The 110,105-nt window shown below is 49.3% G+C and overlaps 3 protein-coding genes and 1 non-coding gene across 16 annotated transcripts; 2 read left to right on the top strand and 2 right to left on the bottom strand.

The window, feature by feature from the left end:
• Positions 1 to 29,816: 29,816 nt before the first annotated feature.
• On the bottom strand, positions 29,817 to 44,897 carry Slc4a1 (solute carrier family 4 member 1 (Diego blood group)). The gene is made up of 20 exons (XM_005070104.4): positions 44,828 to 44,897; positions 40,962 to 41,044; positions 40,739 to 40,859; positions 39,710 to 39,783; positions 38,813 to 38,993; positions 38,579 to 38,714; positions 38,017 to 38,140; positions 37,850 to 37,916; positions 37,556 to 37,737; positions 36,737 to 36,947; positions 36,350 to 36,562; positions 36,063 to 36,211; positions 35,756 to 35,950; positions 34,577 to 34,747; positions 34,124 to 34,213; positions 33,487 to 33,653; positions 32,840 to 33,078; positions 31,716 to 31,885; positions 31,461 to 31,634; positions 29,817 to 30,688 (listed from the first exon to the last, which is right to left on the bottom strand). The coding sequence occupies exons 2-20, from the start codon at positions 40,974 to 40,976 to the stop codon at positions 30,608 to 30,610; spliced, it is 2,760 nt and encodes a 919-aa protein (XP_005070161.1). The 5' UTR covers positions 40,977 to 41,044; positions 44,828 to 44,897; the 3' UTR covers positions 29,817 to 30,607.
• Positions 44,898 to 47,777: 2,880 nt separating this feature from the next.
• On the top strand, positions 47,778 to 47,907 carry LOC121141659. Its single transcript, XR_005878623.1, has one exon. It is a non-coding gene; the product is annotated as a small nucleolar RNA SNORA31 (small nucleolar RNA).
• Positions 47,908 to 77,134: 29,227 nt separating this feature from the next.
• Positions 77,135 to 88,424, top strand: Rundc3a (RUN domain containing 3A). Of its 13 annotated transcripts, none has more exons than XM_040749829.1 (12): positions 77,135 to 77,505; positions 81,371 to 81,430; positions 81,508 to 81,623; positions 83,584 to 83,717; positions 83,859 to 83,944; positions 85,005 to 85,094; positions 85,192 to 85,272; positions 85,424 to 85,589; positions 85,704 to 85,861; positions 86,474 to 86,635; positions 86,733 to 86,839; positions 87,854 to 88,424. In XM_040749829.1, exons 1-12 carry the CDS (start codon positions 77,399 to 77,401, stop codon positions 87,994 to 87,996), a joined length of 1,410 nt encoding a protein of 469 aa, XP_040605763.1. In that variant the 5' UTR covers positions 77,135 to 77,398; the 3' UTR covers positions 87,997 to 88,424. The 13 variants fall into 13 exon arrangements, with proteins under 13 accessions (XP_040605763.1, XP_040605762.1, XP_040605761.1 ...); XM_040749828.1 differs by having other exon boundaries at positions 83,581 to 83,717; XM_040749827.1 differs by having other exon boundaries at positions 83,569 to 83,717.
• A 726-nt stretch (positions 88,425 to 89,150) lies between these two features.
• Positions 89,151 to 93,700, bottom strand: Slc25a39 (solute carrier family 25 member 39). The gene is made up of 12 exons (XM_040749837.1): positions 93,548 to 93,700; positions 92,733 to 92,832; positions 92,541 to 92,600; positions 92,375 to 92,416; positions 92,046 to 92,179; positions 90,978 to 91,045; positions 90,734 to 90,858; positions 90,391 to 90,564; positions 90,017 to 90,120; positions 89,789 to 89,870; positions 89,630 to 89,710; positions 89,151 to 89,543 (listed from the first exon to the last, which is right to left on the bottom strand). The coding sequence occupies exons 2-12, from the start codon at positions 92,815 to 92,817 to the stop codon at positions 89,428 to 89,430; spliced, it is 1,071 nt and encodes a 356-aa protein (XP_040605771.1). The 5' UTR covers positions 92,818 to 92,832; positions 93,548 to 93,700; the 3' UTR covers positions 89,151 to 89,427.
• Between the last annotated feature and the right edge of the window lie 16,405 nt (positions 93,701 to 110,105).

Genomic DNA, 110,105 nt, shown 5'->3' with positions numbered 1-110,105 from the left:
TGTGAATGCGTGAGTGTGAACTGCTTATATGATTAAAAGGATACTTAAATCCCTTCAAAAATAGTTAAGAAGCTACCTAGATTGCTTTAAATATAGCCAAAAGGAACATCCAGCCAGTCTGTTAATGTTTTAACAGAAAAATTTAAGATGCAAACGAGGCCTTGTCAGCTAGTGAGAGCTCTACAGGTTAAATTGGGAAAGACTGCTCACAGACTTCAAATAATTTTCAAAAGTTATTTGGACACAGTATAGTTTACAATCTTTGAGTGATTTTCAGAAGTTTTTGGGAAATATTTAATGGATATGTCCTTTTTAATGGGCATCTACAAATAATCTAAGTAGTAATCCCAATTTACCTAGATAGTCAACCAAGGAGGGTAGACAAATCCTTCTACTATTATGGTCCAGCTTCAACAGTTCAAAAAAAATTTTTTTAGAAAATAAAAAAGGGGGAATAATGTCCCCAGTCCCCATATGACTCACCAAATAATACACTTCTCATTTAAAAATTTTATAATGTGAATGCCAGTGAGCTTCAGACAGATTCTGGCATGATGGAACTTGAGCAACCATTGCTCAGGTCAAATGGAGACATCCATGCACTAAACAGTGGAGAAGACCCTAATTTGGGGTCGAGGGCATGTTTGTGTTTTCTTGTAGGAAAAGAATAAAAGCTTCGGCATGGAGCAGAGAAAAACTGGACCTGAGACCATGGGAGCCTACCTAAGCCAGTTTGAGTGAGATCTCCTAAATCAGTGTTCTTGACCCTTGATGTCATCGAATCTACAACCCAAGAAAGAAAGAAAACAGACGGTTCCAGATTTCCAGTTTCTCAACAGACCTGCTGCATCAACCTTCCGGACCCATGAGTTTTCATCATGAAGCCAACAGAGAAAAAAGGACCCATTTAAAGCATTTGGACATTGGTATGGACTATGAGTGGCAAAAGCCTCTTTTCAGTATTTGAACAGGACATGGTCACTTGAAATATCAGACTTGATGGTTCCTGCTTCTGGAATCACGACTAGGCCAGTGTATTTTTCTGGAGAAATGCAACTTGTCCTAATGCGACAACTATTGTTCATATTTTTCATAATGCTACATGTGTAACATCAATGATTGTGCCCAATGTATCTGTGCAAGTGCACTTTCTAAATGCTTTCCTGAGCAGATCTTGAAACGATTGTAAACTTTATCAAATTGTAAATGTAAATCACATTCGGGTTACCATTGTAACAGAATGTAAATCACGTGCATGTTACCCTTGTAACAGATGAAGGCTGGTAGAATGTTATGGCCTGTCACGTCTGCTGCGCGGCCTGTGTCCGAGAACGTGCGGAGGGTGTTGGGGATTGACAACACAGAGACTCGTTCAATGATATAAAGAAAACTTTAAACAGGCTCCAAAAAGGTTCAAGAAAACCTCCTAAGAAAAGCTCCCACCAGACAAGCTTCTGCTCTCTCCTCTACCCTGGCTGGTTCTGCTCTGACCCAGAGGTGGATGTGTGTGGGTTTTGAAGGTGCGGTTAGTCTTTGGACAAGGTCGAGGTCAGGGCGGTTTCCGTGGGAAGGCCTTTCCCAGGAACTTATTGTATCGTTTTTAGTAAACATGTTTTTACTAAACATTGTCTTACAGCTGCCTACTCCCAGGCAGAAGGGGAAGTGGGTCTCTGCTCAAGGTCTGGTGTTCCCACAATTCACCCCTTTTTATTTTCAAATGAGGCACTCCTGGCTTAGGTCAAGTAGGGTCATCCTCCCTTTCCCGTCTTTGGGGGACCTTGAACCCCTGTTTTAGGTGGGAGGGGTCTTCCCCACAGGTTGCCCGTCATCGGAGATACCCCAACCTTAAATCATCTGTAACCAACCTTCATGGCTATCGGGATTGCCATGGGCTAAGCTAAGCAATACTTGGTTACGGATCTCTTGCCTCTGGAACAAGGCACGTTTGAGCTCGGCATAAAACCAGAATGCCTACTGCCACTGCCACCATTTCCAGGACCCCCATCGACATAGCGCCTCTCCATCACCATACCCATCACCAGATCTGGGCCATAACATTCTACCAGCCTTCGTCTGTTACAAGGGTAACCTGCATGTGATTTACATTTACAATTTGATAATGACCTTTCCAGAATTGTTGGGATCTGGAACTTCCATTACTGGGGCCACCACCGGGCAGCATTGGACCCCTCCTCTGGGTCTTCCCTCCAGGTCCAAGAAGGACTGGGTTATCTCATAGGAGGAGTCCCTTTTTCAGAGTATGGGGAAGGGTTTCTCTCCCTGTCCTGTCTTTCCTTAATTAGAATCTTTTTAGTTCTTTTTAAGGGCCGCGATCTCAGCAAGTAACCGTTCCTTTTCAGACTGTGATGAGTCTGAGTCTGAGCTACTTCCATTTTCTAGGTCTGATAGAGAAGGATATAACCGATTCTGACCAGAGTCCTTCTTTTTGGGTCGTGCCCGGAGATCTCTACCCATTTTTTTGTTGTTACTAAGAGACTCCCCTCATCCTCACTAACAATGGAGCCTCTAGTTTCAGTCACGGTCTCTTCCTCACTCTCTTCCCCTGAACTCAAGGAGGCTTGAGTCTCAGTCTCTTGTAACTCTAAAAAAGCCTCTTTTGTGTCCTGAACTACCTGGTGGTGACGAACCTTATCTGTCAAAAGTGCTCCTCTCACTAATCTCCATAAGGAGAATGTCGTAGGGGGCAAGGACTCAGATCCCTCTTTTCGTAAAAGTCTATGAAGATCACGGCGAACCTCCTCCCAATCTGGAATATTTAAGCTTCCCCCAGTAATGAACCATGGACTGGCTCGTTCGATGGATTTTAGAAAGCCTTCTAGGGTTTTAGACTTGACTGCAGTCCCATGTTCTTTAAGTAACTTTTTTAGTTGATACTGTAATGATTCTAGCTTCCTGGAACTATTCCCCATAGTTTCTTAACCCCGTCCACTTACCTCGCTTTCACGATCTCAGTGGGACCTCCAATTGTCACGTCTGCTTCTCAGCCTGTGTCCGAGAACGTGCAGAGGGTGTCGGGGATTGACAACACAGAGACTTGTTCAACAATGTAAAGAAAACTTTAAGCAGGCCCCAAAAAGATTCAAGAAAACTTCCTAAGAAAAACTCCCACCAGAGAAGCTTCTGCTCTCTCCTCTACCCTGGCTTGTTCTCTCTGACCCCAGAGGTGGATGTGTGTGGGTTTTGAAGGTGCGGTTAGTCTTTGGACAAGGTCGAGGTCAGGGCGGTTTCCGTGGGAAGGCCTTTCCCAGGAACTTATTGTATCGTTTTTAGTAAACATGTTTTTACTAAACATTGTCTTACAGCTGCCTACTCCCAGGCAGAAGGGGAAGTGGGTCTCTGCTCAAGGTCTGGTGTTCCCACAATTCACCCCTTTTTATTTTCAAATGAGGCACTCCTGGCTTAGGTCAAGTAGGGTCATCCTCCCTTTCCCGTCTTTGGGGGACCTTGAACCCCTGTTTTAGGTGGGAGGGGTCTTCCCCACAGGTTGCCCGTCATCGGAGATACCCCAACCTTAAATCATCTGTAACCAACCTTCATGGCTATCGGGATTGCCATGGGCTAAGCTAAGCAATACTTGGTTACGGATCTCTTGCCTCTGGAACAAGGCACGTTTGAGCTCGGCATAAAACCAGAATGCCTACTGCCACTGCCACCATTTCCAGGACCCCCATCGACATAGCGCCTCTCCATCACCATACCCATCACCAGATCTGGGCCATAACATTCTACCAGCCTTCGTCTGTTACAAGGGTAACCTGCATGTGATTTACATTTACAATTTGATAATGACCTTTCCAGAATTGTTGGGATCTGGAACTTCCATTACTGGGGCCACCACCGGGCAGCATTGGACCCCTCCTCTGGGTCTTCCCTCCAGGTCCAAGAAGGACTGGGTTATCTCATAGGAGGAGTCCCTTTTTTCAGAGTATGGGGAAGGGTTTCTCTCCCTGTCCTGTCTTTCCTTAATTAGAATCTTTTTTAGTTCTTTTTTAAGGGCCGCGATCTCAGCAAGTAACCGTTCCTTTTCAGACTGTGATGAGTCTGAGTCTGAGCTACTTCCATTTTCTAGGTCTGATAGAGAAGGATATAACCGATTCTGACCAGAGTCCTTCTTTTTGGGTCGTGCCCGGAGATCTCTACCCATTTTTTTGTTGTTACTAAGAGACTCCCCCTCATCCTCACTAACAATGGAGCCTCTAGTTTCAGTCACGGTCTCTTCCTCACTCTCTTCCCCTGAACTCAAGGAGGCTTGAGTCTCAGTCTCTTGTAACTCTAAAAAAGCCTCTTTTGTGTCCTGAACTACCTGGTGGTGACGAACCTTATCTGTCAAAAGTGCTCCTCTCACTAATCTCCATAAGGAGAATGTCGTAGGGGGCAAGGACTCAGATCCCTCTTTTCGTAAAAGTCTATGAAGATCACGGCGAACCTCCTCCCAATCTGGAATATTTAAGCTTCCCCCAGTAATGAACCATGGACTGGCTCGTTCGATGGATTTTAGAAAGCCTTCTAGGGTTTTAGACTTGACTGCAGTCCCATGTTCTTTAAGTAACTTTTTTAGTTGATACTGTAATGATTCTAGCTTCCTGGAACTATTCCCCATAGTTTCTTAACCCCGTCCACTTACCTCGCTTTCACGATCTCAGTGGGACCTCCAATTGTCACGTCTGCTGCGCGGCCTGTGTCCGAGAACGTGCGGAGGGTGTTGGGGATTGACAACACAGAGACTCATTCAATGATATAAAGAAAACTTTAAACAGGCTCCAAAAAGGTTCAAGAAAACCTCCTAAGAAAAGCTCCCACCAGAGAAGCTTCTGCTCTCTCCTCTACCCTGGCTGGTTCTGCTCTGACACCAGAGGTGGATGTGTGTGGGTTTTTAAGGTGCGATTAGTCTTTGGACAAGGTCGAGGTCAGGGCGGTTTCCGTGGGAAGGCCTTTCCCAGGAACTTATTGTATCGTTTTTAGTAAACATGTTTTTACTAAACATTGTCTTACAGCTGCCTACTCCCAGGCAGAAGGGGAAGTGGGTCTCTGCTCAAGGTCTGGTGTTCCCACAATGGCCCAGATCTGGTGATGGGTATGGTGATGGAGAGGCGCTATGTCGATGGGGGTCCTGGAAATGGTGGCAGTGGCAGTAGGCATTCTGGTTTTATGCCGAGCTCAAACGTGCCTTGTTCCAGAGGCAAGAGATCCGTAACCAAGTATTGCTTAGCTTAGCCCATGGCAATCCCGATAGCCATGAAGGTTGGTTACAGATGATTTAAGGTTGGGGTATCTCCGATGACGGGCAACCTGTGGGGAAGACCCCTCCCACCTAAAACAGGGGTTCAAGGTCCCCCAAAGACGGGAAAGGGAGGATGACCCTACTTGACCTAAGCCAGGAGTGCCTCATTTGAAAATAAAAAGGGGTGAATTGTGGGAACACCAGACCTTGAGCAGAGACCCACTTCCCCTTCTGCCTGGGAGTAGGCAGCTGTAAGACAATGTTTAGTAAAAACATGTTTACTAAAAACGATACAATAAGTTCCTGGGAAAGGCCTTCCCACGGAAACCGCCCTGACCTCGACCTTGTCCAAAGACTAACCGCACCTTAAAAACCCACACACATCCACCTCTGGGTCAGAGCAGAACCAGCCAGGGTAGAGGAGAGAGCAGAAGCTTCTCTGGTGGGAGTTTTTCTTAGGAAGTTTTCTTGAACCTTTTTGGGGCCTGCTTAAAGTTTTCTTTACATTGTTGAACAAGTCTCTGTGTTGTCAATCCCCGACACCCTCTGCACGTTCTCGGACACAGGCTGAGAAGCAGACGTGACACTCCCCTTTAGGTGTAATGGCCTCTGAGTATTACTGAACTTGTTGGGAAGTGCTTCCTTACATAGCCCTGTGATCAGGGGAACCTCAAATTCTTTATCAAAGCAGTCTTTCAAATTAGTTAGAAGGACTATACTCTTGAGCCTGCTGTAGGTGAGAATCTAGCAAATTCCCTTATAGTCTCTGTCTCTCTGTTTCTCTTTGTCTCTGTCTCTCTCTCTCTCTCTCTCTCATTCTCTCAACATCAGACCCACATTTTTGTTTTCTGTTTTGATGGAGAGAGCCTCACATAGTAGCCCAGTCTGGACAGCACCTCACTGTGTAACCCAGGCTGGCCTTAAATACATGGTGATCTTACTATCAAGCATCACAAGCGCTAGGATTACAGGCAGGACCCACCATGCCCCACTATTAGGTAAACCCTTCTTCAACCATGCCTTTCTTGGCTTCAGCTTTATGTTTTTTTCCAGCCAAACTGCAGATAAGCAAATATTTATCTATATGCTTTTGGCCCCGATTCTCGCTCTAACTTGTTTCTAGAAGGGTAGAATCACTGATGGCAGAGTGGAGTCATGGCAGCAGGAGCAGCTGAGAGCCCACATCTCAAATCAAAAGCAGGAGGCAGAGAACACACTGAGGAAACCTCAAAGCCACGCCTTCTCCAACAAGGCCACACCTCCTAATCCTAATCCTTCCAGTACAGTTCTAGCAACTGTAGAAAAAATATTAAAATATATGAGTCTCTGGGGGCTATCTTAGTTAGGGTTTCTGTTGCTGAGATAAAAGACCATTAGCAAAAACACGGTGGGGAGAAAAGGGTTTACTTTACCTGTTGGCTAATAAGTTCATCATGTAGGCAAGTTACCTATACACATAAAATTCAAGTGTGTGGGCCGGGCGTTGGTGGCGCAGGCCTTTAGTCCCAGCACTTGGGAGGCAGAGGCAGGCAGATCTCTGTGAGTTCGAGGCCAGCCTGGTCTACAAGAGCTAGTTCCAGGACAGCCTCCAAAGACACAGAGAAACCCTGTCTCGAAAAACCAAAAAACAACAAACAAACAAACAAAATTCAAGTGTGTGTGTATGCGTGCGTGCGTGTGTGTGTGTGTGTGTGTGTGTGTGTGTTTAGATAAGTTCTTTGCCACAGTGTGGCATGAATAGGCCGTAGTCAGTTCTCAGTAGAACCCCCATTCCCATTTGAAACTATGTGAGAACGATCATTGCTGTCTGCCTTTCTGTTGACATTTTAGTCTCCAGAATGGAGACAATCTGGATTCTACCAGAACTGACCACTAAGCTCTACTTACATCATTCTAGACCAGTGATTCTCAACTTTCCTAATTCTGAGACCCTTTAATACAGTTCCTCATGTTATGGCGACCTCAACCATAATTTATTTTCATTGCTTCTTCATAACTGTCATTGTGAATCATATTGTAAATATCTGATATGCAGGATATCTGATACTTGACCCCCAAAGGGCTCTTGACCCACAGGTTGAGAACTGCTGTTCTGGAACTCTTCTAATCCAGTCTCCAAATTTCTCCCTTACACCAGTTCCAAAAGCTTGGTTTTGTGGTACATGCCTGCAATCCCAAGGATGATAGCTGCTGTTGCAGCTGCAGCTTCTTCTTCCTCCTCCTCCCTTCTTCCTCCAAAACACTTCTCTGTGTGGATGTACTTGCAAATGCAGACATGTGCATGCCAGAGTGTGCACCCAGGGTCAGAGGGCAACTCCTAGGAGGGTCAGTTCTCGCCGGTTTCCTTGCTGAGGCAGGACAGTGTCTTTCTGGGTTTTGTGCTATGCAGAGTATCCCAGGCTAGCTAGTTCTCAAGCTTCCTGAGTAATTCTCCTGCATCTCACCATAGGAATGCTGGGATGACAGATGGGAGGTCAAACCAAATCCAGGTTTTTAATGTGGATTCTGAGGATCAAATTCAGAAGTATACAGAAAGTGATTTTAGAAAAAAAATCTTCCTGCTTAACCCACCAGTGACTTCTAAAACACACAGTGAGGCCTAGTTACAGCAATGATCCCACTCCTGGGACCAATTTTCTAAAAATGTAGTTTTAAAAAAATATAGTTTACTGGAACTGGAGAGACAGCTCGAGAGTTTCAGCACTGGCTCCTTGTCGGTGGGACTCAGGCTCAGTTCTCAGCACTCACATGGTGGCGCCTGGCAACCATCTGTAACTCCAGTTCTAGGGGATCAAAGACCCCTCTTTTGGCCTCTGCAGGCTTGTGGGTGGTGCACAGATACACATGCAGGTAAAACACTTACATACAAAGTATTTTTTTCAATTTAAAGTAGTTATTTACTCTTTGACAGCCTCACATATCTATACAAAGTATCTTGAGCATATCTGTCTGTGTTAGACATTTGTTGTTGTTGTTTTGGTTATTTGTTTTCTAGACAGGATTTCTCTATATAGCCATGGCTGTCCTGGAGCTCTCTTTGCAGAACAGGCTGGCCTGAAACTCACAGAGATCTGCCTGCCTCAACCTTCTGAATGCCGGAATTAAAGGCTTGTGCCACTACCACCTGGCTAGATGTTTTCTTTGTGTGACAAATATCCAAGATAAACAACTTAAATGAGGCTGGAATGGTCCCATCTGCACACTGGAGAGGCAGAAAATAGTGAGTAATTGCTCAGCCAAGAAGCTGGAGGCCTCAGAATGAGAGAAACCAATGATGCCCCTTTACTCTGAGGCTGGATGACTGGAAACCCCAGGAGACCGCCTGGTGTGAGTCCTCACAGCTGGATGAGGAAGCTGGAGTCTGGTGACTACTGGCAAGTGCAGCTCTTGCTTTGACTCAGTTTCCAGTTCTTGTCAATGCAGGCCTTCTCCCCAACCCCCACCCACTAAGAATTGTGGAGATAACAAAGAATACACAGCTGAACAGGGAGGGACACTTCATTCTTTGTCAAGAGTAGAAGTAGTAAATAAACTTGCAAATTACTTTGTCAACTCTTAAGGGTTAGGAAGGTAATAGCCTGGTAGTGGTGGATCATGCCTTTAATCCCAGCACTCGGGAGGCAGAGGCAGGAGGATCTCTGTGAGTTGAAGGCCAGCCTGGTCTACAGAGTGAGTTCCTAGATAGCCAAGGCTACACAAAGAAATCCTGTCTTAGGGAAAACACACACATACACAGAGAGAGAGAGAGACAGAGAGAGAGAGACAGAGAGATAGAGACAGAGACAGAGAGACAGAGAGAGACAGAGAGAGGAGAGGAGGAAAGTTGGGGGGGAGCATATTTCTAGGGACAACCAGACATTTACCAGAAACTGAAATAGCATATTTTCACTTTTTTGCTTTATTCATTTATGTATGTATGTATGTATTTATTTATTCATTTTGTGTGTATGTGTGTGACTGAAGGAGTGTGTATGCCATGCTGCCCGTGTGGAGGTCAGAGGACAACTTTCAGGGGTGAATTGAATTCTATCCTTCCATACCTTACTGAGCAGGGTCCCTCTTGTTTCTGAGACTACTCCAGTCTAGGTGGCCGGCAGCCTATGGGCAACTCTTCTACCTCTACCTCCTACCTCTCCTTTACAGTGCTGGGATAACAGATGCACACCACTATGTCTTTCTTTGGTGGGGGTGCATGTTCTGAGACAGTTTCTCTATGTGTCCCTCACTGTCCTGTAACTCACTCTGTAGACCAGGCTGGCCTCAGTCACAGAGATCCACCTGCCTCTGCCTCCCAAGCACTGGGATTAAAGGTGTGGGCTGCGGTGTCTGAGCCACTACATCTTTCTTTTTAGATTGGTTCCAGGGATCAAGCTGCCTTTACTTGTTGTACCATCTCCCAGCCCTCTTTTCTGGTTCTTTCCAGTTATTCTGACAGTTGTCAGCTGTCTTGGCATTGGAGGGGGATGTCGTTTAGTCTTCAGATAGTATGATAGTGAAGTTAGAGGTTTGTGGAGTATTCCTTTACACTGTGAATATATGTCACTGAAATTAGGTTAATAAATAAACTGACTGGCCTGCAGCCAGGCAGGATAAGGTTAGGCCAGAGAACCAGACTAAGGATGCTGGAGGAGACAAGGAGAGAAAAGCAGGATGAACTTGCAGTACTGAGAAAAGGTACGGCCACATGGCATAGTGTAAATAAGAAACATGGGTTAACTTAAAATGTAAGAGCTTGTTAGTAACAAGCCTGAGCTATTGACTGAGCACTTATAATTAATAGTAAGCCTCACCAGGCGGTGGTGGCGCACGCCTTTAATCCCAGCTCCCAGGAGGCAGAGGCAGGCGGATCTCTGTGAGTTCGAGACCAGCCTGGTCTACAAGAGCTAGTTCCAGAACAGCCTCCAAAGCCACAGAGAAACCCTGTCTTGAAAAACAAAAATAAATAAATATAAAATAAAGGCATGCATCACCACCTCCTGGCTTGCTTGCTTATTTATTTGTTTGTTTGCTTGTTTATTGTTGGTCTCCTATGTAGCCCTGGCGAGCCAGGAACTTACAGAAATCCACCTGCCTTTGCCTCTCAGTGCTGGGATTAAAGGTGTGCACCACCACATCCTGCTGTGAAATAATCCTTTTGTACACTGTAAATATGCGTTGCTCTCATTGTTAATAAAAAGCTGATTGGCCGATAGCTGGGCAGGAAGAGATTGTGTAAGACAGCCTGAGACAGAGAATGTTGGGATAAAGAAGGGAGGAGTCAGGGAAGCCACTGAGCAAGCAGGACATGTAAAAAATAGGTAACAAGCCATGAGTCATGTAGCAAAGCATAAATAGAAATATGGGTTAATTTAGGTATAAGAGTTAGCTTGTAACAAGCCTGAGTTATCAGCCAAGTATTTATAATTCATATTCAGCCTCTGACTTGGCTACTTGGGACCAGGTAGTCAGGTTAGGAAACATCCAATTACAATATCTAGATTGGTTTTCCTTTTTTTTAGCTTTAATTTTTATTTTATTTATTAAAATTTTGGTCCTTTTGAGACAGGTTCTTTTTTTTGTTTGTTTGTTTGTTTTGTTTTTCGAGACAGGGTTTCTCTGTAGCTTTGGAGGCTGTCCTGGAACTCACTTTGTAGACCAGGCTGGCCTCGAACTCACAGAGATCCGCCTGCCTCTGCCTCCCGAGTGCTGGGATTAAAGGCGTGCGCCACCAACGCCCGGCTGAGACAGGTTCTTATAAAGTGCAGATTGATGAAAACTTGTTCTGTAGACAAGGATGGCTGTGGACTGATTCTTCTACCTCTAGTTCACAAATGCTGAGATGAAAGGTGCTATTTGTCACAAATTTAACAGTTCTCATTTATCTAGTTAGGAGCCATACTGTTATTCAGCAATCTCCTCTAAGATGAAGAAGATAGACCTACTGTATTAGAGGGAAGATACAGAATGGTCTAAAGAGGTGAAACTTTCCACTCTGCAAGGAGGCACTCAAGTTCAGGAAGTAACAACACAAAGGCTTCAGGAAGTTCCTGAAACTGAACAAATTTACTAGGCCTCTCATTCCCGGAGCATATACAAACAATAAGGGCTGCTCAGAGATACTAAGAGGATAAGCAGGCTGCAAAGAACATTCCCAAACCAGCCAAGCTGCCTGAAAGAAACTCCAACCTGTAAGCTGCCAGCAAGTTGTGTAATACTGTCCAGGTCTCTAACTGTTTTGATCCATCATCCACACTGATGGGCTTTGTCAGTACAGCTGTCTTTGAACCATTTCTGCCCTTGTAAATAATCCCAATAGGTCAGGCAGTGGTGGTGCAGGCCTTTAATTCCAGCACTCACAGAGGCAGGTGGATCTCTGTGAGTTTGAGGCCAGCCTGATCTACAGATTGTGTTCCAGGACAGCCCCAGCAACACAGAGAAACTGCATCTCAGAAAAAAACAAAAACAAAAACAAATTTAGATCCAGTGGCAAAGCTGCTGAGGCCTGGATTAGGAAGCCCATATCCAGTTTGCGTCTTCACGTTTTTTCCTTTACCCAGCCTCATTTTCTGCCTTCTTTCTCTACAATAAACTCAACTATATAAAATTAATGAATGAATTAAGATAATGAGCCCTAGAATCCACCCTATGCATAGGAAGAAAGAATAGAAAAGAAATTCTTACATATAAAGAAACACAAGGGATTAAGACAATACACTTAGACAACCATGGGAACAGGCCATGTGTTTTACCAAGCCAGATCCAGGTGCCAGAAAAGTTCTAGGTTTCCATAGGGCCAAGGTTTGTTGGGAACTCCAGGTTGATCTCCCCAAGCCTCTCAGAAATGAGGTCCCCAGAGCTGGCAGTTTTTGTGACAGATTCCCACTCCAGAAGTGAGTACCCCAGAGATCATGCAGGGGATGGGGAAATCATGCAGGGGGAGTGCTGACAATCCATGTCTTTGGGATCAAACGTCCCTACCTTACTTACAATGTGGGATCAAGCATCCCTACCTTAGTTACAATGTGGGATCAAATGTTCCTACCTTATTTACAATGGATACCAGCTCACAGAAGGTCAGCCCTCCTGAACATCCCCCCCACCCTTGCTGATTAATAACTTTCCTACACACAAGGATCAGGCTACACAACATTTAGGCCATCAAATCTGTTACCAAAATTGCCACATACTGGATCCATTTTCCTTCTCAGGGGTGTGGAACCAATGATAACCCTGGGTCAAATAAAGACTGAAACAGAATTTTGTTCTTTTTTTTTTTTTTTTTTTTTGATTTTCGAGACAGGGTTTCTCTGTGGCTTTGGAGACTGTCCTGGAACTAGCTCTTGTAGACCAGGCTCAGAATTTTGTTCTTACATAGACATGAGAGATAAACTTGCCAGTTAATTTGTGCACCCTTGTGGTGGGAGGTCCTAGATGGAAGGTAATGAAGGGAAGGGCTGAACTAATAGGTGGGAGAAACCTTCTTGCATTTTCTTGACTCAATGGAGATTTTATCCCTGGTGACCTTGGCAATCAGAAGGGGCATCTAATTGTGGGAACAACAGACTTTGGCCGGAGGCCCACTTCCCCATCAGCCTGGGAGCAGGCAGCTGTAAGACAATGTTTACTAAAATCATGTTTACTAAAAGCAATACAGTGCCCAGAGCAATAAATTTCTGATAGGGGCTGACCCACGGAAATACCCTAATCTTGACCTTTTCCAAAGACTAACCGCCTCTTCCTGACCCACCCACTGCCACCTCTGGTGTCAGGGTATATATAACCAGCCAGGGTAGGAATAATGAAGAGCCTTCTTGAGGAGCCTTCTGGAAGCCACTGACTGGTCTCTGTTTCATCAATCCCGACACCCTCCACACATTCTTGGACACAGGCTGCATAGCAGGCACAGCATCTAATTCCCTTGAAACTGAAGTTAAGGATGGTTGTGGGTTGCCACGTGGATGCTGAGAATTTGAACCCAGGTCCTCTACAAGAGGAGCCAAATGCTCTTAATAACTGAACCATTGCTCCAGCCCCCATTACATTTCTTTCTAGTCATTTCTGTGGCAACTATCAGCTGTCATGGCACTGGGTGGGTGGGTGGGTGGGTGGGTGGGTGGGTGGACCAGGAAGAATGGGACTTGCTCACAATGCCTGGAGTCCTCGTTTCTTGAACCTGGGTCCTCTGGAAGAGCAGCCAGGCTCTTAATGACCGATCTGTCTTTCCAGTCCCTTTTCCTGGCTCTTGAAAGAACGTCTGTGTGAAAAGCAGTTCTTAGAGTTTTGTTTCCAACCAACTAAATAGTCGGTATGCATTACTGTAGCCTATCACTCTTCACACTCTACCGTTCCAGTTGAACTGGATCCTGATTTGCATTTATGTTTCAAATTAGTGACTTTTGGGTAAAAAAAGAAACCTCAGGTAGGGCAGGCCAGATGGCTAAAGATGCTTGCTGCCTGAGGACCTGAGTTTGATCCACAGCAGGAGGAGTTAGCTGGAAAGTTGTCTTCTGACCCCTCAGGACCACTTTGGGATGTCATACTGTGCATACAGACACACAGACACACACACACACAGACCACACAAATGTAACAAAAATAAATAAACCCAAAGTTAAAAAAAGTGATTTGCTCTTTCTTTGCTGTTGTTTTGGTGCAGGGTCTCACTGATGTAGCCTTGCCTGGCCTGAAACTCACTGAGCTGCCTTGGTGATGCCAGTGCCTCTCTCCCATCACCCGCCACCACTACTTCCCAGTCCTACATTCCCCTTGATGACACAGGATGGCTGTGGCCTAGAGTCACATTGCTTTCTCATGCTTGGAAGGCTAGAACCCTGGTGGAGTTAGCCTCTTACAGAACCCCACAGACAAACCCTGGGAAGAGCTTCTCCTGTATGAGGTCTTGTGAGGAACAGATTGTTCTGGAATATATCAATTCCCAGCCTAAAGCAGGAGGGGAATTTTCACAGATTCGTGAGGCAAAGGCTTGGTGGGACAGTCAGAATACAACCACAGAAGATCCTCCTGCCTCTGCCTCCTGAGTGATGGGATTAAAGGTGTGTGCCAACACCTCCCGGCGTCCTCTCTAGTTTTAGACCCTTCTGAACTGAGCCCCCAGCAGCTGATGATTGCTTTTCCTGTTTTCATTACTAGCCACTCCTTCTCTCTTCCGGTATTCTGGATTCTTCATACCCGCTAATTTCTCTCCTACTTTCCCATGTTCAATCAGTTCAGCTTTTGACTTATTAGAAACTCCCAGAACCAGCCAGCTTTGCCATTTCTTTCTGGGAGAGTTTGACAGTTTGTAGTTTTCAGGGCATTTCTTAATTTTTCTAAATGGTCATTTATGGGTATATGTTTGTAATATTCCTTATCCTTTTATGGTCTTTGGGATATGTAAGAGGGCCTTCTCTTTCTTGTTGTTCATAATTTTTGTGTTTTATTTTTTTCAGTCGGTTTCACTTATTGCTTTCCCCCAAAGAACTAACTTTAATTTTATCGATTTGATCATTGATCATTCTTTATAGCCTTGCCTTATCATTTTCGTCCATTTCACTTCTATTTTCATTACTTTATTTTATGTGTGTGTGAATGGGTGGCTAGGTGGCTTTGGCTTACAGAGATCCACCTGTGTCTGCTTTCCAAGAGCTGGGTTAAAGGCGTGTGCTGTTTTTTCAGGCCTATCATTGTCACCCCGACCCTGGAGCTCAAGTGTGTGTGTGTGTGTGTGTGTGTATACATGTGTTGGCTTGAGACAAGGTCTCATTACTTTGTTCCGACTAGCTTGCAACTCACTATGTAGACCAGTTTACCTCAAATTTATGGTAGTGCATGCCTTTAATCCCAATACTTGGGAAGAAGAGGCCAGGCTGGTCTAGGGAGGGAGTTCCAGGAGAGCCAGAGCTGTTACACAGAGAAACCCTGTCTTAAAAAAAAATGACAATCTTCTTCATCTCTTCTTCTCAAATGCTAGAGAGATTCTTTGATAATGAATTTTAGATCTTATTCTCTATTCTAAATATTTATTTATTATTTCACAAAATTCAATATTTTTCTTCTCAACTTTCATCCTCAACCTTCATCAGCAAAATACTCCCCCCCCATCTCTCTCCTCTTTCTCCCTCCTTCTTTCATCAATCCTTGCACCGATTCCCCACCCCCACACCAGCTCATCTAAAGCTGTAGTCCAAGATGGCCTCTAACTCTCCAACTCTCCTCCTGCCTCATATTCTTGGTGTTGGGATAGCAAGTGCATGCTACCATGCCCAGCCTCACCTTTAACACACTTTCTAGCTTCTTTTTTTTTTTTTTTTTTTTTTTTTTTTTTGGTTTTTCGAGACAGGGTTTCTCTGTATTGTTTTGGAGGCTGTCCTGGAACTCCCTTGGTAGTCCAAGCTGGTCTCAAACTCACAGAGATCCACCTGCCTCTGCCTCCCGAGTGCTGGGATTAAAGGCGTGCGCCACCAACGCCCGGCTCTAGCTTCTTATTCTATGGTTTAAGTGCTATTCAGAAACATATTACTAGAACCAGGGAGGTGGCTCAGCAGGTAAAGTACTTGTCAGAAAAAACCCCAAGAACTCATGCAATTGTAGAAGGGAGAACTAATTCCACAGAGCTGTCCTCTGACACCCATAACTACACTGTGGCTCACACTCGTCTTCAGACACACGCTAATAATAATAAATGAAACTTTAAAAGACTGCATTGCGCTGGGCATTGGTGGCCACGTCTTTAATCGGGAGGCAGAGGCAGGTAGATCTCTGTGAGTTCCAAGGCCAGCCTGGTCTACAGAGCGAGTTCCAGGACAGGCTCCAAAACAATACAGAGAAACCCTGCCTCGAAAAACCAAAACCAAACCAAACCAAACCAAACCAAACCAAAAACTATTGCTTAGCTTCCAGACCTTTGGATTTTCCTTCCAGATGTTTTTTCCTGTATACCCTCAGGCTGGCCTCAGACTCACAGAGATGTACCTGCCTCTGCCTCTCAAGTACTGGGATTAAAGGTCTTCAACACAGCTTCATGATTTGCTAAGTTTTATTTTGTGGCACAGAGTGTGGAACCCTGAGGTGAAAGATCCCTATGTAGTTGAAGATATGCTTCCTACCACTGTTGGTCATACAGAAGTGGCCAGAAAGGGACTAAGGATGAAACTCTCTTGGTAGAGTATGCCAAGCCCTGGGTTTGTTCCCAGCTCTACATAAAACCTAGCACAACGGCTCACACTTATAAACCCAGTGCTCTAAAGTAGAGGCAAAGATCATGGTTATCTTTGGCTACATAGTAAGTTCAAAACCACCTTGGGCTATGTAAGATCCTATGTAAAAATTTTTTAAGTGGTTGTAAAGCTGAATATTGAAGCACATGCCTGTAAGCTCAGCAACAGAGAAACTGAAGCAGGATAACCGTGAACCTGAGGACAGTACATACATACATACATACATACATACATACATACATACATACATAATGAAACCTTATTTCAAAGAGCAGCAAGTTATATCTATCCTCATACTTGTGGATTAAATCTACTTCTTCTTTCTGTTCCATCCATTTTGACTTTAGATGTTTGAGGCTATATTTAAAAATCTTGTGTGCTAGCCAAGTGTGGGGACACAGGCAAGGAGATCTCTGAGTTCGAGACCAGCTTGGTTTACAGAGTTCCAGGACAGCCAGGACTACATGGAGAAATCCTGTCTTGAAAAATACAAGCAAACAACAAAATCATGTATACTAAACTGGGTATGATACGTGTAACCCCAGCTCTTGAGAGGTGGAAACAGAAAGATTATGAGTTCAAGGTCATCTTCAGTTATATATGGAGTTCTAGGCCAGCTACTAGGTTTTGAGTGTCAACTTTACACAAGCTAGCGTCATCAGAGAGGAAGGAGCCTCAGCTGAGGAAATGCCTCCATGAGATCCAGCTGGAAGGCGTTTTCTCAGTTAGTGATCAGTGGGGGAGGGTCCAGCTCCTGGTGGGTGGTGCCACCCCGTGCTGGTGATCCTGCGTTTTATAAGAAAGCAGGTTGAGCAAGCCAGTAAACAGGTCCTCTCCATGGCCTCTGCATCAGCTCCTGCCTCCAGGTTCCTGCCCTGACTTTCTTTTTTTTTTGGTTTTTACGAGACAGGGTTTCTCTGTATTGTTTTGGAGGCTATCGGTCCAGCCCGGCCTCCAACTCACAGAGATCCACCTGCCTCTGCCTCCCGAGTGCTGGGATTAAAGGCGTGCACCACCACCTCCCGGCATGCCCTGACTTTAGTGATGAGCAGTGAGTGATACAGAAGTGGAAGCCAAATAAACTGTTTCCTCCCCAATTTGCTTTTTGGTCATGGTGTTTCATTGCAGCAATAGAAACCCTAACCAAGACAGATCCTGTCTCTAAATAAATATAAAAACTGTGTCTGCTCCATTTGATACATGAATAGATACAAATTATTATTCGTGTAAATAGACCCAGAGGACTACAATCTAAATTATTAACTGACCCTCCTGCCTTAGGCTCTTATTTTCTGTGTTAAACAGTTTCCATGAGTTTAAGTGTTTTGCAGCATACGTATGTCTGCTGTATTTGGAAGTATGAAAAAGTTTAAAGAAAGGAACAATCGACACATGACCATGAACGTGTCCCCTGATCGACAAGGCGTTCTCTGGCCCGTTTTGGAAAGCTGCCCCCTGAACACTCCTTTTGTCTCTATCTTGCCAAGCTCCTGCCCAGCCTACAGCCCCCAACCCCCTGCATGCACTGCTCACCAGCCCTTCCTTCCTCCTGTTAGCTGGCTGTGGGCCCAGGGACCTGGGAATGAAATAACTTTCCGAGGTCACCACGTGGACTGCCAGCCCAGCAGGCTTTCCATGATGTCATTTGACTTTGCTGAACAAAGGTCACCATTTTTTTTTTATGTTCCGGGTGCTTCTTGATGAGTTCTGGTTTTCTGGATTGTGTGTGTGTGTGTGTGTGTGTGTGTGTGTGTGTGTGTGTGTGTGTGTGTTTGACTGTATTTTATTTTGAGGCAGGATATCATACAGCAGAGACTGGCCTGAAACTCATTATATAGCAGAGGAAGGACTTCAATATCTAATCCATTTGCCTCTACCTCCTAAGTGTAGGGATTATAAGTATGTGCTACAGTGTCTGGGTTTTTTTGTTTGTTTGTTTCTTTGTTTGTTTGGTTTGGTTTTTCTTTTTTTTCTTTTTGTTTTTCGAGACAGGATTTCTCTGTAGGTTTGCAGGCTGTCCTGGAACTCTCTTTGAAGACCAGGCTGGCCTCAAACTCACAGAGATCTGCCTGCCTCTGCCTCCTGAGTGCTGGGATTAAAGGCATGCGCCACCACTGCCTGACTTGGTTTGGTTTTTCAAGACAGGGTTTCTCTGTTGCCCTGGCTGTCCTGGAATTCCTTTGTAGATCAGGCTGACTTTGAATTTAGAGATCCGCCTGCCTCTGCCTCCTGAGTACTGGGATCAAAGGTGTGTGCCTCCACTGTCCATCCCAAGTCTGGTTTTCATATGGTGCTGTCGTTTGAATCAAGGCTTTGTGTCAGAGCTATGTAAGTGCTCTGTCAACTAAACCACATCCCTAGTCTCTGGGGTATTTTTGTAGTAGTCTTCAGTTTGTGGTTCTTTGAGACAGGTTTTATGTAGCCTAGGCTGACCTTAACTTTGCTGTGTGGCAGAAGATGACTTTGAACTGATCCTTCTATCACAGCATGGGATTACAGTCTTGCATCATGAGTCATCTTTTCAGACTTTCCACCTCTGTCATTACTAGCCCAACTCCCACATGTCCCTCAGATGACAGATTAAATGTCTCTGCTGCCAAGGAACCCGGCCTGACAGCTTTCTGTGCTGTTAGCCTCTGCACAATACTCTCTCCTCTCTTGTGTGGAACACCTGACTCCATGCTCATTGCAGGTGCTGTGAGGGCCTGGACCTTGCCTGTCTGCCTCTGCCTTAGGCTCCTGGGATTACTAAAGTGCTGAGGGTCTCAGTTTGTGTCCTGCACACAGCTCTTTTTTTTTTTTTTTTTTTTTTTGGTTTTTCGAGACAGGGTTTCTCTGTGGCTTTGGAGGCTGTCCTGGAACTCGCTCTATAGACCAGGCTGGCCTCGAACTCACAGAGATCTGCCTGCCTCTGCCTCCAGAGTGCTGGGATTAAAGGCGTGCGCCACCAACGCCCGGCTCCTGCACACAGCTCTTAAAGGGAATCTAATTATGCCACTCTCCCACAACAAGAATATGCAACAAAGCCCAGCAGTGGTGGGGCACGCCTTTAATCCCAGAACTGAGGCAGATCTCTGTGAGTTCAAGGCCAGTCTGGTCTACAGAACTAGTTCCAGGACAGGCTCCAAAGCTACAGAGAAACCCTGTCTTGAAAAACCAAAAAAAAGAATCTGTAACAAAGGCTCAGTGGTAAATTGATTGCCTGGTGTACCCAAGAGCCTGTGTTTAATCCCCAGAACATAGAGGAGCCAAAAAGAGGGTGTTGGATCCTCCTGAAGGTAGTGTTATGGATGGTTGTAAACTGCCCTGTGGATGCTGGGAATTGAACTCAGGTCCCTGGAAGAGGGGCCAGTGTTCCTAACTTCGAGCTGTCCGTCTCTCCAGAGCCTCTTACCATTCCTGGCATTGCAGTTTCTTCAAACCTGACCTTGCTTTCCACACCTTGTATTAACATCTCCAAGAAGGGCTTGTTTTCCAGTCAAATCTTCTCTGTGCTTTCAACTTCCCTGCCCTTAGCTGAACCATTTTCGTCTCTACCAGGTACCCGCCCTCTGCTCTTCTGGACCCTCAAGACGAGCCACTTGTCCTGTCTAGAGTCTCTTCTTGACAAAGCCTCCCATTTCTGGACCTCGTGCACTTAAGGGATGCCTTAGTCTATAACCATTACAAGATGGTCGCTTCAGTGAAGCTCCCGGCAGGACAGAAAGTGCTTATTTTGCTAAGCATTTCCTAGGATCTGTTCTGTGGCTGCTTGGACCCATACCCTAAAATAGAACATCATGGTGATGGGATTGTGTGGCTAAGGAGCTTATTCACTGTAGTCAGAAAGCAGGAATCGCTTCTCGCCCTTTTGGCTAAGATCAAGTGTAGACAGAAAGCAGACAGCAGAGGAGTGACCCAGGGGACCCAGTATAACCTTTGAAGCTCTCCTCCCCCACCTACTTCCTCCATGTGGAGGTCACCTCCAAAAGTTTCCACAGCCTCTCAAGATAGTGCCACCAAGTGTTCAAAGCAAATGCCTGTAGTTGGCAGAGCCAGACTAAAGAATTTAGTGAGGCCGGGCGTTGGCGCACGCCTTTAATTCCAGCACTCAGGAGGCCGAGGCGGGCGGATCTCTGTGAGTTCGAGGCCGGGCTGGTCTACAAGAGCTAGTTCCAGGACAGCCTCCAAAGCCACAGAGAAACCCTGTCTCAAAAAAAAAACCAAAAAAAAAAAAAAGAATTTAGTGAGGCTCTGTCTCAACATGATGATGTTGATGGTGATGATGAGGATGACAGTGATAAAGGCTGTCACTGGCTTGGTGATAAACACCTGTAAAATCAGCCTTCAGGAGGCAGAGGGAGAACTGTCATAAGTTTGAGGCTAGCCTAGGCTCTACAGCAAGTTCTAGTCAAGGATACATTGTGAGACACTGTTTCAAAACGAGGGGATAAAGATCTCATCACTGGTCTGGGACCCATAGCAAGATAGTGGGCTTGGTTGCCCCACAGAACATCTGTCAACCAGATGTTGACAGAGCAACAGGACTGATTTTAGAGTTGAGCTGAGTGAGAACCAACAGGCCAGACCCAGTGGCACAAACCTATAATGTCGGTGCTTGGGAGACTGAAACAGGAGTGTTGTGATTTTTCAGGCCAGTCTGTGCTACATAGTGACTGCTAGACCAGTCTGGCGATACAGAGTGAGACCTTGTCTCAAGGGAACAACCAAAAGCCAGGCTTGGGATATAGTTTAGTGGCACAGCATACTGGAGGCCCCTGGTTAGATACCCAGCATCACCTCAAAGAACAAAACCACAGCTGGGTGTTGGCAGAGTACGCCTTCAGAGGCAGGTGGATCTCTGAGTTTGAGGCCATCCTGGTCTACAGAGTGAGTTCCTGGAGAGGCTCCAAAGCAATACAGAGAAACCCTATCCTGGAAGAAAAAAAAAAAAAAAGAAAAGAAAAGAACAAAACCACATAGAGAAGATAGCAGGAATTTGCGCATACTTATTTCCTGTGCTCAGCTAGAGGCTCCGGACACATCGTGTCACTGTGACCTCCATGACTCTGTGAGGTGAGACTCATTACCTCTCCTTTGCAGATGCGTTAACTGAGCTCAGAGACAGGCTGCATGTTCCAGCTCCCATTGAGTTGCCGGCCCAGAACATGATTGCACCAATCTGATCTGATGGCTGTGTCCTCATTATGCTTTGAGAACCTGCCTAGTGGTCCACTTTACTGATGCGGGATAATTCTCTGTAATTTACTAACTGCTGTTTCTGAGTGTTAAGTCTCTTCTAGGTCCTTTGCTTTCATGGATAGCTCTCTAAAGTAGCTTTATGCCAAGAGCTCTTTTTAACATTTTATTCTGCCCAATGATTCCCTTCCTAGGGGGAGTTATTTCGTACTCACACCTCATTACTCTTGTAGTGTTTACGAAAGGCCTGAGCAGATCAGCAAGACTAAGAACCAAGGTTGTGGGCTAGGAACATCTCAGGAATAGAGCACTTGCCTTGTGTGGGTGAGGGTCCAGGCTCTCTCCCCAGAACTGCAAAGTAAACCACACAGGAAATCTAAAAACAGTTTTTCAAAAGAAAAAAATGTATAGGTCTGGAGGGATGGTTCAGTGGCCAAGAAAGCTTGCTGATTGCTCTCCCAGAAGGCACAGGTTTGGCTCCCAGCACTCACAGCCAGGGGCTCGCAACTGTCATGAACCTTTTTCTATCCCATCAGTAAGCTCCCAAATAATGACAGGGAAACTTCCTAGTGATTATGAAAGTTCGGCCTATAGCTTAGGCTTGTTCCTAACTAGCTCTTTTAAAAATTATTTATTTATTTTTATTTTATGTACATTGGTGTTTTGTTTGCATGTATGTCTGTGTGAGGGTATCAGATCTTGGAGTTGCAGACAGTTGTGAGCTGCCCTGTGGGTGCTCACACCCCTAACTAGCTCTTATAACTTAAATGAACTCATTTATATTAATCACTAGTCTTCCTAGATTCCACCCACAGTGCTCCCTTTGCCCAGAAGTCCCACTTATACTTCCTGCCTGGCTATTGGCAATTCAGCTTTTTTTTTTTTGAAAGAATACAGACTACATTTTTAAAAAAGATTTATTTATCTATCATGTATACAGTGCATACCAGAAGAGGGCACCAGATCCCACTACAGATGGTTGTGAGCCACCATGTGGTTGCTGGGAATTGAACTCAGGACCTCTGGAAGAACAATCAGTGTTCTTAACCCCTGAGCCATCTCTCCAGCCCACCATTCAGCTTTTTTATTACACCAATCACAGAAATATATTTTCACACAGTGCACAAATATCCCACTCCAGCTGGGCAGTGATGTTGCATGCCTTTAATCCTAGCACTCAGGAGGCAGAGGCAGGCGGATCTCTGTGAGTTCAAGACCAGCCTGGTCTACAAGAGCTAGTTCCAGGACAGCCTCCAAAGCCACAGAGAAATCCAGTCTTGGAAACAAAACAAAACAAAAACAAAAACAAAATATCCCACCCCATTCTCCCCTTTTGTCTAAATAAAAAGGAAAAGTTTTAACTCCAATACAGTAAAATTATATTCAATAAGAACAATTATCAAGTAAGAAATATATTCACAATGTCCAGTCCATTTGTATTTGTCAAATTTGGAGAAATTACTACTCCCTTATCTATCTTGATGAGTCCAAAGTTTTTCTACCTAAACCATTTTCTATCATAACTTGTATTACCATCTTAAAAATATCTTTTTAGGCCTTAAAACATCTGAGAGAACAACTTAAGTTTTCTGTTTCTCAACCTTATAAAATTTCTCTCTCTGTCTCTCTGTCTCTGTCTCTGTCCCCCCCCCCCACAGGGTTTCTCTGTGTAGTCCTGGCTGTCCTGGAGCTCACTCTGTAGACCAGACTGGCCCTGAACTCACACAGATCCCATTGCCTCTGCCTCCTGAGTGCTGGGATTAAAGGCATGCGCCACCATTGCCCAGCAACAAAAACATCTTAACCTAACTTTACTAGTGACCATAGTGCAGCTGGTAAAAGTGCTTGCCCCCAAGACTGATGGTCAATGCCCAGAACCCTCATAGTGAAAGGAGAGAATTTACTCCTGTTTGGTGTTCACCCAACCTGACTTGTTCTCTGACCTCCATCTACTCCAGGACCACAGCACCTGCACAGTGATGACCCTACCCTCATCTCTGGCCCGAATAAATAAATAAATAAGTAAATAAATAAGTACATGTAATACTATTTTTTTTTTGAGACAGGGTTTCTTGTTTCTCTGTGTTATCAGCCCTGGCCATCATGGAACTCATTTTGTAAACCAGATTGGCCTCACACTCACAGAGATCCACCTGCCTCTGCCATCTGAGTGCTGGGATTAAAGGTAATGTAATACTATGTTTGAAATAGGGTCTTACTGTGTATACCAATCTGGCCTTGAACTCCAAGATCTGATTGCCTCTGCCTTCTGAGTGGATAAATATAATTTAAAAAGATAAAAATAAAAAGCACTTTGTGAATTTAAGGCCAACATGGACTACAAAGTGAGTTCCAGGACTGTCAGAGCTGTTACACAGAGAAACCCTGTCTTGTAAAAGAAAAAGAAAAAGAAAAAGAAAGAAAGAAAGAAAGAAAGAAAGAAAGAAAGAAAGAAAGAAAGAAAGGATCATATTTGAGGTTCAAGGCAGAAGAGGAACTAGACTGGCTGTGACCAAGCATCTCCCAATTTTGACAACACACCCCGTTACAAAACACCCCCTCTACTTTCAAGAAATGTTGGAGCCTGTTGGTGGTGGTGCACACCTTTAATTCCAGCACTCGGGAGGCAGAGGCAAGCAGATCTCTGTGAGTTCGAGGCCAGTCTGGTCTACCAAGTAAGTTCCAGGACAGCCAGGGTTGTTTCACAGAGAAACCCTGTCTCAAAAAACAAACAAAACAGTAAGGTTGGTAAAAAGCATAAATCCTCAGAGTGTTTGCTAGGTGAGGTGGGTATGGGACAGGATGAAATGCCTGTTGTTCTTTTTGTAAAAGTTTAAAATTCAGAGAAAAGAAGCCGGGCATTGGTGGCTCATGCCTTTAATCCCAGCATGTTCGAGGCAGAGGCAGGAGGATCTCTGTGAGTTCGAGACCAGCCTGGTCTACAGAGCAAGTTCCAGGACAGCCTCCAAAGCCACAGAGAAACCCTGTCTGGAAAAACAAAACAAAACAAAACAAAAATTAAAGAAAAGAAAAAGGTACTAGATGGGACCAGCGCAATGGAGCACAAGCCATAGAGAAGACATTAACCAGTTTATTACAGCGCGAGACAGCAAGATGGGGGAGACAGGCAAGAGAAACAAGAAGAGGGGGTGTAGGGAAAAGGGAACAGTCAAAGAAACACACTTTGGCCCTGCAACCAGAACCAAAGAAGTGTACCCTGACCCTGAAACCAGTGCCAAATGAACACACTTTGTCCCTGGAATCAGAGTCAGTGAAAGAAATGCACCCTGGCCCTAAAATTGGAGCCAAAAGACCAGAGAAAGAAACACACTTTGGCCCTGAAACCAGAGCCAAATCTGACCCTAATCCTGTGCAGAAAACAAACCAGTCCCTGAGCAGGAGCTCTGGCCAATCTGAACTCAGCACTGAAATCAGACCACTTCCTACCCTGGAAAAACTTCCCTGGCCCCTAAGAATCCCTTTATAAACCCTGTGTATGTTCAGCTCAGCGGGTCCACCTGCTTCCTTCCAATAAACCTCTTCGATGAGCTTTGGGTGACGATCTTTTGTGGTGGCGGCGGAGCAGAGGCAAAGCCGATACATTGGGAAGCCTTTCCCTGAGGCAAGGCTGTAAGCTGCTAAACTTACTGCAACCTGTGGTAGTCCTTGGCTCCCAAGCTCCAGGATACCTTTCCACCTGAGCTGTGTAACACTCAGTATTCTGTGACTCCCGAGTGCCAGGATACCTGATCTGTCCCGAAACGCTTACAGGGGGTTGGGTAGAGAGAAGAAGGGGTAAGAGAAGAACGTGGAGTGTGATAAGAGGTAAGAGGGCATAAGTGGGCTGGGTCTGTCTCTTAAAGAGGTCCTTTGCACCTGCGTTCAGGCTGTACTCATGGAACCAGGTAACAGGGCAGGCCAGTCTAATGCCTGAACCTTTCTTTCTTTCTTTTTTTTCTTTCTTTTTTTTTTTTTTTTTTTTTTTTGGTTTTTCGAGACAGGGTTTCTCCGTGGCTTTGGAGGATGTCCTGGAACTCACTTTGTAGACCAGGCTGGCCTCGAACTCACAGAGATCCGCCTGCCTCTGCCTCCCAAGTGCTGGGATTAAAGGCGTGCGCCACCAACGCCCGGCATGCCTGAACCTTTCAATGCTGTATTCTGGCCCTCCTGTAGCTCTCCATTTATTTATTTATTTATTTATTTATTTATTTATTTATTTATTTATTTATTTATTTAAAGGCTGAATGTCTCCTCTGGATCTGGACCAGGATCTCCACCTGGGATCTGGTGAAAAGCAGGGACTGACTTGTCGGTTGTGGGGCTTGAGTCCCACCTGTGACTAGTAATGCTCTAAGAACTCCTGCCAGTGTCCCAGCCTCACACACCCCCAAACTGTTCTCGCAACAGAGATTGGAGAGGGTAGATCTGAAAGCCCGTGTGATGGGAATCGTCATCTATAATCCCAGTCAAAAGGATTCAGGTATTATGCTGGTCTGCCCCTGTTACCTGGCAGAATGTACTCAGGCAGTAGTCTGGTCAGCCCAGGGGTCCTACTCTGCACGCAGGTGCAAAGGACCCCTTTAAAAGACAGAGGCCCGCCCACTTATGCTCTCTTCTCTCATTGATCTCTCCTCTTGCTCTTCTCATACCCCCTTTCTTCCTCTTTCCTTCTTCATTCCCTCCCTTCTCCCCCTGTAATAAACTCCATGGTTAATGTATCTCGTATTCATGTTCCATCGAGTGAGCCTTTCTGATTTAAGCAGGTGTTCTGGTGGAAGCTTCACCCCAGCCCGTGGCATCCATATAACAACACAGTCTGGAATGTTCTGGTGGAAGCTTCACCCCTTCACCTCTATCTCTCTCCCACCCCTGTGTTGTGCCCAAATTCTGAACCCCAAAATCACCAAGAGGCCCATTTTGATGCAAAAGCAAAGAGTTTTATTGTAGATGTTTAACGAGCTAACCCCATTAACTCAGGCCCTTCACCCCACCACCATGGTGAATGGCTGGAGAAAGACCCCAAGCAAGCTCGAGGCAGGGATCTTAAAGGGCAGTTATGAAACAGTCTCAGGATTGGTGTGCTTCCAGGTTGGGTGACCCGCCCTGTGTTGATTGGTCAACTGGTTGCTATGGCCCATAGGCCCTCCCAGGATGGTTGCTATGCCCTGTACGTCACTGTAGTGCACTGTCCATAAAGCACACCCAGAGTCGTAAAGCACAGCCCCACCAGCTAACTTCTGATTGGCTCCTTGCCACAAGGAAGACATCTGACCTTAGTGACCAGGACAGGAGCTTACAAGGTCATGCAAGCACATGTTAGCCTGTCATGGCTGCTAAAATGGGGGACTGGTCACTACACCTGCTGCATCTCTTTCCCATCTCCTGCAAAGCCATCCATTAAATGTGGACTTTTTCTTTTGGTTTTTTGAGACAGGGTTTCTCTTATTGTTTTGGAGGTGAAAAACCTCGGCATCAAAGCGCCGGGCACTGAACCGAACCCTCTGCCCAAGAACCGGGGCCAGACCACTGGCTGCAAATGCAAGAGGTGATTTATTGAGTACACAGGCGCCTGCGGATGCTACTGCAACTCGGGTGCAGAGCATACCGGGCTTTCAGGGAGTATAATATTTATAGAGTTTCAATGGTTACATAAGTAACAGGCATTTTATTGGCTCATCTTGGGGGCAGGGGTAGTTCCCACGGACTAAGTTTCCTGGTGTTATTTTATGAAAGACCCAGGCATACTTCAGCAATTATTATCCGGGTCCCATGACTACTATGGTGATCATAGACACAACTGGGGGCAAGGGTAGTTGCCAAGGACTAGGAGTCCTGGTATTGTCATATGAAAGTTCCCAGCACGCTTCAGCAATTATTATCTGGGTCCCATGATTGCTATAGTGATCAGACACAATTGGGGGCCAGGGTAGTTGCCAAGGACTAGGTTTTCTAGTATTGTCATATGAAAGTTCCCAGCACGCTTCAGCAATTATTATCCGGGTCCCATGACTGCTATAGTGATCACAGACATCCTGTTTTGAGGGTGAAACACCTGGTCTGGGTTTCTTTCATTAGGCAACGGCCTGGCCTTGCTTTTCTTTTCCTAGGGGGTCCTAGGTAGGGGTCTTTCAGAGGCTGTCCTGGAACTCACTCTGTAGACCAGGCTGGCCTCCAGCTCAGAGATCCACCTGCCTCTGCTTCCCGAGTGCTGGGATTAAAGGCATGCACCACCAACAGCCGGCTAATGTGGGCTTTTTCTAATTTGGTTTGATTTGGTCTGATTTGGATTGCTGTATCCTCAGGATTATAGGGGTGAGAAACTTTTCAAGTCACAGGGGGATTCAGGAATTCGATTGTCCTGAGCTACACTGTAAGTTTGAGGCCAGTTTGGGGCTCTAAGAAACCCAGTTAAAGGGCCGGGAGGTGGTGGTGCACTTGGGAGGAGAGAGGCAGGTGGATCTCCAAAAGCTACACAGAGAAACCCTACCTCTAACCCCTGCCGCCACACACACACCTCAAAAGAATTAAAAAAAAAAAAAAAGAAAAAGAAATCCAGTTTCAAAAGTAAAAATTACAAACAAAAAAATTGGACAAGTGTGTAAGCTTTGAAGTGTAGGAACTTCTCCAAGTCAAGATGACCTTCCTTCCCTAAATCTGGTTGAGTCTTCCCTCAGGAGAGTGGGAGGATGTGTAAGAATAGACCCAGCAGGAAATCCGGGGCCTGGGTTGCCCAGGGCCGCACAGTTTGCAAATGGAGGGGCTGGGAATGTGCTGGTCTTACCACCTGGAAGTGGGGGGGGGGGGGGGGGAGAGGAGGAAAATAACAGCCCTGGGGACAGTGTGGGAATGTGCCGCAGGAGTGAATGGGAAGCAGGCTCTGGGATGGTTCTCCTTGGAGCTCAGTTAGCACCCTGGCCTTTGGCTCCAGCCAGCCTGGGAGGGGTCAACTGGGGCTGTCAGACTCAGGGAAGGAAATCAGGAGGCCCTGCCCAACACTGACCTCTTCCTGAAGGCCGAGAAGGGTGGGGAGGTCTTGTATGCCTGCACCCTCCACACCCTGGCCTAGGAGGACCCTATAACTGCAGGAAGCACGGGAGGAGACATTAAAGGGGATTCGAGTGAGGGTTGATGGGAAGTTGATCAATGTTCTGGGGTGAGATGAGAGGGAGAGGCTGAGCTCTTGGGCAGCCTCTGGAAAGTAAACGTCCTCTTGACTCGGTGATTGTTCCCAAAGGCTCCAGCTTTTGGATCCAGGATACAGAGCTGAAGGGTTTAAAGAGACTTGGGGGAGCCGGGCATGCAAAGGCAAGGTCTTCTGACTGCTCCCTTCCCCATCCCACCAGTCAGGTCTTGCTTACTTAGAAGATGAAGGTTGTGCAGAGTGCAAATTCATCTCGGAATTAGGCGCCCACCCTAGAGGAACCGCCCCTCCTTGTGCTTAGGCTCAGGGCCACGCCCACCATGACTCTAGTGGCCCCGCATGGCTGAAACCCTACATGGGTTCCACCTAATGTCATCGTGTCCACTTGGTCCAGTCAAGACCCCTGGGACACCCCAACTCTGAGACAGGACTCCAAGCGAGGCACCCCTTTAACACAGACATTTTTATTGGCAAAACCTATTCCCAAGCACGGCGGGGAAGGGCGCTGGCAGAGTGGGCGGCACAGTGCCCACTCTCTTTGGCAAAATTCAAGGAGAAGGGCAAGACTGGAGGGGAGGACAGGGGTGTGGCCTTCGGGGCAGTCCCAGTCGCCCCAGCAGCTCCCACCAGGAGGGCTCTGTGCTCCCTTACACCGCATCAGTCAGTCCTCCCAGCCGGTACCATTCTCATGCTGTTCCCATGAGGAAACTATTCTAGTGCGGTGGTGTGCTGGGAGGCCGGTGTGTGATTTCAGAGACACCCGGGGTCTCCCACGGGGGCCCACTGCCTGTTCACTCAGTTTTCCACTTCTCACAACTGCGGGTTCTTTCAACTCTTGTTTTTTTTTTAATATTTGTGTTTTGTAAAAAAAAAAAAAAAGATATTTATCCATGTTCTGAGCAAGCCACAGCCTCCATGTCCAATGGGTCCAACCTTGGGTTCCCCCAAGATTCAGTTTCGTTGGGGTTGGACACAGCAGGCCTCTCACCGGGGCACACAAGAAGCATTTAAAAAATGCAATTAATAAATTACAATCCTCCCACCCACCCTTCATCCCCATCCAAGTCCAAAGCACTGTGTGTTGACCCACCCCGAAGCAGGGGTTTGACCCAGTCCGCTCTATGTCCACCAGGCCCAGGGCTCTTAGTAGGCGACTATGGAGTAAATGAATGAATGAATGAGTGAGTGAATGAATGAGTGACTGGTGGGAGGAAGCAAGCACTTAGGAGTGTGAGTCCCAGTCCCTCACCAGGACCTTACTCTACCGGGTGCCTCTCTGGGTGTAGAGAATAGGGTCTTGGGACCGGGTTGGGACAGAGAAGGGAAGGAAGTCATCAGGGAAGGAGGGATGTGTGGAGCCTTGGCTCAAGTCCCTCTCTGGAGCCCAGGCACTGTGTGACCTCAGGTAGGCTCAGAAAATGATGAGTGCTTTTGAATGGTCCTTTCACATTTGCCATTGGTCCTCAGAGACCATGTGGTTACATGGGCATTATTATCAAGGCATACATTTTATAGAGTAGAAGCAGAGGCCAGAGAGGTCAAGGGACTTACATAAGGTCACACAGCCAGCAGGAACCTGAAGACTGCCCTCCATCTCTCCCCCTTGCTATTTATAACTGTGCCATGTGTGCCATGAAGGAAGGGAGCTCCCATATAGAACCCATATAGGCTCAAGAGACTGTGACCCCAATTCCCTGATGTGGCTTCTGGTCATCTTCAGTCAGAAAATCCAGTGTACCTTAGGTAGAGCGTTTCCTAGACAACCTTTCCTTCCCCACCCACAGCCATGAGATGCCCATGAATGCTCTTCCTGGGAGGAGAGTGGAATGGTTGGGGGCCTGGACCTGCCCCTCACACAGGCATGGGCACTTCATCATACTCATCCAGACCTTCCTCATCGTCAAAGGTTATTTTTGCATCATCACCATCCAGCTAGAGGGTGGGAGGAAGAAAGGGTGAGAGACTGGACAGGACAAGCACTTTCTGGAACTCACAAAGCATGTTTGGAGTTAGGAGCCAGCCTGGACAAGACTCGTGCTGTCCCTACAGTATAGGGTTGGTCTAGATGAGTGGTTTACATAGGGTGAGTGGCCCCTGGGGGTCTGGTGAGGAGGACCTGCAAAAGGTGGGCAGGGGATCCTTTCACCATGACAGCCCCAGCCCTACCCTGACTGTCCCTAATAACTTGGGAGATGATGGCACAGTCTGCTAACCAGCTCGTGTGGAACACACCCTGTGCACCTCGTAACGCTGCCAACCTGTCATTATTCCTCCCTGCGCTGGTGAGGCACAGATTAATGAGGTCACTTGCTCCAGATCATACGGTGGGACACAGCAGACCAAGCCTGAGACAAAGGCTCTGAACACAGACTGGTTTTTTTCCTCTTCCTTAAGATGGGGTCTTATGTAACTCAGGCTGGCTCTGAACTATGTGGTCAAGAATGACCTAGGATTCCCGATTCCCTTGCCTCTACCCCCCTAGCGCTAGGATTATAGGTGTGTGCCTCCACATATAGTTCATGTGGTGCTGGGAATTGAACCCAGGATCTTCCCGAAGGAGATAAGCATTCTACCAGCTGAACGACCTCTACTGCTAAACCCACGGCTATCTGCTTCACTCTGCTGTCTCCCCAGCTCCAAGACCTTCACGCTACCAGGCTCTCTGCTGTCCCTCTCCCTCCCCTCCAGAGCCCCCACTACTTACACACTGGAGTTCCAGCTCACTGAAGATGATCGGAAGCAGGAAGCGACGCAGGGGCACGGTGAGGATGAGGACAAAGGGCAGGGCCAGAGAGGCGGAGGTGGACTTCACCACCCACAGCGCCGCCAGGCAGGTGATCTGGATACCCGTGAACAAGTGCATGCGCCAGGTCTTCACCTGCGGGGAAGTGGAGGTCACCGGCTGCCCCGCTCTGGCACCCTCGCCCCACTCTGGCTGGACAGCTTCAAAGTCACATACCCGCTTGGCAAAGGGCACATCGGGGTGGTACTTGGGTGGCTTGAACAGAAGCAAGATGCGGTCAAAGAGCTGGATGCCGCTGAGGGATGTGACCCCCATGTACAGGAAGATGCCGAACAACACGGCCAGGGGGATACGGGACAGGATAGGCTCCATGAGGATCGACAGTCCTGTGTGGGAGGACACTGTTAGTTCAGGTCACCCAAGGACCAGCCCTGTTTAGTTCAGGTCACCCAGGGCTCAACTCATCCTCAGGACTGACCATCAAACCACAAATGCCATGGGACACTTCTCTGCAATAGCTGTTTATAGGCTCAGAGGTAAGCAACTTCTAAGGCTTTGCTTTCAAGAACTCACAGTCCTGCCTGCCTGCCTTACACCCACTCCCTGAGCCTAGAGGGTGCAGTCACCATGATCAGATGATCCTGTTTTGCTCCTCACCCCAGAATGTCTCCTCCATCTTCTACAGAAGGGAAGAGAAGGAGAGGCAGAGAAGGGGGAACTTGAGATCTCTGCATCAGTGACTATGGCTGCTCTCCCAGCTGGACTCAGCTTCTCTAGAAACCCTGGAGCCCTGCAGCCCAGGAACCCTCAGCCTTAGACTGAGCTGTGGTGTGAGTCCTAGAGCAACTGATGTGGAAAAGAATTCCAGGGATTAAATAAATCCTCTAACTGTGCAGATAGGGAAACTGAGGCCCCAGGCCAGGGAAGTTACCCAGCCAGCAGCAGGGCAGGGTGAAACCCCACAGTCTATTGCGTGTTTGTTGACTATGCTTGTGGAAGCAGGAATGGAGGCAGGGTCTGATCTGAAAAGCCCAGCAGTGTAGTCCTCCTGCCCTGCACAAACACCCAGCCACCACCTTGTCCCGGGGCCCTTGTGCTTCCTGACTTCTGCTAGGTCCCCTCCTGCGAGTAATTGGTGCTGAGGAGGCTTGGGCAACTGATGTGTACGATGCAGAGTAGACAGGATGGGAGTTTTGTCTCCAGTCCCAAGAGAAGGAGTCAGGATTAGTTAGGGGAGAATGGTGGAGGTGGGAGCCCTAAGTGGGTGGCCCACCAGTCCTAAGAACAAGGGCCAGGATGGAGTGGAGCAGGGTGGCAGGGGCATGGCCCGCCTCACTTACCCACAAGCACAGAGACCAGGAGCCCACTGATCCGCTGCTCTTTGACCTCTTGGATCTGACCACTGCCCTTGCCCATGACTGTGAGGGCATTAGCATGGGTAACAGAGCGCACAGTGGTGGCACTGAGCCAAGGCATCCCAAAGAGGGCGGCCACCCCACCCATGCCAACCACCAGCAGCAGGTCCAGATGGAAGCCGGAGCCCTTGATCACCTTGCGCTCTGGTTTGCTGACAATCAGCCTAGAGGTGGAAGAAGGTCTTGTGAACGGGGCCCTCCGTAGGTCCCCCGCTCCTCTTTTTGATTACTGTTCCCATTTTTTCTTTTATTTCCTGGCTCCCTCCCTCTGGCTATTTGAGACTCAGACTCTTGAGGGCTAGAAGTCTTCAGAACACCCTTAAGCATTCTTGCCCAAGTCAGGAACCTGGCCAGTTTAGGCCCCTCCCACCCTCCAGCAGCCCATCGCATAGCTCACTGTTTACATGGTCTTCCAATGATGCCACAAAATTCAGAATTGCCTCTGATGGTCTATCACTCACTCCCATCTGCTAGCAGAGGGCCACTGGACAATCTCCTGCTGGCCCAGAGCCTGCTCCCCCCCGCCCCCCACCTCCAGCCCTCCCTAGCCACGCCTCTAGCCTTGCTCTTACGTGGTGATCTGAGACTCAAGAAATATGAGGATGAAGACCAGCAGGGCAGGCAGGGCGGACGCAAACATCATCCAGGATGGAAAATCACTGTACAGACCCAGAGGGTGGATGACCCAGCCCCGGGCAGTGGAATTGGACACTTTGAGGCCATCAGGGACTGAGAGTTTCTGTGAGAGAAGACGGTTGGTGAGACTGTGGGCCAGGCAGATAGGGAGAGGTAGGGGCTGGGAAGCCAAGGGCCTGGGGCAGGGAGTTGTGTTGAAGTGCACATGGACTACTGAACATTTATTCTGTTCCTAGCTAGTTCTCTAAGCCCTTTGTATGTACTTCTCATTCTTAATGTTATAGATGAGGGAACAAGAGCAGAAAGGTTATTATAGCTTGCCCCCATGCTGCACAAAGATCTGCCCAGCTCAAAGCCACTCTCTTCTACTGCCCTGACCAAAGGAATAAGAAGGGCAATGTAGCCTGGGCTCTTGCTTGGGTTAGCATGGTCCTGAGGGACTATTGGAAGACCAAGAATGGGGAAAGAGAGTTCTAGCTGGCTTTGGATTAGGAAAAGCTATTCTGGCAGGACATGGGGAGAGGAAGGAAATGAAAGATTAGAGTAGCAAGGCAGAGGATGAGGAAGAGTCACCTGGGTGTAGGTGTCCTTGATGAAGGAATCAACCACCACCATTATCAGGATGGAGATGGGAACTCCGAAGTCTCCAATGACTCTACGGAGCTGTGGGCAGATGAAGGAACCAGTTGTTCATATCCTGACTCCTGCCCATTTTTCCTTCCCATCCTACATTTACCACAGATTCTGTTCAACCCAAGGGGTTCATCAAGAACTAATGATTGTCTTTACTCCAACCATCCCTGCCTTCCTTCTTCCTCTGCCCCCACCCTGCCCTGACCTCACCCTTCATCCCTCTCCCAAGAACTGTCTATCTATGGTTCCCTGTTGGAGCTTGGTTCTCAGCAGAGATGGCTTTGCCTGCTACATGAACCCTGGTATTGGGAATAGAGACGTGGGGTAGGAAGGGGAGCCAAGGGTACTGGAGAAGCTAGGGGTTGGTGAAGGTCCAGATAGGGGTGCACTGACCTTGCCAGGGAAGTAGGTGCTGTTCTTGAACTTTCGAAGCATCATGGCAAGTAAGAAGGTACCAGCCATGAGCACAAGGGATAAGAGGGCCGTGTTGGGCACTGGGCCTTGAGGTTTGGGCTTCATTGGAACATATGTATAATTCAGTTGTAGTGGGTAATCCTGGAAAATCTATAACAGAGAAACAAAGCATTGGGTTTCCTCCCAAGTCTTTACTGTAACTTGACAGTATCGGATACGTTGACTGGGCACTATTATCTATCTGTCTTTACATCCATCCATCTACCCATATACTGCCCACATGACCATCACTTGCCATCCATCCACCCATGCATCCATCCATCTGTCCACCTTCTTCCTCATCTGACATATTAACCAGCTTGTTTCTTAGAGACGAAGAAAAAGTTAGCTTGTGTAGGAAGGGTCAAAGATGTTTGGGATGTAAAAAGACTGGGAGTCAACAATAAGTAATAAGAAGGTTTACAATAAGGGCTTAAGGAATTGGTGACAGTGACAGCATTTGCCTAACATGCAAGAGGTTTGATCCTCATCACAATAAGTAAGTAAATAAATAGGGTCACTTTTTTTTGAGATAGGGTTTCTCTGTGTAGTCCTGGCTGTCCTGGAACTCACTATGTAGACCAGGCTGGCCTTGAACTCACAGAGATCCACCTGCCTCTGCCTTCCAAGTGCTGAGATTAAAGGCATGCGTCACCACCACCATGGGCTGAGGTGACCCTTCTTCCATAGACAGTACAGATGTGGAGGTAGGCAGAGCTTTTGGGGGAGGGGACAAGCTAATGAGGCAGAGGTCCTGCAGGGTTATGGAGGCCAAGAGCAGGAGAGGAAAGGCCTAAGCATCCGCTGTCTCTCTACACGTGGTTTCCCAGGCCATCATACACATAATTGTGTGGTCATGAACATGGGGAAGTGTATATAGAGGTGCCTTCTCTTATACAGTCCCCCTGTCCAGGCATAGCATAAGCAATGAGTCCCTAGCCTTTATGGGATCCCAAGCAACCCAATTGCACAGTCTTAAGTGAACCCAGAAACATGCATGTGCCCATGTTCGTGGTTGTGCATACAGGTGGAAACATGGCTGCAGTCATGCCGTACAGACATGCATGGTAACACACCCTCACACATATGCTATGTGTGTTAGCATCCTCCGGGCCCCACCTTGATCAGCTTGGAGAAAGTCTCATAGATGAAGATGAGGGAGATGAGGAAGGAGAAGATCTCCTGGGTGTATCGGGAGATGAATCGGACCAAGAAGCTGCCTTCAAAGGCCACCACCAACACCACCAACAGAATGAGCCAGAAACCAATCCATGCACGGCCCACTATATACTCCATGTTATTGCTTTCACAGAACTGCGAACAGACAGAGGAATTCTGGTCAGACAAATATAGGCTTAGTCACCTTGTGAGCACCAGGCAGGTGAGCTACAGGGTTGGGGTCAGTATGGGGCTGGGATAGTGCTACCGAGTAGAAAGCTTCCTCAAACACCAGCAGGGGTCCTGAGAAGCCAAGCACCAGCAGGGGCTGTGCTGCCAGGAGAGCAAAGAGAATGCCTTGTACCGCTGTGGAGATGAGCAGCTCCGACACACCTATCAGGTTCTGAGTCTTTTCTCCTGTGGGAAAAAGCCACACAAAGGTCAAGATGGAGAGATTATTTCCAAGGGTCAAAAGAGTAAATCATGGGGCATGATGTAAGCACACATAGCATCAGACTGGCTCAGAGGGTTACCAGGACTATAATTGTCACTGACCAAGAAGGCCACCAAAGGTGACGGCAGGTGACAGGGCAGCAAAGTAGATGAAGATAACGGCAGCCAGGACCTGGGGGCTGAGCGCATCTGTGATATCACTCAGATAGTAAGGATAACGGCGCCGGATGTCGCGTATCAGGCCTCCAAAGATCCGGCCTGTGCGCCGCAGAGGGTCATCTGCACCACCAGGACCGCCGGGGCCCCCATTCAATTCTGTTATAGAGGATAGGAACATGGTCAGAAGGGCTAATAGGAATGGTCAGGGTGATAGGGACACTTGACCACAGGGACAGACGCTAGGGGGTATTTGACAGGAAAGGGGAGCTGTGCTGGGGGCCCAGGGCCCCATGGGAGATCAGAAAGCACCATCAAGGACAGAACAGATACCTAGGGCCTTGTATAAGGCAGGGTCTGGCTTGGCAGCACTGGGCAGGTAGCGTCTTCTAAGCAATTCTTTCTGCACCGGTATCAGGTTGAGCAGAGCTTGCTCTGAAGGGGCATCGGTGGGGGGCAGTACCAGGCTACAGTCCAGGAAACCCTCCAGGGAACTCAGCAGCTCCCCTCGGCTCTGTGCCAGATAGGCAGCTGTGCGGAACACCTATGGGAGGGAGGAAGGGAGGGAACATTGGGACTGTAGACAGGAGACATCAGGTTAGCAGGGCAACCAAGTGGTGCCTGCCTGTAGTCAAGAGGTGGAGATAGGAGGCCTGCCTTAAGTTTGAGGCCATCCTGGGCTACATAGCAAGCTCCATGCCAGCCAAAGCTACCTGGTAAGACCTTGTCTCAAAAAACTTGAAGACTGGACCTGTGTAGCCAGGGAGCAGCCACCAAAACCATGGCTGTCTTTATAGGGTCTGGTTCTTTCTGCTCCCTCTGCCCTCTAAGGACCAACTTTGGGGAGACAGGCACCCTGGATGGGGAAAGAGGAGCTAAAGTATCCCTGGTGGGCTAGGCACACCACACAGCGGGTTGGACCAGTTAGAACCGGTCATAGTGGGCCAGACTGGATCAGACTGGACCAGTCAGTCCAATGCAATCCAGGTTAAGACTGGACCTGCCAGGCCAGGCAGGAACAAGCGAATTCAACCCAGTGGATCCAAACAGTGAACTTAAAGTTAAGTCGGCCAGTCCAGGGGGAGAGAGAGCTTGACGTTTTCTGCCCTCCCACCAGCTCCCTGGCTAAACAGCCACATGGCCCCTGCTCACTCGTTCTGTCATGAGAGTAGCTGCAGCCCTGCCCAGCTGGGTGTAGTCGACATGGGGAGCCTCGGGTCCCAGCAGAACGAAGAGGAAGTGCACAGGCTCCCGCATCTCCAGGTCCTCCAGCTGCACAGCTTCCTTCAGTCTCACGAAGCCCAGCACGGCCCTCTCCAGAAAATTAGCACGGCCTGTAGGAGGCACCACATGGTGAAGCCAGGCCTCTGGGACTCAGTGTACGGATTCAAGAGGAGGGGCTGCCCAGGGCCTGAAGTGGGGTACGTGGAGGGGAAGGACTCTCACCTACTAGTACCAGTACGGCTTCTGAATCTAGGGGGATCTTCAGAATTCCTTCTGGGCTCCCCTCTGCCTGTGGGGAGGAAGGTGAGGAAAGGGGTCCTGGGGTCACAGAGAACCTAGGAGACCTGAGCATCTAGCCTTTGCTTCTCCCAACCCCATTCCAGCCTCACCTGCCCACAGTACAGCTCGGTCTCCAGTGATGGCTGCTGGGGAAGCAGGGGCTCACAAGGGCCCCCAGAGCGGGTCAGGATGGCAGGCTTCACTCCCTCCAGCGCCTTTAGGTCCTCAGCATGGCTACAGAACATACAGGTGACAGGAGCTGAGTAAGCTATTTGGACTGAATTTTCCATAAAAGGGAGACTACTGGTGGGAGGGTCAAAGGTGAACGTACAGCGGACTTTCCCAGTGACCAGGCTAGATGGACTCTAGAGGAGGAAAAGCAGAGTCTCCTCTTAAAGGACAGTGTGGTGGAAGCAGGCGGGCCCTGTCTCACATGTCTACGTGGGAGCAAACAGCGGACAGAAGAAAGGGCCTCGAGCCCGTGCTCTGTAAGTGTGAACTTGAGGTCGTGCTCTCCCTTTGGGGATGTCACACAGACGTGGGAGCTATGGTGCAGGAAGAATAGTCCCCTTGCCTGCTGGGGTGGGGTCCACTTGGGGGAAGGTAGGGAGACCTTGGGGTAGGGGCCTGGGAGGAGCCCATGCGAAGCCTCGGTCCTGGCAAGCAGAGCACCTGCGTTTGAGTAGCAGAGCCCGGAGCAGCTCGTCTCTGTCCTGAGGCCGAATCTGGTCCTCGTAGATGAAGCTGTCTAGAAGCTTATTGGCCACCCCAGCCAGGGATGTCTCTGCCAGATCCAGGAGCACGGTGCCTGTAGGCAGTGTGGGGGGGGGGTGACCTGAGTGGCTGCTCAGCTCTGCCCCAGCAAGTCTCCAATGCAGCAGCCGCAGAGGGCCCGGCCGGACTCACCTTTTGAGAAGACTCTCTGCAGCTCTAGAAGGCTCCAGAAGGTGAGGTAAGGCAGGTGTGGGCGGCCCCACACACCATCCTCTCGTAGGTTTTCTTCCAGCCCCATCCAGTGCGCTGCCTCCACCCACTGTAGCTCCTGGTTCCTCTGGTCCATCCTTAGCTCCTGTAGCTCCACATAGACCTGGGACCCACGGCCCAAGTTAGCACATCGAGCCCCGGGCAAGCCCAGGGGCAGCGGGAGGCCTGGATCCTGGGGGCACTCAGCTTAAAGCTAGGCTTAGAAAAGGCACTGGGCCCTGGAAGGAGCATGGATCCTGTGGGTCTGGCCCAGCCCCTGGCCACATGCCCCATCCTCCTCAGCAAGTCACTTCTACATTTCAGAGGACCCAGAGGCACCTCAAGTATCCACTTGGTCAGAAAATTGAGGCCTGGTGACCCAGGCTGAAGGGGCTGGGAAAGCCTCTGGGTCTCTAAGAGTATTGAGGGACATGACTCATACTGTCCTGGGCCAGGTGGTTACTCTCAAGGCCACAGTTTAGGCACCCAGTTTCTAACCAGCTAGGCAGCCTGGTGTTCAGCAAGGACTTGGGTGCTGGGGTAGAGGAGAGCGTGCACTTGATTCTATGTCTCCAGTGAGCATCTAGCCTAGCCAGGCCTGAAAGCCCCGGCTTAGTCCTCAGCAGTAAGAAAACAGTCTGCAGGGAACTCAGAAACAGCCCGTTTCCCTGCTAGCGAGAATGTCCCTTTCCATTCCACTGATGTCCTAGGATGATCCCTCCATCCTGCTTGGGTGTGTATGGGGTGTCTCCTCCAGCCTGATTCTCTCTCTTTCCCTTCCTGTGGTATGTAATGGATCTCAAGGCAACTTGAGAAAGAGGAGGGGGTCTGTGTCCTCACCTGATAGGAGCTTCGGCGCGATGTGGAGGTGCTGGTGGGGGTGTAGTATGTGGCTACCGGCTCTGTGGGAAGAGCTGAAAACCCAGGACCAGTTAGCATAGACCTCACTCAGGCCTCACTGTACTACTTGCAGGGAGCCTCAGGAACCCACACCCTCCACTTGCTCTGGGCTAGGACCCCCGCCCAACCCCACATCTGCGCCTGTTCTGGGCCCATCTTGGATCTGCCACCCTCTGTCTGAGGAACCCTGAATTCATTGTGGTGATCCAAGCCCCTAGCCTGACCTGTCCTAAGTAAGGATAGGGAGAGTCCCAAGTTCTAGTGTTCAAAACCAACCTAGCATCCCTTCCCTCCCCTGTCACATCTGGGACCAGACTTCCTTGCCTCTTCCCACACCGCCGGCATAGCTAACCCGCCTGCTGGTAGCCTCTTACCACACGCCACTGAGATAGGGTGAGCCCTTATATTCCCCTCGTTCCCGAGGGGCCTCTTAACTTCAAATCTGATCACTCCTTATATTCCCTTGTTTCCCGAGGGGCCTCTTAACTTCAAATCTAATCACTTGTACTTAAGCCCTGTTGACAGTAAACGGTCCCCGCCTCAGGCTCCCCACCTAAGACCTTGGGCAGTCCAAGGAGGGTGGTATAGACTCCTGGAGTCCCTGCTCAGGCGTCCCCACAGTTCTGTCCCATTTCTCAGGGTCTCTAGCTGACTAAACAGAAGGAAGCTCCAGCAGCAGGCCTGCTGCTTGGCCTCGATGCTCATGTGGGACAGGCAGGGTAGCAGCTGAGTTTGTGCCCTTGTCCTAGACATACCTGGCTGCCCTGTCACACGTGAAAGGGGCCCAGCCTCCCAGTCACCTCCTGTGATCATTTCAAACAAAACGTTGTTTATCCTTCAATCAGCCAGGATTGGGGGAGAATTGGCTCCTGGGCTGCACTGTGGAGACGGGGAGGACTGGGTCCCTGAGTCCCTAGAGGGACTTGGCAGCTCCTCTAGAAGACGCAGAAGAGGAGGGATGGGTCTCACCTTCTGGCTCCTGCATCTGGACCACAGGCGGGTCTAGGTCTCTATATGCTATCTCCTCTATAATGTTTTCCAGGTCCTCTTCACTATCCCGATCTGGGATCTCCAGTACTTCCTCATGGTCCTGTGGGAAGAGGCCATCACGGTTGGTTTGAGTGGCTCCCCAAGTCCCCTGAGGAGCAGCAGCCCAGCTTGGCTTCCAGAGCATGGATCAACAGGCACTTACCTGCTTGTCCCCCATGATGCTGTCCTCAGTGTCCAATTGTCCTCGGCTATCTGAGGCCCCAGCATAACCCGCACCTCAGGTCCCTGGAAGAGGGGGTGCAGGCTAAATGAGGCACAGTCATGTCACTTACCCTCAACTGGCCTCCTGCTGCTTCTGGGTTCCCCCTAAGGGAGCTGAATTTAGTGCCAGGAGGGCCCTGAGGACTTAAGAAGGATCAGACGGAGGCAAAGGACATGAAGGAAGAGAGTGAGTTTGTAGGTGTATGGCTCTGTGGGCTGAAGGACACATTAGTACTGCTCTCCTTACTGTGTTTGATACAAGAGGTCAAATGACATGGTGTCTAGCTCCATCCTGCATCCAACAGGCCTTACCTAATGGCTCTTTCTGAGTCCCAAGGACTCAGATAATTCCCGGGCACGACCTACTCCTTCCTCAGGGGGCTTGGCTCCCCTGAGAGTCTCCACAATTCATTCTCTTCTAGAAATGGCTGCTTCTGCCTGGATAACAGGTTGCAGTGTCCTTGCGAGTGGCCCACAGATCCTGAAGGATGTAAGCCTGTTTCCTTCCCATCATTTGAACCCTACCTCTCTGGCTTGTTTTATCCCTGATCTATTGGCTTAATTCCAGTTCCTAGAACTCACCAAAGCCTTGCCTACCCCAGGGCCTTTGCACATCCACTGCCTACTCCCAGATGCACCCTCCTTCTGCCAACAGCCTGTCTCTTATCTCAGTTCTGATATCACTCTTTCACAGGCCCTCCTTAACCACCCTGCTAGTCCCTGACCCTATCAGCCCTGGTTTCTTGATTGATTTGTGTACAATTAATTGTCTGACACATCATTTAGCAAGAAAGACCCTTGAATGCAAAGTCCCTGCGCATGTCAGTCCTCATGGAGTTCCCACACCTAGTAGTCATCCTGACTGCACCACAGACCAAGCTCCATCCAGAAGCCACAAAACCTCGGCCGGCCTCTTTTCTCAAGACAAAGGTGTACCCGCACTGGAATGTGGGGGCGGGTCATCTAATGTGCCAGTCTGGGTGTGGAGGGGCTTTCTTTCTCTCACCACTGCCACCTAGAATACTGGGGTGACCAGCACCTGGGTGGGGTCATTGAATGTAGCCGCTTGGCTGAGCACAAGATGCTCAGCTGAGTGTGCCCTTGCTCTTAAGGTGACCTAATGGATGGAATTTAGGAGGCCACCCGTGCTGGACGCTGCAGTGAATGTCACAAGAGGAAGAGTAAGACTCAGGTGCAGGGCAATGGGACCTCAGGAGGGGTCTCAAGAACCAGGTAAAGAGGCCCCATCTAGGTATGAGGAGAGTGAGGAGAAGTCTGGAACAGAGAGGGGGAGGAGGAGGAGAGCAGAGGGGTAGAGTGCAGCAAGCAGGGGCAGCAAGTGGAAGGCAGGGGACAGGGAGCAGAAGACAGAAGGACAGAGGGGTGGAGGGTGGAGGGCAGAGGGTAGATGCAGAGCCATGCAGTCATGCTAGGGGCCATGCAGAGGGGTAGATGCAGAGCCATGCAGTCATGCTAGGGGCCATGCAGAGGGGTAGATGCAGAGCCATGCAGTCATGCTAGGGGCCATGCAGAGGGTAGATGCAGAGCCATGCAGTCATGCTAGGAGCCATGCAGAGGGGTAGATGCAGAGCCATGCAGTCATGCTAGGGGCCATGCAGAGGGGTAGATGCAGAGCCATGCAGTCATGCTAGGGGCCATGCAGAGGGTAGATGCAGAGCCATGCAGTCATGCTAGGAGCCATGCAGAGGGGTAGATGCAGAGCCATGCAGTCATGCTAGGGGCCATGCAGAGGGGTAGATGCAGAGCCATGCAGTCATGCTAGGGGCCATGCAGAGGGTAGATGCAGAGCCATGCAGTCATGCTAGGGGCCATGCAGAGGGTAGATGCAGAGCCATGCAGTCATGCTAGGGGCCATGCAAAGGTCTAGGACAGGGCATATGTTTAGAAAGAGCCATACAGAGAATTTTCTGGCTCTTGGACAGTCGTGAGCTTCTGGAAGGGAGAGGCATTGTCCAGTGCTTAGGAGTGGCAAGTGACCGCCACAGCAGTGTTCTCAAGTCTGAGAATGGGCAACCCTCTGCTGGGGTCTTGTCCCATGCAGCCCCGCTACCCATCACTTCCTCCCCTCTCTCTTTTCCATCTTCCTTTGCCAAAGGCCCCCACCCAGTTCTTCTCTTCTATCTGCATTTTTCTTTTTCCCTCTCTGGACCTGCCCACACTGTTTTCTGACTGGGCCTCGGGTCCTGGGGTACCAAAATCCCACTGTGGGGCTGGGACTGAGGTCTTGCTTCTCCTAAGGGCCAGGCTGGCATAGTCAGGGATCCAGGATCCAGGCTGCTTCCCTGACCCCGACTGGACCGATGGCCTTGGGCAGCTCTCAGGTGTCTAAGTCTGTCGCCCATCTGTTAGATGTCGACTTCAGAGAGAAGAGAAGGATCCGAAAGGGCCTGGAGTCCAGTTGAGCCCTGAAGGGCGCCCTGGGGCCCAGGTTGCCTGTTGGCCCTGCACTGTTAGCGCTGCCCACTCTGCCTGAAGCAGATAAGGGCCTGGCCCCTGAGCCTGCAGTGCTCTGGGTTTGGAAGCACCCCAAACACCTGGAGGGCCAGCTGCTCACGGGCCAGATAAGGGGAGTATGGGGACATCTGCAGCCCAGGAGGCAGACTCTACCAGCTGGGAAGACACAGTGGGGGGGCACAGGGTCAGATGACAGACAGCTCCCTGGTGGCACAGATGGACATTTTTACTGTCGAACCTATACCGCACAAGTGGCTGTGATGTGCCATCTCTCCCAGTCCCCAGACCACTCTCCTAAGCGGGAGCTAGTAATGTCAGTGGCACCGTGTGACAAAGCCAAGGTTCAGAGGAGTCCATCTACTTCAGCGGCACAGGACATTGGTGTCAGAGGCAGGGTTAAACCCTGGCCTGCAGCTCCACGAACTTTTCTAACCACTGCACTGAGCTGCATCCCAGAGAAGAAAATAACTCTTAGCTGATTAGGAGTTAGAACTTAAGATGAGAACTCTGCAGTCAGACCGCCTGTGTTTATTGCTTAATCCCAGCCCTACCGTCTGCTAACTCTGTGGGCTCAGGAAGACAATCGAGCCTCAGGTTTGTTTTGTTTTGTTTTTCCCATCTGTAAAACAGAGCTGGTAAGAATGACTCCTCTGTGGCAGGCCCTCTGTGCAAACTAAGTCCATTCAGAGAACACATGGCCTTTGCCGGGCACACAGTCTGTCATTGCACCTGCCGCTGCCATCCAGGTCAGGCTTGTGATCGTCCCCCGTCCCTGATTGGCCTCCAGTTCCTATAGAATTAGCTTGAGCTACGGGACCATCAACGGAAAGGGGCTTCTCCTTTCCATTTCAAATACTCTCTGAGTTGGGGACAGTGCCAAGCCTCCAATAGACCCTAGGAGTGTCCCATACTGGAATCAATGTTGGTTGATGTATGGTCTCCTAGGTGAGAGATGGGGTGACCTGAGGATGCCCCACATTTGGAGGAAAGAAAGGCCCGAGAAGAATGAGGCCTGAGTCCATGGGGCTCATGGGGCTAGCAGATAGGACGCAGGTAGGACCTATGGTGGAATGTTTCAGCTTTGCTCCCGGGATGCACTCTGGCCACACATACGCCTCCATCCCTTCATCCTGCCACTGGCTCACTGAGGATCTACATGCACATGGTCACATTACCATCCACCCACCTGCACCCCTGCACCTCCAGGTCACCCGTCTGCACCTCTGGGTCAGGGGTCATACCCTTTGGACACAGATTTAAGCTGGTCACATGCACAAATCCTCAGAAAAGATGCCAAATGACCACCACCCAGCCACTCCCTGCCCTGCCCACCTGCTCAGGAGCCTTGGGGATCCTTTGCGAAGTCCTGCCGCCACCGGTGCCCTCTGCAACTGGTTGAGCTCCCAACTGCTCTAACAGCACCAGCAGGTGCCCTGGGGGAGGCTCCCAAACCCCTGACTCATGCCCTTACCTCCTAATCTGCCCGCCCCACAGCCGGGAGCCCCTTCCCACCCCACCCCCTTGCCCTGCTCCAACTGGGTGCCCCATAAACATAGTTATCTGTCACCCACATCTGGACAGCTGTGCATCAGGCCCACCCCACCCAGCCTGGCCAGTCCCTAAGGCCTTTGGGCCTTTCTGGCCCCTGGGGACTCCTCTGGATCTACCTTCATGGACTGGGGCTTGAGAGCTGAGCTGTCAGGACTCCCAGGTCTCTGGAAGGAAGGCATTGGCCCATGGACACTTCTGCCTAACCTCTGCTCACTCTTCACTCTGGTCAGGTCTTCTCTGGCCCCAAGTCTCAAGACATCTCTCTCCTGCCCATGTCTTCTCTCAAGACTGCCTTTTCTTTGACAGCCTCCCAAGGCTTGTGCTCATGGACCCCTCTCTTCTTCTTGCCCCTGACCTTAACTATGTTGTCCCCCAGACCCCTCTGGCTCCTGAGAGCCACGACACTAACAGTCAACCTGAGACAATGTCCGGTCAAGAAAACAACTGTCCCTACAGGAGCCCTAGCTTACAAAGCTTCTATGTCTGGGCACACTGGCTCCTCTGTGGCAGCCCAGCCCAGGCCCCTAGGCAGAGTAACTGCATTCTTGGCCCCCGCATGCTCCTCCCGTCACACCTCTGACAGAACTGTTCTCTCATCTTGGGAGTGGGGTGCCTTGGCCAGGGCACCTATCTGTGACTGACAGATGGGTTCCACTGGGAGGGAATGAAGAGGTTTAGACCAGACCAAGTTGGGTACTATGGACCTGGAGGGAGGAGAATGCTCTGCCTGGCTCCTTCACTGAGTGACTGGCTGTGAGAACCAGGGCAGCCTCCTGGTCTCTTAGAGCTTTGGTTTCCTCTTGTATCAAGAGACATTCCCGGGGCCAGGGCAGAGCTCAGTTGGTAGAGCACTTGTCTAGTATGCATCAGAGCTCAGTTGGTAGAGCACTTGTCTAGTATGCATGAAGCCCTTTTTTAGATCCCCAGCTACACATAAAACGGGGTGTAGTGGTGTTTACACGTAACTCTAACACTCGGGAGATGTTATGCCAGAACTCACAAGGCAGAGGCAGGTGGACCAGAAGTTCAAGGTCATCCTTGGTTATAAATATATACTTAAGGAGTTCAAGGCCAGTCTGGGACATGCGGAGACAAAGAACCTGTGAGTGAGAGTGAGCACTCAAGTCCCCCTCACACACACAGACCAGGTTCAGGCTCCAACAGTAGGGAAATTGAGAGCCGGTCAAATCAAGCAGTCTCTTTTTTTTTCTTTTTCTTTTTTTTAAGATTTATTTGTTATGTATGCAGTGTTACAGATGGTTGTGAGCCACTATGTGGTTGCTGGGAATTGAACTCACGACCTTTGGAAGAACAGGCAGTGCTCTTAACATCTGAGCCATCTCTCCAGCCCCCGAATCAAGCAGTCTCAGTCACTACCTTGTTCTGGCCAAGTCCCTGCAGAGCTGGAGGATCGGTGGGTCCAGGGCAGAATCCTCTAGAGTAGAAGGGCCTTTGTTGCAGAGGCTGTGCCGGGGGTTCAGCTGGAGTCATGTTTGGTTTTCTCAAGTCCCCCATGCAGAGGAAGTACCTAAACTGACAGAAATGTGATGTGGCTTCCTGTAAGCAAAATGACCAGGGGACAGGACTTCTCCACGCTGGGCACTAAGTCTGAGTTTCATGAAGCCTGCAGGGTGATCAGTACTGCCCAGCTTTTGTCTGTACCCCCCACTCTCCTTTCTTCTTTTTATTTTTTACTTTTTCCCCCCCTGGGTGTGGTGGTACATGCCTTTAAACCCAGCCCTTGAGAAACAGAGGCAGATGGATTTCTATGAGTTCAAGGCTGGCCTGGTCTACATACTGAGTTTCAAGAGAACCAGTGATTTGTAGAGAGACCCAGTCTCAAATTTGTTTGTTTAAATACAGGATTTCACAAAGTTCAAGCTTGTCTTAAACTTGCTATGAAGCCAAGGATAACCTTGGACTTCTGATTCTCAGTTCTGAACTAACAGGTATGCAATACCATGCCCATTTTATCCAGTGCCGAGGATCAAACCCAGGACTTTATGAATGTTAGGCAGGCACTAACTGTATCATATTCCTCAGCCCACTGTTACTCTCTCACAGGAAGCCACCCAACTCAGACCTCCCTGTCTGCTCGGCCAGACAGGGCAGGGGCTTCATGGCAGTTAGGTGACCTGTACCTTGTAGTGGGGTGAAAAGGAGATGGGGAGTATTTGCACGGGGCTGTGACCATTGGGGCTGGAGTCTATTAATACTCTCATGTCCCCTCTCCCATCCCTGCTGTCGAACGTCCTCAGCCAAGCCTTGCTGCATAGGAAGGACCCCCCCTCAGCTGCTGCATGGGGCCAGAAGAAAGAGTGAAGGCGCAAGTTTAGGGCACAGAAGATCAGGGTTTGAAATGGCAGGCAAAGTAAGCAAGTGTCCCAGCAAAGTAGCGTATGATAGCTGGAGCCAGGACTGCAGTGCAGTAGGGGAAAGACATGCCCAGGGGGCCTGGGAAAGCCACTGACTTTCTACGGAAGGTATTACTCTCTCTGGCCACCCCCTTTCCTCTGTGGACCATTGGAACCAAATGGAGTGATGGGCGGATGGGAGTTTGGAAGCACTGCGCCCTTTGGATGTGGGGTGGGGCTCAGTTGAGGACAGGGTTTCTGAGACTGGAGTACCTCCTGGGTGGGTGCTCAGACTATCCATTCCTGGGAACTCACGTCTAATGGGGTAGACGAGAGCAACCCACAGTAAACACAGAGTGTGGTGAGGAGTGAGGCACTTGCATCCTCTGACAGACCTTGAGCAGTTTGTGGTTTTTCTTCTGGTTTGCACTAGGATGCCAAAGAAAATGCTCCCCATGCTTCTTGCCTGTCTTTGTGGCAGTCCAGATTGAATTGGAGAGTACATGTATTAAAAAAGGGGGGGGGACTGAGGGGGTTGGAGAGATGACTCAGTGGTTAAGAGCACTGACTGCTCTTCCAGAAGACCCTGGCAGCTCACAACTGTGAGGGGACCACACATTCATGGCAGACACCAATGCACATTAAAAAAAAAAAAAAAAAAGAGTGGCAACCAAGGAGACAACACCTGAGAAGTCTTACTTGTCTCCAAGTGAGCTGAGCCTTGAAGAAATTCCTTAGGACAGAGAGCAAGGAGTCAGGGTGGGGGTGAGGCAGAGGGGAAGGGCAGTCTCAGGGGAGAACACAGAAAGGATGGGGGATGTACATGCAGTCAGGGCTCCAACACTCCCGGGGAGCACGGTGGGGAGTGGGAGGTGGCGCGGGGACTAGAAAGGCCATTCTTTCTATTTCTCCAGTGCTCTGGGTGCCCCCATCTGCCCGGCCAGCACCTTTTTTTTTTTTTTTTTTTTTTTTTGGTTTTTCGAGACAGGGTTTCTCTGTATTGTTTTGGAGGCTATCGGTCCAGCCCAGCCTCGAACTCACAGAGATCCGCCTGCCTCTGCCTCCCGAGTGCTGGGATTAAAGGCGTGCGCCACCACTGCCCGGCCTGGCCAGCACCTTAGTGGGGCCTTGGGACTGAGAGGAAAGAGGAGATTCTCCTAGCCACGATAGCAGGGCCAGATCTGAGAGGAAAGCTGGCTGTAGGCCTCCTCTTAGGAAATACACAGTGGGGCTGCTCTTCAGGGTCCAGAGGTGGGGGTGGTGCTCCTGCTCGCCCAAGAGGACAGAGAGGGCTTGGCTGGCTCAGGAAGGAGTCTCCCAAAACACAGGGTCTGCTTGAGGAGCCCCAGACCCCCTTCTGGGCTCGCCATGGGATGCATGCCCATCTGTGAATGCATTCTTTGTTTTCCCGGTTTCTGGGCTTTTCTCATCCCTTTGCTTGTCCTGAGCCGCACTTGGTCCCCAGCCCCAAACCCACTGAACTGAAGCTGTGATCTTCAAGGATGAACTCATGTGCTCCCGGCTCTGTCCTGGGACTGGGGGGAGGGGGAGGGCCTCAGCCCAGAGGTCCTCACACCCCTCTCTGCTGTGGCAGGTCTTCCATGCCTGGCCCCCCTCCACAGACCATGAACCCCAAAGACAAGGACCATTGCTTTCCGGCTCTTCTCTCTGTCCTGGCTCAGCTGGGATGCTACTGGGTTTCTTTCCTCAGCTTCCCAGGCACTGGGACTCCACATGAACACCTGGCTTCATAGTCCGTGTGTTTGTGGATCTGAATGGGATCTGGGCAAAACTGGCTCTCTAGTCACACTGCCTCTGGAAACTCAGTAAGGTCACACAGAGTGGGAAGCCAAGCAGGCTCAAAGCCAGTCTCTTAGCCATATTCTCCTAGACACACAACAGTGTTTGAGGAAGGTCATATGAATGACATAGTGACAGTATTATTTGTTTCTAATATTTTTTTCTTTTTGGTTTTTCAAGACAAGGTTTCTCTGTATTGTTTTGGAGGCTGTGCTGGAACTCGCTCTGTAGACCAGGTTGGCCTCGAACTCAGAGATCCACCTGTCTCTGCCTCCCAAGTGCTGGGATTAAAGGCATGGACCACCACTGCCCGGCTTCTAATCATTTCTTAAACAAGCAAAGAGACACTCTGGGCCTCCTTCAGCCTCCTCCCTCATCACCCCACCCCAGACAGCTGTTTCTTTGACTATTTTCCTCTCCTTACTCCTAAATCCCACCCCAGCCCTTTCCACCTTGCTTCTCTATTGCCACTGGCCTTCCCTAAGCTCTCATATTTCCAGTCAGTCCAGGGGTCTCGCATGTGACCTCATTCTTCCCCTGGATCCAACAGCACAGCTGTCACAAACCGATCAGAATGGTCTTTTAGAACCATCTGTCAGGTTAGGTGGTGGTGATGCACACCTTTAATCCCAGCACTTGGGAGGCAGAAGCAGGCAGATCTCGAGGCCAGTCTGGTCTACAGAATGAGTTCTGAGACAGTCAAGGCTATACAGAGAAACCTTGTTTTGAAAAAGGAGGAGGAGGAGGAAAAACGAATGTCAATCGTGACAGATGCTGGCTCCTATTCACATCAGACCTTAGTTCAGGGTTACCATCCTTTAGCCTCTCAGTTGGACATAACTAACTCCGTGCCTCTCTGTGGCAGTAACAAGGAAAACAAAGATGTATTTCACATGAGTAAAACCCCAAAATCTTTGTGGATTAAACAAAATAGAAGTTTATCTCTCTCTGATACAGAAGCCTGGAGGTAGGAGGTCCTAGAATGCAATGGAGTTCTGCAGGTCCTTCTGTCCCTCATCATCTTTAGCAAGTAACTTTTTCCTTTTGGTTCAGTGTGGCTGCTTGAGTTTCTGCTGTCATCCCTGTATGCCTGCCAACAGAAGGAAAGAAAAATGTGAGCCCGATTTATTTATTTATGTATATATTTAGTTAGTTAGTTTTTACATTCCGATCCCAGTTCCCCTCCCTGCTCTCCTCCCACTCCCCCCACTCCCCTCCCATCTCCCATCATCTCCTAGGAGAGGTAAAGCCTCCCTTAGAAAGCCTGCTGAGAGCCGGGAGTTGGTGGTGCATGCCTTTAATCCCAGCACTCGGGAGGCAGAGGCAGGCGGATCTCTGTGAGTTCGAGGCCAGCCTGGTCTACAGAGCAAGCTCCAGGACAGCCTCCAAAGCCACAGAGAAATCCTGTCTCGAAAAACCAAAAAAAAAAAAAAAAAAAAAAAAAAGAAAGCTTGCTGAGTCTGTCCCATCATCTCGTTGAGGCAGAACCAAGGCACCTCCCCCTTCCCCAAGCCTAGGCTGAGCAAGGTAGCTCTCCATACAGAATGGGCTCTACTACGTCAGTTTGTGCATTAGAGTTAGCGCTTGGACCCACTGCCAGTGGCCTCATATATTGCCCCAGCCACACCGTTGTCACCTGTGTTCAGGAGTTCAGTTCATTCTCATGCAGGTTCCCAAGTGTCAGACTGAAGTCAGTGATCTCTCATTAGGTGAGCCTTCTCCTTAAAAATATTTTCTGAGATCAGGATCTAGTTACATGGCTGCAGTTAGCTTGAAGGAAGTCTGGGTGATGCTGTCTCCATTCTTGGAAGTCTTTTGTCTAGGGTTCTACTACAGGAAGAAGAGGGGAATAGATTTGAGAGGGCATCAAGCCACTCAGTCTGAGTCCTGTCACTATCGCCCTACTACAGCCACTAAGGCGTCTTACCAAGTGGATCATCTCTTGTTGAGTGAGTAACTTGTTTATTATTATCCTCGCCAGTAAAACAGAAGCTAGGGCTGGGGAGTTGGTTCAGTAAGTGAGGCACCTGCCACACAAGCATGAGGAGCTGAGTTCAGGTCAGAGGCAGGGGATCCCCTGAACCTGCTGGCCCACAAGTCTAGCCAACTAGTGAGTATAGGTTCACAAATGTAAGATGGAGGGGCTGGCAAGATGGCTCAGTGGGTAATCCCAGGATTTGGGAAGCAGAATGGGAGAATCTTTGTGCTCAATGCTAGTCTGATCTATATAGTGAGTTCTGGACCAGCAGAGCTACTTAGTGAGCCCCTGTGTCAAAAAACTTAAGAAAAAATAATAGTAAGGTGGAGAACAATTGAGAAAACATATCTTTGTCTGACCTACACACACACTACATACACACACTGCACACATACACATACTGCACACATCTACAACAAACACTACACACACTGCACACATACACATACTGCACACATCTACAACAAACACTACACACACTGCACACCTCTACTACACACACACTGCATACACACACTGCACAATCTACACATGCTACATACACACACTGCACACATACACATACTGCACACCTCTACTACACACACACTACATACACACACTGTACACATCTACTACACACACTACACGTGCACACTGCACACATACACACACTGCACGCGTCTGCTACACACACACTACATGTCACACTACAGGTCCACACACAAACTCATACACTACTATCTTCTACACATATATACACAGAAAGCGAAACAGTAAGCTCCATGAGTGCTGGGTCTTTGGGGGGTTTCTATCACTGGGTCTTCAGTACCGGCAAAAGGTAGTCCCAACTATTGGGGAGGCACAGGCAGGAGCGTGGTCAAGGACTAGAGCCAGGCTGGAGGGCAGACTAGGGTACAGAGTGAGACTCAAAAAAGAAAAGTTCTGGCAGGGTGATGATGGCACTCGCCCTTCATCCCAGCACTTGGGAGGTAGAGAAAGGTGGATCTCTGAGTTTAAGGCCAGCCTGGTCTACAGAGTAAATTCCAGGACAGCCTCCAAAGCTATAGAGAAACACTGCTTTGGGGGAGGGATAACAAAAACAGAAATGCCAGGCATTGGTGGTGTACGCCTTTAATCCCAGCACTCAGGAGCAGAGGCAGGAGGATCTCTGTGAGTTCGAGACCAGCCTGGTCTACAAGAGCTAGTTCCAGGACAGCCTCCAAAGCCAAAGAGAAACCCTGCCTTGACAAAGAAAAGAAAAGAAAAGAAAAGAAAAGAAGAAAACAGAAACAAAAAGAGGAAAGTTCTGAATTTTATTGAATAACGATCGACTGTCAGAAATTATGATCAAGAGTAGTTGTTCTCATCCTTCCTAATGCTGCGCCCCCCATGTTTTCCTTGCTACTTTACAGCAGTAATTTTGCTACTTTATAGCTGTAATTATATTACTGTTATGAATCTTAATGTAAATATCTGTGTTTTTGTATGGTCTCAGATGATTTTATGAAGGGTTATTTGACCCCCAAGGGAGGTCGTGACCCCAGGCTGAGAACCTCAGTCTACAGCCATTCTTAGTCCTATATAGCTAATGGGGACATGGATTCAGAGGCTAATTTGTATCCACAGGGACCTTAAGGGACTTGCTTAAGGCCTTACAGTTGGCAATTGGAGACAAAATTCAAACTGCTGGTGACCAAAGCCCTCAGGCATTCTCTTCTTCACTGGCAGGTTCTGCTCTCCAGCTCTCCCAGGGACAAGTTCAAGCCAGGGAAAGATCACCTGGGCAATTCCATTTCAAGTTCTCATTTATGCCAGGCCAGTAGCCTCTAACTGGATCAGACTCAGCAGCCTTCAGACAGATCAGTGGGTGAGAGGTCAGACGGAATCCAGGAACTACATCCTTCCTGAACGAAAGCCTTGGACAAAGTGTGAACTTCACATGAAGAAACTGTGTTTTCCGTTTCTGACAAGAGAGAACGCTCTAACCCATTAGGTTTCTTTCATTACCTTGGCTAATAAGAAAACTAGTTTGAGCCGGGTGTTGGTGGCGCACGCCTTTAATCCCAGCACTTGGGAGGCAGAGGCAGGCGGATCTCTGTGAGTTCGAAACCAGCCTGGTCTACAAGAGGTGGTTCCAGGACAGCCTCCAAAACTAGAAAGAGAAAAAGAAAAGAAACCTAGTTGAATAAAACACCCAAGGGCAGCTCCAGCCTCAGACCAGAGCAGTAAGGACCAAAATGATGTCCCCAAGGGCTTTGAGCAAAGGGGCAGGTCAAGAAGCAGTTTCTGTCCTTTCATTTAACCGTTTGGCACCTTGTGTGCTGGGCCTTGTGGGGAACGCAGTGAGTTAGTTGTTGTTGTTCTTGAACCCAATATGCCCAATGCTTGAAGAACCCTGCGCACAGAGAGCTGCAGTAACGTCCTCGGGTCCAGTAGTTCACCTACCGTGTTCTGGAACTGCATTGGCCCACAGGAAGCAGCGGACCAAAGCCTGCACTGTGGACAGGGCGGGAGAACCCTCCAGATAGTTGTTCTTAGTTGGTAGGACAAGGGGAACAGGCGCCCGAGACGGGCTGGGGTGGCGGAGCGGAAACCTCTGTGGGCTGCACTGCTCTTGGCCTGGAACACCAGCAGAGAGGGGCGGGGCGGGAACACGGTCTGGGCTGCAAGCTCAGGCTCCGAGTGCCTGTAAACGGTGCCAGCAAAGCCTCGAGCGGTAGACTCTACCTCTTCAGCTCACTTCGCGCGGTCTGAGCACAAGGTCTGCTGTAGGGCAGCCCACCTCTGCCAGAACCCGCAGGTCAGGACGCCTGCGGGGGTGGGCGAGGATGAAGCGGTGGAATGCTGCAGGGCCTGTAACCTAGTAACCTGCTGGTGAGCATCCTCGCTGGCCCCCTGTAGGCATCAGAGGTCCACTGACCCTACACTCCCCACCACTCCGCCCCTCCAGCGACCCCCTGCGGCCTCAACCTCAGCATTAACTTCAATTCTTCCTCCCAGTCTGGCCTCCTATCTCTGAACTTTCGTTCCTCTGGGTTCGCTTTCGGCTAAGTTCTGTTCTGCAACCTTGCGACCTGGTGCCAGTGTTCTTCACCCTTTTCTGGGTCCTCAGGCCTGTTAGTGTCACCTGTCCTCCCAAGAGGCAGTAGGAGCGACACTAGGTGTGGCAGGAGCAGGCACTGGATTCCCCCTGGCCCAGGCTGGTCTCCTCGCCCGCCCATCCCCATCCCTGGAAATCCTTCATTAGGGAGGTTGTTGTCCAGGCAGAGAGGGCTCTCAGAGGGGACAATCTGACCTCTTCCAGTATGACAGGACATTGTGGTGAAGGGGGGTGGGCTCCTTACCGTCTGCTGTGCAGGTTATTTAAAACCAAAAAGGTGACTGGGGGAACTGGAGATGGCTCTGAGAAAGACCCTGCTGCCAAGCCTATGCCTAAGTTTCATCACATCTCCATAGGGTGTTCCTTTGACCTCCACATGTGTGCTGTGACATGAGCACACACACAGAGTAAAACAATAATACACAGGGTTTCTCTGTGGCCTTGAGGCTGTCCTGGAACTGGCTCTTGCAGACCAGGCTGACCTCGAACTCACAGAGATCCACTTGCCTCTGCTGAGATTAAAGGCATGTGCCACCAATGCCCAGCTATAATAAATACAATGTTTTTAAGGGTGGCAGGAGGTGTAGGTCTGGACTTGCACAGCATGCACCACACCCTGGGGTCCAACTCCTGCACTGGTGTGGTGGCCCTTCTTTCTTGGCAATTAGAGAATTTGGAAGCCAGTCCACAATACAGGAAACTTTCTTAAAGGAAAAAAAAGTCAGGTGTAGTAGTGCTCATCTTTGATTCAGCACTCAGTGGGCAAAGACCGGTGGATCTCTGCCGGTTCAAGGCCAGCCTGGTCTACAAAACAAGTTCCAGGACAACTAAGGTTATATAGTGAGACCCTGTCTCAAAACAACAAAACTTAAACTCCCTTGCCATTGAAAGTCAGTCTTCACACATACACACACACACACACACACACACACACACACACAGACACACTGTTATTGACATCACTGGTGATTGATTGATCTTTGGAAGCTGGCAAAAGGAGACGTATCTGGTACATCCCATTTCCTAGTGGACGTCTGTGGGAGAGACAGCTGCTGGACATCTGAGAGCACAGGGAAGGCTTGTGTGGCCAGCCTCCTATGTCTTGTCCCTGCCTCTCCCTGGAGTCCCCTAAGTTCCCTGTCTGTGACTGATCCCACCTCCGTCTGTTCAGGCCTCCCCCTTCCAGGCCACAGGGACCCCTTCCTTGCTGAGAAGTCTCTCCCTTCCTATCCTGGCGAGAAAAACAGAGCTCTCCTAGAAAGGGGCCACACCCTGACACGAGGGCAGCCGCTCCCTTCTGAACAGCTGCAGCCCCTCTTGGTCCTCTATCTGCTGAGCCAGATGTTTGGGGCCCTCCATCTGACAGCTGATGGCAGGAGTCTGTCGCAGGGCCCATGCCCATGGGCGTGTCCCATGCCATGTGTGTGTCTAGGGGAATATGGCTAAGAGACTGGCTTTGAGCCTGCTTGGCTTCCCACTCTCTGTGTGGCCTTACTGAGTTTCCAGAGGTCTCTGAAGGTTCAAGTTCAAGAGGTTGTGAGGTAGAAGATCAGAGCCCGGGGGGCCCTTGGCGCGGAGGAGCTTGGTGGAGAGCAGGGATGTCATTAGGAGAAATCCTCAGTTGGTGCCAGGGTCTCCTGGTCACCTGCCCTGAGACCAGTGGCCTTTAATGCCTTCATGACACTCCCGGCACAGGGAGGTGGAAACACCCTCAGACCTTGCTGATGGTGGGGGGGAAGGGGGCTGTGCCCATCTCGGCTGAGGCTGGCAGGTTGAGTTCTGGGGAGCTAACACAGAGGAAACCTCAGAACTCCATTCCTTCCGTGTACCTCAGGCTCTCTGCGTGAGTGAAGAAGAGACCAAACCAACTGGGCTCTGACTCAGCTGTCTCTCCAAGGGTAGAAAGAAAAGGAGGCCTCCGGGTCCAAACTCCCTACCCATCAAGCTTTTGGTTTGTTTTTGAACAGTCCTTAGGGCAGCCAATCAGGACTGAGGACCCAGGGGGAAAGGCACCCATCCAGTCTCGCCTCAGCTCATGCTCTGGAAATGGGCTTGCCTACCTCCCACTTTGTGAAGCCAGGGGAGTTACTTTCTTTGTCCGCCCATGTGTCAGTCTGCAAACATTTACTTTACTCCTGCTCATCTGTGGTAGGAGCAACAAAAAAAGGAATACAAAAGCACAAAACCCAAGTTAGGGTCTGGAATCTTGGGGCTTGGGAGAGCAGGGTAAACACACAGAAAGCCCAGAGCCCCTGGGAAACTCCTGGGCACAGAGTCCTGCAAAATTTTGGTGACAATCCCCAAGAGAGAACAGGAGTTCCCTCGTGTGACTCAGCAGAGCCGTAAACAACTTGCAGAGGTGCCGAAGCACCACTGGGGACGCCTCAGCAGCCTGGTGGCTCCACAGGCCCTTCGCCATCTCAGATAGGAGCGCCCAGAGAACAGCTGTCAAGAAGGACTCCCAGAGCTGGGTGGTGGACGCACACACATGTCTTTAATCCCAGCACTCGGAAGGCAGACACAGGCGGATCTCTGTGAGTTCGAGGCCAGCCTGGTCTACAGAGTGTGTTCCCGGACAACCAGGGCTTCACAGAGTAACCCTGTCTTCGGAAAAACAAACAAACAAGCAAACAAAGGACTACCAGGACCTGCCAGGGACAGACATCTTCACCTTCCACCTCCTCTGTCCAGCTGAGCCTGGCCTTTGCAGGACCCCCATGGGTGCCCACTCACCCAAGGCTCTTCCCTGCTGGAGGCCATGGCCCCCACCAACTGTGGCAACACCCAGAGATGCTCTCCAACCCATTCCCACACAGAGGAAATGAAAGTCCCAAGAGCTAGTGAATTCTGTATCCCCAAACAGGAATGAGAGTCAGGATGGGACTCACTATCCAGTTAATCCCAAAGTAAGAAAACTATTGCTGGGTATAATGGCACACACCTTTAATCCAAGCCCTTGGGAGGTAGAAGCAGGTGAATATCTGTGAGTTCCAGGACATCGTGGTGAGTTTCAGGATAGCCAGGGCTACAGAGAGAGACCCTGGCTCAAAAAAAAAATAGTGATTTTTTTTTATTTCATAAGGTTAAGAAACTGGATGAGAAATCAAATTCAAGGATGTCAAATTGAGAGGCTCTCTCAATATAGTATCCTGGAGATAATGACTTGAATAAATGCTCTCCCCCCAATCATGAAAACCCCCCTCTATGAAGCTGGGCGTTGGTGGTGCACGCCTTTAATCCCAGCACTCGGGAGGCAGAGGCAGGTGGATCTCTGTGAGTTCCAGGCCAGCCTGGTCTACAAAGCGAGTTCCAGGACAGCTTCCAAGATAATACAGAGAAACCCTGTCTCGAAAAACCAAAAAAAAAAAAAAAAAAAAAAAAAGAAAGAAAGAAAGAAAAAAGAAAAAAGAAAACCCCCTCTATAATCACACCACCTGGCCTCCAGGGGGCTCGGGCTGTTTACTGACACTATTTTCCTACATCCTGTAAAGAAGATCCAGTGTATCACACAGAAACAACATCCTGCTCCCCAGTCACAGCTCAGCACCTCAGGAAGGAACTCTGAGCTTGCCACTCGGGTCGTTGGTCCTTCTCCTGACAAAGCCACCGGCTTCACTCCTTTCTCCTCACACCGTGTAGGACCTGTTTACCACCAGGTCCTGCGCACACCCTCCAGCGGGCATTCTTGGTAGCATTTGACACAGGCAGCGCTCACTGCTTGGGAATGTCTGCCCTGTGCTCGCCCTCCGTGTTTTCGTCTCCATCTTTCCTTTCTCCTCTTCCTCTCATCACCTCCCCCACGGCACTCCCCCCGAGTTCATCTTTCCTGAGCTATCTTCTCCCTCCACTCTGCGTGGTCTACAGTGTCCTTTCTCAGATGACCAGCCCACTCAAGTGGTGTATGACCCCGCCCATGCTAGCTGATGGCTGCCAACACCCATCGACTCCCTATACCCAGAGGACCTTCTGGCCGGAAATGAAGCTGTTGTCACTTCCTGCAACATGTTGTTGCTAGGTCAATGTTTGCCTCCCCACTCTCTAATGTGGGGTTTCGCTGTCCTTCATTGTCCCCTCCTTTCCTTTTTTTTTTTTTTTTGTTTTTTGTTTTTTGTTGTTTTTGTTTTTTTCGAGACAGGGTTTCTCTGTACTGTTTTGGAGGCTGTCCTGGAACTCAATCTGTAAACTAGGCTGGCCTCGAACTCACAGAGATCTGCTTGCCTCTGCCTCCCGAGTGCTGGGACTAAAGGCGGGCGCCACCAACGCCCGGCTCCCCCTCCTTCCTTTATTATGATTGTATGATCGGCACAGGCTGCCACACATAAGGAGTACTCAATGAGTGTTTGTAGAATGTGCTGCAAAGTAATGGTGACATAGAACAATGGATCAATTGGGAACATGTTTGTCTTGCAAGCATGAAGACATGAGTTCAAGCCCCAGAACTCATGTTTTTGTTTTGTTTTGTTTTGGTTTGGTTTTTGTTTTTTAAAAGCTGGGAATGGTGGTGTATGTCCGTAACCCTGTTGTGGTGAGACAGGAGCCAGTGGCTGGGGCTCACAGGCCAGCCAGCCTAGGCTTCACAGCATGTTCTAAATCAATGAAAAACCTGCCCCTCCTCCCACCCCCTAAGACAGGGTTGGTGCATGGAGAACTGAACTCAGGGCTGTCCTCTAGAAGACAGAAAAATAGACACTGGCGGTTCGTGGTAGCTGAGATATGGACAATCTGAGCAATAAAACTGAAGATAAAGTCACAAGAATGTAGTTGATTGATGTCAATGTAATGATCACAATTGTCCTTATTTTCTATCCCAGCATCAAGGTAATACCTCGTCCCACAACAGAATGAGCATGAAGGCAGGGGCACAAAGGAAGTGGGGCTTTTGTTGTTTTGTTTTTCAAGACAGGGTTTCTCTATGTAGTGTATGAGTCCTGGCTGTCCTGGAGCTCACTCTGTACACTAGGCTGGCCTTGAGGTCACAGAGATCTGCCTGCCTGTTCCTCAAAGTGCTGGGACTAAAGGTGTGCACCACGCCTCCCTGCAGAAAACTGGTTTTATAGATGAGGGACTGAAGAAAGCTGAAACAAAGTTGAAGGAAAAGGATGGAAAAGCACTTAGGCTACTTGAATGTGACTTTCTTTGTAAGGTGGGGACACAGAAACGGACAATAAGAAAGCGATGGATAACGTGTTTGAATGAGAGTGGCTCCGCTGGCTTTGTATGTTTCAATACTTGGTCCCTAGTTGTGGCACTGTTTAGAGAGAATTAGGGTGAAGCCTTGTTGGAGGAGGTGTGTCACTGGGGTAGGCTGGCAGGCTTCAAAAAATGGGTGCTGCTCCTAGAGTCTCAAGATGTGAACTCTCAGCTGTTGCTGCTGATGCCTTTTTTCTGCCGTCATGGACTCTGACTCTCTGAAACTGTAAGCCCAGGTAAATGCTTTCTTTTATAAGTAGCCTCTGTTGTGTTGTCTTGTTACAGCAATAGAAAAGTTACCAATACAACATTTCTCAAAACAAACAGCTGGGCATTGGTGGTGCACGCCTTTAATCCCAGCACTCAGGAGACAGAAAGCAAGCAGATCTCTGTGAGTTTGAGACCAACCTGGTCTACAGAGTGAGTTCCAGGACAGCCAGGGATACACAGAAAAACCATGCCTCAAAAAAAACCGAAAACAAAGCAAAAACCAGAAAACAAACAAACAAGCAAGCAGAATCAAATAAGTGAATTATACAAAAGCCAGGCATGATGGTTTGAAAGGAAATGGACCCCACAGGCTCACAGTGAGTAGCACTATTAGGAGGTGTCGCCTTGTTGGAGGAAGTGTGTCACTGGGGGTGGACTTTGTGGTCTCAGATGCTCAAGCCAGGCCAGTGACTTAGAGTCTCTTCCTGCGGCCTGCTGATCCAGATGTAGAACTCTCAGCTCCTTCTCCAGCACCATGTCTGCCTGCACACAAACATGCTTCCTGCCATGAAGATAATGGACTAAGCCTCTAAAATTGTAAGCCACAATGAAATGTTTTCCTTTGTATGAGTTTCTGTGGTCATGGTGTCTCTTCACAATAATAGGAACCCTAACTACATGCACGCCTTTAATCTCAGCACTTAGGAGGCAGAAGTAGGTGGGTCTCCAGCCGAGGGTACATAGTGAGAATGCCCCACCCGTGGGAAAAAATGAGCACAAGAAGTCAGAAGTGGGTGGACAGTGTAGAGCATTGACTCCCAGGCGTGGCATGACTGTCACACTAACTCACAGCGGCTGAGATGATCTGCACAAAATCTGCACACCACTGAGAGTGCCAGCACATTCTTCCTAACATTCTGTCAGGGAAGTGGGAGTGGCTCAGGGGATCCTATACTCCCTGAGGATTTATATACAGTGTGTGTACAGACAAGGGTTGGTGCAGGAGGGGGGGGGGACATTTTCTTGAGTGCTGTATCCATTGGTAAGGTGCATGAGTCTTGCCCATTCCTCTGAGAGCAGCCTTCATGAAGCTCACCAGCTTGATCTCTCCCTCTCTTTCTTTCTCTGTCTCTGTCTCTCTCTCACACACACAAACTGAAAGTAGAAGGGGCAGTAGAAAGAGGCAGGGGATCAGTGAGAAGGGAAGGGGGTCTAGGAGAAAACAGTGGGAGAATATGACTGAAACGTCATGAAGCTGGGTGGTCATGGTGCACACCTTTGATCCCAGCACTTGGACGGCAGAGGCTGGTGGATCTCAGTGAGTTTGAGACCAGCCTGGTCTACATAATGAGTTCCAGGACATCCAGGGCTGTTAGACAGAGAAACCCTGTCTCGAAAAAACAAACCAACGAACAAACAAAAAAGACACATGTAATGAAATCTGTTGTAGACTGGCTTGGCTGAGGTAGGGTTCAGGTCCCAAAGAGGATGGATATGTGTGGAATGGGGTGGGGAGGGGGGACTGATATGATTTGATGGTGAATCAGGAAGGCTGCCTGTGTGAGTATTGAAAATAGAATACACCTTTTATACTGTATACTTGCACATAGGATTAAATGAGAGAAAGGGGGAAAGTGAGCTTGGGTGTGGCTTGAAATCAGGGCTTGAGGAAGTTAGCATTGACCTTGACAAATTAATAGGTACCAGTCATATGTTAATGGCAGGGCCACATGAATCTATTTTTATCAGGACAGGGCATGGTGGTGCATGCCTTTAATCCCAGCACCTGGGAGGCAGAGACAGGTGGATGTCAGTGAGCTGGAGGCCAGCCTGGTCTACAGAGCTCCCGAATAGCTACACAGAGAAATCTTGAGGGGGAAAAAAAAAGAAAACAATGAAAGTAAAAAGGTGCTGGGGAATTGTGATGCACCAAGTTGAAATGCTGGAATTTGACAAGCAGCAATAGTAGCCATGGGATTCACTCCAGTAGTCCGCGCCGGGCACTGAACCGAACCCTCTGCCCAAGAACCGGGGCCAGACCACTGGCTGCAAATGCAAGAGGTGATTTATTGAGTACACAGGCGCCTGCGGATGATACTGCAACTCGGGTGCAGAGCATACCGGGCTTGTAGGGAGTACAATATTTATACATAAGTAACAGGCATTTCATTGGCTCATCTTGTGGGCAGGGGTAGTTCCCACAGACTAAGTTTCCTGGTATTACTTTATGAAAGACCCAGGCACACTTCAGCAATTATTATCCTGGTCCCATGACTACTATGGTGATCATAGACACAACTGGGGGCAAGGGTAGTTGCCAAGGACTAGGTGTCCTGGTATTGTCATATGAAAGTTCCCAGCACGCTTCAGCAATTATTATCTGGGTCCCATGACTGCTATAGTGATCACAGACATCCTGTTTTGAGGGTGAGACACCTAGTCTGGGTTTTTCCACTAGGCAACGGCCTGGCCTTGCTTTTCTTTTCCTAGGGGGTCCTGGGTAGGGGTCTTTCAATACCACTCTGAATGCACGCTGATCTTAGAGGCTAAGCAGGCTTGACACTAATCATATAGTGTCAGTACTTGAAAGAAAAATACATTATGCATGAAAATATCATGCTAAACTCCATTATTAATATAACTAGTATAAGCTAATAAAACATTTTTAAATATTTATTTATTTATTACATGTATAGTGTTCTGCCTGTATACCAGAAGAGGACACCAGATTGAATTGTAGATGGTTGTGAGCCACCATGTGCTTGCTGAGAATTGAACTCAGGACCTCTGGAAGAACAGTCAGTGCTCTTAACCTCTGAGCCATCTCTCCAGCCCTAATAAAACATTTTAATGATTACATTGGTAGTATTTTATTAATACAATTTCATGAATGAACTCTGGACTGCTTACCACAGCACATAACCTCAGTCTAATCCTGAAAGAAGCTGTTAATCCCAAAGGTGAGAATAAGACCACTATCACAGTTTAAAACCAAATTTGAAGCAAGCTTTAATTAAAACTGGGCAGGTGGATAGGCTCAGGTGAGGTCCATACCCAGGTTCCTGGTAAATGACTCAGAATTACAGCTTGCAGTGGTTTAAGAAGGAAAGCCCATAATTCATTCCCATCAGGTCCAATCAGGGGCAAGCATACATCCTACAGTCTACATCCTGACATATTTCCTACCTGTGAACATCCTATCCCGCCCACAATGTGACCAAGTACATCCGGTGTAGATGGGCCACGCAAATTTGTTTAGGGGAGTGAAAAACATTTGGCTTGTTTTCCTCCAGCATTTCAGGAACTGTCTGTCCTAGGGCAAGGGGCTTGCAGGTCAAAGGCATTTGTGTTTCATGGATCTCTTAGGCATAGTAATTAAAACGTAAAATGTGACTTTGGCTCTCACATTAAGCATCAGGCAGGTCCCACCGAATGCTGTCACCAGTTTGATGTGACCAGTCTGTGTTCTTGGCTCTGGGACACAGTTACTTAGACTAATACCCCTCCAAGCATTGCTAGGAAGAAGTCTTGCATATGAGGTTAACATCTCCAGCCAGCTGACTTGAGGTAAAGAGAAGCAGCCCCAAGGCTCTGGATGTTCCTCATTCTGTCAATGAAAAGATGTCCCCTGGAGAAGAAGAAATTCTGCCATGGACTGTGACATCAGCTCCTGCCCTGGAAAGCCCAGCTTGCCTGCTTGCTCCATGGATTTTGTGCATGTCTAACAAGCCACCAGATTGAGTAAGGTGATTCATTGCCAATGAAGTAGTCAATCTTGGTAGACAGAAGATAGATAGACAGATAGATGATGAATAGACAATAGAATAATGCCATCCTCTTCCTCATTTCTCATTCCTTCCTCTGCCCAACCCAATCCAATGGACACTCCCAAGAAACAAAATTTGACGATGTTAGAAAAATCCACACGTAATCTTCCATATGAACAAAGACTAGAGACCCATATTCACCTCATAAACAGAAAGAGCATTGGCGAAAGTAGCCATGCATTAACGATTAACACTGAATAAACCAAGATTAGAATTGGACCTCTATGACCTGGTAAGGCCCATCTAGTGTAGCCTATAGTACACATCCACTGACTGAAATGCTTCCCCAAGTAGGGACAGGCAGGACAAAGAAGTCTGACATTCAGGAAGGGAGAGATAAGCCTAGCATTTGCCAATGTCTCAATATAGGCAGAAAATCCAAACGGCCTTTAGATAAATTATTTTAATTCAGAGGTATGTTTAATCAATTACCAAAGATCAGTAAAAAAAATTAACTGCAGGGACTGGAGAGATAGCTCAGTGGTTAAGAGCACTGGCTGCTCTTCTAGAGAACATAGATTTCATTTACATCACATACTTGGTGGCTCACATATCTCAGTGGTTAAGAGCACTGGCTGCTCTTCTAGAGAACATAGATTTCATTTACATCACATACTTGGTGGCTCACAACTACCAGTAACTTCAGCTCCAGAGGATCTGATGACATCTTCTGGCCTCTGTGGGCACCAGGCATACAGGTTGTACATAGACAGTCATGCAGGCAAAACACTTATACACCTAAAGTGAATGAATTTTAAAAATGTAAACAAATTAATTGCAGAAAAATACAGCCCAACTAAGAAATGGTCAAAAGAACCAAACAGATTTTTTTTCTTTTTTTTTTTTTTTTTGGCTTTTCGAGACAGGGTTTCTCTGTGGCTTTGGAGCCTGTCCTGGAACTCACTTGGTAGTCCAGGCTGGCCTCGAACTCACAGAGATCCACCTGCCTCTGCCTCCTGAGTGCTGGGGTTAAAGGCGTGCGCCACCAACGCCCGGCCAGATTTTTTTTCAGATTTCTACTTAGGACCAATATGCACAAGGGAAGAGATTTAGCACCGTTAGTTGTTGGAAAAGGTGAATCAAAACCACAGTGAGAAAACTTTAATCCCAGCACTCGGGAAAGGCAAAGACAGGCAGATCTGGCCTACAAAGCTAATTTTATGACAGCCAGGATACACAGAGAAATCCTGTCTCAAAGAAACAAAAACAAGGCAGGCATTGGTGGTGCATGCCTTTAATTCCAGCACTCAGGAGGCAGAGGCAGGTGGATCTCTGTGAGTTCGAGGCCAACCTGGTCTACAGAAAGAGTTCCAGGACAGCCTTCAAAACAATACAGAGAAGTAGTCCTGTCTCAAAAAACAAACCAACAGCAACAACAATAAAAAACAAAACAACAGCAAAAAAACATAGTGAGATACTGCTTCATGTTTCCCAAAATGGCTAATTATATGTATATGTGAACTTGGACGTGGATGTGAATGTGTGTGTGTGTTTAGGTGACTCGGCAGGAAGAGGTGTTTGTGAGTAAGCCTGCCGCCTAAGCTTGATTCCTGGATCCCACAGGGTAGCAGGAAAGAGCTGACTCACAACACAAGAGCTGTCCTCTGATCCCCACCCCTGTATCATGACAGTGCGTGTGTGTACTCACTCCCTTACACAAAACAAAGCAAACAAATAATGTTGAAAAAGAGCTGAGTATGTTTGCAACCCTAGCACTCAGATGTTTTGGAATATTTGGACTCTGGGTGAAGATGTTTTGTTGTGACTGACTTAGTGAAAAGCTGAGCAGCCAGCAGTGAGGCAGGAATGGTTATGTGGGCCTTCTGGGAGAGAGAGGAACTCAGAGGAATGAGTCTGGGCACAAAAGAGACAGCATGGAGACACTGAGGAAGCTGGACATACAGAAGGAAGAGAGGCAAAACAAAACAGGTTAATCTCAGTTTTAAGAGCTAGTTGGGAACAAGCCTAAGCGCAGGTCAAGCTTTCACATAGATAGTTGGGAACAAGCCTAAGCTAAGGCCAAGCTTTCATAATTAGTAAGAAGTCTCTGTGTCATTATTGGGAATCTGGAGAGCCCAAAAGAACAAGAAAGCTAACTACAGTCAGGAGATGGAGGCAGGAGGACCAGGAATTCATGGTCACTTCCAGCTACAGTGCAAATTTGAGGCCAGTCTGGGCTGTCTCAAAAGACACAAACAAACAAAAACAATGTCACCCTGAGGTCCTGTGTTGATTGTCACAACTCCTTTGTGATGAAGTGTGTCAGTCCAACTTGATGCTGTTCAGAACCCCGTGGATGGATCAGACACTCAGATAGATAGCAGATGGCATTTACTGACCAAGTTGTCTTGTCCCCAAGGCTGCTCAATGTCCCTTCTGCTTAGACTTCTTATTGGTGGGTACTGATGTCTGACACATGGATCTTCAGACCCTGTGCTAACTAATCATCCATCCATCCATCTGCTTCCTCTCGCCACACAAAGTCCCGTCTCCAGTCTCCTATCTTTTTCTTTTTTTTATTTGCTTTTTTTGAGACAGAGTTTCTCTGTATAGCCCTGGCTGTCTTCGAACTCACCCTGTAGAGCAGGCTGGCCTCAAACTCACAGAGATCCTGCCCCTGCCTCCAGAGTGCTGGGATTAAAGGTGTGCGCCACCAGCACCGGGATTCCAGTCTCCAATCTTGTTCCGTCTCATGAGAGCAGCCACTGGCTGCTGTTTGTAGTTTGTGTCCTTAGCTCTTTCTGTCCTTAAGTTACTCTGTCCTTCTGCTCTGCGCTGATAATGACCAGGTACAACTGCTTATGCCCTTCCCACCTACTCAGGTCTCACCTTTTTAAAAAATTATTTATTTTATTGGAGTTTTGCTTGCATGTATGTCTGTGTGAGTGTTGGATATCCGGGAACTAGAGATACAGATAGTTGTGAGCAGCCATATGGGTGCTGGAAATTGAACCCGAGTCCTCTGGAAGAGCAGTCAGTGCTCTTCACTGCTGAGCCATCTCTCCAGCCCCCAAGTCTCATCTTGAATGTAGCATCTCTATCATCTCTGTGATTATTGCTGTGACCTCCCAGCCTTGTGACTTGGTATGTCTGAAACACACATGCAAGTGTGGGCAACTCCAGCCACTTACTCCACCTGAGAAATGATTGGGTTTCCATCACATAGCAGGTACATCAGGTATTCTCTCTCTCTCTCTCTCTCTCTCTCTCTCTCTGTCTTTCTGAAACTCATGATGCTCCTGCCTTACCTCCCCTTGACTCCCAGAAATGATGGGACTTACAGGCATAGCCAATCACATCTTTGCTACCCCAGATTTTTTAAAATTTTATTTTTACTTATTTATTTATTTATTGTTTTTTGAGACAGGGTTTCTCTGTATTGTTTTGGAGGCTGTCGGTCCAGCCTGGCCTCGAACTCACAGAGATCTGCCTGCCTCTGCCTCCCAAGTGCTGGGATTAAAGGCGTGAGCCACCACTGCCCAGCCGGAAAACCACTCTTATTTGGTGCCCCAGTGAAAACCAGCAGCCTTCTGAGTTACCCAGTGAATAGGCAGGACCTGTGTTTTCAGGTACAGCCTGTTGTAGGTCTGAGATCTGAAGGAGTCTGCTAAACTTCTTTCAAGGTAGGAAATGCTTAGTGGTGCCAGCCCTTTGGGCCACTACAACCTTTGGACCCATGATTCTTTGCAGCATTACTTTACCTCTCTAGTAGTAAGCAGAGGCCTAGTGAGAGCATCCAGAATGTCTTCCCCAAGCCAGGTTCAGTTCACTAACCATACAGTGGATGAGGAAGACGGCCCATGGAAGACCAGAGGGATCCAGTTCCCCTAGGACTCTAGGGAGAAAGCGGGAAAGCCCCACCCCACCCCACCCTTGCCTCCACCCCACCCTCACTGGGAAGTGACCGTGAAGTCCTGCTGGTGTCTGCCCCAGGGAAGGGGGCTGCTTCTAATCTTCCACCACCAAATTAACAGCCGATACTAGCTCATCTGGCTCAGCGCTTCAGCTGTGCTTGTGCGTGACCGTGTTCACCTCGTCTACAGCGGTTTATCTGCGTTTTGTAAGACCGAAGCTGGATGGGTCAGTTAAACAGAGACCTTGTAGGCACCCCCACTGCGGTGTCCCTAACAATGGCAGCAACCACTGCCTTCCACAGGAAACTGGGAGTTAGTTCTGATTTACTGTTTCAGCAGGAGGGGCTGGTTTCCATGTGACCTCTCCTAATTTTCTTTTCTGTTTTGAGACTGGATTTCTCCATATAGCACTCACTAGCTGTCCTGGAACTCACTCTGTAGATCAGGCTGGACACAGAGATCCACCGGCCTCTGCTTCCTGAGTGCTGGTATTAAAAGTGTGACTCACCGCCATCCAACTGACATTTTTTTTAATTTAAAATTATATTTATTTGTGTATGTGAGAGAAGGAGGCATGAGCATGTTACTATGTATATGTTAAGATAATTTACAATACGTAGGTTCTGGGAATTGAACTCGGGTTGTCCCGATTGGCCGCTAGCCCCTTGAGCTATATTGTCAGCCCCTTTTTCCGCTCTGTTTTTGCTTGCTTGTTTTTTGAGACAGGGTTTCTTTGTGTAGCTTTGGAGCCAGTCCTGGCATTTGCTGTGAAGACCAGGCTGGCCTCAAACTCACAAAGATCTGCTTGCCTCTGCCTCCCAAGTGCTGGAACTAAAGGCAAGCGCCGCCACCACCACCCCGGCGCCTTTTTTTTTTTTTTTGGTTTTTCGAGACAGGGTTTCTCTGTGGCTTTGGAGGCTGTCCTGGAACTATCTCTTGTAGACCAGGCTGGCCTCGAACTCACAGAGATCCGCCTGCCTCTGCCTCCCGAGTGCTGGGATTAAAGGCAGGCGCCACCAACGCCCGGCTGCCCTTTTCCACTCTTATTTCAGGAAACAGATGAGAGGTTTCTGGTGTCTGCTAAGTACATCAATTCCCATTATGTTCAACATCCAAATAAACACCCATCAGGTGAATCTGTGATCAGGATCCTTCTGGTCACCTCCCTCAGCAGTATGTCCCACTCTGCCAAGTATCTGTGAAGGTATATTGGTCCCTCTGTCTCAGGTTCTATACTCAGAATCTTGTAAGATCTGGCTATTCTCTGTATCCCAGTGTGCAGCTGTTCAGATAATTGCATCTTAGGAGAAGACAGGGGTGTTAGCAACTTAATATAGTATTAGAAGATTTTTCCAAAAGGGAACTAGCTTCCCCTTCAATCATTAGTCAATGCATCTAAAACATGGCTTAGATCCGGCAGTCATGTTGATTGTGATTTGTCTTTGCAATGACTGGTAACATCCTTCTTTTTTTTTTTTTCAAGACAGGGTTTCTCTGTGTAGCTTTGAAGCCTATCCTGGCACTTGCTCTGTAGACCAGGCTAGCCTCAAAATCAGAGATCTGCCTGCCTCTGCCTCCCAAGTGCTGGGATTAAAGGCATGTGCCACCAACACCCGGCGACTGGTGACATCCTTTTGCTCTCTTCGGTCTACCTACTTCAGATTATGTAAGGGAAGGGATCTCTTCCTTGGCAATTCACCTGTCCAGGAATGCCATGTCCTCCTGGCCATTCTGGTAGAGTCCTGTGAATGATTGTGTGTTTGTGATGACCACATGTTGTCATCTGGCTTCTGTTCTGAGTTTTCCTGTTGTATCCACCGACTCTGGAAAGTCAGGTCCACTGCAGCTTTCACTGCCATCAGCTGTGACTTGCAGAGGACAGCTACCACTGAGCTGAGGATACCAGTTGCCCTGCACCAACTTGGACATGTCCTATGACACTATTGAAGGGAGTACTTCTGGGCCCTTGTGAAGATCACAGCAGGCTTCTCTAGTCTTAGTGACACTAGTTCTACAATGCAAGCCCACCTCTCTGCCTTTTGTCCTGCTCCCCTGCAGAAGTTCCAACATACCCAACTCATTAACGAACACTAGTGTTTTTCCCCCAGATTTTTTTTTTTTTTGGTTTTTTCGAGACAGGGTTTCTCTGTGGCTTTGGAGACTGTCCTGGAACTAGCTATTGTAGACCAGGCTGGTCTCGAACTCACAGAGATCCGCCTGCCTCTGCCTCCCGAGTGCTGGGTTAAAGGCGTGCGCCACCACCGCCCGGCTTTCCCCCAGATTTTGACCATGCTGCCCAATGACATTCAGCAGCTGGATTCAGGTGTCCTTGTCAAATGTTTAAAATGCTGTGTCTCAGCTCGTGTGGTGGCGCATTCCCACACTGATCATCCCTCTCTTATTCAACCTTGAGTTCACCTCCTGACTGCAGCCCACACCCCAAGGTCACTACCCAAGCATGTTCCCCTGATGTCAGCTCCTGCAGCCCTTCTGGTGAATAATCCTCGTGTTCACACATCTGGGGAGCTCTTCCACACCTGATCCGTGGTAAGACAACCACAGTAATTTGGTCTATCGCAGAGCCAGGGCCAGGTCTTGAAAAGAGCAAGTATTATCTTGCGAGGCATCTTCCACCAACAAGGAAGGACTATTTCTTTGGCTCTGAGGGTTAGGAGAAGCCTTCTCAGGTACCAGAATGTATGGGCCCTACACAGGTCTCAGTGTAGAGTCCTGCTCCTGTTAGTAGCTCCCTGAAATACTGGGGTCTCATACTTTCTTTTTTTTATTTATTTTTCAGTTTAAATTTAGATAAGAAACAAGGTTGCTTCACAAATCAGTTCCAGGTCCCTCTCCCTTTCCCTCCCCTCCTCCCATGCCCTCCCCTGGGGTCTCATACTTTCAAAATCAGATTTTAGGATTGATTCTCATCACATCCTGCTTCCACAGGTTGCAGGAGATGTGTTTCTTTCAATTTGCCACAGAGGACTCTAGCTTTTAGCTCTGCCCCAGGTTTATAATTGGTTAATAGGAAATCTGTCTTTTTCCCTTTTACATTCTGATGATATCTAACAGCAGCCAAATAACTCCATGATCTTTCTTTTTCTTTTTCTTTTCTTTTCTTTCTTTCTTTCTTTTTTTTTTTCCGAGACAGGGTTTCTCTGTGTAGCCTTGGCTGTCCTGGAACTTGCTCAGTAGACCAGGGTGGCCTTGAGCTCAGAGAGAGATGCCCGCTCTGCCTCCCAAGCGCTGGAATTAAACACATGAAACACCACCACTTGGCCTCCATGGTTGTTTTTAAAGCTAAGTTCTCACTATGCAACCCAAGATCATCTAGTTTCCTAAGTCCTGAGGTTACAGGAATAGACCACCATACTATGCCGTTTCCTACAGTTTTTATAACCACTGGTTACCCCTTGTACTCAAATATTAGAACAATTGCATAGGTGTTGCCTGTCTGTACTACATACCAGTCCACCATAGGTTGTATTACTGACAAGCGTCGCACACTGCAGTGGCATTAGCAACCCATTTAACTCAGCAATGGATTTCAGCTGCCATACGGATGATGTGCGATACAATCCATAATCCTGTTCTGGGGGTCTTCTCCCTAGGACAGTTTTGGATATCAAATGCTATTGTTTGGATTTCTTCCCAAAAGTAGCTCCTGAGCCAAGGAGTCAAAGGCAAGTGGTTACTTGCAAAGTGATGTTAGGAACGTGACACAGGAAGAAGAAACAGGTCATCAAGAAAGTGTTATCAAGCAAGTTAAGAATGTGAGCAATCAAGCCGGGGCGTTGGCGGCGCACGCCTTTAATCCCAGCACTCCGGAGGCAGAGACAGGTGAATCTCCGGGAATTCCAGGCTAGGCTGGTCTATAGTGTGAGTTCCAAGAGAGCCAGGGCTACATAACCTTGTCTCCAAAAAGCAAAAAGAAAGAAATAAAGGAAGGAAGGAAGGAAGGAAGGAAGGAAGGAAGGAAGGAAGGAAGGAAGAAACCAATCTGGAATGGACCTGGAAGCATCTTCCCTGCTGGCTAGTTTTAAGAGTGATGGACAGTGCTGGAGAAAAGGGTTCAGTGATTTTTTTTTTTTTTTTGGTTTTTCGAGACAGGGTTTCTCTGTATTGTTTTGGAGCTGTCCTGGAACTCGCTCTGTAGACCAGGCTGGCCTTGAAGTCACAGAGATCCGCCTGCCTCTGCCTCCCCGAGTGCTGGGATTAAAGACGTGCGCCACCAACACCCGGCTTAGGCTTCAGTGATCTTACCAGCGCTGGGTTCTTCACGCTGTAATAACAACTTGATTGACAAGAAGTGCTCAGCGGTACGATGGTGGCATCACTGTCACAGACGTAACCAACCAGCGCCTCTCTGGATATGAGGCCTGACCCAGAGGAGGGAACGCTTGTCTGGTCCTATAAATCCATCTCACTGGCCATGAAAATTCAAATTCTGTAAGCATAAAGATCTAGTTATCCAATCTGATAAGTAAATAAATGTACTGGCTAAGGGTGTAACAAAAATAAGCAATACAGTAAAGGGATGTATAAATAAATAGGCCCTTCTGGCCATAAAAATAAGGATACTGGGCACAGTGACCCATGTCTGTAATCGCAGCATTTGGAAGACTGAGATAGGAGGACTCTAATTTGAAACCAGGTTGGGTTACATAAAACACTGTCTCCAAGAAGCAGAATGAGAATACATAAGGAACAAGGATTGCAGAAGCTATGGGCATACTAGTCTTTTTTATGTGGCATATGGGAGGAGTAGCATGTACACATGTGTGAGTGTGAGGACCAGGAGTGTCTTCCTCAATTTTTTTTTTTTTGAGACTGGATCTCTCACTGAACCTGGAACTTGCCAGTTCCTCTAGACTATCTGTTCAGCAAGCCCCAGGAGTCATCCGCTCTCCATCTCCCCTCCCCTCACCGGCATTGAGATTGCAGGCACATGGCGCCAGCCCATCTTTTTCCCTGAGTTGTGGGGATCTGGTCACAGGTCCCCTTTTTTTCACGATAAGCACCTTACTGACTGAGCCACCTCCCCAGTCCCGTGCACGATTTTTCTTGGTAGCTCTGTGCTCCACATTCTCTCTGAATATTAATTTTTGTATCCTACTTGACACAAGGATTGTTGTTGGTATTTCTCTTTGCAGTGTAGCTATTGGGTTATGGAATCCTCTGAAGAAATTTGGGCTGGTCCTGGAGAGTATTAGTGCCTCAGGGAGATGGACACTGTTGCTGTTGAGTTTTTATATCTCTACTGTCAGTCAAGGTACATAAGCATCTCCATATCACAAAGTCTTGTCAGGCAGAACCTTGACATTGTTCTTGTTCCGATAGGTACAGAAAGCTGCTTGGGGACTGAGTGAGGAAAGGGCAAAACTTGCCTCAGCTACTTACCTGCCTTCTATTCATGCCTCTCTGATACATGGCCAAGTTATGACTCTGCTACCTAATTTCCCAGACTCCATCACTCACTTCCTCTCAGATTCTGATAAAGGGAGACTGGAAGGCAGGGGGAAAGGAGAATTGGTGTAGATAGTTCTGTTTCCATAGTTACTTCACCACTGGACAGTGTCCAACCTTGAGCTTCCTTGTGTGCTGTAACTGTTGGAGATGGCTCTGAGGAGGAATGAGCAGTCTCCTGTGGTAGTTTCTCCGGAGCCTGATTCTCAACTCTGCAGGGCTCCATCAGTACGGTTCCCAAGGCTCCTCTGTGTTCCTAGATATCTGATCAAACTGGGAAACTCTGAGACTGTGTTAATAAAATTAACCTTGGATCGGGGGCGGATCCAGCAACTAGTTGACAAGAATTAGCCATAGAGAGTATGGAGGTCCTGGGAAGCCGGATAGAGAGACACCCAGGAAGGAGTAGTAAGGTGGACCAGGCTTTTTCCTTTAGGCTACCAACCAGCTCCCAAATCATGACACAGAGACTTATTATTGATGAAGGCTTGACCTAATCTGCCCTGACCAGCAGGGCACAACGGGTTCAAGCCCACGGGAACCTGGAATGAATGAGACAAGAGACAAGATGGACAGCAAGACAGACCTTCCAATCAAGCTGCCATTTAATGAAAGTTCTGTACAGGCTTAAATAGGGGAAATGAGGTAGGGGTTTGCAGGACAATAAGGGAGGGGTTGGTGCCTAGTAATCAGCTGAGGAGTGTTCTTGGTCATGTACCAAGGAGTGCGTTCTTAGTCATGTACTGAGGGATGCTGGCAGACCACCACTGAGGCTGAGCAGCAGGAATGAAGAGGTGTTAGTGCTAAGCAGCCTAATTGCAAGGAGGAGGGTTGAGTAGCCTAACTGTAGATTGCTATCAGCTATTCCTGTGAGTCCCAGTTCTACTCATTAGGAAGATGGGGAGGGGATGGACTATTCTTAAAAAAGACTAACAATATTTACAAGAGGTTTTAAATAACAATGATCGCTCCCAACATAATCTTAATGCTGTCCCACTAGTTCTTATAACTTAACCTGTTTCTCTTCATCTATGTTTTGCCTTGGGGATTTTTACCTTTCTTTCTTTCTGTACATCTTACTTTCACTGCTTTTCAGGTCTGTCTGACTGGTGGCTGCTTGGCTTCTGCCCTGGTTGTGTCCTTCTCTTTCTCTTTCATTCAATCCTCCTTCTTCTCCCCTTTGCCTAGATTTCTCCTCCTACTTATTCTCTCTGCCTGCCAGCCCTGCCTATCCCTCTCCTGCCTAGCTATTAGCTATTCAGCTTTTTATTAGACCAAACAGGTTCCTTAGGGAGGCCAGGCGAAACAAATACAACACATCTCAGTATAATTAAACAAAAGCAGCAGAAACAAATGTAACACATCTTTACATCATTAACAAAGGCAGAATAAACAAATGTAACACATCTTTGCCTAGTTAAAATAAAATTCTACAACAGAGAGGGACTTAGAGATTCAAGGGTCTTTTGGTTGGGGATGGAAGGAGGAATGCTCTCTTGCTGGGCTTCAGGCCAAAAAGGAAGGTCAGCTAGTTGTTTCTTGACTTCTCGGATTTATCAGGCCATCACCCCAATATCTGACCCCCCAGTCTTTTTTGGTGAAAGAACAATTTAGGTAAAAACAACACCTCTGCTCATCCTCAGTCCTGGCTGCTACTGCCATCACCACTTTGGGTTGTCTCAGCATTCTCCTGTCTTCCAGCTCCTGAGGTATCCGTTTCTTGTACATACATCCCCTCTACTGAAACACAATGTATTCCCTGCTTTTCTGAGCAGGCCCCATCTTTTCTGGCTTTGCTTTTGGGGTGGGGGGTTAAGACAGGGTTTCTCTGTGTAGCTTTGGCTGTCCTGGAATTCACTCTGTAGACGAGGCTGGCCTCGAACTCACAGAGATCTGCCTGACCAGGCCCCATCTTTTATTGTTGTCATTTTGTTTTGTTTTGTTTTTTTCAAGAGAAGGTTTCTGTGTGGCTTTGGAGGCTGTTCTGGAACTAGCTCTCGTAGACCAGGCTGGTCTCGAACTCACAGAGATCGGCCTGTAGGCCCCATCTTGTACACAAAATTATCCTCATGGTAGAATGGATACACTTGTCATAGATACACACTGAAATAACATATAAGGAAAAATCAGCCGGGCATTGGTGGCCCATGCCTTTAATCCCAGCACTTGGGAGGCAGAGGCAGGCGGATCTCTGTGAGTTCAAGGCCAGCCTGGTCTACAAAGCGGGTTCCAGCACAGCCTCCAAAAAACAATACAGAGAAACCCTGTCTCGGAAAAAAAAAAGAAAGAAAAAAAAATCAATCTCCCAAACTAATGTTGAAAGAAGCAAACACTGGCTGGGAGTGGTCACGTGCCTTTAACCCCAGCACTCAGGAGGCAGAGACCTTATCTCACAAAAAGGAGGAGGAGGAAGATGAGCAAGAGGTAGAAGAGGAGAAAGGTGAGGAGCAGGGGAAGGAAGTAGTCACATCTTCATATAAACCTTACTTGGTTCTATAAAGTTTCAACACTGGGAATGTGACAGTGCTTTATTGTTGAACACACAGGTGATAAAAGAAAAGGAAGAAGACTGTTATCTTATTTTTTGGGGTGGGAGTGTTTTTTGAGATGGAGTTTCTCTGTGTAACATCCCTGGTCATCCTGGAACTCAGTCTGTAGGCCAGTCTGGCCTCAGAGTTACTGAGATCTGCCTGCCTCTGCCTCTGGAGTGCTGGGATTAAAGGCATGTGCCACCAATGCCTAGCTCAGATCATGATTCTTTTTTTTTTTTTTTTTTTTTTTTTTTTTTGGTTTTTACGAGATAGGGTTTCTCTGTATTGTTTCGGAGGCTATCGGTCCAGCCCGGCCTCGAACTCACAGAGATCTGCCTGCCTCTGCCTCCCGAGTGCTGGGATTAAAGGCGTGCGCCACCACTGCCTGGCTCAGATCATGATTCTTGATCTCCAAACTTAATACAGAGCTGGGAGGTAGTTCAGTGTTAGAGTTCTCACCTAGATGTGTGACACCCTGAGTTCAAACCTCAGCACAAAGAAAAACACCTTACTAGAAATCTTCATTTATCCAGATGTGTGACTGCACAAAGGCCGACATAAGCCAATGGGCAGAATAGAGACTTCAGGAGGCAGAGGTGGTTGGAGAAGTCTTGACTACAAGTGCAGTTCCAGGTCAACCAGAGCTGCATAGTGAGATCCTGTCTCAACATAAAACAAACACAAGACAATAAAAGAAAACACAAAAACATACAAAGGCAATGATTTCTAGGATGTCACAGCAAAGACACAGTCAACAAATGAAAACAAAACAAACAAACAAAATAACAGCGCCAGGTTGGATTTCAAGGAAATTTTTTTGAGTATTAAATGACAGTATCGACAATTTTAAAACACAACCTACAGAATGGGAGAAAATGGTGCAAATCAGATTTGATAAGGCACTGAGTAGTCTTACACTCCGCATTAACAGGAGCAACCCAACTGAACACATTCAGTTCAGATCCTGGAGCTGGGTTATCAGGGATGGAGCAGGCGATCAGGAAAAAGAAGAACAGCATGGAAGCCAAGTGTAGCAGCGAAGCCAGACTGTGCCCGGCCAAGCTAAAAGCTAACCATTTTTGACACCCCCACCCCACCCCCAGGGTTGCAGCAATGTAGGTAGTCTAAAGGATTAACCCTTAAATCTACTGGTCGTTGCGGTGGCTGCTGCTGAGGACCCCCATGGAGTCCCGGGCGCCTAACTACCAGTAACCCCAAGTCCCTGTCCTGAGTGGTTTCAGATTCTGGACTCAGATGATTCGCTGGGTTCCCATCCTCCAGCCGCGGAGAGACTGGCTTGTTGGCTACCGCAAACGAACGCACCTCCCTATCCCCCGCCCAGCACACACAGACAGACATGCAGCCTCTGTGGCTGCCTTTAGTCTCTGGGTTAGCACCTTAAGGCAATCTGCAATCTCTGAAAGTGGCCCAGGTCTGACTGTAGGGCCTGGGTTGAATGGGTGGGGGGCGGGGCGGAAAAGGGTGCAGGAGGTGAGGGTCTCCATTCTTCAGGCTATAATGGGAGATCAGAGATAGACACCACCGATTCCAGGTTAGAAACAAGAGAAAGAAGCCTCAAAACTGAGACGTCAGGCGAGGGATCCCCAGGATTGAGTGTGGGGGTGGAGAATAGGGTCCTTCTATACACAGTCGCTGTCTCTCCGGGGGACCCCCTCCGCTCTCTCAGGGGCATCAGCCTTCCCCTCCCCCAAACCCTGCGCCCTTTGCGGATTGGTCCCGAGCTGCCGGGGGGCGGGACCCTATGGCCCTGACGTCACCGGTTGAGGGGGGAGGGAGAGCGAGCGGCTGGGGGAGGGGGGTGACGAGCCCCGGCTCAGCACCTCGGAGAGCTCCCTCCCCGGCCTTGTTTTGCTCCTGAATCGCTGCCGGGGGAGGGAGCGAAGGGGCCGGGCACCAGGCGTCGAGGCCAAGGGGATGGCAGTGAAGAGGGCGAAAGGTCCCGGGGGGCAGAGGGCCCAGCCGTGATCCTGCGAGGGGGGCCAGGGCTCCGGGTAGGGTGGGGGGGCAGCGGGCGGCGGCAGCAGTGGCCGCACATCTGAATGGAAGCGAGCTTTGTCCAGACCACCATGGCTCTGGGGCTGCCCTCCAAGAAAGCATCTTCCCGCAACGTGATCGTGGAGCGCAGGAACCTGATCACCGTGTGCAGGTGGGCGCCGCTGGCGGTCCGGGTGGGGTGGTTAGAGAGAGGGTTTGAGGCGGGCTGAGAAATCTAAGGGTTGAACGTGCCCACGGGGATGCTCTGCAACCACTGGAAAAAGGCAGGACAGGAGGCTTAGAAGGAACGCGCTCACTATCCTTTATCCTTCCCAGGCCCGGAACCTGGAGGCGGGCTGGAGTGCCGGTCCTTATTTATTTATTTATTTATTTATTTATTTATTTATTTATTGGCTAAACCAGGCCTATGCCCGGCCTGGGGTTTGGGGGGGAATGAAGAGAGTTTAATTGGCACTGCAGCTTCCTGTGAGAACCAGGAAGTGACATTGTGTCTAAGAGGGGGAGGGGGAGGATAGCTGGCTCTCTTCCTGGCAGTGGGGGCAGGGTGGGCAGGGGGGGACTCCATGGGGTTGGGGGTGGATGTCCTCCAAGTCCCCTCTTGCCACCCCTGTCATCTTGGCCTCTTGGGGTGGAGCTTTCCTAAGAGACTTTCCTAACCTCAACCCTTCATGAGGCAAGGATGGTGTTTCTGAGCAGCTGCCGCCTGTGGCAGGATCAGCCGGGCACAGCAGTAAAACCCCTGAACTCATCCAGTGAAGGTCGAGGACGCTACCCTGTTGTAGGAAGCATCCAAGGCCTGGTTGCAGAAGCCTGGGCCCCTGAGTCTGAGGGGAGATTGGGAGCCCAGATCCCCAAATCTCTGAGGGTGGGGCTGTTGCAGGGCTGCAGAAATTCTCAGCTTTCTTGGACACCAGGAAGTAATCCTTCCCACTTCAACCCTGCAGTGACTCACCCTCCCTGCCCTGCTCTGAGGCCAGAAAGCTGCCAGCTGTTCAGGCTCTCTCCCAAGCCCCACCTGTCCTTGCCTCTCCCTCTGGGATCTCCATGCCAGCTGCCTTCTCCACCTGCAGCCTCCATGCCTGCCATGTCCACCGGGTGCTTGGGTTCTGCTGCTCCCCGGTACTGGGCTGATTGTCCTTCCTTGCCAGTTCCGCCTGCCTGCACATGAGCCTCAGCCCTGTTCCTCCTCCCAGGACTCATGTCCACCTGCTGCCCAGTCTCCAGCACCCAGAGCTCCTTTGGATACCAGGGCACATGCCCAGCCATGTCGTCTCTGTTTCAGAGCCTCCTTTTCCCAGCGTCTCAAAAGTGCTGTGCACACCAGCCCTGTATGAAGGTGGCAGGGATGTAGAAGGAAGGAGCGTATTGATGACCTAGCCCAGAGCACGGCCACCACCATTGCCCAGATCCTGTCAGTGTGGTGTGAGGAGCTTCCTGCCCTTGGATCCACACCTAGGGTCAAGCTTTTGCTTCAGTGCTTAGCCGTGCCACCTTGTGGAAGTTTCCTAACAACTCTGTGCCTTTGGTGCTTTATCTTAGATTTTACACCTTAGATGTAAGAAGCCGTACCAAAGAATGGGTCATGGTGGGCCGTATTAGATACTAGCTGGTGCCTGGCACACAGAAACTGCTCTCTCAACGACACATTCTTCTTGTCCCTCTCGGCCCTTGGCCAGCTAGGCGCATCTTTTTCTTGCCCGCCAGGATAACCGGGGCTTTGAGTGGGGCAGGGGTCACTTGGCCTAAGCTGGAGAAGCAGAGATTCGGGTGACTCGGAGGTAGCTCAGAGTAGGGGACAAGGTGTAGTTTGGAGGGGTTGGGGACATGACAAATTCTCCAAAACCCCAGGGACCCCTGCTGCCTCATCACGGTCACGTGATTCTTCTACAGCTCCCAGCAGCTCCCTTTTGCAGTCTGCAGGCTCCCCTGGGCCCTGGCCTCCCTGTCTCCATGGTAACCCACAGCAGCTATGTTCCTCCTAACCAGGCTCACAGCATGGGGTTCCCAGAGGCTCTGACCAGCTTTCAGCTCCCCCAAGGACAGATGGCAGACGGCTGCCATGCTGACCAGGCCCCAGGCCTCTATTGAAGTCTGACCCAGCTGACCACAGATTGATGGTGTCCATAACAAAGCCAGTGAGAGTCTGATAACAGTCACAGGCTCCCTCCTGGCAGAGCAAGCCTTGACCCCTCACCTGGCCTGTGCCCAGCAATCCATACACTCTCACTTTCTCCCACCCTTTTCTGGGATCTGAACCAAAGTTGAATGAGGCAAGTGCTGATATTTCTGTCTGCACCCAAGGTGCAGGCTTTGAATCCAGCAGCCTTCTTCTCCCTAGCACAGTCCAAAATGGACCTGTCTGGGTTCTGGCTCTCCCCCCAGAGAAGCCCAAAGGCAGGTGGTGGGGAGAGGCTCAGCTGTGCTGTTGACGTGGGAGCCTTAGTGGCCACTGTTCCATTGAGGCCGGGCAGAGGCTTCTTAGGGCCTGAGCTCAGCACTTGTTTGTATGTGGTTTGTTTGTTTGTTTAGACAGTCTATGTAGTTCTGGCTATCCTAGAATTCACTAACCTGGGACTCAGATTCTCCTGCCTCTGCCTCCTGAGTACTAGGACCAAAAGTGTGTGCCACCATGCTTGGCTAGTACTTTTTAAAAAGATGACGTTTGTTTGTTTACTTATTTTGTGTGTGCAAGTGCCATGGTGTGAGTATGGAGGTCAGAGGTCAATTGATGGGAGCAGGGTCTCTCCTTCCACCACGGAGGTTCTGGGATTGAACTCCCATCACTGGGATTAGTGTCTTTAACTACTGAATTAGCTTACTGGCCAAGCCTTGGTAATTATAACAGCCACTGGGAAGCCATTAGGCAGAGCAGAAAGAGCCAAGAATGGAGAATGGGGCAAACGGTTGCCTCCTCCCAAGTTACCTGCTCTGATCACTCCATCTCTGGAGAGCCTTTAGCTTCCTTAGCTATAATAGGGGAAGGTGGTCGTAAGAGGACCTACCTTCCAGGGCTGTGACAAGGACAGGGGGATTGATACATACAGCTCTCGGCACATTGTACGTTTGGTAAACGTGGGTAGAATAAAAGGACAGCTCTGTGAGTTTGAGGCCAGCCTGGTCTACAGAGTGAGTTCCAGGACAGCCTCCAAAGCCACAGAGAAACCTTGTTTCGAAAAACCAAAAAAAAAAAAAAAAAAAAAAAAAAAAGGACAGATCTGAGTACTTCCGATATCCCTGGACATCCTACTCCTGCTCTGTCTCCAGAAACAGAGCAGCAGTGAGATGTTGGGAGCTGTGCGTCCTCTCCTGGTTCCACTCACTGCAAAGATGGCAAGTGGAGAATTCAGAGTAACGATGGCAGAGAATGGGAGAGGCTTAAGCAAGGCTGGAGAGGGTGATGGGGGCTGCTTGGCTCCAACCCCTTGGGCTCACCTGCCTTCTTCCGCTCTTTGTCCCTGAGAAGTCAGTGTCTGGGCCCCCACGTCCCTTCCAGGGACCTACTGCCAGAGCTCCTCCCACCTGATGGATGTTAGACCCGCAGATTGCATTCTCCCCCACACCCCAACTCTACGCTGTGGCTCTGGGCAGCTGGTGTGGGGGTGGGCTAGCTGAGAAGGGGGAGGGGGATGTCCCGGAGCTGAGTATTCACCTGGCTGGGCATGACAGTCCATGTGCACAGTGGCGGCTCATATGCTCTGATGTGGGCGGCCCCCAGCCCCAGAGAGATGGGAGCTCATTCTAACAATGTTGAAAGACTGTTTGGGGACATGGGTGCAAACTGGCTTCCGGCTCGTGGTTGACCCTCAGTTCACACACGTGGAAAATGCCACTCTGAAGGGTGGTGGGGACAAAGGGACTGGGGACTATCTCCGAGGGCTTGCCGTCTTGTTTCTACATATTGTTCCGTCCTCTCTCGTACCTTGTCCCTGAAACTTCCTTTCTTTTCTGCACCTACTCTGCTAATCAGCTTCCCACCGTCCCCCTCCCTGCCCCTGTCACCCTCTTATTCCACCTAGTTTGGAATCCTCTGTGGTCACTCGAGTCTCACCCGCCCTCACATCACACCCATGCCCTTCGTGAGCCTGTCACTTCCTCCCTGACCCCTTCCTCTGTACCCTGTTTGCCCCCTTACCCTGTCCTCCCTTCCACCCAGGTTCTCTGTGAAAACCTTACTAGAGAAGTACACAGCAGAGCCCATCGATGACTCATCCGAGGAGTTTGTGAATTTCGCAGCCATTTTGGAGCAGATTCTCAGTCACCGTTTCAAAGGTAGGCAGGCCATCATCAGCCACCCGCTGCGACTCCAGCCTGGGGCTTTCACCCTGCTCTGATATTCTCTATGGATTTCTAAATCCCGTTCCTGGTTCAGGGCCCCACACTGGGCTGACACAGGAACAAAAGCACACTCTGGAGACTGGGGTCATCTACCCACAGCTCCATCACTAGGCGTGCTGGCAAGCCTGCTGCTTATGCTGGGGGAGACAGTACATGTGTGTGGTGACTCATGCTTATTATACATGTGAGTGCTGTATGACAGTACATGTGTGTGGGGACTCATGCTTATACATGTGAGTGCTGTATGACAGTACATGTGTGTGGGGACTCATGCTTATACATGTGAGTGCTGTATGGCAGTACATGTGTGTGGGGACTCATGCTTATTATACATGTGAGTGCTGTATGACAGTACATGTGTGTGGGGACTCATGCTTATACATGTGAGTGCTGTATGACAGTACATGTGTGTGGGGACTCATGCTTATACATGTGAGTGCTGTATGACAGTACATGTGTGTGGGGACTCATGCTTATACATGTGAGTGCTGTGTGGCAGTACATGTGTGTGGGGACTCATGCTTATACATGTGAGTGCTGTATGGCAGTACATGTGTGTGGGGACTCATGCTTATACATGTGAGTGCTGTATGGCAGTACATGTGTGTGGGGACTCATGCTTATACATGTGAGTGCTGTATGACAGTACATGTGTGTGGGGACTCATGCTTATACATGTGAGTGCTGTGTGGCAGTACATGTGTGTGGGGACTCATGCTTATACATGTGAGTGCTGTATGGCAGTACATGTGTGTGGGGACTCATGCTTATACATGTGAGTGCTGTATGGCAGTACATGTGTGTGGGGACTCATGCTTATACATGTGAGTGCTGTATGGCAGTACATGTGTGTGGGGACTCATGCTTATACATGTGAGTGCTGTATGGCAGTACATGTGTGTGGGGACTCATGCTTATACATGTGAGTGCTGTATGACAGTACATGTGTGTGGGGACTCATGCTTATTATACATGTGAGTGCTGTATGACAGTACATGTGTGTGGGGACTCATGCTTATACATGTGAGTGCTGTATGGCAGTACATGTGTGTGGGGACTCATGCTTATACATGTGAGTGCTGTATGACGGTACATGTGTGTGGGGACTCATGCTTATACATGTGAGTGCTGTATGGCAGTACATGTGTGTGGGGACTCATGCTTATACATGTGAGTGCTGTGTGGCAGTACATGTGTGTGGGGACTCATGCTTATACATGTGAGTGCTGTATGGCAGTACATGTGTGTGGGGACTCATGCTTATACATGTGAGTGCTGTATGGCAGTACATGTGTGTGGGGACTCATGCTTATACATGTGAGTGCTGTGTGGCAGTACATGTGTGTGGGGACTCATGCTTATACATGTGAGTGCTGTATGGCAGTACATGTGTGTGGGGACTCATGCTTATACATGTGAGTGCTGTATGACAGTACATGTGTGTGGGGACTCATGCTTATACATGTGAGTGCTGTGTGGCAGTACATGTGTGTGGGGACTCATGCTTATACATGTGAGTGCTGTGTGGCAGTACATGTGTGTGGGGACTCATGCTTATACATGTGAGTGCTGTATGGCAGTACATGTGTGTGGGGACTCATGCTTATACATGTGAGTGCTGTGTGGCAGTACATGTGTGTGGGGACTCATGCTTATACATGTGAGTGCTGTATGGCAGTACATGTGTGTGGGGACTCATGCTTATACATGTGAGTGCTGTATGGCAGTACATGTGTGTGGGGACTCATGCTTATACATGTGAGTGCTGTATGGCAGTACATGTGTGTGGGGACTCATGCTTATACATGTGAGTGCTGTGTGGCAGGGACCCTTTCCAAACTCTCTGGTCTCGCTGAGTCCCCTCCCTGCCCTGGCTCAGCTTGTGCCCCAGCAGGTCCAGTGAGCTGGTTCAGCTCAGATGGGCAACGGGGCTTCTGGGACTATATCCGACTGGCCTGCAGTAAAGTGCCCAACAACTGTGTGAGCAGCATTGAGAACATGGAGAACATCAGCACAGCCCGAGCCAAGGTGAGGGAGGGGCTGCAGCAGGTGGCAACATGCCTGACTCCTGCTTTGGACATAGGGGCCCTGTCCTTACCCCTTGCCCGCGGCACTGGGAAGGGAGACCATACCTGGTGTTGGACAACTAAAGGTGACCATACTTTCTAGGGCCGGGCATGGATCCGGGTGGCTCTGATGGAGAAGCGCATGTCAGAATACATCACCACAGCTCTTCGGGACAACCGAACCACCAGGTCAGACCTCTCAGACAGCAGTATGCACCTGCATTGCCTATGTCTTAAGTCCCCACAGCAGCCTTCCATACCTGGACCACAAGTTCCAGCATGCACCAGTAGTTTGCTTCTCTCAGATGACATGGTAATGGGACTTTAGAAGCCTCAGTCACATACTATTTTCCTTGGTGTTGTGCCATGACGTACAACACACAGCTCTGCCAGCTCTGCAAACAAAGGCAGTCACTCTGTTCTTCCAAGAACAGAGTTCCAATGTGTGGAGCTTCAGTGCTTGACCTGGGGGTTTGCCAAGAAGGTGGGTCCTGAGGGTCAAGGATCACAAGGCAGAATGTGTCATTGTTGGGGTGGGAAGCTATTTTAGGTCCCCTAAATCTGGCATTTTTACTGCATTCTATTCCTAGTCTTTACAATTCAGAGTTGTCTTTTTTTTTTTTTTTTTGGTTTTTTCGAGACAGGGTTTCTCTGTGGCTTTGGAGGCTGTCCTGGAACTCGCTTGGTAGTCCAGCCTGGTCTCGAACTCACAGAGATCCGCCTGCCTCTGCCTCCCGAGTGCTGGGATTAAAGGCGTGCGCCACCAACGCCCGGCCAGAGTTGTCTTTTTTTGTTGTTGTTGTTTTTTTTGTTTGTTTGTTTTGTTTTTTGAGACAGGGTTTCTCTGTATTGTTTTGGAGGCTGTTCTGGAACTCGCTTGTAGACCAGGCTGGCCTCAAACTCACAGAGATCCGCCTGCCTCTGCCTCCCGAGTGCCAGAGTTGTCTTTTGAGGACCTACTATATGTATGACAAGCACTAACGATTGATTGAAAGGATTGGGGTGACCCAGAGCTTGATAGCGGCTGCTAAGTTTATAGACCAGAAGAGTGTCATTTGTAAGGAGCATGCATTGGGATAGGTGTGGGGATGGGGTCAGGCTCGAGTTCCCGTGAGTGATAGTCCAAGCAGGAGACAAGGGCTGGCAAGCTGGAAGGATGCATCTGTTTCCTCTAGGAAAGTCTGTAGTAAGTAAGCCAAGCAGATAAGTCCTGGGAGCGGCCCCCTGGGAGTCTGTTCTCTCTCTGCAGACGGTTCTATGACTCCGGAGCCATCATGCTACGGGAGGAAGCCACTGTCCTCACAGGGATGCTGATCGGGCTCAGCGCCATTGACTTCAGGTGAGGTCTGAGTGGCGGTGGTGAACGGGACGTTCTCCCCCACAACTGTCCAACGCCCCTCATTCCCTCCTCCCACCCCGTGCCTCTTGTGCCCCAGCTTCTGTCTAAAGGGCGAAGTTCTGGACGGGAAGACGCCGGTGGTCATCGATTACACACCCTACCTAAAATTCACCCAGAGGTGAGCAGCCCCGTTATTGCGGTGGGTGAGGAGATGGGCACCGGAAGGGCACTGAGTGTCATCCTGGTATCACTGCCCAAGGGTCGGAGTTGGGGTGCTAGTGGGGCGAGGCGGGGCGGAGCCGGCCCCACCCACTGCTCCCGCTCCTAAGCTACGACTACCTGACGGATGAGGAGGAGCGGCACAGTGCGGAGAGCAGCACCAGCGAGGACAACTCGCCTGAGCACCCCTACCTGCCTCTCGTCACCGACGAGGACAGTTGGTACAGCAAGTGGCACAAGATGGAACAGAAGTTTCGCATTGTCTATGCGCAGAAGGTGAGTGAGGCGAGGCGCGGGGAGATGGGCGTGGTGTAGGCAGGGTCCCAAGTGGGACCCCAGCTGGGAACCCTTTGGAAGCCCTGGCTGAGCAGGCGCTGCTCTGCTCGGTAGGGATACCTGGAGGAGCTGGTGCGTCTTCGCGAGTCGCAGCTGAAGGACCTGGAGGCGGAGAACCGGAGGCTGCAGTTGCAGCTGGAGGAGGCTGCAGCGCAGAATCAGCGTGAGAAGCGGGAGCTGGAAGGCGTGATCCTGGAGCTGCAGGAGCAGCTGTGAGCCCGCCTCCTGCCCTGCCCCATCCCTGTGAAGCCCAAAATGACTCCATTGGATGGCATCACTTTCCTTACACCAACATCCAATTTGCATCAACCCACCCGTATCCCACTCCCCCAAGGTCCTGTGGTTGCCAACCATTACCCCCAACATTAACATCCTGCAGCCTCCATCACCCATCAGTTAGTGACACCAGTCACCCAGTGATCCCACAACCTAGAACATTTCTCCCCTAAACCAGTCCCAGCTTGTTAGCTAGCATAAATCCCACCCCTCCACTTTCCTCTCTACATTATCCCAACTAACTCCTAAACACTCCATCCTTCCAACTCCCAGCATGAGTGCACTAGTCCTGGCTACCCCTCTGTCCCTAGGCTACCCCTCTACCCACTCCAGGATCTAACACTGCCTCCCTGGCCCCTTTAGAAACATGGCATCTTTAATTAGTAGGTTTCAGACTTGTGCTCCTCCCGCCTCCACCTCCTAGTGCTGCAACCCCAGATATGTGCCATCATCCCTGAGCAGTGTGTACCCCAATTTTTACTACTCAGGCTTCCTTTCTAAGTCCTGGCCCCCACCTTTGCTGAGTCTCGCTTCCCTCTCCCAGCCAGGCCTGATCCCCCTTCCCCTCCCAGGACAGGTCTGATCCCCGGTGACCATGCCCCCCTGGCCCAGGGTTCCAAGGAGTTCACTACATCCCTGGTCAACCAATGGCCCTCCCTGAGCACACTCAATAGGCCTGAGGGTGCCGGCAGCTCCAAGCTATATCGGAGGTAAGCCCCAACCCAATTGCTGCCCCCAAACTCCCTCCCAGGAAGCAGGGCCTGGAACTCTGGGCCACGGCCTGCACACTTTTCTGTCCTGCCATAGACACAGCTTCATGAGCACCGAACCGCTGTCTGCAGAAGCCAGCCTGAGCTCAGACTCCCAGCGCCTGGGAGAGGGCAAGCGGGACGAGGAGCCCTGGGGCCCCATCGGTGAGCACCCCCACACACACACCTTGGCACTTAAATACTTTAGAAAATTGCTGCGGTCTATAGTGGAACCTGGCTGAAGCCCTTCCAGTATTTACATCACAGCACCAACGAGGGGCTTGGCTTGGGGATTCAGAGAACCAAGTGCAAATTTAAGCTGCACCTCCTCACCTGCAAGCTTGGTCAGTCACTTCACCTTGCTGACCCATGTTCCCATCTGTAAAATAGGGACATTGGTAAAAAGAATCTCGTGTCCATGTATGGCGAGGGCGCAGTGATCTTTTAATGTGGTGTGACATCGTCACAGGGATCATACTCCAGGGATCTCTCAGCTAGTTTGCTCTTACCACGTGCAAACTGTGAACTGCTTGCCTGACCAATGTTTCCCCTTTTCTTTGGTGCCAGGAAGCTCAGAACCAAATTAGTGGCTCCCTCCGAGTGAATGCCCAGGACCTCAACGCATGCATTTTTATGTTGACCTCACCCCTGGCTCCAACTTGGTTTCTCCCTTCCTAGTTTTCCCCATGCCTGGACTTCCTGTTGTTTTCTTTTCTTTTTTTTAATATATAGATATATAACTCCACTGTATCAGATAACTGGATTTTGAAACACAGGCTTTGGACATGTAACCCACCACACTGTGTTTGTGACTCTGTGTGTGTGTGTGTGTGTCTCCCCAATAAGACTGTGAGCTCCATGCGGGCAGGGACCATGTCTTGTCCATTCTCTGTATTCCCAATGTGAAACAGAGCAAATGCTCACTGTGTGCTTAATAAATGGACAAAGAGGCTGAACCTCAGAGGGAGACAGAGACATGAACAGATGATTATAATACAGTGTCCCAAGCCCAAAGTAAGGCACACTCAATCAGGGCTTAATTACAAATGGCAGATGCTGCAGGAGAGGCCAAGAGTCTCCTGGGGGTGACCTGGAATTATCCTTTTACTGCCCATCCATGAAATCCTCTGTCCCACATACAGCCTGGTTGGTCCAGCCTCACCCGCCCTCTTTTCCCAGGGAAGGACCCCACGCCCTCCATGCTGGGCCTCTGCGGCTCCCTGGCCTCCATCCCCAGCTGCAAGTCCCTGGCGAGCTTCAAATCCAACGAATGCCTGGTGAGCGACAGCCCAGAGGGCAGCCCGGCACTTAGCCCCAGCTGAGGAGCAGCATGGGCAATGTCAGCCCCACCTGCCAGGGGCCACGGACAACTGCCACCTTTGAGTCCCCCAACCCAGGCAACCCTTCGAGAACGCTGCCCACCTAGCCGAGGGTCTCTAGGGAAAGACAACCCAAGCCTCTTTTGTGCTTCTGGCCAAGGAGGCAGGAGCTGTACTTGGAAGTGGCAAGACCAGGAGGAAGGGGCACCCAGGTCACAGGTAGTCAGTCCCCTGGGAAGGCTGCTCCATTCTGGTGGCCCTGAAGTCTACCTGGGTCCCTTTGCTCATCTTCCACACCTGCCTCAGGAGCAGGTGGGCCAGCCCTGGCATTCCTGCTGCCCTGCCTCTGGTCTGTCCCTGTGTACCCTCTGAAGTCACCCTTCCTTGGTACCTATGTGGGGAGATTAGGCAAATAAAAACCAGAGGACTAAGGTGGCTTTATCTGTTGCAGTGGGGTAGGGCTCCATAGCAGGCTCTCTTAACAAAGATAACGGTGCAGACCAGTACGTGCCCTGTGGGAGAAAGTGGGGCCGTAATTCAGGGCAAGGGGGAGGGGCGTCTGCAGATCTGCAGTGCTTTCTGGTTGTCCCCTCTAATTCTTTCTCAAGCCCTAGGAGAGCCCTCTGACGGTGTGCCTTTGTGGGGCATTTGCCTGCCACAGGTCTATGCAACTCCACTGTGGGTCAAAGTTGCAGCCCCATCTGTTAGGCCAGAGCTGGCAAGCAGGCAACTCTGCCCAGTGCCACACCTGTGTGCACTTGTCCTCGCCCCAACACAGTGGCCTAGCACAGAAGGACCTCACCACCACACGGCAATCTCGCACCCTCATCCTGTCTCACTGGGTACCCGTAAGGTGGGAAGCTTTTAAGACAGGATATTTGGAGCTGGCCTGGGGTTCACTATGTAGACCAGGCAGGTTTCAGACTCAGATCCACCTGCCATCTCGTGCTGGGATTAAAAGTGTGTGCCATCATGCCTGGAGTGGCAGCCTTTTTTTTTTTTAAAGACAGAATCTTACTATGCAGTCCTGGTTGAGCCAGTGCTTGAGGAAATCCTTTTGCCTCAGCCTCCCAAGTGCTGGAATAACAAGTGTGGGCAACTGACTGGGAACCCCCACATGTACACACACACCCCAAGACACCGCAGTCACAGCAGTGCACAGGTCATCATCTTTAGACGGGGGAATAAACAGGGCTGCCTGGCCCGAGGTCTTGATTCCTCGAGGCCAAGCTACAACAAACATTAAGGGGCTACAAAGAAAGGGGCAGCTGTCAGTCACATTTGGTCTTGAGCTCGGAGGTGGACAAGTGGTGATCGTAGTAAGGAGAACAGCAGGAATAAAATGTGAGGGTAGCTGGGTGACTGGGTTGGGAAGGAAGGCACTTGGCTCAGACTCCTGCCCCCGCCCGTTCAAGAGCTGTTGCTCCTCGCCTTTCAGGAGCCCAGAGGCTGTTCCTGGTTGAGCCTCTGGAAGAAACTTTTGCCAAACTCGTAGGTGCTGATCATGATGGCACACGAGGGAGCAGCCTTGATGATTCTTGGGAGGAAACCTGTGGTGGGAGGACACACCTTGGTTAGGGGTCCAGGTCCCTTCGCAGATAGATATAACATGGACGTACACAGTACATGTACCCACCTGCAAACAGTCCCCTGGTGCCCGACTCAGCCTGGATTCTCCGAAGCAGGAGCCAGGTGGAATCAATTCTTGGGGGCTTCACTGCAGATTCAAGGCCCAGTTCAGCAGGACTCAGCGTGGGCCCCTGCCAGCCCCCACCCTGACTAGCCGCCCCCTCACCTCTCACAGCCTCCAGTGCTCCCAGTGTGATCTGTCGCTGTGTCTTCACCACATCAAAGGGTAGAGTAAGGGTGGCAGCCACCTGGTGGGATGGGGGAAGGCTCAGCTCCATTCCCAGGCCCCTTTCCAGCTCTCCCATAGCTGGTGGGGGGACTAAAGCACCCCGAGGGTGGCCGAGGAAAGCGAGCAGGCCTGGGTATCTCCTCACCCCCAACCCAGTCAACTCACCGTTCCTGAGATGCCACCAGCCACAAAGCTGACGCCCACAGATGTCTGGTCTTTCGGCCCATTCAGCCAGCTCTTCACCAGCTCATAGTTGAACCAGTACAGAGCTTAAGAAACAGATACGTTCATTAAAGGTGGGAACCAGGGAGTGGGCTCCAGACTTCTCGTCTCCCACCCACAGCCAGACCACCCCAGGTGCTGCCTGCTCTGTACCTAGGCAAAACCCCTCCCTGCCAAGCCCATATCACAAATAAGGAACCCAAGGCTCAGAAGTGATGAGTTCACGGCCGTCAGAGACAAGGAGGGACTCATCTGTAGAGACCCCCCCAACATTATCCAAGGCCTCTTTTACCCCATGACCTGAACGAGGCGCCTACCTGAGAAGGGCACATCTCGGAGGGCGGTGGGACCCCAGCCCAGCCACAGTGAGCGCCAGCCCCCCTGAGCCACAGCAGCTTGAACACAGGTAGCCAGCTCCCGGTATGACACGTGCTGAGCCTGCAGCTTGGTCCGCACGAGCTCCAAGGGGCTGATGACGGTTACCGTGCCCACTGTGGCGGGTGAGACGGTGGAAGGTCAGGCCACTGATGCCACTCGTCAGAAACCAGCTCTTGCCCCGGGTCTGAGGGTTTAGGATAGCCCCCCACCCCCAGGCTGGCAGAGACTGTCACTGGGACCCAGGAGGAACAGAGGGAGGTCAAGAGCCAGGGCTGTGCTCACTGCGGGCGAGGGCACCAGCCACCATGGGTGCGTAGAGGTCAGAGATCAAGGACTGGCCACATAGGAAAGCCTTGAGTTGGTCATAGGCAGTGAAGTAGATGGCAGTAGCGGGCACAGTCATCACCCTGGGATATGAACAGAAAAGTTACCTAAGGGCTCCTAGTCCTTTCAAGCATTCCCTTCCTTACCCAGCCAATAGGAGTCAAGGGGAGGAAACACCCCATGGGGATGGGGGGCAACTCACAGGGTGGCTGGGAGGCCGCTCCACAGGGTCCTAGTGCCCTCATGCCTCACAATCTTCACAAAGGCATCCTGACCAAGCCAGCAAGAGCCCAGAGGAAAGATGGACATGAACAAGGTCTGTGATGGACTGGCTCAGAGCTAGTCAGCCCTCAGCTGATGAGAGCCAGCCAGCCCCCAGGTTTCCACACATGCAGCTGCCCATTGGTTCTAGGCGGACTCCCACTCGCTTTAAAACCTTAAGGAGGACTACATGCACTCTTCAGTAGCAGAATGCCAGACTAGCATGTATTTTTTAATTTTTATTTTTTGGTTTTTCGAGACAGGGTTTCTTTGTGGCTTTGGAGGCTGTCCTGGAACTCGCTCTGTAGACCAGGCTGGCCTCGAACTCACAGAGATCCGCCTGCCTCTGCCTCCCGAGTGCTAGGATTAAAGGCGTGCGCCACCAACGCCTGGCTCAGACTAGCATGTATCAAGCTCATGGTTTTGATTCTTAGCACCAGGACCAAAAAAAAAAAAATCTTCTGAAAGAATCCCAGGCAAAGCTGGGTGGTGGTGGCACAAGCTTTTTTTTTTTTTTTTTAAGACAGGGTTTCTCTGTATTGTTTTGGAGGCTGTCCTGGAACTCGCTCTGGAGACCTTGAACTCAGAGATCCGCCTGCCTCTGCCTCCCAAGTGCTGGGATTAAAGGCGTGCGCCACCAACGCCCTTTCTTTTCTTTTCTTTTTGGTTTTTTGAGACAGGGTTTCTCTATGGCTTTGGAGGCTGTCCTGGAACTAGCTCTTGTACTGGTCTCCAACTCATAGAGATCCGCCTGCCTCTGCCTCCGAGTGCTGGGATTAAAGGTATGCGCTTGGGAGGCAGAGGCAGGCGGATCTCTATGAGTTTGAGGCCAGCCAGGTCTACAGAGCAAGTTCCAGGACAGCCTCCAAAACAATACAGAGAAACCCTGGGTGGGGGGGAGGACAACAAATCCCAGGCAGGCCCTCCCAACACTGAGCAGCTCACCAGTCCCGACACCTGCAGCCCTAACAAAGCAAGCCCCTTGTATATATACATGGTTGCTCCTTACCAAGGTGCCAGTGAATCGGGTAGGATCCTGAAACCAGGTGGCACAGCGAGTGCCATTAGGACACAGGTACAGAGGCTCCAGGACACCACTGCAGTATAGGAGGCACTTCCCTGGGGACTGTAGAGTAGAGGGAGCTGGGGAAGGGGATGGACATTAGGATGGCAGGGTCTGGAAAATGGCTGGGTAACCCAGCTAGGTCACTATGTGGATATTCCCGTGTAGGACACTAGGCTGGCTAATGTGACCTCAAAGTGTATACTAGTCTATGACCATGGCACCCCATGTACTCTAGGGACACACCTTCCACAGGGGACGTTTGGGGCACTCACATTTGGTGTAGAAGAGATTCCAGAATCTGGAAGGTGTCAACTCTGAAACACAAGTCATTCAATGGTGATCAGGAATTACCCCCACACACACTAGGATCCCAATCTCTGGGAGATCCTTATTTTGTCAGGCAGCTCCCTCAATCTGGCTCCAGCCTCAGGTACTCACCGCTGGCTACTGAGGGCCTCTGAGACTGAAGGCGGACCTTCACCACATCCAGGGGTGTCACTGGGGAAGGGGGTAGGTCTTAAGGCTCCGTCAGCACCCCATCACCCTCTTCCTCATCAGGACACAAATTGCCTCCAACCTCTAGCCCACATCAACCCCCACCTGGCCACATCCCATCTCCCTAAGCCTTACTGAAGAGGGAGGTGACCACGGCCCCAGCTCCTGAGGCCACCATTTGCTGAAGGGGGCTAATGCCCCCGGGGTCCTGATCATCCATCTTGGAATTTCAATCCTGAAAGATAAACCCGCGGTCAAATGGAGCTAGTCCTCTGACACAAATAGCCTGGGGAGAGACAAACATGAGGTAAGGCACCAGGGCTCATCCAGCGCCTGCCTCCAAAACGTTTCAGATCCGTAAACGGCTTCACTTTGTCAAAGGGGAAACTAAGGCTCAAGAGATGCGGTGACTTTCAAGGTTACATCATTAGTTTGGAAAGAAGCTCTGCCTGTCCCGCTGGCCAATGGCAGTGACAGCCAATGGCATTTCCTCAGCCGCATGCTTACTATGCACCTCCGGACTTCAGAGGCCAAAAGATCGAAACACCTGAGCCTTGCCCCTCCATCTAACATCTGGGCGGGCACATGGGCGAGAGGTGGAGTTGAGCTTGAGAAGAAACGAGTAAACAAATCTGGGGATAGAGAGGAAGGTCCCTTCCCTCTAGAGATCGCTGGCCCTCCCCCACACTGCCAGCCCAGGCCAGATAGGCCAGGCCCGGAGGCCTGCACGGGAAGGCCACCCTCTGCCTCCTCTCTCTCCTAAGTACAAGCCGCAGGCTCAACCGAGATGGAAGCAGAGACCCGGTAACAATCCCTCTCTCCGAGATTCGGGCGCAATCCATGCCCAGGCCCAGGCAAGGGACGCCTGGCGAGGCCCACCCCCTTCCCCCAGCCTCGATTAGGGTTCCCGGGGACCCTCGAAGAATCCACTCCAGTTCCGGCCCGCTCACCTGGTTCTGAGCCGGTGCCTGCGCCGCGCCGCGCCAGGGGCCTGGCGGGCCCATAGCGGCTCCGCGGCCGGTGGAGGGTCCGGCGCGCGCCCGCTTCGCACAGCGGCCGCGCAGGAAAGCGGTGGAGCAGGCCCCGCCTCCAGCGGAGCTGAGCCCCGCCCCGTTGGCCGACTGGCCGCGCGCACGGAGTGCAACGGGACCCACCCACTCGCGGCCCTCCGCCTTCCACCCGAGCCCCGCCCTTGCGCCGCGGCCTCGTGGGGCGGGTCCCCGCGGTTCCGCGCTCCTTGCAACTCTCAGGTCAAGGTCGCCGGCTCTAAGGCGCAAGCACCTGGCTGCATTAGCTCTCTACCCCGCCCGCGCCCCGCAGGATCCCTGCCCGGAGAGTCTGGACCTGCGGTCGCTGGGACTTTCCAGACCGAGTGGATACCGCTGCTCCGTGTCCTCTGTAAGGGGCGCCGCGAGGGTCGGCTCTCCAAGGTCATCAGAGCACCGAGCAGCGGCAGACATTCGCCCACCGAGCCCCGTAGCGGGGAGTTGACCGTTCATGGCGAGTGTGTTGGAAGGAATTACCATCGTTTTCATTTATTTATGGATGATGAAACGAGGTTGCGACCCCAGAACGCTTTATAAGGGGCAGCGCAGCCGCGTTAGCCGTGGGGCCTGGGCCGTTTTACAGGACCGCTTTGGGCCTCGGGCTCCGCGGATACCCATTGAGAGGATGGGACAGGGAAGAAAACAAGAGTTTCGCGACTGGTGTCAAACTGTTATGGCCTTTAAAGCTCAAAACTTTTTTGGTGGAGTGGGGTGATGGTCTACGTAAAGTTGGCTGGGCTGAAGCCCCCAATGTAGGCCAGGATGGCCCCTACCAGAACTTTTCGTAGTAGGTTATTGCTGACATAGGCGACCCCATTTTACAGAATATAAGACACTACAACATAAAATTTTAGCCTCTGCCTTCCCAGGTCCTTCCCACGCAGCGCTTGTTTCCGCACCAGCTCAGCACCCTGAACCCCACGGCCCGCCTCTCCGTTAAGATTTTGACACTAGCGTGAAGCTCGGTCTAGCAGAACCGGGACCACGCGGTGTGAGCCTGCACCTTTAAGAAGAATGGGCCGCGGCTTTAACGTCACTACCTTCCCCGCCCCTCGGGCCCCGACTGGTCGCGCACAGCGCTGGAGCCGCCCAGCCAGCCCGGCTAGCACGTGGATTCCTAGGGGCCAACCATAACTTTTCGCTGCGAAAACTCTTGCGGCTTTCCCGTAACTCGGGACCTCCAGTTTTGGGGGCGGAGTAAGAGCAAGCGGGTAGTTAGAAAAGCATCCAATGATTAAAAGGCCCCGGGAATCGGTTGGCGGAGAGGCTGAGGCGGGAGGAGCCACGGGTTAAGTAGGTCGAGAGTAGCTTGTGCTATATTATAGACCCTACTTTGTCCTTCCCAGTCTCTTCTTACCACAAACTGGCGTAAAAGTGCCACAAAAATCATTTCAAGAACTGTTGCTTAATTTGGGAACCCAGCCCCCACTAAGGTCCGTTCAGCCTCAAAGTTAATGGTTTACCAAGTTTCAGAGCAGAGAGATTACTTAACTATTCCGTGGAGGAGAAAACTGAAGGCCCTCCCTGTATGTAATTTCTTTTTTCTTTCTTGTTTATAATCTGGGGATTTTGTTTGTTTTGAAACAGACTGTCATGTAGCCCAGGCTAACCCCAAGCCCCATGTTTAGGCAAGGATGACTTTGAATCAGCCTTCCTGCCTTCCAAATCCTGGGTTTACAGGCATTAACAGCCATAGACCAGCAGTAGTTAGTGCTTTCCCTACCCATGCTCCCAAGTTTACGGATGAGCAGAGTCCCCTGCTCTCCATGAGGTCACTCTGCCCTAGCAACATGCACATACCTCAAATTACTGGCCTGTAATGTCCGAGGCAGCCTGCAGGCTGGAGAGGTTGTGCGTGGACGATGAGGCATCAGATTCTCTCCCATAATGTTGGCAAGCTGGGACTAGAGCCTTGACGTGGGGCTGGAGAGATGGCTCAGCCTGGAGGCTTGAGAAGACCGGCTACTGGCTTGCCTGGCTGAGCCCACTGTGTCTCGTGGCCATCGTGCGGATGAAAGTCCCTTTGTGCTGAGGGTTGAGAAGAGCAGCGCAGGTGTTTGTGAAAACTGGTGTCGAGTCCTGACTAGCTAGGAGCCCTGGGACAGAAGCCGGGACCCCTCCAGACTGCATCTTACAGAGACATGGATGGGAATCCACACCCACCAGCACTTCTCTGTCCACAGCCTTCCAGAGGTGAAGCCGCCGAATTCTGCCCCATCCTCCAAAGAAAAATACCAATTCCAGGGCCAGGGAGGACTACATGTAATATGCGACCGGTAAGATCTAAGGGAGGGAGGGGGTGGCAGACTCATGGAGAAATGGAGAAGAGTGGGCCAGCATCGTGGTGATACCTCATGACCTGGAGACTAGCAGACTTGACCAATGTTTCAGTGATTTTTTTTTTCCTTGTCTAGCTTCTTTTTTTTTTTTTTTTTTTTTTTTTTTTTGGTTTTTTGAAACAAGGTTTGTCTGTATTGCTTTGGAGGCTGTCCTGGAACTCACTCTGTAGACAGAGATCTGCCTACCTCTGCCTCCTGAGTGCTGGGATTAAAAGTGTGCCCCACAACTGCCTGGTTATTTTATATTATTTTTAGCGGAAAAAGGAGGGAATCTTATTATGTAGACCAGGATAACCTAGAAGTCACTATGTGGACCATGCTGGCCTTGAACTCTCAGAGATCCATCTATCTTTGCCTCCCGCATGCTGGAATTAAAGGCGTACACCATTATGTCTACCACCCCACAAGAATGGTTTTGTTTTGAAATTTAAGGCAAATTGAAGCTCAGTGTTAGAGTATGGACTTAGTACTCACAAGACCTTGGGTTCAGTCCTCAGCATTGCTAAATAGACAAGCAAAAAAGTAGTTATCCAGTTTAGCCATGCTGGCAACAGGCCTTCCTGGCTATCTCCTCTCCTACTTGGTGGCCTGAGTGGCTGTGGTGGGCATGGCTGAATCCCCAGGACTTCATTTGAGAGACCCCAAATGCAGCCTGAAGGAGCGTGTACCCCAGGAGGACCCCGAAGACCCTCCGCAGCTAGCCTCCATTCTGGTTTCCAGAGTGTGGACTGCCAGAGTGGGTTAAAAGTGTCTGCTCTCTGAGGCCATATAATAGCTGTTGATATGCCAGGACACTTCTAAGAATTCCTGCTAGCCAACCAGTTTCACAGGAACAAAATGATAGAGTTGGTCTTCATTGAAGCCTTGTTTGCAACAGCCCTAAACTGTTAGAGAACTCTTAAGTGCGTGGTGTCCTACGATCAACCTCACACACCATGAAAGGCCATCAGAGCTCTGCATTCTAATGTAATCTCAAAGGTAAAATGTTGGGGCTGGGAAGGTGATCTAGCAGTAGAATACTAGCCTAGCACACTGAAAGGTCCTGGGTTCCATCCCCACAACATCAAAACCAGAAAGTTGAACAGGATGCCGGACACTTGCACTTAGCAGGAACGTCACTGCCCCCTAGGGGACAGTTTTGAAATACGTGAAACTTAGCACCACTTTGGATCTACAAAAAAATGACAGTTTTGAAATGTCCTGTAGTGTGTAGAACAGTCTGACACAAAATGAAATTTAAACAAAAAAACACTTCTTTAAGTTTTCCCTTTTTCAGGCAGCCACATACATGAGAAACTTGTTCGTAATTATCAGACCTAGATGACATCTTCATCCCAACTTTGTGTGTATGTGTATGATGTACATGTGTGAAGGTGTGTGTGTGTGTGTGTGAAAGTGTGTGTGTGTGTGTGTGTAGGCCAGGGGTCAACCAAGGATATCATTCCTCAAGTACTGTCTGTTTTTTGAGATGGGTTATCCACTAATCTAGAGCTTGCCAAACTAGTCTAAGCTAACTAGCCAATGACCCCCAGGGCTCTCCCTGTCTCCATCTCCCAACCCTGAGATTATAAACTCATGTCATAATGCTTAGCTTTCTACATGGGCCCTGGGAATCAAACATAGGTACCTATGCTTGCAAAGCAAGCACTTTATCAACTGAGTTATCTACACATTCCCTACTTGTACATTTTTAAAGTATATTTTGTTTGCATGGATGTGTGTGCACTACATACCTGTCTGGTGACATGCTCACAAAAGTTAGAGAGGGCTTTTGATTCTCCAGGGACTGGGGTTATAGACAGTTGTGATCCACCATGTGCATGCTGGGAATCGAACCCAGGTCCTCTGCAACAGCAACAAGTGTTTTTAACTGCTGATACAACTTCCTAGTGCTCCCACATCTTTATTTTTTTTCAGTGTTGGAGAGATGGCCCCAATGATTAGGAACATTGACTGCTGTTCCAGAGGACCAGGGTTTGATTCCTAACACCAGTATTGGAGCTCACAACATCTGTAACTCCAGTCCCAGGGGAATCTGACACCCTCTTTGACATCCATGGTCGACGCACACCTGTGGTGCAAAGGCAAAACATCCATACACATAAATAAAAAATTTTAATTATAATAAAATGCATATCCCAGCACTCGGGAGGCAGAGGCAAGTGGATCTCTGTGAGTTTGAGGCCAGCTTGGTCTACAGAGCGAGTTCCAGGACAGCCTCCAAAGCCACAGAGAAACCCTGTCTCGAAAAACCATAAAAACAAAAATCAAACAAACAAAAAATAATACATATACTAACCATTGAATTTTCCAGGAATAAAATCAATAGGGATTCTAAGAGAATCGTGGTTTATCTCCCCCCTTTATATTACAGCTTGAATTTTACCCTGTTTTCTAAGTGTTATGTGTAGGAAGACCATAGAACCTATGACTTTCATGAATGCCCAGGACTTGCTATGTAGCTGAGGCTGGCCTTGAACTCTGGATCCTCCTCTTCCTCCCTGTCTGAATGTTAAAGGAGAGCTAGGGAGCCCGTGTTACCAAAAGCAGGCTTTGGAGACTGGAGTGGGGTCAGCTCCACCCTGTTGCACACAGTTCCCACTGCAAGTCCAGTTTAGCAGAGCGTGATGGTGTTGTAAGAAGACGTTATCATGCATTTAGCAGTTCCTTTTCCAGGGGCATTCTGCTGTCACAAACAGGGCCCCTTTAATAAAGCTGGGGAAGGGGTGGAGTGTGAGAGGGTAAATTACCGACCCGATCACCATGGTCCAAGAAACAGGAACAATAACTGTATCAACCAGTCAAGCTGTGCTTATCAGAAAGGCTATTGTGATAAAAAAAATCACAGTATTAGCAGGACATATTTGTTGTTCTGGATGGTTTGGCTTTGAGGTTTGTTTTTGAGACAAGGTCTCAAAAAAGCCCAGGCTGGCCTCTGTGTAACTGATTCAGGCTGGCCTCGGTGTAACTGATTTTGAACTCCCAACCCCCTGGCTTCTACCTCCCCAGTGCTAGGAGTACAGATGTGCACCACCACTAGTCACTAGGGATCCAACCCGGGTTTCCTAAATGCTAGGCAAACACTCTACTAAGTGAGCCACAGCCTTAGCCTGTCTCTTGATTGTTTGTAGAGACAGAGCCTTGCTATGTAGACTAAGTAGCCTTAAATCCTTCTGTGTCTGCCTGGTGAGTTCTGGGATTTACAGACACATATCATCACATATGGCTAAAACCCTTTTTTTTTTTTTTCAAGACAGTTTCTCTGTGGCTTTGGAGGCTGTCTTGGAACTCGCTCTGCAGACCAGGCTGGCCTCGAACTCACAAAGATCCGCCTGCCTCTTCCTCATGAGTGCTGGGATTAAAGGTGGGCACCATCACTGCTGGCTAAAACCCTACCTTTTACAAACACTGTAATAGGGTGATCCTGCACCCTTCCTGGCCAGTGGCAGGAAGTCTGGAGGACAGCTTTCTTCTTTAATTGGTTGGCTAAACCGGCAGTAGCTTGATTTTTGACTTTTCTTCCCCTCGCACCAGCCTGAACCCAGGCCCTTGTGTATGACCCGCAGTGCTCTTCTCAGGGGCGCTGCTGGGCTGCAGAATCGCTGTCTCTTCAACTTTAGGATGGACACTGATGGCCCTGAGACTTGCTTCCTTCCTGAGGTCTCAGTGGAGAAAGACGCCCTGTGTGCTCTGCTCCTGGTCACGTCTCTCCATCCCTGCAGCCTTCCCTTCTCTGCTCCTGTCTGGGCTCCAGGTGATGATCTTGAGGTCTGGGATGGGTGGTGGCTCCCTTTCCTGAGCTGCTGCAGCTCATTGCTTCAGAGACAAATCATAAAGTTAATCATAGGAACTCTTTGATGTCCTAAAACAAAAAAAATTTTCTTTTAATGTGCTACTTTACAAGGTTTCTTCACATCCATTTATCCCATTTGAACTTCGCATGACTGTGTGAAGGGTGTGTCCAATGTTGCTGTGTGCCCATTCCAGAGAGGAGGAAACTGAGTTCCTGGGGAGTTAAGTGGTATTGTGTAGCAATTGGGGGCTCCCTAAGACTCAGAAAGTTCTAAAGTAAGGCTACTTAAGCCTCAGGAAGTTCCTGAAACTTACAGATTCACAAAAGCTCCTCCCTCCTTCCCTAAGATTATATAAGCACTCAGGGTTGCTGGGGGGGAAGGGGGAAGGAAAGATGCTGACCTGTCGAGCTGCCTTTGGTGGTGCAGAGAGGTCAAGAGGTTCAGGTTTGTAAGTCACCACCCATGCTTGGGCAGGCTTTTGGGGATGCAGCCGAGTCATCCATGCTCCTGTTGGTAACTCTAACCAACTCATTGGTTAACCAAGTTATGATTTGGTGGTATTAATTTGACTTTCATGAGCTCCCTCTCCAGGGTGAGGAGATGTTTCTTTTTCTTTTCTTCCCCCCCCCCCCCCCCGAGACAGGATTTCTCTGTGTAGCTTTGGAGGCTGTCCTCACTCTGTAGACCAGGCTGGCTTCGAACTCACAGAGATCCACCTGCCTCTGCCTCCTGAGTGCTGAGATTTAAGGTGTGCGCCACTAGCGCCCTGCGGATGTGCTTCTTTATGTCTCTGCAGGAATAGTGTCCCACAATACAAATGATGCCAGGACAGTGTAGGCAGGACCAAAGATGAGTTTGAGAGTAGTCAGCATGGCCTCTGCGATGGGTACTGAGACATGCAACTGAAGCATCCCCAGGGAAATCCCGATATGGTGGTGCCCGCCTTTAATTCCAGCATTAGGAGGCAGAGACAGGCAGATATCTGTGAGTTTGAGGCCAGCCTGGTCTATAGAGCAAGTTCCAGGACAGGTTCCAAAGCTACAGAGAAACCCTGTCTCAAACTCCCCTCCCCCCCAAAAAAATCAAACAATTGGCTGATTTGGGCTCAGCGGTAAGAGCATTTCCGCTTTTGCATTCCGTTATCATCACCCACACTGTGGCTCACAACTGTCTCTAGTTCCAGGGTATCGGATACCCTTTTCTCATCTGTGTGGGCGCTGGGCAGGCCGTTGGTGCACAGACACAGGCAAAAGACTCACTTAACTGATTCAAACAGGACCTAAAAAACCTAAAAGACCTATAGGGCTTTAGTGATGTTTATGAATCCCCCCTGGAGGACCACGTTCTTCGAAAGAGGTACTCGGGCAAGCCTGTACAATGCAGTCCAATATGGAAGCAAGATCTGTGAATTACAAAATAGGGCAGAAGAATGACAAAACAGAAAAAGGAGTCAGACTGGGCTACTCAAAGGCAGATGTGGAAGAGCCTGTGCTGTGGAACTGGAGTTACTTTAAAAAATTAACAGGCTGGGCAGTGGTAGCACATGCCTTTAATCTCAGCATTTGGGAGGTAGAGGCAGGAAGATCTCTGTGAGTTCAAAGCCAGTCTGTTCTACATAGTGAGTTCCAGGATGGCCAGAGCTGCTACACAAAGAAACCTTGTCTCTAAAAACAACAACAACAAGAAAAAAACAGACAACCTGAGTGTGGTGGTGTATTCCTTTAATCCCAGCACTTGGGAGGCAGAAGCAGGTGCGTCTCTGTGAGTTCAAGGCCAATCTGGTCTACATAGAAAGCTCCAAGACAGCCAGAGCTACATAGTGAGAAGACATGTCTCACAAAAAATGAACAGAAAGCCAAATGTTATGGTAATCGGCTTCTGGAAGACTTTAAACCTAATTAGTGAATCATAAAAGATATTAATCCTGTCCTGGTGGGTGGAAAATATTCTCCCTAGAGTGTGTGGTGTACAGTATGGTGGGGGCGGCTGGGCTTTTTGAATCCAGGCTAGGGCCCTCTCAGCAGTCTGGCTAAATGAAAAGGCAAGGGCTACAGTGTTGGCTGGGAGTCTGTCTGAAAAATGGAGCTGGCCCCAGCAGCTGGCATGACAGGTTACAGTGAGGACTTTGGGCCTGAGCCAGGCTAATTGGGCAAGCTGGCTCTGCTGACATCATCAGAGTAGCCCGGCAGCAACAGCAGTACCCAGGATGAGGAGGCCAGCTGGCTCAAGGGAGGTGTCCATAGATTCTGGAGGTAGTGTCGCCCATCCGTGCCATTGTCCTCTATGTTACTCTTTTAATGAAAACATTAATACGAGTGATGAAAATCTTCTCACACTGTCTGGAACCTCCTTAACATTTCGCTGGTAGTTTTCTCTTAACCACTCCAGACAAAACTGGCAGAAACATCCCAGCACTCGAGAGGCAGAGGCAGGCGGATCTCTGTGAGTTCGAGGCCGGGCTGGACCGACAGCCTCCAAAACAATACAGAGAAACCCTGTCTCGTAAAACCAAAAAAAAAAAAAAAAAAAAAAAAAAACTGGCAGAAACATGAAAAAGGATGGTGGGCATTCAGAAACCTTACCCACCCTCTATAAAAGGAATTTTTTTTTTTTGGTTTTGCGAGACAGGGTTTCTCTGTGGCTTTGGAGCCTGTCCTGGAACTAGCTCTTGTAGACCAGGCTGGCCTCGAACTCACAGAGATCCGCCTGCCTCTGCCTCCCAAGTGCTGGGATTAAAGGCGTGCGCCACCAATGCCCGGCTTCAAAGGAATTTTGTTATGTAACCATAAGTCTTGAGCCTTCTGAAAATTTATATACATATTTTATCTTTGTTGTTTTGGGACAGGGTTTCTCTGTGTAGCCCCGGCTGTCCTGGAGCTCGCTCTGTAGATCAGGCTGGCCTTGAACTCAAGATCCACCTGTCTCTGCCTCCCAAGCGCTGGGACTAAAGGCTAGAGGTGTGCAGATATGTACACATATTTAAAAAAGAGTAAAAACAATAGCAAAATTTTATATTTTTGGTTGTGAGCCTAGCCTTTAATGGTTGAGCCATCTCTGCAACCCAACAGCAAGTTTTTTTTTTCCGAGATAGGATTTCTCTGTATTATTTTGGAGGCTGTCCTGGCACTCACTCTGTAGACCAGGCTGGCCTCGAACTCACAGAGATCCGCCTGCCTCTGCCTCCCGAGTGCTGGGATTAAAGGCGTGCGCCACCAACGCCCAGCTTTGCCTCCCCACTCTCTAACGTGGGGTTTCACTGTCCTTCATTGTCCCCTCCTTTCCTTTTTTTTTTTTTTTTTTGTTTTGTTTTGTTTTGTTTTGGTTTTTCCAGGCAGGGTTTCTCTGTAGCTTTGGAGGCTGTCCTGGAAGTCGCTCTGTAAATCAGGCTGGCCTCGAACTCACAGAGATCCACCTGCCTCTGCCTCCCGAGTGCTGGGATTAAAGGCGTGCGCCACCAACGCCCGGCCCAACAGCAAAATTTTTAAAAACTATATCCTTCATGAGAAAAGACATTACTACCACCACCATAATCATAAAGTTATTAAATAAAAATTCCAGTGCCAGAGATGGTCTACAGCCTTATAAACAGTTGCCCAGGGAGGCCCCAGAAGCCCCCCCAAATGATAAGACTATTGGCACTGCTGTTGGTTACATGCCAGAACTAGATAACATGAGCCTATTGCTAAAAACAACACACACATTGGTTACAATCCCTAAAGAGATCAGTCTGAGAACTAGAAACCACTTTCCTGTCGACTTTCTTTCCTAATGATGGAAGGTGCTGTGAAGCTGCTAGGGGAGACTTTTATCCACAATCCTATTTGGCTGTGGTCCCCGCATGCTACATGATCAAAATGCCAAGGAAGGTGTGTGCAGTAAGGTTTGTCTACCAAATAATGACACAGAGACTTATTATTAATTATGAAAGCTCAGTCTTAGATTAGGCTTGTCCCACTAGCTCTTTTTTTTAAAAGATTACTTATTATATGCAGTGTTCTATCTGCATATATTCCTGCACACCAGAAACTGGCACCAGATCTAACTACAGATGGTTGTGAGCCACCATGTGGTTGCTGGGAATTGAACTCAGGACCTATGGAAAAACTGCCAGTGCTGGTAATCTTGGAGCCATCTCTCCAGTCCCCACCTACTAGCTCTTTTTTTTTTTAAGATTTATTTATTTAGAGCCGGGCGTTGGTGGTGCACGCCTTTAATCCCAGCACTCGGGAGGCAGAGGCAGGTGGATCTCTGTGAGTTCGAGGCCAGCCTGGTCTACAGAGGGAGTTACAGGACAGCCTCCAAACAATACAGAGAAACCCTGTCTCGAAAAAAAAAAAAAAGATTTATTTATTTATTGCATATACAGTGTTCTGTCTACACGCCAGAAGAGGGCACCAGATTGAATTGTAGATGGTTGTGAGCCACCATGTGGTTGCTGGGAATTGAACTCAGGACCTCTGGAAGAGCAGTCAGTGCTCTTAACCTCTTAATCTTGAAAAACAAACAAGCCACCTCTCCAACCCCCCCAGCTCTTATAACTTAAATTAACCCATTTATTTTAATCTACATTCTGTTGTGTGGCTTGTTACTTCATCCCTTCATACTGGTCACACTGCTTCCTCCACAACTGGATGGTGACTCCCCTTTCTTCTTTCCAAAATTCTCTCTCAGGAAGGAGCTGGGCAGTGGTGGTGCATGCCCTTAATCCCATCGCTTGGGAAGCAGAGGCAGGTGGATCTCTGAGTTCTGAATTTGAAGCCACCCTGGTTTTCAGAGTCAGTTCTAGGATAGCCAGTGCTACACAGAGAAACCCTGCCTTGAAAAACAAAACAAAATAAAAAGACCCAGGAAGGAAACAACCTACAAGTCTCAGGAAGTCCTTGAAACTTACTAGATTCATAAAGCTCCTCCTTTCCCAAAGTCATATAAGCAGTAATGTCTTCTGAGGAGAGGAGACTGTCCTATGTGTAAAATTGCCTGTAAATTGTGATCAGAACTCCATGTTATAACTTCCATGAATTATCCTTTGTGTTGGGGCAGGCTTTCTGTGCTATGATTGTCTTTTAGTCATTCATGCTCCTATAAGCAATTTCTAGCCATACTCTTGTAAGAAATCCCCAATATGCCAGGCACTGGTGGTGCACACCATTAATCCCAGCACTTGGGAGACAGAGGCAGGAGGATCTCTGTGAGTTCGAGGCCAGCCTGGTCTACAAGAGCTAGTTCTAGGATAGCCTCCAAAACCACAGAGAAACCCTGTCTTGAAAAACAAAGAAACCCCCAGTAAACCCATTGGTTCACCTGTTTGGACTTTGGTGGTATTATAACTTGTTATGTTGTTGATTCACTGTCATTGGTGAGCAAATGTTTGTTCGTGTCTCTCTAAGAGCAGTGTCACACAAGTGGCCTCTCCAAGCTCTATCCTTAGAGAACTATGTCCCAACTCCTGAAGACAACACCTAGAAAATGGTGTGGAGCTCAGCAGCATTGGACACGTAGTGGGGACCAGGGAGCAAGTGGAGGGGCTATCAGTGTCTAGTGGAGCACTGGGCTCTGTGCATCTGTACTCAGGGTCTGACACTACCTCCTAGTTGGGTGACTTAGGACTGGACCCTGGGCATCTCATTCACCTGGGACCTGGAGCTCACGTTTTTTCATCCCTTACAGAAGGACTCTGTGACGAGGTAAAGTACAGATGTCACAGCACACCCCTGATTCTCCTCATCTGTCTCTCTGCCTCCTTCCAGCTAGTCTCAGCCCCAGCCCTACAGTCAGGAAGATCTCAGTGGCCACAGTCCAGGTTGTTCTCACTTCCACGGTCCATGCTGGCCACCTGCTGCCCTTGACCACAGCAGGGCTCCAAGCCTGGAGTGACAGCAGTTCAGACACCGTGGGGAGGGGGCAGCTTCCCTCAGTGGTCGTCACACTCAAAGGAGAGACCAGGGTAGGGAAAGTGGTCCACATACCCACAGGACTCAGGACACAGGTAGGAACTTCCATCAACGCCCAGGTCACTGACCTGGTGGCAGCATATTCTAGAGAAGAGTCACAGTGTCCTTAGACATGACCCTGGAGGCTGCATCAATGGGAACTGAGTTCCTGTGTTTTGTTTGGTCAGTTTGGGCTCTCCCCTGCCCCAATTTTAGTGGAATCAGATTTTATATCACTAAGTTTATAGCATTTTAACCGGAAGATGAATCCCACTGTGTGGTGATATTTTGTTTATGATCTAACAAATAAAGCTTGCCTGAAGATCAGAGTGCAAAGCTAGACACGCTGGTCAGCCATAGAGTTCAGGCAATGGTGGGACACACATTTAATCCCAGCAGCCACACTGGTTAGCCACAGAAGCTGGGCGGTGGTTCATGCCTTGCATCCCAGAACTACAGAGGAATATAAGGCGGGTGGAGTGCAGGGTATTCAGTCTACAGTCACGCTGAGGACAGGATCTCCCCTTTTGGTCTGAGCCTTAGTAGAGGTAAGAACTCTCTAGTGGCCGGCTGCTTTGCTTTTCTCATCTTCAGCTTGAACCCCAATATCTGTCTCTGGGCTTTTATTATTATTTGTGCTACACCACTGTCCTAAACAATTTGCTTATGAAAATTCTTGAAACCAAAGGTGTGATGGAGAAGGTGACAGTTTATTGAGAAATTACTGCTTGGGTTTGTTTGCATGGTCAGACCTCCTGAACACCTTGTAAACATTCAGAGAAGCCCAAGTCACCTACCTGGAGAGGCAGAGAGGGGACTGAGGCTCTTCAGGCAGGAGAGAGCTCTAGCTGGCTGACTCCAGCCCACCTCCACGCTTTACAGGAAGGACTGAGCCTCGTCCTTAGACCCTGGCCTGGTGGAGTGCAGAGCGCAGCCAGCACATGCCAGCAAGCATGCACCACATAGTCACTGTGCTTCCAGTCATGGGTAAAAAGTAAACATCACCTGCCATTCTCACTGTCCAAGATGACAGCGTATGCTGGGACAGGAACATAGATCTGACCCTGTCTAGTGCCTACATTCCCAAAACCCTTTTATGGCGGGGTCTAGCTGTTCATCCTGGGGTACCACTCCCAGTTCTGACAGCCCTTTTTTCCTAAAGAGGGGCACCCTATCTGTAGCAGGACTTAAGGCCAGAGGTCTTGGGGAGGACACAGCCTCACTGTCCCTGCTTAATTCTGTGGAAAGCTGGGTCAGGTTGGCCTTGGATCTGGTATGTCACCCCACTAGAGGTTCCTGTGTTGAAGGCTTGGTCCCTGGTTGGGGGTGCTGTTGAGAGTACTGACTTATGTAAGAGTCACATGGGATCATAGCTGAATGGATTATTACCAGGTAGGGCCTTTCTGAAGGGTATCTTTTTTGTTGTTTTTATTTTTGGAGACAGGGTTTCTCTGTGGCTTTGGAGGCTGTCCTGGAACTAGCTCTTGTAGACCAGGCTGGTCTTGAACTCACAGAGATCTGCCTGCCTCTGCCTTCTGAGTGCTGGGATTAAAGGCATGTGCAGATTTTATTATGTATACAGTGTTCTACCTACATGTTCGCCTACAGGCCAGAAGAGGGCATCAGATCTCATTATAGATGGTTGTGAGCCACCATGTGGTTGCTGAGAATTGAACTCATAACCTCTGAGCCATCTCTCCAGCTCCTGGAGGGTATATCTTATCCTCATGTATGCAGTCACTTTCTGTCTGTCCTGAAGTGATAGCTCTGTCACACAAATGTCCTTGCCAAGGCGTTCAGTCTCCTCTGAGTCCCAAAATGATGGAGCCAGCCAACCCTGAACTCTGAAACCTTTGGAACTGAGCCCAAATGCCTCCCCTCTTCAGGTTTTTTTCATCCTGTGTATCTTGCATGTATGTGGTGTATGCTTGTGTATGGAAGCATGCAAGTGCAATGTGAGCATGTGAAGGTCATAGGACAACTTACGAGAGTCAGTTCTCTCCTTCTATCATGTGGGCCCCGGGGACGGAACTCAGGTTGCCAGGCTTGATGCAAGGACACCTTCAGCCACTGAGCCTCCCCAGCCAGTTTGTTTTTGTTGTTCTGAATCCACCTTTTTATCAGGGTGACTAACAGGGGCGCTTCTGAAGATCGGCCCAAATGCCAGTCCCATCTCTTCTTGTTGTTGTTATATGTTTGTTTGCTTCTGTAGCCCTGGCTGTCCTGAAACTCACTCTGTAGACCAGGCAGGCCTCAAACTCAGAAATCTGCCTGCCTCTGCCTCCTGGGCTAGGACTAAAGGTGTGACCACCATGCCCCGCTCCATCTTTTTTTTTATTAATTTGTGTGTGTGTGTGTGTGTGTTTCTGCATGTATGGCTACGCACCACGTGTGTGCTTGGTGCCCATGGGCACCAGGGAGGGCATCTGATTCAGTAGAACTGGAGTTTGAACAGTTGTGAGCTGCTGTATGGGTGCTAGGAATAGAACTCAGATCGTCTGGAAGAGCAGTCAGTGCTCTTAACACGGAGGCATCTCTCCAGCCTCCTAATCCTACCTTGAACTGGAGCACACATGCTGCTTCCAAACATGTCTCCTAGCTCTATTCACATTTGACCTTTATGATGAGGAAGGGACTCAGGAATTCACATTTCATCTTAAGGGCCAGGGATTGAGACAAGGCCTCGTTATGTACCCCAGGTTGGCTTTGTAGTCCAGGCTGGCACTGGACTGGAAGCAATTCTCCTGTCTCAGTCTTCTGAATTCTGGAATTGCAGGCTCTGTCATTCAAAGACAAGGCTGGGGCTGCATTTTACATCAGAGGAGCTGGAGGCCAAGAGGAACCTAGGCTGCAAAGTCATGGAAGGCTATATCATTTTCCAGGGCAATTGGGAAAAAGCAGGGTCTCTTTGTTGGAAAATAATTTAAGCCAGGTGATGGTGATGCATGCCTTTAATCCTAGCAATTGGGAGGCAGAGACAGGTGAATTTCTGTGAGTTCGAGGCCAGCCTAATCTACAGAGTGAGTTCCAGGACAGCCAGGGATACACAGAGAAAACCTGTCTCAACAAAACCAAAATAAATAAAGTATTAAGAACTTTACAGGCAGGGGTGTAGTTCCAGAGTGCTATACAGTGTACATGAATGAGGTTATGGTTCCATCCCCAGCAAAGAGGGGGAAATGGAAGTTCAAGGAGCCTATAGGAGCCTAGTGTGGCGGCGCACACCTTTGGTCAGCATGTAGGAGGCAGAGACAAGTGGATCTCTATGCATTTGAGGCCAGCCTGGTCTGCATAGTGAGCTCCAGGACAGATGGGTCCGCACAGTAAGACTGACATCAACAACAGCAACAAGACACCTATAGAGAGACTCAACCAAGCCACAGCACAGCCTCTGGTCACTTCCTGTGAAGGTGGCCCTGCCTCAACCCAGAACTGGTATGGACACTTTTCAGCTCCTGAGCTCACCAGACCTTGGCCCGAGGCACTCTCAGGCTGTTTTTGAAGGTGGGTATAAAGAAGTCTGCCAATACCCAGGTAAAGAACTAACAGGTCTGTATTTGGGGAGCACTCACACAATGATAGTAAATAACCACCAAGGTCTTCCTGCTCCTGGAGATGCAGTCTCTGCCCTTCTGGATACAATATGACAAAAATAACTTTACATTTGTGTGCAAAAGCTTTGTAAACAGAAAGAGGAACCTACACAGTATGACAAATATCATTTCAAGTTTGAAACAATATACACATTACCTAAGACAGGAATACAAATTAATTAATTTTAAGTATCAATATACAAGAATCTACAACATTGTAAGTTGTCTATAGCTAATAGTTCACAAGAAGATATACTGATCTACCTATATTCCCTTTATGCTTTTCCTTTTTTAAAATTATAACTCCTTTCCTGGGGGCTTTTCTTTTTTTATTTATTGATTTATTATGTATAGAGTTTTCTATCTGCACAGCAGAAGAGGGCACCAGATCTCATTACAGATGGTTGTGAGCCACCATGCGGTTGCTGGGAATTGAACTCAGGACCTCTGGAAGAGCAGCCAATGCTCTTAACCTCTGAGCCAACTCTCCAGCCCCCCTTTATGCTTTTCTAAAAGAGATTCCTGAGTCTGAAAGTCATATTCCACTCCCAACCCTACACAACTTAAACCAACCCTAAGCAGTTGACAATTACTATCCATATCCTTGGGAAAAACCAAGGTGCACACCTTTAATCCCAGCACTTGGGAGGCGGATGTCTGTGAGTTCGAGACCAGCCTGGTCTACAAGAGCTAGTTTGAGGAAAACCACCATCTGAGCCAACTGTAGGGAAAGGGGGCTTCATTTTCTTAGAATTACTTCCAGCTGTCATGGGGTGAAGTATCTCTATGGGATCCTGTAGGGAAAA

This window comes from Mesocricetus auratus, unplaced genomic scaffold (genome assembly GCF_017639785.1).
Source record: "Mesocricetus auratus isolate SY011 unplaced genomic scaffold, BCM_Maur_2.0 Super-Scaffold_100007, whole genome shotgun sequence".
Lineage (NCBI taxonomy): Eukaryota > Metazoa > Chordata > Mammalia > Rodentia > Cricetidae > Mesocricetus > Mesocricetus auratus.
The sequence above is the reverse complement of the archived record's forward strand: the minus strand, read 5'-3'. Positions and strand labels throughout refer to the sequence as shown.

What these genes read in the sequence shown, in the direction of transcription:
- Slc4a1 (XM_005070104.4), bottom strand. An exon ending in CTTTCTCCAAGCTGATCAAG is followed by an intron (nt 34,748 to 35,755) that starts GTGGGGCCCGGA and finishes TCTCTGTTATAG; the next exon opens with ATTTTCCAGGATTACCCACT. An exon ending in CTTGAGTCTCAGATCACCAC is followed by an intron (nt 33,079 to 33,486) that starts GTAAGAGCAAGG and finishes TTCCACCTCTAG; the next exon opens with GCTGATTGTCAGCAAACCAG.
- Rundc3a (XM_040749827.1), top strand. Translation starts at nt 77,399, where the DNA reads ATGGAAGCGAGCTTTGTCCAGACCACCATGGCTCTGGGGCTGCCCTCC. An exon ending in TCTCAGTCACCGTTTCAAAG is followed by an intron (nt 81,624 to 83,568) that starts GTAGGCAGGCCA and finishes GCCCTGGCTCAG; the next exon opens with CTTGTGCCCCAGCAGGTCCA. An exon ending in TCAGCACAGCCCGAGCCAAG is followed by an intron (nt 83,718 to 83,858) that starts GTGAGGGAGGGG and finishes CATACTTTCTAG; the next exon opens with GGCCGGGCATGGATCCGGGT.
- Slc25a39 (XM_040749837.1), bottom strand. Translation starts at nt 92,817, where the DNA reads ATGGATGATCAGGACCCCGGGGGCATTAGCCCCCTTCAGCAAATGGTG. An exon ending in GAGGCCCTCAGTAGCCAGCG is followed by an intron (nt 92,417 to 92,540) that starts GTGAGTACCTGA and finishes CTTGTGTTTCAG; the next exon opens with AGTTGACACCTTCCAGATTC. An exon ending in GAATCTCTTCTACACCAAAT is followed by an intron (nt 92,180 to 92,374) that starts GTGAGTGCCCCA and finishes CCCCTTCCCCAG; the next exon opens with CTCCCTCTACTCTACAGTCC.